The sequence below is a fragment of the Scophthalmus maximus genome, chromosome 11, assembly GCF_022379125.1.
Source record: "Scophthalmus maximus strain ysfricsl-2021 chromosome 11, ASM2237912v1, whole genome shotgun sequence".
Classification (NCBI taxonomy): Eukaryota; Metazoa; Chordata; class Actinopteri; order Pleuronectiformes; family Scophthalmidae; genus Scophthalmus; species Scophthalmus maximus.
The window spans coordinates 3,858,831-3,980,726 of NC_061525.1; the positions used below are offsets into that span (position 1 = coordinate 3,858,831).

At 43.2% G+C, this 121,896-nt stretch overlaps 7 protein-coding genes across 11 annotated transcripts; 2 read left to right on the forward strand and 5 right to left on the reverse strand.

The window, feature by feature from the left end:
• Window positions 1–3,765: 3,765 nt before the first annotated feature.
• Window positions 3,766–13,170, reverse strand: LOC118299439 (coatomer subunit delta). Its single transcript, XM_035623178.2, has 10 exons — window positions 13,005–13,170; window positions 11,446–11,709; window positions 8,166–8,345; window positions 7,820–8,025; window positions 7,522–7,683; window positions 7,237–7,402; window positions 6,906–7,053; window positions 6,663–6,771; window positions 6,182–6,386; window positions 3,766–5,477 (listed from the first exon to the last, which is right to left on the reverse strand). The coding sequence occupies exons 1-10, from the start codon at window positions 13,005–13,007 to the stop codon at window positions 5,388–5,390; spliced, it is 1,533 nt and encodes a 510-aa protein (XP_035479071.1). The 5' UTR covers window positions 13,008–13,170; the 3' UTR covers window positions 3,766–5,387.
• A 2,781-nt stretch (window positions 13,171–15,951) lies between these two features.
• On the forward strand, window positions 15,952–24,775 carry LOC118299546 (porphobilinogen deaminase). 2 transcript variants are annotated; one of them, XM_035623360.2, is made up of 14 exons: window positions 15,952–16,149; window positions 17,720–17,773; window positions 18,123–18,195; window positions 18,611–18,660; window positions 19,119–19,174; window positions 19,694–19,771; window positions 20,611–20,688; window positions 20,782–20,857; window positions 21,014–21,127; window positions 21,231–21,269; window positions 21,371–21,490; window positions 21,605–21,658; window positions 22,546–22,653; window positions 22,744–24,775. In XM_035623360.2, exons 1-14 carry the CDS (start codon window positions 16,126–16,128, stop codon window positions 22,915–22,917), a joined length of 1,098 nt encoding a protein of 365 aa, XP_035479253.2. In that variant the 5' UTR covers window positions 15,952–16,125; the 3' UTR covers window positions 22,918–24,775. The 2 variants fall into 2 exon arrangements, with proteins under 2 accessions (XP_035479253.2, XP_035479252.2); XM_035623359.2 differs by lacking the exon at window positions 15,952–16,149 and adding an exon at window positions 17,435–17,592.
• Window positions 24,776–31,880: 7,105 nt separating this feature from the next.
• Window positions 31,881–72,497, reverse strand: LOC118299112 (ubiquitin-associated and SH3 domain-containing protein B-like). 2 transcript variants are annotated; one of them, XM_035622562.2, is made up of 14 exons: window positions 72,266–72,497; window positions 41,592–41,645; window positions 40,488–40,674; window positions 39,637–39,835; window positions 37,873–38,042; window positions 37,528–37,736; window positions 36,532–36,676; window positions 36,302–36,425; window positions 36,052–36,171; window positions 35,859–35,951; window positions 35,588–35,732; window positions 34,778–34,884; window positions 34,534–34,643; window positions 31,881–32,944 (listed from the first exon to the last, which is right to left on the reverse strand). In XM_035622562.2, the coding sequence occupies exons 1-14, from the start codon at window positions 72,391–72,393 to the stop codon at window positions 32,807–32,809; spliced, it is 1,929 nt and encodes a 642-aa protein (XP_035478455.2). In that variant the 5' UTR covers window positions 72,394–72,497; the 3' UTR covers window positions 31,881–32,806. The 2 variants fall into 2 exon arrangements, with proteins under 2 accessions (XP_035478455.2, XP_047191418.1); XM_047335462.1 differs by having other exon boundaries at window positions 36,302–36,428.
• A 237-nt stretch (window positions 72,498–72,734) lies between these two features.
• On the reverse strand, window positions 72,735–83,331 carry LOC118299113 (glucuronokinase with putative uridyl pyrophosphorylase). The gene is made up of 23 exons (XM_035622563.2): window positions 83,141–83,331; window positions 82,063–82,169; window positions 81,917–81,961; window positions 81,663–81,816; window positions 81,502–81,573; window positions 80,908–80,996; window positions 80,656–80,812; window positions 80,238–80,315; window positions 79,592–79,683; window positions 79,338–79,443; window positions 79,159–79,238; window positions 78,998–79,066; window positions 78,217–78,277; window positions 78,077–78,093; window positions 77,328–77,385; window positions 75,864–75,956; window positions 75,697–75,757; window positions 75,493–75,606; window positions 74,684–74,741; window positions 74,095–74,163; window positions 73,956–74,019; window positions 73,769–73,840; window positions 72,735–73,293 (listed from the first exon to the last, which is right to left on the reverse strand). The coding sequence occupies exons 1-23, from the start codon at window positions 83,195–83,197 to the stop codon at window positions 73,198–73,200; spliced, it is 1,869 nt and encodes a 622-aa protein (XP_035478456.2). The 5' UTR covers window positions 83,198–83,331; the 3' UTR covers window positions 72,735–73,197.
• A 147-nt stretch (window positions 83,332–83,478) lies between these two features.
• Window positions 83,479–92,974, reverse strand: usf1 (upstream transcription factor 1). Of its 2 annotated transcripts, none has more exons than XM_035622564.2 (11): window positions 92,912–92,974; window positions 92,172–92,236; window positions 91,992–92,041; window positions 91,489–91,604; window positions 89,192–89,305; window positions 87,893–88,046; window positions 87,238–87,325; window positions 87,034–87,092; window positions 86,814–86,908; window positions 85,400–85,528; window positions 83,479–84,380 (listed from the first exon to the last, which is right to left on the reverse strand). In XM_035622564.2, the coding sequence occupies exons 2-11, from the start codon at window positions 92,177–92,179 to the stop codon at window positions 84,291–84,293; spliced, it is 903 nt and encodes a 300-aa protein (XP_035478457.1). In that variant the 5' UTR covers window positions 92,180–92,236; window positions 92,912–92,974; the 3' UTR covers window positions 83,479–84,290. The 2 variants fall into 2 exon arrangements, with proteins under 2 accessions (XP_035478457.1, XP_035478458.1); XM_035622565.2 differs by lacking the exon at window positions 92,912–92,974 and adding an exon at window positions 92,726–92,894.
• Window positions 92,975–94,858: 1,884 nt separating this feature from the next.
• On the forward strand, window positions 94,859–120,894 carry LOC118299598 (alpha-2-macroglobulin). Of its 2 annotated transcripts, XM_035623437.2 has the most exons (37): window positions 94,859–94,877; window positions 104,608–104,738; window positions 104,916–105,099; window positions 105,258–105,414; window positions 106,324–106,376; window positions 106,960–106,980; window positions 107,564–107,729; window positions 107,822–107,906; window positions 108,002–108,152; window positions 108,731–108,848; window positions 108,963–109,072; window positions 109,167–109,334; window positions 109,532–109,759; window positions 110,489–110,552; window positions 110,678–110,823; window positions 111,268–111,417; window positions 111,767–111,907; window positions 112,018–112,108; window positions 112,227–112,407; window positions 112,625–112,850; window positions 113,659–113,785; window positions 113,946–114,067; window positions 114,183–114,234; window positions 114,975–115,058; window positions 115,188–115,364; window positions 115,468–115,543; window positions 116,115–116,271; window positions 116,385–116,459; window positions 117,660–117,822; window positions 117,922–118,109; window positions 118,823–119,035; window positions 119,352–119,470; window positions 119,687–119,777; window positions 119,884–119,952; window positions 120,056–120,161; window positions 120,334–120,375; window positions 120,647–120,894. In XM_035623437.2, exons 2-37 carry the CDS (start codon window positions 104,653–104,655, stop codon window positions 120,649–120,651), a joined length of 4,392 nt encoding a protein of 1,463 aa, XP_035479330.2. In that variant the 5' UTR covers window positions 94,859–94,877; window positions 104,608–104,652; the 3' UTR covers window positions 120,652–120,894. The 2 variants fall into 2 exon arrangements, with proteins under 2 accessions (XP_035479330.2, XP_035479331.2); XM_035623438.2 differs by lacking the exons at window positions 94,859–94,877; window positions 104,608–104,738; window positions 104,916–105,099; ... (3 more) ...; window positions 107,564–107,729; window positions 107,822–107,906 and having other exon boundaries at window positions 108,018–108,151; window positions 108,729–108,848.
• On the reverse strand, window positions 95,730–100,377 carry LOC118299599. The gene is made up of 5 exons (XM_035623439.2): window positions 99,299–100,377; window positions 98,900–98,961; window positions 97,891–97,960; window positions 97,518–97,750; window positions 95,730–96,006 (listed from the first exon to the last, which is right to left on the reverse strand). Exons 1-5 carry the CDS (start codon window positions 99,583–99,585, stop codon window positions 95,987–95,989), a joined length of 672 nt encoding a protein of 223 aa, XP_035479332.1. The 5' UTR covers window positions 99,586–100,377; the 3' UTR covers window positions 95,730–95,986.
• Window positions 120,895–121,896: the final 1,002 nt, after the last annotated feature.

Genomic DNA, 121,896 nt, shown 5'->3' on the forward strand with positions numbered 1-121,896 from the left:
AAATGTCCTGAGAATACACAATGAAACTAGACTGAGAGAAAGAGTACTGCCAGCGTTAGAGAAAAGCAGCCACAGAAACCTTTCAAGAGAATTTTAACAATATTTGTATGTTCAATAATATAGTTTTAAGTCCCTAAATCACTTTTAGACTTTTATTTTGAAAGCTGCCGTCTTGGATGAAGCACATGGAAAAAACCCATCGTACACATACACATACAGTATGCAGACTGGGAGAGTTTATGTGATATACAATGGGAAAACTTCAAGCTCAACTTTATGGCGAGAGTTTTATTAGAAAAAGCCTCATTAGGTTTTTTTCATCACTCCGGCTCAAAAGCGACACTGTACCAGTTCTCCGTCACGCTGGCGACAGTGTGGGTGCCTCCAAAACAAATCCTTTTCACATACTCTGCTCTTCTTCTGGCATCATTGATGCCTTTTTGGCAAGGGCTGCACAAAGGTTTGCACGTCTTGTGATACTTTGTTGTGGGCTACAAATGTACATTCACAAACGGCTACATGAGAAGAAGAATGTGTATTATTAAAAATGATTGCTCGGACCTAGGAAATCATAACAAAAAGAGAATTTCAAAAAGATTATACTGTATATGTGCTCAATATGACCAAAACATATGGCAATACGGAAGAAAACAATTACATGATGTGTGAATGTGTCATATTTTCCAAATAATGATAATATGCCATGTCAGATAATAAGAGGGCAGCAGCTGCTGCCTCTTCTCCTGTCCCATGCCCACTTAGGTGACAACAGTAAATCTTTTATAGTGGTATTTAAGTTTGGTGAGAGCCAGGAGCTGCAGCTCCTCTTGATGCTGTAATTATCGCCTCAGTGTCACCACACAGCCCGGGCTTCTGCCTCTGAAATGCAGGCCAACGCCGGGAGTTTTACAACGTGGTTCAAGTGGACACAGAGAGTGGATAAATAATCTGACTGAGCGTCATATTATATGTCCCGTAATAAAATCCGTCTTTGAGGTAAGACTGGCACTTTTCGTCCGGTGCTTTCAACAGACCTCATGTCAAATGGAGTGTTGTGGTTCTGATGGGTTTTGCTGTGGACAGAATTCTTTGCTCTGCTATGAATTTCTTTTTCTTTCCTTTTCTACAAAAATAATAATTTGGGGAAAAAGTCCCTTCCTGTGAGACGGATGAGTTTCCTCAGGAAAGAGCTTCAGGTCATTAAGAGTCGTGAATAGCCTCCGGGAAAAAGATTTATGAAGCTGATGGTTGTTGTATCACTGTGTTATCAAGATCAAGAGCAACGATGTGAGTGTTATTTTCTATGACACACATTAGTTCTATGGGAGAAAAAGGCAGGGCACCACTGCATGTTACAGACCTGAATAGTCTCAGTTTACACTAACTGACTCTGAACACTTGTTATATGGATGGCGTGGACAATCACCCAGCTGAATCTGAGAATCCCACTGGAACATAATATGTGCACAACAAAAGGGGTGAACTTTCCTACCTTGAACCGCACTTTCTTGAGCATCATCCCTGAACGCCGTCAAACACTCCGATCGGTGGAGATGCTGCGGTTCAATATCCAATCCAAACAATCCCGACTGAGTCACTGTGTGCCGTGCAGTGTGAGCTGTCTGCCCGGGACAGTGAGCGTGTGTGTGTGTTTAACATGCCAAAGACAACAGTGTCTGCTCCAGTGTCGCCCTGCTCTCCCCTCGCCCCTCTCCCTCAGAGACCCCCTTTACAAAGCTTATCAGCCTGCTCATTCATTCGTAAAACAGACACGCCCCCCTTTTACGACTGTGGGGCTGCCATTACCCCCCCCCACTGTCCAAATATGGGTGGTGGTAAGCCCTCTTGAACTCGCCCCCTTTGACCCATCTAAAGCCCCCCCCCCCCGCCCCTCAGACTCACCCTCCCCCCCCCCCCCCATCAGACTCATCATCTCTCAGCACTTACCCATCTGTCGGGCTGCAGTGTCTCAGCTGACTCACCTCCCCTTTTGGGCTGGCCGGCTTCTCCTGTCGCACACAGTTATCCATCTGTGTGTACGCAACGTAAAAGAAGAGAGATTATCTAAGCTCCAGTGAATTCGGATTCATTCACGAGCGAACGCCGTGGTGTAAAATGACACGGGGTGTGAAGTTAAATGGAGACCCGGCAAAATGCTTTTACCGAAGAGGTTAACCCAACGACGAGACCCAATGAGAGTAAAGAAATAAGAGGGGCGCTGGTGTGACCTTTGACTGTTTGTTTGACCTTTGACCCCGAGCTCTAAACACAAAAAGCCTATACCCCATACCACCCTTATTTTGCAGCGTCAGTCACCTGTTGACCGTCAGCGAAGCAGATTCAGTGTTCGAATCATAACTCAAATCTGCCAAAAATGGCTCTTTGACTGTAGATTTAAAAAATATTAAATTAAATTATAAAAAAGCCCAACAGAAGCACGGTTGCTCAGAAGTATTCGGAAAGTTAAAAATTCAATAATGAAGTCCTCCCAACATCCAAGCTTCCTCACCGCCACCGGAGCTCATCAAAGTGGAAGATGGATGGAAGCCCGGTGCGCCTTTAATTCCAGTTTATCACTTATAATAAACATATCACATCATAAGTCTCCTCTCACGCGGTCCGTATAAATGCTGTGTTGCATTACTACAAGATGGCACCAAGTTAAACTGCAGTATACAACACATCAATTATGCTATCCTTAATATGGCCTTGTCTGTTTGACGCTCACACACAGTAGTCAGGACACCTCCAAGAGGGTCGCAAGATAAATGTGATGGAGATGAAAGACAGAGAAGGAAGAATAAACTACGTTCAATCTTTCAAACTTCCCCGCCGTTAGCCTTTGAGCAAAGAGCGGGCGGTTTCGGTTAATGGATGCAATGAAATTAACTCCCACGTTCCCCTCGGGATGAATTTTGTAGGGCCCTTCAGCCGGTGCCGTCGCCAGGTCATAAACTGAATTTGCGCCACACCTAGGGTTTTTATGACTGAAGAAATAGTGACAATTCCCACCAGCTACATCCATAATGTGTTTAACTCACAGAGCTGCTCGCGTGGCTGTAGACACAAGTGAAGTCTGCTGGTGCTGGTGGTGGTGCTGCTGCTGCTGGTGGTGGTGGTGGTGCTGCTGCTGCTGGTGGTGCTGCTGGTGGTGGTGGTGGCGGTGGTGGTGGTGCTGCTGCTGCTGCTGCTGCTGCTGCTGCTGCTGGTGGTGGTGGTGGAGGTGGTGGTGGTGCTGCTGCTGCTGCTGCTGGTGGTGGTGGTGGTGGTGGTGGTGCTGCTGCTGCTGGTGGTGGTGGTGGTGGTGGTGGAGGTGGTGCTGCTGCTGGTGGTGGTGGTGGTGGTGGAGGTGGTGCTGCTGGTGGTGGTGCTGCTGCTGGTGGTGTTGCAGGCACCACAGGAGCGTCCTCAACGACCCTCCACCTTAAATGTACAACAGGCCTGTCAACTGTGACAGTAGGAAAAGCACAGGTGTAATAAAAAAAACAGAACAGAACCATCACAACCGTTTTACGTGGCAAAGGAAAAAAAAAAAAAAAAAAGGTAGCTTGTATCCTGGTGACTGTACAGACCATTTTTCAGTCTAATATTAAATGCCATTAAAATATGTGCAACACAAACTGCCTTGCTAGCAACAGAGGGACGGGCGTCACTACATCAGACATCTCTAAATAGACTAAACGATTCTACACCAACATCAAATCAAAGTTACAAGACAAATTGGTTGAAATACTGGAAAGGGGGAAAAAAATTAATAAATCAGACTTAAATTTTCAATAATACATTTTATTCCATTAAAGATTTTTTTTTCTAATTGTACACTGGAATGTTAAGATTCCCCTTCAGTAATTTAGTTAAAAATGCTCAAAATAGCCATTTTCAACCCCAAAAACCACACAGCCATTGCCAAATTGAAATTTGGGGAGTACAAATGAAGGAAAAAATAAAATAAAGAAGGACAGAAAAACAAAACAAACATGAAAGACAAACTTTATATCTTGAATTATTTTGATGCACTGTGAGAATGTAAGTACAGGATGACTGGGTGAGACAAGGGGGGTAGGCAGCCGAGTCTACACGAGGGCCCCAGCAGTCGCTCTGCTTCCTTCGGACACGAGGGGATGGGGCTGAATATCAGGCCGACGTCTGTGATCCATGGTCTGCTGGTGAGCGTGGATTTGTTCCATCGTAACAACTCGAATCCACTCCCACCTCACATGTACAACGCCTCTTGTGGGATGCTAGATTAGGGGCTTGTGTGTTGTTTCTGGGCTGTGTTCAAAGAACTTTTTATTCCATCGTATCTTAACGGCTGATCAGTGGACTTAAATGATGCAGAGTGAAAACATGGAGTGATTGCTATCGTGTTACAAAAAAAAAAAAAAGATCATAATAACATTCAACAGATGTAAAGTCAAATGTATTTACTGCTAGTTCACTTTGCCCTGCAGCTGAGAATCCCTTACAAAAGTCCTGCTCTTCACTGTCAAATTTAAATTTCCAGATTAAAGATGATGAACAATGACAAATTATACAGCAAACAGTAAAAAATATCAAAGTTAAAAATAAAAAGAACACCATTTTGCTGATGATAACCGTAGACGGTACAGACAGGTTTAGCACAGAGCCATATTTTGCAAGTCCGCAAAGAACCAATGTGTTACTTCCATACAAAAACTGAAATATCCACGTGTTCTCAAATGAAAGACAAAACATCATCAGAAGTGAGATATCAATAGCGCAAATCACAATAGCTTATCAATTAAAGAACAACAGATGTATAATGATTGAGACAGCTACAGTGCTGCAGTGACTATGGATGAGGAGATCTGAAAGGGAAAAAAGCAAGAACCCCGTTGACAAATCGATGAGCCGTTGCGATGTGAGTGTGAAGGAGTCAGTTTGTGGAGGATGCTAAACTACCAGCGCTCTTTCTAATGGAGACACGGATGAGACTTCGGTCCATGGCAGACTGATGATGAGATGGACGCTGGCCTCTGCTGCCCCCCAACCCCCAGTCATCCTCTACTTGGTCGGTAGTTCTCTTTACTGCTCTGCTTGGCAAACACAACAGCATCAGTGTAGATTTCTTTTTCTTTCTTTTTTTTGTTCAGGTTTGTTGGTTCTACCTGTTCAATTAACTCTATATATAGATGATCCTCTCTCATACAAACATATAAATACACCACCACTGCTCTGCTCCACCACAGGAAGAGGCCTCGACCAGAGGGCTGATGTGGTCCTGTCGATGTACACAGTCTCTGAAATAGTATACAGGGTGGGCAGGCAAGAAATCTTCAATCTTTCTCTGTAGAATAGGACTTTTTTTGTCGGTGATTTTATTTGATTTTTTTGATTTTTGCCGTTTTCTGATTATTATTTATTTTTTACAGGATTTCGTATTTGTCGACAACAAAGGAGGTTTCTGAAGAAAATCTAACGGAGCTGTCGCCGTCTATGTCGGTCACTTTGGTAACCTGGGGAAAAAGAAGAAAGTCAATTACCGGCATGTAAGTAGTTTATTACTGAGCACAATGGAACGTGACTACAAGTGTGTTTTACTTGTATCTGCACATATCTACACTAAATACATAATATTAAGATTGGGCTAAATTTGACCCACATTTTCTTGCATTTGTCATAGGATCAATATGCATGTATGTTCATACAAGTTCAGGTGAACCAATCCTAGTTTACTTCCACAACTTAAATCAGTTGGATGAGGTATGTTTTGCTTTCCCCTGTCTGCCCAAGGGCAGCAATAAAACTTAGTGTGCTCTTAATGTTGAGAATGATATTCAAACAGCAAAACCTGAGTAGGCTTCAGTTCACAAAAAGAAAGACAGACAGAAAGACAGAAAAGAAGACAGAAAGAAAAAAGAAAATGCACAATCCCTCCCAACCTGAATTGCCTCTGGCGGCTCTTCCAGCGGTGTTTGAATGTGTATGTACGTGACAGAAAAGGTGAAGGATGTAGCAGCGCTGTATGGATGTGTGTGAAAGGGTGAATAAGTGGTCTATAAGACTAGAGAAGAGCTATATAATATAGTCCATTTACCATTTACCTCAGTGGCTACACTGCCTTCACTACTACTACTGCTCACACTAGAGCAACGTTCATGAAGTCACAAAACAAAATACAGAAACCCATGACGGGTCACCTTTCTGATCTGTAACGCACCTGGATGTCGCAGTAGTTGCGCTTGGACACAAAGGTCACATTGATAGGAAAGAAGTCATTGGGCTGCCCGGCGATGCTGAACTCCAGGCTCCCGCTCTTGTTGTTGGCGTCAATGACGGGTAGGCACCACTCCAGGATGTTTCGCCTGCTGTCGTGCTTGTACTCTCCATCCAAATCACCGATAAGAGGAGCTCCCACCCCGGATCTGCGGAGGAGCGGCAAAACAGAAACACATCTATGCATGTGACGCCAGGTGCTTCCAAAAACACTGCTCAGTGGATGCATTATTTCTTCAGTAAGAAAAAGCAACCCTTAAAAATAAAGAAAAGAAAAAGGCTTTTTTCATTCGACACAATTCAGCCACATACCATTATGTTTAGAAAACCACACCCCGACAGCTTCCCGTTCTACGTTTCAAATGTTACTGTATATAATAAGAGTATGACCTACTACAAAACATTTATTTCGTAGATGTACTTACGGTACAGGGATGCTGATGACCACGTCGTTGAGCTCGAGGCTGTCATCCTGCAGCTCATATTCAATGTTGACGTCACAGCCAGTACCACTCTCTGAAGGCCAGCAGTTTACTGTGAGGGAGATAAGGAGGACACTTTCAGTCGTACTGTTATGCTACATTTATTAGGGCAGGGTCAATGTGTGCTGCATAATCTTCATATTACATCACTAGAAACTGGCTTTACTCCTGTGTGTTACATCTTACTGGTAAGAGGTATGAGGGCGTCGTCTGTGGTCTGTAGTCTCCACTTCAGCACACCGACATCATTGTTGAGAGGGAACGACTTGTCTGGATTCTTCAGGCCAATCACTGACTCCGCTGTGAACAACTTCTTGTCCACATTGGGATGTGTCTGAGAAGCATGACCAACACCAGAACAGTTACACTCAGAAGTCATGTGAGCGGACAAATGTACACCAGACATTACAATGGTCCCTGTTAGTAGAACTGAAATGGAAAGTGCAATTGTTTCAGGTATTTTAAGAAGCTGCTTTTATGATCCCCCTATTTCACTATGTGATATGTGTTGACCTACTTGCAGCTGCAACCCTTTGTTGTCATTATTGTTGATGATGAGGCGAATGCGTCCGCTCTTGTCGTCCGTGACTCGGAGCGTCACCATGCCCATCAGCTCCATGTTCTGTAGGCCGCCGTCGCGACCGCAAGTCAGCGAGATCTTCTCCTCCACTCGCAGGTGTACACTGGGGAGGGAACACAATCTCAACAGTGAGTCACATCATCTCTCAGTCAGCCAAACTTTTTTTGTTTGACTTGATGATACCATAAGAGTCCTGTACAATAGACCGTGTTGTGTATTTACCTCTCAACATTGACTGGTGGTGGCAGAGCCTTTGACACGTCTGAGCCTCTCTTCCCTGTGTTGGGCATGATGGTTTCACCCTCAGACTTGAGCTTGTCGACAAAGTTGTCCACCTCTTTTCCTTTAGCACCAAGTTTCAGAGCCTTACTGGGTCCACTAGATCTGAAGAGGAAAACGAAATATACAACGCTTTATCAATTTATGCAAAACTACAATGTTTGGCCAGAAATAAATACAGTACTAACAATCAATGTTCCAATCAAAGAGCAGTTGATTTGTGTATTTCTTAGAGCTGTACCTGGCTGGAGTGGGTGTCATCTTGGGTTTCTCTGGCTCGACAATGGTGTCTGTGATGATGGACCCTGAGGAGATGCTGGTCATGCCAGCGCTGCCGAAACCACCGAAAGCAGGCACCTTCTTTCCAGAGCGCTCGGCGTCCCTCCTAGCCTGCTGCAGCTCCTTGGCCTTCCTCCTCATCTCTGCCTTGGCCTCTCTTTCTTGGGTCTGTGTAGTATGTTAAAGTATGGGGTTAGGATACACCGAGAGAACGCCATCATTTCTTGTAAATCAAAGTCTTTTTATTTCCTTCTTACAGCAAGTCAGAAATCTTATTTTATCTGAACAAGTCAGAACAGTGATCTCACCTCTCTGACGGCGCGGAAGACCTTTTCCTCGTGGGAGTCCATCTCTGTGAAGGTGCGGATCTGAGCCAGGTTGACATTCTCCCTGTAGCCCAATGCCACAATCTCGTCGAAGGCAAAGATCAGGTCAAAACAGTGCTCTGATATTTCGCTCTCCTCCAGCACACGACAGTACTCTGGGATCTGTGGAAAAGAAATTCACATCCGCCAGTTGAACCAGAGCAAACATTTTTTACACTCAGCACGCCTGTAGTGAGAAAGAGAAAAATGATTTCTATTGTGATGTGTCTGATCCTAAAAAACATGTCAAAGAAGTGACTGCTCCTGTACAGTATTAGTAGCACAGCTTGAGGCACTTTCTCTTAATACACATCAGACTCAAGCCTCTGACGCAATTGTAATGAAAATCATTTTATCAACCAGTCATCACATATATACACAATATAGGGTAACTAATTGTAATCTCTCTTTTACTAACAGATGTCCCAAGCTGATCCTGAAGGTCAGTACGTATGGGCCTATTTTAATGGATCGATGTGGGTTAAAATAACATTGATTAAAACCCAATAAGTATGTGCCAATGATGAATATATTTTGGGCACAGCACTGTGCAGTCAGACCCTCCACTCTGTAACGCCACTGTACAACCACGAGTAAACCAAGTGTTTCTTTAATTTCAACTAATCCAAGAGAGTGATATGTGTTAGATATATAGATTATTGAATAAACTTTAAAATAACAAAGCTGTATCAGCAATAGCCGACCAATATGGATTTTTGGGAAGTTAAAAAATTCTGATACCGATATATTGGCCAATACATTTATATGAAATACAATGTAAAAAATGTAATTGAGGCTTGATATTTTACACTTTAACCATGAACTTTATAATAAAAAACTATAAATAAAAAAGTAAGTAGAATGTTAATATAAATGTACGCCTTTTCTGCGTTTTTTTTAAATAAAAGTTTTCATAACTGCATATATTGGCAATCAAATACAGCTCTACTATCAGCAGACACCTGATATTTAAGGACCAGAATCGGGGCATTCACAGGGATTGAAGCAAAAAAAAAAATCTTCTGGCAGAAAAACTACTACTCGAATGTTAATACGCATAAACTAAGTTGAGTCCCGGAATAGGCAACAGGCTCTCATGTGGACAGTGCACCTGCCCACCAGGACAAATCCTGCCTAGTTCGCTTCAACAGAAACATTGTGCGACTGCTGTGTTCACACTCTGTCCAACACTGTATTGTTTATCTCTCATCATTATCAAGTTCACTCACTATGCTCCATGCTCGGTCCATGTCTCAGCTGTATTCTCAGTGTTCATGAGACACTGGAAGACATGAGGAGTTGTCAACACAATGAACAGAAACGTATCTTCTAAGCAACAAAGACAAGCTAAAAAGTTGACTCTTTGAATCTTATGTTTGGTAAGTTCTAGGGATGGGAAAATAAATTGAAAATCAATATATATCGCGATTAAAAAAATTTTACGAACCATTTTGTATGTCAGAAAAGGATGTCGCGAAATTTCCTGGTATAACGAGAGGATCTGGGATGACAACCCCCAAAATATCCCTGCCGTAATTGCACACTTTAGACAACAGAGGGCGCATTCGCCGTTGTATGCAATGGAGCCAAAGAGACAAACAACAGCAGGTACACTGCTACAACAGTCGTTTGTGACAAGAAGCAGCTGCTGTACCACTGATTAAGATGAGCATGTCGCCCTATGAGGGGGATTCCTTGTCGTAGCGAGTTTGGACCACGCCATACTGAAAGAAATCTGTAAAGCACCATTCACGTGCTGCTGCTACACCGGAATTTCCCAGCTTGGGATGGATAAAGTATCTATCTATCTATCTATCAAAGTGGGTGCTTTGGCAGTTTGGCCTCACTCCTGGTGGCATGTACTGTATATGTGGGTCCCCCCACTGAGTCACCAGTGCCCACTCTGTAAGAGACTCTGTCCCCAAAGCCGGAGCTTTGGTGACCTCAATGGGGATAGCATTCATGCTAGTAAAATTAGCCACATGACGACGACGTCTACTCAGGCCATTGTACGCCAAGACTTGGACTGATTTCGGCCCTTCACAAAACAGAGCAGTGTGACTAAATAAAAATGAAGACATCTCCAGTGGCTGCTGTCCAATCGATTGGTGCAGAAAAGCAGGATTGATCGAACAGAGTAATACTTGAGACCTAGGCTAAAAGTTGTGAACCTGATCATGGCATAAGCTACCCCCTACCTCTTTGTTTGGAAGCTGCCAGTTGAGGTGTCCTTCATCTATAGCCAGCAGTCACTTTTTCAAATAACGTCAGACAACCATTCAGCTCGTCTTTAAAGCTTATTGCTAATCTAAGATCAGCTAGTTGCTGAACTGACGGTGGCCAGTTGGATATTTTAACATATATCGCCCAATCCTAACATCCACCCTGATCCCACTACAGCGATAGTATTTCCTCAGTGTGTCAGTTAAAGGTGAAGCAGTTTAGTAATCAAAAAAAAACACAAATACAAACAACACTAAATTCAGACTTTTCTCTCTACCTCTGTATATTAAAAAAGACAAATAAACTGAATAGAATTGTCTGAAAAGTCAAGAAGAGGTCAAATTACATACAGCAATGATGCTTATCAGAGAATGGAGGAGGAAGGCAGTGCACAATTGTTTACTGTTTCATGGCACACATGAATTCAGGCTGTCAACAGATTTAATGGATGGTCTAAGTGAGATTAATACTAACAGAAATTAAGATCAGGTACAAAGATATAATTCCTTAAATGATTGTGCCTATGCACATTAAATTACAGAAGCAGACAAAGTTTTGGTTTTGAGGTTTCAAATGTACAAACATTGCTTGCCGTGACAGTTGACTACTCTTCGGCTTGATTATCTACAATCCAACGTAGAATATGCGATCGGTATGCAAAAAGATGCTGGAGGCTGCATGGTACACAACAGCACCTGTATGCAGTTTGTGAAAAAGATCATGTCTTAATGTGTGTAGATTTTTAAACAACTAAGATAAACCTACATTTTTAATTGTATTTGTAAGGGTCAATGTAAAGTATTAAACATAAATATTACCATTTCTTGTACTGACCACAGTTACCACTACTTTTCTTCTGCAGTCCATGCATAAAACAGCATTTGACAATTCTTCATCATGCTAGCACACAATGTCAATGTTTACTTTATATCTCGCTGATAGAAATCTGCCTCCTTGATTTAACATACACACATTGACAGTCAGCTCCATCTTTTCTTACCACGCGGGAGAAGAGTCTGAGCGTCTCCAGATCTTCCAGGATGTTGCTGTTCTTGGTGGTGATGAGCACCATGTAGAGCTTCTCGAGCGGCTGGTACACATAGCGCACACTGTCTGTTTCCACAAAGGTGTGCTGCTTGCCCGTGTTCATCAGCTTAGGGAAGGCCGCCAGGAGACCCTCGATGCGCGTCCGGGTCATTTCTACAAACTGCCGCGACACAATGGCCTTGCCGGCCTTGGTGCACACCGCCGCTGCCAACAGCACCTGCAGGTGGGGAGAAAAACAGGATTAATGTAGTACAAATACAATACACACTGTGTGTGTGTGTGTGTGTGTGTGTGTGTTACCAAAGGGCAAATATAAAAGGAGCAAACTAAAATGAAATGGCTACAGGAAGTCAATAATAAGAGAGATAAATCCTGCTTTTCCTTTATCTCCACATCCCACATCGAACATTGTTTAAGGGGATGGAAAATTAACTGTCATCAATTTAACACTGTTATGTATTGATGTTTGTTAGGTATGCTCGGTGTATTTGAGACCGATGTTCACTTCTTGCTGTCTAGCAGGACATAAGGGCTAAACGTCCACTATTCACATCCATTTCTTCTTCTCACTAAATGATTATGAAACCTTTATATTGAAGCAGAATGTATTAACATTGCTTGGCAAGTACTGGTTTACATGCTTTGCACAGCATATGAACCCGTGACAGTCGACTACTCTGGGTGCATGACAGGAAAATAAAATCAATATAACCTTTAAAAAAAACACGAGATGGATGGATATGTATCGTGAATGAAGACCACACAGGTAACTGGCACCCTCGCTATGATCATACACAACATGTATGTGAAATATATATATATATATATATACGTGTGACATGTTATTTAACAAAGGGGAATGGCGATCCAGCAAACGCGGAGTGCCTGTCCTGTTGCGGTAACGTCTGCTTAGTCGCAAACACAAACTTTAAATCGCCAACATTTCAAAAAAAAAAAAAAAAATGGTGCCTGGCGCATTCATTCCACGTTGACAATGGCTGAAGCTGGGAGTGAGAAGACCCCCGAGTACAATGTATCACAGCTCGATTCAGACAAACAGCGGCCGTGGGTCACTTGGCTGATGTTAAAACCACATAGGGCTCTGGTTTGTTCCAGCACGGCGCTGTCGGCGCTGGGCAGTGTGACAGCGGGCGGCGTTAGCTCCGAGCCCGGGCTGCTGACAGGAGCTAACCCCAGCGCTAGCTCGAGAAGCTAGGTAACGTCACCGACACCTACACACTCCGCGCCGCTCGAACTGTGCGGCTCCGCGCATGTGAAGCGACGGTCCCCGTGTTTTCGGCGCGGCGGAGGGGGGTACCGAGGACCCGGACGACCCGGCGCGGAGGAGTAACGTCTGCAGTTCCTCTTCGCTTCGCTCCGGGAGGAGCTAGCCAACTGGTGGCCAACTGGTGGCTGGCTAGCTTTAGCCTCTCGCCAGGTTAGCCAATGTTATGATAATCGCGAGGCCCGATGGGAGGCAGGGAGATGTCACGAGTTTCGACTGGCACTCACCATTTTGGTCTCTCTCTACGACGCGACGGCCTTCGGTCTCTCGTGTGTCTTTGCTTTTTTTTTTTGGGGGGGGGGGGATTTCTAATCACTCTGGAATAACGCGGTGCGAGTATGCGGCGGACATCTAGTTGTGAGCTAACTAGCGTCAATATGGCAGCAGCGCAGAGCCACGTCTCCACCGGAAGAGCAGCGTTAGATCAGCCCACCGTGCGGACCAATGACGTGGGGCCCCGAAATGTTGGCCCTGTTGCGTAAATAACTTATCAGCGCTACTCCCACGGGCGTTTCTTCCTCCGAACGCCTATATAATTCCCAACACGGCGCCAACGACGTCACACCTCCATCTCTTCCCTGTGTGCTGAATATGAAACATGTCAATTAAAAGTCGATATGAAATATCGCCATGTGAGGTTTAGAGCAAAACTGGTTGTACGTGCCTTCAAGTCAGACGGTTTTTAATTAATTTCTTCTTCATAATAATAATAATAATAATAATAATAATAATAATAATAAACGTTATTCACGAAAGCTTTCAAAACACAGTTAAAATGTGCTTCGCTGACACAAATAAAGGACTGAACGCAAACAATAGTAAAACACCTAAAAGCGGTTTGAAGATCACACAACGTTAGGGCAGAAATGTAAGGGTGAAAATGTCACAGAAATCTATCTTCATGAGGATTTTTTTCAAAGAGTAAGGGTCCTACCGGAAAAGGCCCTGTCACCCTTGGTCATAAACTGGGACTAGCAAGGTCACTGAGGAGGTTACTCAGGTTACAAACAGGAACATTTGACTGTATATGTTTAGTTTACAATATTTGTATTACTTTTATTTTATTATTTCCTCATAGACTGCAAGTTAACTTCATAATTATTCTTTTTTTCCTGATGTTTCTATTTTTACTACCTCCTATGCTGCTGTAACAATTGAAATGTCCTCACAGTGGGACTAACAAAGGATTATCTCATTTTATTTATATTACCAATAATGTAATCATATGGACACATTGTGTGTCAAACTGTAATGTCATATGTGTGTGTGAATGTTCACATAATATTTCAAATGGTGCAATTTAAAAATGACCTCTCCTTGACTGACTGCCGCTTGGACTTTTAGATCACTTTGAACACAAGTGTGAATACATGTACATGATATATTACCACACAAATTATTATTCTATTACTCTATTACTTGTAGACCGCACTGCTGTTAATGAAATAATATGAATCCAAAACCATACAGTAGTTAAAACCAACAGATTACATATAGCATATCACATGTGAAGTTACAGTAGAAAACAGTAATAAGTCTGAAAGACGGTGTGTTGTACTTATCACACAGCCGAAACCTAAATACAACAAGATATATTTTTAAAACATCCAAACTTCTGCAAAGATTCACTTAGTTTCGGGACCATTGAGTAGGCTCTTTCATTGCTTCATATACTACATTGATCAATAAGCCAATTAGGTGAGAGAGAACACAGATCCTGAATCTGTTATTTTTTTGTTTATTGTGGTTAAACCTGATCTTCACTGGCTCTTAACAAAAGTTCTATAACCTTACAGTGTGACAACTGGTTTGTGCCACCCAAGCACCATATCAACTGACACGCTTTCTTTCAGGTGGGCGTTGCCATTCTTAATTAAATATGTCTCCACCATAAAACCATAAACAAATCGTAGTGTTGCAGTTTCTTATTTTGGTCACCAGATGTCAACATTTCAACTGTGTATGTAAAGTGTAAAACCACACAGCCAGCTTTATATATTGATTTTGAGCCTTAGAGGTGGAGGTTTTAAAACACTTGAAAGCTACAAGTATAGTGCACCAGCTGTATTCGGTATTACCCTCACGCAAACCCCTGAAGATCGAATATATCCACTGGTATTAAATCTATAATGATGCTGTTAGGTGTAGTATAGGGCTACTTGATAAACACGTAGTTCAAAGTGAAAAAACTGGAACCATTCATCACTCATGTAATCATTCATGTACAAGAAGGGCCAGAGACTAGGAGACTGAGGTCCTTCGGTGTGTGCAAGACACTGTTAAGGACTTTCTACGGACACTGTGGTGGCACCTGCAATTTGCTATGCAGTGGTCTGTCGGGGCTGTGGAAGCACTGAGAGGGACAGAAAGAGACTGAATAGGCTGATTGGGAGAGCCAGGTTAGTCCTGGACTGCCCTCTGGACACAATTGAGGAGGTGGGTGAGAGGAGGATGCTGGCCAAGCTGACATCCATCATGGACAATCCCTCTCACCCCCTCAACGAGACTGTGGGGGCCTTGAGCATCTCCTTCAGCAACAGACTGCTGCACCCCCAATGCAAAACGGAGCGCTACCGCAGGTCCTTCATCCCGACAGTTGACAGACTCCATAATAACAGACTCCGTAATACTCTTTATTCAGAACCATTCCATGTATAGTATATTTCCGTGAAATACATATATAATTATTGCATATTTAATAACACTAATAGTAATATTTATTATTTTCAACCCGCTGCACATTACTTTTGCACTCAGTTTATATGTACATAGCTTTTTGAAAACAGTTTGTTCCTTTATTTTTAATTGTATTTTTGCTTCCCTGTGTGGGAAGCAAAAAGTGAATTTCCCCGAGCGGGATGAATAAAGTTTTATATTCTATTCTATTATTCTATTCTATTCAATTATATTCTATCATGGCTCCACCTGAATGAAAACGATTGTCAAACTTCAAACGTTCCCTGATGACCAAATTGAGGGTTTATTGTTATGGTATGGTTGCACTTTCTCTTTCACATAGAATTCTGGTTTGCGGACTTGACGCAGCTCACGCAGAAAGGGGACACATCCGCAAAATGCACAATAATAGACGGATCTTTTTATTTGACTCCTTGCATCCGCCCACCCAATAGGAACCCGGTAGACGTAACAAGGAAATGACCTCCAACCACTCCAATGACATCACGAGGTCCCGCGTTCATTCATGTGGGAGCTCACGAGCAGCCCGGCTGAATCGTCCTGACTGCTTCTGAAGGATTTCGGGATTTCTTAGTTTTTTAATGGAGCCAGCGCTTCGGAAAACAAGCCGTTGATTCGGACAACGTCGACAGAGGGAAGCGGACCGCCGATATGTCGGAGGAGAAAAGTTCTCCGGTAGGTAGCAATGAAATTGAGCCGGTGGGTTGCGCCCCGTGCATGGGGCACGCAGTCAGCGTAGGCTGTGCGAGCAAGCGCCATTTCCGTGTGTCGTCACTCGGAGCGCGGCGATTGGCTAACGTTCGCGTCTGTGTCAGTATTCTGTTTTTCTACTGGACAGTTAAAAAAAGGAAAAGAAGAGGAAGGGGCGGGGTTTGTTAAGCTAAAGCGCTTGAGCAGAGCAGAAGTTATTACCAATATTTGTAGGTGACCTGTGAGATGGGTTTGCTACTGACCCCTCCGAAACTGTCATGGTCGTTGACTTTTCCTGGAGAGATGAAGAGAAATTGAGCAGAAACACTCGCTATATCAGCTACTTGCACAGCCTGGAATTCAAATCGTACCAACTCAAGTCAACGTTTCTTTTTTTTTTTTTTTTATCAATAAGGGAAACAAGTTTAAATGTAACCAAATGAAATACCACTAGTTCCATTCCACCGATTCCGAATGAATGAGTGCCCATCATTAGCTCCTGTAACAACAGAAGAGTTAAACATGCAGCCTCCATGTTATGAGTTTCTGTATATGGAAACTATTACATCCTATGAAGAAGATACCGAAATGAGATTTATTGTTATAAATAAGCACATATTTTGAATACAAAGGAGTCAGATCCACTTTTCAAAGTCATCCTCTAGTTATGAAATGTCATTTCAGTATTTTCCCAGTAACTTTGATTGGAATGTTCTTTAATTTCTCATCGCCACATTTCCAAAGATCTATTATTTCATTTTGGTTTATTTCCCAGCAGCACCTTTATAAATTCTATTGCCTCCTCCATCCCGCTCTTACCAGGCATAGTTAGCCAACAAAACAAAAATGGCCAATGACATTTTTGATAAAATATCATCAGTTCTTCATCACCAGTTTATAATACCGGAATGAAACATGTTGGCAGTTTCTTTTAAATAAGATATCGTCTGAGCACAGTGTGAATTTGTTGCCCCATTTTATACTCCGACATATTTTAATGGACATTCAACTTTTCAATGTGAGTTTCCAATAACTGCAGTGAGGATTGTGATTTGATGTTCTACATTATTTCAGAATAATGAAGAGTGTCAGAGGAGGAAAGTTTCCAACCACACTCCGTTTTTTTTAGGACCACACCTTATACCCAGGACCCTCCTTAGCTGCCCCTCCCATAACGGATTCGGGTGAATTGGCGTTATTATCTACTGGGAGCAGAGATATCTTGGGTGGAGGTCTTAAAGAAGTGGGGGGAGGTGTCTGGTAAAAAAGACTACTGTTTAGTATCTAGAGGCCATATGACCTCAGCACAGCTCCTTACCAAGACACAGCAGGCAGTCCCAGCCACACAGTGGACACAATAGCCTCCACAGTGCAGACGCTCGGTACAGACTCAGAACTATGGAGGACGGACCATACAAGTACATCAGGGTGAGGCGAGCGGAGACAGTGTTTCATTGCAGGAGTGACTGATGGACATCAGCCGGAAACGTCAGGAAGGTGTTCAGCAGAAAGTGAGTTTAAACTCTTTGGGCTAACTTCTCTTTTGCCCCTGCAGGATGGGAATGGCAAGGTCAGTCGGCTCATCCGGATCGGAACCCGCAAAAGCCAGGTAAAGTATGATATTTCCGGTTTATATTTTTTGGCTTCAATAAAGGTCTCAACGAGAATTTGAATGTGAACGTAACTTATGTCAGTCTCAATGTGTCGCTTAATCTCGAGTTATCCAATGCCCCTTTGCCCCCCACGCTGCTTTAGATACAGCAGAGGAAGATGTCTGGCACTCCTCTGGCAGAGATAACATAGTTCCGGCTTCACAATGTCTTTCTAAGATAACTGTTCCCTCTCCAGTCTGTCATACTCATTTGAAGGTCATTGACTCTGCGGATTGGTGTTTAATATTTTTTTTGTATCAGAACAATTTGGCTAAAGTTAGATTCTGCTGTGCTCTTCCATCCCAGCTGGCTCGCATCCAGACTGACAGTGTGGCGGACAAGCTGAAGGAGCTGTACCCCGACATCACCTTGGAAATAGGTGAGAATCTTCCCAGACTTCTGTTTTTTGTTTGTTTGTTTGTTTGAAAAAAACTAATTGTACATGTCGCTGTGTTACAAATGTCTTGTTTCAGCTGGCACCATCACAGGCATTTTTGTTTCGATTTTGGCATGAAATACATAAATGTTGACTGTTGCTGTAAAATTAGCCCAATGGAGTCATGAATGCAACAATTACAGCTTCTTTAACACACTTATCAAAAAGCAGTTACGGTAATTATCCACTTCAACTGTTCAGGCGTTACAGTTCCATAATTTGCCTCCACTGTGCCACAAGGTGAGTTAGTTCATGTCCATTGTTCATACCTGGGGACAAATGTAACAAGCTGTCTTTTCACTGTCATACTGCCTCCTGTCAATCGTGTTATTAAACCTCTCCCTCCTCTATCTTTCAGTCGGCATGTCAACAACAGGAGACAAAATCCTCGACACCGCTTTATCAAAGGTGAAACTTGTTCAAATGGAGAATGCCACAGCCGATTTGTACTATTGATTAATATGCGCATTATTTTTGTTTGTTTTTATGCTTTGTCTATGAAACGGCAGAAATTGCGAACTATCCCCCAACATGCACATTACGGAACCCATATGATCCCAAATCCCAGATTCCGAGGTCGGCATGTAAAAATATACAACACCCACATTTAAGCTGGATCCAGCGAATGCCTGACACGAGTGACTCCAAGTATTATCAAAACAGTTGCCGGTCCTTTTTTAAATTTTATTGACTAATTTGTTAATTTACCGACTCATCATTTCAGCTTTACACACTCCGCAATGGAAAGATGTGTTAAATAAACTATGGGCACAAAGCAAAGATTACATTATAAAAGACCAACATCAGTTAGATGAATGTAAATGAGCAATGTAACAGAAAATCATAGTTGGTGTTTTTCTGTGCAGATTGGAGAGAAGAGTTTGTTCACCAAAGAACTGGAGAACGCTCTGGAGAAGAACGAGTGAGTGTGACCGGTGTCATCTGCGGCTGACACCACACTTCCTTCACAGCATTGTTTCACCAGTTTGACGCCAGCTGTTCAGGTTTATCTGAAAGGCCTCGGCTTTGGAAGGCTGATACTTTTGTATTGTGGATGCCACCCACAATTGTTGTTATTTAATACAATTACAAAAATGACATAAAACTTAAAGTTATCAATGGTTATTAAATAGATTTGTCGAAATGCTGAAAAAACAGCATGAACAACACTGACTGCTATCAGCCCCAGTGACCCAATCATCATTATTCATCAGGCCGTTTTTCGAACTACAACATTATCTCCTGAAAAATCATAAGAAAACCCATGGCACACCACAGATTGAGTCCATCCAGAAGGAAACCCTTTGATTCCAGCTGCTGCCTCAGATCCTGCAGGCTTTTCTGTTCTTCTGCCCTTGAAGATATGAAATATGTCTAACCACTGAATAGCTGCATTATGCTGGAGAATGTATACATGACTGGGCTCTCCTATGTCCTACAGGGTTGATCTGGTTGTTCATTCGCTGAAAGATCTTCCCACCACTCTGCCTCCGGGATTCACCATTGGAGCTGTGTTGAAGTAAGTGTGCTCAAACAACTGGGGTGTTCGCTGTGGGTTGATGGGTAAATGAGCTCTCCTGCCTCTGGGATTTAAAATCACATTTCCTGCCCGTACTATCAGAATTATTAATTTAAAAACAAATATTAAAACACTCACCTCACATATAAGAGGTGTGACATGCATCAGAACCATTGATGTTGCAGCCTGTAACCATTGAGCCACCAGAGCGCTTCACTTAGGGACATTTCCAACTGCTCATTTTGACATATTATTTTAGCTCCTATAATACTAGTCCCACAGAATTGTCACAGTGCAGTTATTGAGCTAACTTTCCCCATGAAACTTGTAGTGATGCCTTTTGATATTTTCAATCTGCTAATAATTGATGAATTGACTGAACCAATAAAATCACAGTTCAGTACTTAGTGGCAGCCAACAGGGAAAAAGACAACTAATCATACTTAATAATATTTAAAAACAATATTCACATTTGTTTTGGGAAAGGAAATCCATTAACACATCTAAGACACAATGTGTTAGATGAGGAAAAACTGGATGCAAACATGAAGTTGCTGTGTTTATAAGAAAACTTGACCTTGATTCAATTATTCAAAAAAGTTTTGACCGCTTTGTCCATTTAAATCCTTTTAATTAGCTTATTTAGTAAGTATTGGTGGGAAAGGCGAGGTTCCAGAGCTCTCCAGATAGCGAGGCTGTGTCGGAACAGGTCCATATTAGAGCTAAATACAATTTAAATGTTGCTTATTGTCCATTCTGCTTATCCCTATTGTACCTGTTGTGCATTTTCACTGAGGTTGAGTTTTGACCAGCTCTGATTCATTTTTTTTCTCTTCCAGGAGAGAAAATCCCCATGATGCCGTTGTTTTGCATCCACAAAATGCAGGAAAAACTCTTGAGACTCTGCCGGAAAACAGGTAGCAGCCTAATGGATCATCTCAACCAGCCGTAGTTGCTTAGACGACACATTAAAGATGCATAACTTGACCTGATACTGTGTGTTTGTGTAGCGTGATCGGCACCAGCTCACTGCGCCGCGCTGCTCAGCTGAAGAAGAGATTCCCCCACCTTGAGTTCAAAGACATCGTATCCTTTGTGAAGGAACTCTGTGATCATTGTAGAGACGGAAACAATTTCGATTTTTTTTTTAATTGCATAACAAATGTCGATCTCTCTCATGAGAGAAGGGTTATTGGGAAGTCAGAGTGGATATAGGTTTCTTTCCTTAGCCCTAGTCCTCAGCGTGGAAACCTGAACACGCGTCTGAAGAAGCTGGACGAAAAAGCGGACTTCGCTGCCATCATCCTGGCGGCTGCCGGCCTGAAGAGAATGGGCTGGGAGAACAGAATCAGCCAGGTACAGTTCTGTTCGTGTCAAGTCCAGTCGTCTGTGTGAGGATTCTCTGTGGAACCTTTCTCGTCTAACAGTCTGTCTGCTCTGTCTTGTTTCCCACTGGTAGATCCTGGAGCCTGAAGACTGCATGTACGCTGTTGGACAGGTGGGTACGGTGGGATTCCAAATATGACCATGTAGAAGTCGAGGATAATTGATTGATTGTTGATGATTAGTTATGATAATATATATGGATGTTTTTTTCAGGGGGCTCTGGCAGTGGAGGTTCGGGCCAGAGACATAGACATCCTGGAAATGGTGTCCGTCCTCCATGACTCTGACACTGTGCTGCGCTGCATAGCTGAGAGAGCCTTCCTCAAACGCCTGGTACACACACACACACACACACACACACACACATTCCTACACAGATTTTCCCATTGTATGCTGTATGAACACGGAAAACTTGGGGTATTCAACCAAACATTTCCTCATTTGCAGGAGGGTGGGTGCAGTGTTCCTGTTGCTGTAAACACCGAAGTAAAAGACTCCCAGGTAAGAATGCTAGGTTAACACACACACGCACACACACACACACACAGAGACACACACACACACACACACACACAAACAAACAATGTATATATAACTGTAGCTGCAATGATTTGTCATATTTGAAAAAGTTTATAAAAACACACAGTAACCTACTGATTGACATTAACCGGCTGAGTTACTGTTGGCTTCCTGCTGTAAACTTACATCTCAGACAAAATATGAAAAAGAGGAAACTTGGTTTCTGGTTCTGTCAGACAACAAAATGATAGAAACCTGGGTTTCCCCTCTGAAGCTCTCCCCTGGGAAAAAACATAGATTTCCTGGTCACTACATCTAAAGTTCTGCAGAGCCTTTTCATGGCACCAAAGGCAGCTGTGACATCTGATAACTTTCCCCCCAAGTGATGTTATTTGAGTTGGCATCAGTTGGGTCTGAAGACTTAAGTTTGAAAATGAAACCAATCTGAAGGTGAATACCAGACGTCTGTAGTCCGCTCCTCATCCCTGCCTGAGGCTCAAGGCTACAGTAGCTGCTACCAGCAGCGCATAAGTAAATCTCAGATTCTTCATGTTGCATTGTGCATAATGTAAGACTCTGGGCTTTGGCAAGGAAGAAGAATGTGTGGAGTACAACAGATGATGTCTCTGATGATATTGCATCGATTTTTATTCTTTTTTTTGTGTCTGTTTTAGAGAAGCGGGATACTAAGGCAAAGCTTTCATAGCAGGTCAACTTTTTCTCAAATAGTTACAGCACCAAACCTGCTTAAACTGCTGAACAATTCTCAGGTGTTGGCAGTGATTCAGAAGTCTGGAGCCTATAGAGAAAGTGAAGCACACAGTGTTGAAATAAAAGTTGAAGGACCGTTGGTTGTTGTGTTCTCCCAGCTCTACCTGACGGGAGCAGTGTACAGCCTGGACGGATCAGACAGTCTGAAGGAAACCATGCAGACCAGCGTCGCTGCTGCTGCTGCTGCTGTTGCTGCTGCTGACAAGGTAACAGCCCAGTTGTTAAAAAAAAAAAGTCTTGTTTGAAACCACAAACCCACGGACCTGACATTGACAATGTGTTTCCCATTGTGACAGAGCTCAGAAGAGGTGGACGAGCGGGTCCAGCGAGTGGGGGTGACAGCCAGCAAGATCTCGGGTGAGGCCCAGGACCGAGCTGAGCGGCTGGGAGTCGACCTGGCCAACTTGCTGCTGAGCAAAGGAGCCAAGGAGATCCTGACGGTGGCCCGGCAGCTCAATGACGCCAGATAATCCCGCTTTGCGGATGTGACGGGGGTACACGAGTACAGCCAGTCACAGCCTTGTGTCAAGGAAAAACGTGATGTCCCCTTTATTTTTTTTTATGTTAGACATTTGACCTGAGCCAAAAAGTGCCAAATGGTGCAGTTTATTCCCTTTGCATCCGGAAAGCCTTGGGGTACAGCAGGTCAAATGTTACACTACCTTGACCAATGTTGTGTTTAGTCTGGTGCAACGCTGCTCGGCCCATTATCAGCTTGTTCAGAGTCCCTGCAGTCGCCCCCTCCGTTTTGGTTCCAGCCTGCTCTTACACACAGAACGTCACGGAGCCACCTCCTGAGCCAAGTAGAAACTGGTGATTGACACAAAATGGCCTTTGGACACTGACGTCAGCACGTAGAGCACCAACCACTGGCTGATATCCTCGTAGTGAATCCTCTTCATTTTTGTTTTTTTAACCATATCAATACAGTATCAGCCACTGAAATTCAGTATTCTCAAATATTTGTCCACTATTGGTTTCCAGCATGTAAAAAAAGGGAAGTTATAGCAGAGTTCCTCTCTCAGCTTTTAGCTGACAACTTTCGATGGCACCAAAGATTCGTTTCTCAGCATTGTGGTTTGGTGTCAGCAACTCTGCATTGAAACGAGGCTCATGTCGGTGTGGAATAAGTATAAATATATCAGTCTTTCATTCATAAGCTCATCCAGCTCTGTGCTGTTTGTTGACTCGACCTTATCCACCGGAGCATTCCAATGTAGTGTTCTATCATGTCGGCCTCCTGAAACATCACAATCTTCATTCAACTCAAGTTGTTCACCACATTTAAAGAATGTGCCGAGTCCTTCTTCTACAGCCAGGGGATTAATTTAATATCCGTGACAATAAGAGAGTTTGTTTTATTCCACAGCTTTGTCCTGAGAGGAACTGTGTGATGTTACCTCTGATTTTAAATGTGCTCCGGGCCTGAAGCATCACACTCGGCATCAACCAGAAGTGTGTGAGTTTTATGATGAGGTGTAAATGAAACACGTGTGTTTGTACAGTACTGTACAGTAGTGAAATGGGCCTTTTAAAAGGTAAAGGGCACAACAGCCTATTGGCTCATTGACGTTCCTGGAGGAAAGGACTGTTGTGTCAGAGAGACAAAGCCAGACAGAACTTATTTAACTGAAATATTAACTATAACGCTGGTTCTTGCTCCAAGCCTTCTCAGTATTTTACTATTGTATTACCAAACTCTGTACACGAGATCAAAGCCGTTCGTTGAATCCTACAGACACGCTGTCTCAAAGCATTAAAACATATCTATCTCCTAATTATGGGATGGGTCTTAAATATCCAGTATAGTTGTCTTGAGATAATCTAATGGTTATTAGGCAATTAATTATCAAACTCTTAGATATGGATTCTGTATCTACACAACTACGAGATATTTATCCTGTAATTATGAGTTGCAGAGTCATAACTACAGCATATAGAAGATCATCCAGACTTCTTTAAACTTTTAGCAGGTGACATTTGCTGTAATGCACGATGCTGTACTCGTATGTATATTCACACACACATCATGACCTTAATAACTTGCATAGACACATAAACCTCTATGATTTATCATTGCTTCCATAGTTTCTATCAATGTGCTGGCGGCCATTTGAGTAAACTGCATAGCTGCCTTACTCTGCATCAGTGTCACTGCACAGCTGGTGTGTTGTTTCTTTTATTTTATAGCTCTTTATTTTATATAATAGTCTACCTAATTTAAACCTCCTGAGCCATAATTGTTTTTCAGCTTTAATGTCTGTGCGAGTTAACATGGAATGTTTGTCAGTCTGGATTCTTTTGTGTCAATAAAGTTAGTGTGTTATACCTTTTGTGTTGTCATTAATCATACATACATACAGATGACGGCTCGACCAATACACGGGACTGCTGACAGTTATTAAAGATGCTTATTATATATATATATATTATATATATATTTAATTAATTAATTAATTAATTAATTAATTAATTAATTGGTTATTGTACAAACTGTTTATATGACGTCATTTGTTGTGTGCAGCTCGAATGGCTCCGTGAATGAAGTCACTACGACTACTGGGAGGTGACGGTGACCGGATGTCCTGGTCGTCATGGCACCGGGGGGGGGGGGGTTGCCGACCCAGAGGGGAATGTATGCCCCCTGGTGTGCGGTACAGGCAACTGCCAGGGTACAAGTCATCATAATCACTATCAACACCACCTCTCAGGACACACACACACACACACACACACACTCACACTCACTCACTCACTCACTCACACACACAGAGACTCACTCACTCACTCGTGTTCATAAAGGTTTATTCTCTATGAGGCAGTCGCACTGGTTTAGCTCAGCGGTTACTTCGTTCAACTTTCTCCTGCAGAAACATGATCACCATCCTCTCCGGGGGATCGAACCGCGGGCGCTGTCCAGTGTTTTCTTTCATTCTGTTCGATCCTCTCACACACTGCACACTTTGAACGGACACCGAGGAGACGTGTCGCACTGTGACCAGCAACACACGGAACACTGACGTCAGTGAAACGGATCTCTGACAGAACAAAAGACTCGTGTTGAGTCTGTAAGAGCCTAATAAACTAGTGTCTGCTCTGTGTAACCCGCAGGAACAGGAAATTGGTTCCAATGTTGTGGATGATTGGTGGACACTGACTAAATACGATTTCTTTTGAATATCCCAGAAAGTTAATAATGTTCATCAGGATGAATGTGATTCATTCAACATTGAGGATCCCAACGGCTGATGTTTTCCAGGGACAATTGTCCAAATCTGGGTCAGATTTTCAGTTCAGTGAGCTCAAGTTCGGACCAAATCCAGTTGTGTTGCAGTTATTAGAGTTCACATGTAGCTTTTCTTTTCCAAATTCTTACTGATAAGCTCCAAAGCACACAGCGACATGGGTCTGGTCGTCTTTTATTAACATGCTGACACATCAACCATATAAAGCCCGGTTGTACGGCTACTACATACATCAAAATGATATGGTCACTGCTCAACTATATGGAAAGCAAGGTAAAACAGGGCGTGGTCTAGCCCACAGTTCGTAACTACGTCACCCAGTATGACGTAGAGCATGGACGTCGGACCCATTGTACGTGTGGGACAAGACCCGCCCACTTTTACCGTCTCTAATTCAGAGCATCTGTCTCTTCACTCAGTGGTTCTTTCAGAGCACCAACAGTCAAATCCATTCCGCTTGAGGGATACTTTAATAAATTAAACTCCATACCATGTTTTCCCTGCTTCCTTCCCTTCCACGCTCCTGCTTTCTGACACCCCTCAAATCCATTCCGCCTGATTTGCTCATTGACTCCATATAAATTAAACTCCGTTCCACGTTTTCCCCGCCGGCTTTTGTTCGCCTGTTGCTTTTAAAGGCATCACGTACATATCAGATGCTGTTGTGTTCACTTTTCGGGAAACCTTGCCAGGTACGTGGTTATTGTTTCGCGCTATAAAAGGCAATTTCTTATGTAAGGAGGCTGAGTCGAACTCACGACCTCCGGCATGAAAGACGGACGCGTTACCAAAAGAGCTAAAGCTCCGCGCCTGACTCAAAATTAAGGAGTGATCATTATATACACCGCGCAGCCTCTGTTGCACTTTATTGACGCGCACTAGAATACAGGAAATAACATCTGCTCTTGTAAAAATGTTCTCGGGGTGGACCCATCCACATTCAATTTTGTGTGTGTGTGTGTGTGTGTGTGTGTGTGTGTGTGTGTGTGTTGAAGTGTGGAGACTCGTGTTGATAAAGGTTTATTCTCACAGTAACAGTCGCACTGGTTTAGCTCAGTGGTTACTTCGTTCAATTGTCACTGATCACTATCCTCTCCGGGGGATCGAACCGCGGGCGCTGTCCAGTGTTTTCTTTCCCATTTGTACAACATCTAAGGTGTGCAATATATAATAATACAAATATTATGTATGTATTAATTACACATAATAAATTGTTCAAGAAACTTTTGGGAACTTTCAAGAATAACTTCATCCTTTTTTTGGATGGTTCATAATAAAGTGCATGCGTTGGTCACTTGCATGACGTCATGACAGCAGACAGTGTTTATCATGACGTCAGCTCGTGACTGACAGTTCAGGGGCAGTTTGTCTGTTTTTTGTAATTAAAAGTGTTTCGGGGCTGAGCTAGAATTTGGTGACAGAGTTACACGACTGCCTGTTTATACCTGGACTCTGCCTCAGTCACACTCGTGTTCATAAAGGTTTATTCTCTGTGAGACAGTCGCACTGGTTTAGCTCAGCGGTTACTTCGTTCAACTTTCTCCTGCAGAAACATGATCACCATCCTCTCCGGGGGATCGAACCGCGGGCGCTGTCCAGTGTTTTCTTTTCCCTCTGCTCTCTTTCATTCTGTTCGATCCTCTCACACACTGCACACTTTGAGGAGACGTGTCGCACTGTGACCAGCAACACACGGAACACTGACGTCAGTGAAACGGATCTCTGACAGAACAGAAGACTCGTGTTGAGTCTGTTGCTGCTCGTTTCTTTGTGTTCGCTCCGAGGTTTTATTAAAGTCATATAGTTTCACCTGAGTGTCAAAGTGATTATTGTGATGAATTTCTTACAATAAAGTTGTCACACTCCAACTCGATCATCCGCCTCCACAGTGAACCCCCTCGGCTCAGGTGGTGTAGCCTCTGTAATGTGTCCCGCGTCAAGTTAACGACATTTACGTCTTCCGGTTGTAATTCTCGTGTCAAAATAAAAGCCTAATAAACTAGTGTCTGCTGTGTGTACACGACATGAGCAGGAAACTGGCTTCGATGTTGTGGCTGATTGGTGTGAACAGGATGTTGTGCAATACATTTAAAAGGCTGTACGTCAGGAAATTATAAGCAACGTGTAACAAACTGTTATTTTAGCAGACAACGCATATATTTATTCTGGATACACTAACAACAATACAGAAGAAGTAAGGATGAAGGGTTTTATTGTATTGGTTCTCCTTTACAGTATTTGCAGCACAGTTGGATGAATAGTAACTTTGCACACCTGTTGTGTTTATCATGTTATTGCTATGGAGAAACATTCATGCTTTTATTTCATCAGAAACAATACAGAACTGCAAATGAAGTCTCCCACCACAAATCACAGGTCGTCGTGTTGCTCTCGTTCTGTCCCGAAAAATATTACAGCTGCTTAAAAAGGACCGTTTTTTCTTGTCATGTCAGAGCTTCACCAACACAAGGACAAGAGTATACATTAACAAGTAACATAAATCTAACGTGAAGCCTCTGGACACACCTCGTCTTAAAGAACAAACCAAACAAATACATTTTGATTTCAAAAGAGGGTCACTTAATTCATTTCTGTACACGTTCGGGGATGTGTTCAGATAATGAATACAGAATACAGGAACAACATGGCATCTTCCTCTGTGTCTTTTTTTCCCACGGCTCTCTTCAACTCTTCAAATCAATGCATCACTCTCTGGAGGATCCGTGCCGCTCCACTACGCTTGTGTGATGACATTTACATGTGATGATCACCGTAGAGAGAGAAGGCCTGCCACACTCCTGGGGCAATGGTGGATTCTCTTCTCAGCGTCTGTATCTGCAAAGAATCCGCACACAGTTGAACAGATATTTTTCGTTGGCTTCAGAATATTACTGGTTTGCAGGTCGGAGAAAAGATACGTTAAGATGTTCTCATCTCTGTGCACGCCATATGGACACTGGCTGAATAAGGTTTGTTGTGATATGATAGAAATATTAATAATAGTTTATCAGGATGTTTTTTTCCAAGTAGATGTTTTATTTTCCTGACTTTTGAGGATCCTGAAGCGGATGTTTCCCAGGAAAATGTCCAAACCAGGTCAGATTTTCAGTTCAGTGCGGAGAAGTCAGGACCAAATCAAGTTGCGCTGCAGTTATTAAAGTAAAGGCGAGTTCACATGTCGCTTTCATTTTCCAAATCGTTACTACTTTAATTTTTTTTGCTCTTTACGTTTTCAAAAATCTGCATGTTTGCATTCTTCAGACAGTTTAAGATTGTTTATACGGTTCTGAGTTTCCTGTTCCCCTGGCAGCAATGTTTTCCGAACAGATACATGTGACACATGAACACAAGCCTGAGTCTGCTTGAGGAAAATGAGTGAAGCATATGTAGAGGTGTGAACACAGCGCACATCCACAACAGAACCTCCAACAATACATGACTGTACGCCAGAGACATGGACGTCATTACTTGGGTCTGCTGTTTTCTTTTCCTTTGCAATTTCGCAACCTTCCGGTGCCTCCATTATTGTCTCCACAGGTAAACAATGTTGTGGGGTGTTTCTCTCAAGCGTCCATATGGTCAGAATCTAACGAATTTAAAGCTGCACTACCAGGGAGAGGTATTCATGTGAAGACGCGTCAAGGCGACAGGTCCAATTTTTTTTGCCATTTACGGGACAAAGTATCATAGTAACTGATGATTTGAAAAAGACTGTCAGTGTTCCATTTCAGGGGATATATATATATATTTACACTTCAAAGGAAGTTGCATATTTCTACAAGACTAGTGGGCTGAACTGTTTGGATTTTCTTATTCAGTTTTCCTGCATTTGGCATTTCTGACGATAAATGCCGCTTTGTAGGATTCGCCAAAATTTCAACGAGAGTTTTCAGCCCTTTTTTCTTAACTCTTGACATGTTTGGACTTGAAAAAGTCGCTGTCCGGCTGACCGAGATAAACCGAGAGCTGCGCGACGAAGGGGCGTTCCTGTTACCGACGCACTTCCAGGGGGAAAACCTCGCTGAACGCGACTGCTAACAATTGTCAAACGTCCGAGCAGTAAAAAATTGTATCTCCCGAAGCTTCCAAAATGTTTAATATGTTTACGCGTGATGCTCATCGAGTATGACCAAAGGCAAGGCTTTCAGGAGACAGTCAGTACATCAGGGAGACGTCACTTTAATTCCAAGAGTTACGCACAACGACACACGTCACTCAATCAATGGAGCAGAGTTCGAAGCTGCATTTGCATACTGGATGTCTTGAATGCAGTCAACACCTGAGATAAATTCTTGCATGCTGTTAAAAGCCCCCCCCCCCTTCTTTGTTTTTAACACACAGTTTAGCTTGTAACGTTTGGAAGAAATACATTTGTAAATAAATAGAAATTAAATTGGAAGACTTTTTCTTTTTTTCTTTCAAAATAATATGATTATTTACAGCAACTCTGAAGCCCTGAACAACACGTAACAAACACAGACTCCAAATGTTGCTGGACCAGTATTAAGAAGCTACTGTATGATTGTCAATAGTGCAGGTTGTGCTTGTTACAGTTGTGTTATTTTTTTCTATACACACACTACTTGACCGTTAGGATGTGCTACACGTGGCACCAGAGTAGAGACATAATGTGGGGGGCCACACTCAGCCGGAGCCGACACGCCTCCCCTCAGCTACTGATGCAGGACAAGCGGGACAAAAGATGGCGTTTCTTTTCAAACCATTTGTTTTCCTCCTCGCGAGATACAAGCTGAGCTGAGTCACCAGCACACATTCACATGTACTGTATGTGGAAACTGCCATCTGTGCAGGGGAGCAGTGCACTGTTAACACAGTTCATTATAAATTCTTAACATCTAGTCTCATTCAATTTTGTGAAATAGGCACAAAGCCAAATACAAGTCGAATCGTGGGGACACAAATTATGCAAACATTTAGTCCGTGTCCTCACAGTATGTCAGTATTAGCCCAAATATAAACCTGCAACTGCCTGCAAGTCAGCGGACACTCTAGCAACCCCCCGGGGCTGAAGTGTAAAAAATAAAACTCTTGCTTGAATGAATGATGGTGCAACAACTTTGTTATGAGATGGTTGACATTAGTGGAGCAAAAAAACGCCATGTTGTTACCCATAAAGGGACATGCGAGTGCAGCATGTGGTCAGCCTTAAGTGTTTACCATGTGAGATATGTTGGAATTAAGCTCACGTTGCAGCTGTGCTAATGTTAACATGTTAAAGGAGACATATTATGCTCCTATTCAGGTTCATAATTGTAATTTGGGTTACTACTTCAGAAGGTTGACATGTTTCTAATGTTCAGTTAACACATCAGTTTCCTCAGACTGTCCGTCCCTGCAGCTCCTCTTTCCAGCCTCTTTCTGAAACACTTGGTTTTAGCTCCTGTCTCTTTAAGGCCCCTCCCTCCCAATGAAGCCTGGACAAGCTGGCTCCACTCTGTTGTCATTGGTCAATGGCTTCCAGTGCATGTAGGAAGTGTCCGTCTCCGCTCTTGCTTTACCTGGGGTGAGGTCCAATTGTCAACATCTTGAAGTGACCCGGAGGTGTTTGATCAGCAGCCATGATAAGAGCTGTTCAGATTCTCTAAATGCATAGGAAAGGAACTTTCAATGCTTCCTTTCCTATCTCCTTTAGCATAGGGCACACTGGAGCTTCCTATGTGAGAGTAAGGAGATATAGACGCCACACAATTCATATTTAACGTGACGCGACATGCGTATGAATATGACCCAGAAGAGACGCACGCCATCATGTCAGTTACCGTTACATATGAATAATTTACATCTGATGTCACAGGGTGGTAAAACACAGTGAAACATGCTGGATCCATTTTCGGAAATTTGTAGTTTCACCACGGCAGACGCATCAATAACATCCGCTGTCGCGTGATGACGTAGTTTAGTGAAAGTCGAGTCGGATTCTCTGTGCAGCGCTGTCGGCTTTTCCTAAGTCCTATGAATCCTCCTTTTCACCTTTCCTTGACCTCATGATAGTAGTAGATAGGAAGGACATTATGACCGCAGCCCTGGCTTTGTTGGGGGCTTATGCACTTTCGTACGGCCGAACTACTGAAAAAGCATAATATGTCTCCACGCAAAGCATTTGTTTACAGTATACGATGACCTGCTAGTAGCACATGCTCAACCTAACACACACACACACACACGCGTTGCTACATGTTGATGTTAAGGTTAGCAGTGTACACATTTTAACATGCCAACTTTAACATGTGAGAATGTGAGCACCAAAAACGAATGATCAACACGATAAAAAAAAAAAAAACAACGTACTAATGAACACTACTTGTAGCTAGTGACTCCACAATGCATCAGATTTGATAGATTCCATAATTACAGTTGTGCAACTGAAGTGGATGAGTAGACAAGAGCGCGATGTTAGACACAGCTGATGTTTAACTTTAGCAGACGTCTTTGACAAGTAAACCAAACCAGCATTTGCTGAGTTTACAGTTAGGGAACCAGAACTATTTAGCCCTGTGGAATATGAAGAAAAAAACAAAGTAAATAGAGAACCTGAGTCTTCCGAGATACAAATCTCTCTGTCGTCTGCACTTTTGCTTTTTTTAAAAATACAATACAGTGTAACAATTCTTTAGTTCCGTCCCTACTTCATCTATTATTCTTTATATTTTGTCATGCTAATCAAGCGCAGAGGCAGAGCTGATGCTAATTCACAAAATGTCCTGAGACTGGGCTGACAATATCGACGCATGATTTAGCTGAATGTCAGTGAGTGCCCTCCTGTGCGTTGCCTCTAACACCCTGCCATAGGATACTGCCCAAAGCAGCTTCCCCTGCGTTCTTGCAAAAAAAAATCATCATACCGTGAATTTTGGACATTTACTCTTTAGAAAACTACTTTTGAAACCAGTTAAATAACCGGGACTCATCTTCAGGCAGGAGGCTCCCTCAGCTGTCACAGCTGATGCACCACCGCTCGCGCGGTGAGGCTGAAAAAAAAAAAAAAAAAAAGGAAAAAAAGATCCACTGGTCTGAAAGCTGCTATCCCAGTCTGTGGAGTGCAGTATGATCAGGTTGTGTGGGTGGGGGGTGCGGCGCTCTGGGCCGGCGGACATCAGTCTTGCAGAAGTGTCTCCCTCCAGTCAAACATGTGGTTTGGTCCATGTGTGAGGGGGAGGATGGGAGGGTCCACTAACTGCCACCCGCCGGTGTCCCCCTGCTCCTCGCAGGAGCAGAAGCCCAGGTAGGGGATCTGAAGACCAAAGCAGAGGAATCGAGGGTTAGCTTTGGGAGAAGAGGTAAAAACATACGGGCTTGAACAAAATAAATGTCAGACTTAGATTTGCGTCGTGCTTTGAATGTGGCACTGCTGGCCGGCGACTCGTTGGACACTGGGATGTGTGCAGCCATCTTGTGGCATGAGCAATGAGACTCAACTGTTGTGAATTGACTCTGTTATTTGGTGTTTCATGTCACACTGTTAGGATGTGGTCATTATAATGGATTTCTAATACCTACATTTTGGATCATAGTTCCCAAGTGAGTGTACTCCTCTTAGTGTGGTTGGGACAGTGGATATTTATTTCTGTTTGCCTGTTTTGTGTATGTGCATACTGGCACAGCGGAGGGAATTTGTGTATTTTTAATTGAATTGCTGTTTGTATACTGTGGGAGATTTAAAATGCCAAAGAAATCAAGTGAGATATAATACACACTGTAGGAAGTTGTTTTCCTTTGTATGCGTGCATTTACTGTGTAATTAAACAAAACGGTTTCATGGGACAATTATTTGGCTTTGTGTCTAAATGTTATTTTTCAATTTCCCATGCCACATTAAAATAGAAAAACAAAAAACAAAGTGAAGAGGTTTATTATTAGCTTTATAACCCTGACCCCGGCTGCTGAATACTGAATTCTGAATACAGGGCAATGTCCTTAGCTTTCATGAGGAGGTGAGAAGGAGCTCTTTCGTTTCAAACAGAGGGAGTAATTTGACTTTTTTGTTGGGTTTATTTCTACCTAAGAATTCCAAAGCGTCCCCACATGCTCTGTTAAGTTGTTTCAAAACCAGCTTGCGTTGAAGGAGAACGTGCAGACGAGCACTAGAGCCTCGCTGACCCGAGTTACGAAAAGCTTCCGACCCCTTTTTTCTCAGTAATGAGCAACCCAACAAAGAGCCTTTATCTAAAGAGGAAGTTTAGTCTGGTAGGAGTCCACAAGCACAATAAACATTGCGTCACTCGTTGTGAGCATGCAAGCGAGTCCCCTGTCGCCTCTTTGTTCACTAAGTCAGGTGTCAGAGAGTGGTCAGAGAGGACAAGATGAAGTCTGAGACTAAATTGAGTATGAGCTTACAATCAAAGAAAGACCAAAGTCTAAAATCGGGCCGATTCCTTTGGTGTGCGACATGAACTCTGGCAATTCGTACAACTTCTCTGTTGTAGCACATTCATCCAGACAGACAGAGAGAGGAGATGTGCTTCAATGTACTCATTATGCCACATAATCTAGTTCTTCCCCATTAGCTGACGAATAAAATGACAAGATCAAGTATCTGAGCTTGTTTTTCTCTACTGAAGATTCACTTAAAGGCACCTTTCAGTTGCTTAGGCTGCCGCTCAGAGGAAATTCACATGGATGCCTTGCAGCTCTGAAGTTTGAAGTGTCCACAGACTCCACACCCATATTTTTGTACATCTGGCCACTATGAGAATGGGCAGGGGGAACTGAGGGAACTGAGGGAACCATACGGAAGTAATAACGGATGGACAGAGAAGAGGGATGTATGGAAGGGAAAAAAAAAAATGAGACTAGATTCTTAGAGGTATTCTTTGCACCGACCTTTCGGACGACTTGGATGAAGTCCTTGGCGCTCTGCGGGCTGCGGCCCTGCAGCTGGCGCGTGCATGCCTCTAAGGAAGAAGCGTGGGCTACAATCAGCACGTTGTTTCCTACGCAGAGTGGAAACCCAGGCAGGATGCAACGTCAGCCAAGGACAAACGCGCGAGAGTGTAAGACAACAAGGTAAAGGTTCACCTACACGGACTCGAGAGCTCCCGGGGCTCTGCCGTGTTTTCTCTCTTACCAGTGTTTTTGCAGTCCGACAGGATATCTTTGGTCACTTGGTAGCTCCGACTCATGTAGTTCTCATAGGACTCCGACACGGTGAGCTTGCTGACTGGGATCAGTGGTCTATATGGTGACAAAAAACAAAACAATGACACATGTACGATCTATGTTGTGCTGTCCAGTGCCTTTGTGCCTTGTGGTTTGAGGTTGTTGTTTACTGAGTGAAACATTTCGAAACTAGCCACAGATGCTTCAACACTACAGAGCAGGCAGAGCGGATAAACAACGCAGCTACAGCTGCAGGTAGTGCATATAAACTGTTCACTGTACAAATATATACTGTGTATACAGTACATATACACACAGGTTCCTGTTTCCATTTCTGCCTCCTCCCTAACCCTAACCGCTCGCGATGCTGACCCGATAAAAACCTGTCAACAGACTACTGACCAATCAGATCACTGGGGGGGAAAAAGTGCAGCGTCAGTAATGTAGGATCACGACATGGATATACCTCCTTGAGTTTGGAGTAAAAGTGACAAATTGTCTTAAGATAATTATCTCAGCAATATTGTTGGTGCAAAATGCTTCTTTGCTGCATATTAATTGTGCACACTGTACTGTTTGTAATGGTATAATACCATTTACACTTAACACAATATTATGGCCGTAACGCATTTAAGCTAAAAAGACTCAGACATGTAATTTGATTTTTGCATGCAAACATCTGTCAAAGTGGATGAAATGTAATGCAGATGGAAAATTCATTAACATTTCTAATTATACACATAACATACACTTGAATTACTTGCGCTGTGTTTTTCACCTGTACATTGTGTCCACACTGAAGTTGGCAGTAGCCAAGTCAGATGGGGGTATCCATGCTGGCAGGGAGTTCCCAGAAACCCACTTGGTCCATTCAAAAAGCCCCGGTTCCACTCTCAGCTTCACTTTACCATCCTGCTGCAGACCTGTTTACACAAACACAACTGTTCAGAGCCGCGTGCAACGGAAATTAATTTACTTTCCCTAATGTCCCTGAGACACGTGGACTGTTTTTGTTTCTGTGACTGTTCATGGGGTCGATCTCTTCTTACCTTTCAGGATGTTCTGTGCAGTCTGAACACATCGCAGAGAGGGAGAGCAGTACACAAAGTCTATCGCTGTGTTACTCTCTAGCAGGGCCTCACCTAGAGGAGCACATATTTAACACCCATAAACACATTTCATAAACATAATGCCAGGAGTCCCGGGCACGGTACATCACTTTGATCTCTATAGGTGACGTACCCACTAGTCGAGCCTGTGTGGAGCCGAACACAGTGAGAGGCGTGTCCATTTCATAATCTCTCTGGCCCCCCCACAGTGGCAAACTGGGAGGCATGTTCAGATTGGAACGTACATATCTACCTGCCAAACAACAAGAACACACAGAATCAAATGTAAGGATCCTTTTTTAAAATGATTTCTACAATCTCTCTTTTTGTCTAATGACAGGAGCACACAATACTCGTGTGGCTTTTCGAGTGGGTGTGCTCACCTTTACTGTCTGAGCAGAGGGAGAGCCAGTGTTTGCCGAAGACCACATCCATCCTCTCGCCGTGCCGGCAGACGAAAAGTGTACGTTTGGACTGCCGAGGGTGACCGCTGCTGATCCGCAGGACCTGCTGGGAATATAGGATTTCACTAAACGACAGGGCTCCATACATGTTGGATTGTAATTTACAAAACAACACGGGGGTTAGGTGAATTTTGAAAACAATCACCTACCTGCATTGGATGACAAATGAGACTGAGGGTGGGCGTGTCTCCGGGACTCGTGTTATCGGAGCGTCGGCTGTCCAGCAGTCCATCAAACATCCCTCTCTCCTTACTGGTCTTGTCACTGGGCCCACAGCTGAAGAAGGAATGGGAGCTGAGGTGGACACGGAGAACAGACGAACAGGAATCAAGTACAAACTGGACTGAATTATTTCAGAGGAACAACACAGAGCCACTGGTTCAGATATGTGGATGACGCATGGGTCAAAACCCGTGAAGTGTTGCATTTGATTATGAGAATATTCAATCAAGTCAAGAGGGTTCAACCTCTGGGGAGCATAAATCTGATCAGCAGACGACATACGTGTACATTTTGATACTGTATAACAGGCCATTTTGATCAAGTGGTTAAAGATCAGCCAAATTATTAGGAATTACTTTTTGGGACCAAGAGTATTGACACTACATTTCAGGGAAAATTACCCTGCATTTGCCCAACTCATGCCCATATTAGCTGGGGAAATGTTAGGCATCCATCCATTCATCCCTTATCAATACTCCTTTATCCATTAAGGGTCGCAGGGAGGCTGGAGCCAATACCCACTGACATTGGCGAGAGGCAGAGTTCACCCTGGACAGGTCGCCAGCTTATCGCAGGGCCACATACAGAGACACACAACCATTCCCATTCACACCTATGTTCAATTTAGAGTCTCCAATGAACCAAACCCCAATCTGCATGTCTTTGGACTGTGGGAGGAAGCCGGAGAACCCAGAGCACCCACGCATACACGGGGAGAACATGCAAACTCCACACAGAAAGGCCCTGGTTGGTTGGAACCGGGATTCCAACCCAGAAAATGTTAGGCAATAGAATATATTATATCATAAATGACCTACTTGTACTTCAAAGTCTTTCAGTGTGAAGTGGTGGATTTCTGTGTATTTGTATCAGTGATTTTTAATCAGTTTATTTTGACTGTGTAATTAAGGTGCTCTGCTCACCCATGGAAGACCCAGGTGTCGGATTCATCAGACAGGCTGACGTAGTTCTCGGGCAGCAGGCCGGAAAGCCCGGTGGCCAGCGAGGTCCCGTACACCCATCCCTCACTGGTGCTACTCTGGTCCACTGGAGACATGAAGACAAAGTCCCCAGGAACCAGCTCCAGCTCATCCTCGTTCTGAGGCATGTAGGGGTACATCACCCGCAGGGTCTGCACGTGTGACATGAAGGGTTGCTGACGTTTAGGACAAAGTTCGACGACGACAAATAAATTTGCTCTGACGCAGTTGGTTCATAGATATCTGCGGTTCTTAGTTCATTCATTGTTGGCGCGAAACAACAGCTACCTCGTGGTTAGCGAAACGAATGTCCCGGGAGAACAAGACAGCCAACCAGTCACAGCCCAGCTTGACTTCGATGCCCTTGGCCAGTTTCTCCAGTGACGGGAGGTGGTCAGTGGGGAAGTTGTAGGCCAGAGTTACGTGGAGCTGCTTCTTGTGAGGCTCCACGTGGACTTCTGCGTGAGACAGGAGATGGAAAAAGAAAGTTACAACACATTTTCCATCAGTGTTAATATCATATGAGATTCTATACCACAGAAAACAACTATATCATAAGAAAAGTAAATAGATATGGTATGAATTTGATTGGACTTACAAATGTAAATACAAATGATTTCTCATTTTATATTTACTTATACTCTTAAAACAATTAAGCATAAAAATTAATATTTCAAAGTCAAAATGAACTATCTAACTACCACTGCAACTTGTCTGCGTTGTGAAAACCTAATGTCCCTTGTGCCCTGCCCAATCAGGATCTTGCATTTGATGGTTACCGGATAAAAACATGATCTGTGGGTCTTCTATAGTTTAGTAGAAGACAATGCCAACAGTGCTGCAACGTGGGAGGAGCTGTTTTGATGTCCTAAAGTGAAAGGCCCATTCATGTATTAACATAGACAATGTTATGTGACTCCCGGTTGGAAGATTTTTTACACTTTGATCAGCATAAAACTCTCCTGGTTCTGTCATGAAAACAAAAACATGAAGATCAATACATGCAAAATATCTGGTCCTCTGATAAAAAGTCAGCGTTCAGCAGCTACTGCACCGTTATGCTCTCAACTCTAATAAGGAATCGGGCAAACCAGCCCCAGCTTTTCTTCCCCAGACCCAGAATCTTGTCAAAAGGCTTTTAAAGCGGCAATAAGCTATTCTAAAGCAATACACGTTCTGTAAAAATCGGCGCATATTTCCTCACGGTCCGCTCACTGTCTGTGTGCGTGCCGGAAAAAAATCATTTTTTTTTGCATAGACTGTATGGTTTTTTGTCTCAGTCCTGGCACTGTAAATCGAAAACATTTACTAAAATCACAACAACAAAGAGGGAGACAAGCTTTTACCAAAATCGCTTATTGCCCCTTTAAACCTGGAGGTCTGTGTGCCACCCGACCATCCAACATGGTAAAAATGACAAATCTAAACACAACATCTGCTCTCTTTTCATTCCTCCCAGAGGAGACGCAAGGCAGCTGAAGCTGGAGAACCAGGTCGGCTGAGATCACACTGTATTCACCAATCAGGAGTTTGTTTTTGGACTCTGCACAACCGCACCAACAATATACACTGTGAGAAAGAACAGAATAAGCACCTCATAAAAAAAAAAGTAGCAGTGGAAACCAACAGCCATCAACATTTCCGCATCTGATTTCGATGACATGTTCTAATCTAGACTCTTCACCGTGAAGCAGAAATATGACAGAGCATTAGCGCTAACACCAGCGCCCCTAATCGGATTTGGCACCTAGCGGCCTGAAATACCATTTGGCAGTCAGACTCATTTCCGCCTGCGTTTCAAAAACTCTTACAGTGACGGGCCGCGTGAGCGCGTTAATAACCCGAGACAACAGTAGCGGCTCACCACAAGAAGCGAATATGATGAACTGATGCTGACATACTCTAAACACTCATAAAGTAATGATGAACGATAGCAAAGAGAGGACGGACGAAAGGGAAGACATGCAGCTAAGATCTTAAATGTGTTTCACACCCAGGGCATTGTGGGTAAAGGGTGTGTGCCCCTTATCCCTGATTGCCTGTCGTTCCTACCTGCCTTCCTTGTTGCCTCTGTGGCAAAGTCGGCTGCAAACTGCTTCAGGACGTCGGCCACCTGCTCCTCCACAAAAAGACCAATGAAGTTGGAGGATGTGTAGAGCTCCAGAGGCAGCGGGCTGGGAAAGCGACCTCGCCACTGCTGTACGGTGGCCTGGAGGGCCTCACATAGGGCTTCTACTTTGTGGTCTGCACACTGTGAACAAGACACGTGTCCCTTTTATGACATGGAATATGCAACGGCACCAGCTTCGCCCAATTTTATGGATACATTTTTGATCGAGGTGTTGTGTAAAGGAACGCAGCAATGCACAAACAAAGGTGCATCGTAAATAAATAGTTAAACTGGATGTAAACGATCCAGGAAAGATATGAGGAAATATGCAAACAACATGTTGAGGTGACTCATACTGAATGTAAACAGAACTTTGTTTGCAGGCACAATCTTTCCTAGTTGCTCACATGCTGTATATAAAGTGTTATTTTCACTTTTCATTTCTATTTCCCCTCATGGTGAGGAGATAAATCTGTTTCATAGCATCTTTGTTTTCTTTGCACAATAGAGTGATAAACACACATGTGCTGGTGTAGTCTTAATGTTATTCACATAGAATTTAATTCAGCCATCTTAGAAGAGGTTCAAAACTATAGACTTGGACTTCACTGTCAAAGTGACTATAGCAGTGCCAAATTGCCATCACATCAATGTAACAAGGCACATGTTTGATCATGCAAACAGAATTGCAAGTGATATTTCCTCCATTTCATGTTTGACCTCAGATTCTTTTAATGTCCTTTGAAAAACCCTGACTTTCACAAGAGTTCTGTTGGATTTCCTATCAACTCACCATGAAGAACTGGCAGAGAGTGATGTGGGGGAAAATGTTGTGGGCTTTGTTTTTGCCACAAGTGACCCGGCTCTGCTGCCAGAAGTGGGAGAGCTGGTTCTGAAGTGGCCCACTGGGTCGCAGGTAGAGGACGAACTCCCTGGGCAGAGGGTCGTCCAGGAACGGGTCGTCCACATGGGAAAACAGCCTAGGAGAGAAGTGGAGGTGAATGGAATATGGGAAAAGGTGTCAGGTCTGTGTATTGTGTGGTGAAGACAACGATACCCTTACTGTCTGATTAATGTTCAGTAAAAAACCTTGAAAGAAGAACTGGGCCAGCACACAGTTTTGAATGCAAACAATTTCCGCCGTACGACCAATTGACCACAGCCGGCACATTTGAGGCCTCCAGCTCCTACATAATGGGAACATCTTCTGATCTGAACCGAAATGTTTCGGAGAAGAAATGTTCCACCCTTGTTTGCTTGTTTGCTGGTAACGTTGTTTTCCCCTGCAGCAATGACAACACTGGTTCTGAATGAATAAACTTCCCTCCTGGCCTTCACTCGAGATTTTCAATCTTATTTGCTGGACAGTAATTTTGGGGATACCGTCACATACGTGCTTTGATGGAAAAAAAGAGGCTGATGAACATGTGTGCTATTGCTGAAGGGCAACTACCTACAAATTTGTCCAAATGCTGTTAGGCTTAACTAACTGTATTTCATGGAGTGCTCCAAGGTATTGGGTTTGGCCCATTTTTAATTTTCTTTTCTTAAATTATTCTCAATGTGCACTATCTGCTCAGTCAACTCAAACTTAAAACTACATAGATTTTGGTTGATTTATCGTTCTGACTTTGTCAGTGGAGTTTGGGCCCCTAATAATAATCTTGTCAATCTAGGCCTTTACCTTTTAACATACTAACATATTAATTATTGAAGGTATTGTGAGTGAGTTTGCATTTAGTCGTTTGAAAGGCTGCACAACCGGTCGTCTTTATGGATTGACTTTTAACACCCCTCGACAGCAGAGGGCAGTACAACACACACTTTCATAGGTTTGTGGTATGTGGCGTGCATGTAGATGTGCTGCTGTATACATACATTTGTTGTTTAAACTTACCAGTCACATGCTGCTTGCACACTCCGGCCCCCTGTCGATACGAGAGCTTTCAGCCTATAAAAGAGCACAACAGAGACGTCAATTTAAAAAAAAAAAGAAGAAGAAGCTAATTAAGATATCTACTGCATATTCTGAGATGTGCACAGTTTATGACCAGTGAGGGAAATGTGGCAATGCGAAACCGAGAGAAGTTACTCATTTTACATTTCTCTGTGTAAATGAGTTAAGCTGCAGAGGGAAAAACATTGGTCTCATTCTCTATGCAGTAGTTTGTATCCTCTGGACCTTTATGGCAGCGGATGGCAAATAAAAGGAGAACTGTTCTGGTTCCACACCTATGTGGAAACTCTGACTGTATAAACAGTCCGAGATGCAAGTGAGGGCTTTTAAGGGAGGAGAAGAAAACATGGAAAAGGTTTGAAGTTGTTGACTGGACAGTAATGCAACTGGAGTTATGGTAGAATGTCACTGGAAAAAGAAGACTGGTGAATTATTCAGGTCTGCTCTGGTCTGACTGAAAGAGAGGAATATCTAAATAGAAATTCAGAAACTGTTGACTCAGACAAAACAACATTACACTGTCAGATTGAATTGCGTGTCTTTAATTTCTCGATGCAGTTAGAGTTTAGAAAAATAGTACTTTTGGCGGTCGTGTTAGTAGCAACCTACATTTTCCCTCATTGGTAAAATGACGACAACATTTTTTTTGTATGCACTGGTTCATCTCAACATTTGTTTTCACATTAAACTCATTATTAATGTAGCGTATTGATAACTGCAGCTTTAATCTAATTCTATTTTCTAAACAATTCTGTCATTTTCTTATTACCTTGAAAAAGAGCTTAATAATATGATGTTATTAATTATGGTATGTTAGCTTCCAGTACCTTAAAACTGGTTTCTTCTGACTTTTTTGGGGGGACTTTGTTTTACAGTAAACAATTTGACTTATCATAGCAGGAAAAGGACAGATGTGATTATCAGTATTAACAATGGCTCCTCTTCATTTTTAGATGGTCCAGTGAACCATAATTCCAGGGATTGTACACTGAAAGCAACAATCCCTAACATTATCGGTTACACCTGGTATGCTGTACTGCTATTGAGCAATGGGATTTATTATATATCATACAGTATAATATAATTCAACATTAACACAAAACAATAGTATAATGACATGAATTGGGCATGATGATGTCGGTCTGTTGGTCGGGGGCATCTGCTATACTGACCAACGTTTTGGCCCCGCGTGACATTACTCAACTATCTGGTGCACTGCCAAAACATTTGGTACATGTTTGCAGTGTGGTAGCTCCAAAAGATAAGTCTTTGATTTATGCAACTACAGCCTTTCCTCGGGCCAACTTCTTTCTGTCCCACCAATGATACAAATCTATGCAGGTCAGGTTTCTTTTCCAGTAAAATGGAACCTGTTTTAAAGTAACACCGTGTCTTCGATCTACAATCAATTCGCTCCACTCCAACCAACTTAGTAAATTGTAAATGTGCGCGTCACACCGGGGGCTGAGAAAGACAAAATGTGAGTAAAACAGAGATGAGTGGTTACCTCCAGAGGAGGTGAGGGTTCCTCTTATGCTCAGAGCAGCAGGAAAGATGATACATAGCATGCGTGGGAAGAAATTAACATTCACACGTATAGGAAGAGTTATCATAACAAGGGGGAACCAACCACAGAGTGGTGACTCCTCTTAACCATAACAGGCGCTCTCCTTTACTCATCTGTAGGACGTGTGGTATACTGTCAGTGAGGAACCTCACCTTAATCCAGATATTTAAGTCCTGATTTCACAAAACAAAAACCAACTCACAGCAAAAATACATATCGCTGTTTTCATTTCGCCAAGGCAATATCAAAAGTTTTCATCTGCGAGGTTGTGTAACGCATTGAGACAGACAAAGGCAGGTTAAAAAGAAAGAAGCACATGAGGGCAGAGATTTATCCTTTCATATCTTCATCCGTACCACGGCAAAACCTGGAGGCTGGGCTGATAAGGAGACGGACCGGCGCATCAGATTATTCAGATAAGAGCCGCAGAATCTAATTAGCCGCCACTCAGAAGATAAGAACTTGTACATGCTAATGTGGTTTCCTCTCTAGGGAGCAAGCAGCTTCCTCAGCATGGCATCAGATGCCGTTCCTGTAGGATGGTTGGAGGTGCGCTGGCTTGGTGTGTGAGTGTGTGTGTGTGTGTGTGTTTGTGCGGATGCACACGTGTGAACTGTGTATAAACCAATGCTGACTGTATATACTAGGTTGGATCATCACATGTATTTGAAGGCTCCTGCTGATTTGCTTTGACTGAAAACATATGATTTTCTTACGTCACGACTCTAGTATTCGAAACAGAATTGGGCAAGAAGCAACGGGTGTTTTCACCAGAATTAATCCTACCAGGGTGAAAAACAGAACAGCACTGTCCCATCAATGTGAGCGTCCCTATTCTACAATTTGCAAAACTCAACTAAGATTTAAAAATGAACTTGTGTGTGATGTAAAACGTGCTGCTTGCAGTCCACAGTAAATGATTACCTACGTCCCACAGGCAGTTGTTTTCAGATAATTAAAGCCCCTTCCCCACTGGACAAAAAAATCCCTCTTCCTCTCATTAACATCTGGCGCCTTGGCACTGACATCTTCACTGTGAAAAGTACATATTGGCTCCAATTTTTGGTTCAAATGACTCCGCAGTGGTCTCGGGCATTAATCGGCTCCAGCCACGATTAGCAGTGAGCAGACAAATGGAATCGATGACAATACAACCGCCCACTACAGCGTTGCTCGGGTGTTCTTAAAACCTGATGCCCACAGGACTAGGGTAAAGGATGAGAAAAAGATCAATAGGGAAAATTGAAGATAAAAGATAAAAGATGATAAAACGCATATATCAAAGCAGGTTTTTAAAAGCGTGTACAGAGTCTGTACATCGTCTGGCAGGTTATGTCATAATCTTGGGTCTCTGACTGTTATTTCAAGGCAGAGATGTGAAGTGGTCTGCATATACAAAATGCAAATCATACAGAAAACGTAACCACCAGTGAGCTCAGTGAGCAGCAGCTCTGGCCACCGAGTCAGCTTGCTGGTAGCGGCTGCTTGTTTTTTTTTTAAAAAGCTGCTGTGTCCCGTAGGTGTAGACCTACATACCACTGCATATGTGTGAGAAAATCTGAGTGAAGGAAGAGAGAACGAGTGGTAGCTCAATGAAGCTCTTTAAGGAAAGACCTAGAACCACGTCTACACACACACACACACACACACACACACACACACGCACACACGCACACACGCACACACACACACACACACACTGGGCTTTCACAACCATGGCGGGACTGTAAAGAAGTGGGTCCTGTGCCACTCATTGGAGATACTCACTAATATGTATTTCCACTTTGTGTATACAGGAAATTTGAAATACACCCAGCCACACATGCAGTCCATACTTCCTGAAAGGTGGCAGAGTATGTGTGATTCCTCATGAATATTATTAGTATGTAGATTCCACGCATCATAAGAGGAACATCGACGAATAGGACCTCCGAAATATCACAACCGCAGCTCCGTCTTTATTAGTCCGTCACAACATGGAGCACAGTTACTACTGACTTACTGACCCGTTGCTTATGTGTCAAGACGAATGCAGAGCTCAGAGGAAAAAGAACAGATGGAAAAAGTTACTTGTAACTTGCTCACCACTCACAGTGGCATTTTCATGTGTCTGATTTCTACAACGACTCGTTCAAGACAGGCCTGTCACGCTTGGCACTTTGTCACATCGCCGATTGATGTGCACGTGGCTGTAGTCGTAGCAATAATCCGCAGTTCAAGCATTTGGGGCGTGAAGTGTAAGGAATGGATTAAAGAGGGTGTTTGCAAACGTTACCATGTCCAGTAGCAACCAAATCCAGCATTACTTTCATGCCAATTCCCCCCCTTCATAAAAAAGCGCCCCATCCACAAGACGAATGTCCACTGTGGCCACGGGCCATTTCCCCCGTGTGAGGAAGCTGATCCACCACTAAATCAGAGATTGCGCGGGCCTCTGTCCTGTTCTATTGTGTTTGAGGAAGTCTACACCCTCTGGCAAACTCATGAAACAGTTAGAAATCCTAAAAAATGAATCATAAATCTATTTTATCTAGGCTGTCATTTCCATTCCTTGCAACCATTAGTTCTAGCCTTTTTGCACGGCCACCTTATGTTCGGCAACCACCTGTAATTGTAGAACTGCATATGTGCTGTTGGACTGGAAATCTTGACAGGCATGGCAGCAGTGACTTAGGGGTCGAGGGTCAAACGATCAGCACTGACTCAGTCCATAGGTAAAGCTGAACGGTTTCATGAGGTACAGTTATGTTAAAAGAAAAAGCCTCTGGCACACATGAAATCAAACTTTTTTTCTGCTCTGGTTGGACGGAAAACAAACACAGCAATGAGCAGTTGCACCTGTGACAAACGATCACACAATTTAGAGGTTCAGGTCCTCTTTGTTAGTGTATAATCTCATAGCGATACAAAGTATGACATTGAGAATCCCTCAACACGAACATGGAGGTGTGAGAAATATGGCGGAGGTTGATATCCCGCAGGCTGTCGAAGGGAAATCACACCATGATCGAAGAATATCAATCAAGCTCTAAAGGAATAATACGCTGACAATTGTCAATCCGAGGTTGAGGGTTTATTGGCTTTTTCCAAATTACAAAAAGGTCGTAAGCAGAAAGTAGCAATTCTTTTTGCACGACAGGCTGTATTTACAGCATGGTTCGAAGAAAATGTGTACAACCATCAAGGCATCTTCACAAACAAGACTCCAATGGCGAGTCCTTCAGTTCATGACTCATCAAGGCAGAACCCGATTCCACGTGTACAAAAACACAGAGGATTCTCAGGACTTTTGGACCAACGCTCCATGGATTGTGTCTGGCACCATAGCCCGCCCTGTTATGTCTGCTGAAGGGCAAACAAGTGTTATGGAGGCAGCGCCGCACCAAGGCCTGTATGACTTTCAATCACGGCGCGAGAGAATCCTGATGAGTCATGTGTGGCCTTGGGTTCACAGTCCCTGCAGCAACTTAGGGTCACGAGACAAGAGTCAATCCACAACAGACCAGAGACTCTACATCAGTGTAGCCGGGGAACAGGAAATGTGCAGTGTTTTAATCGAAAAAGAAATGTTGCATTACCGCAGCACACAGGGACGTGTGCTAATAACTCGCCTCAATAAATAGATCATCTAAGATTCTCTTCACCCCTGGTGTCTCTTTGCAAGGGTTGATCTGGTTGCAGTTTTGGTACGTGTTAAGGTAGAAATTACTTGACTCGGGTTGAGGTTTTAGGATTCATTTCTTTCGGATTTTAAGACTTGACTTCGATTCAGCTTGATGTTGTTCACGAAAGCCAAATCTTTGCGCTGTAACTGAATGACATGTGGGCAACATGTTTAACTTCAAGTCCTCTGCTCTGAGTTATTTTAGTTCCTGTGGTGTTGCATATGGGATCCTATAAATATGCTGCATACATATAGTACATCCATTCTGCATGAATTACAATAACTATAACTGCGGAGAGATAGAAATACCTCAACTACACTTGAATTACTATTTATTTGTTTTAACTCAACATCAGACGCGCCCCTCCTTGATTCATCACAGGAAGACAAACGCGAGGAATACAAACCCTGCAACCTGGGAATTGGGATTCCTCGGGGCAACTACTGTGTCCTTTAGCTTTCTAGAGGGCTTTTTGTTTCGTAAGGCAAACCCTAAGCTGAGTCAGACATGTCAATTAGAGGCTAGCGGGGACTCACGGAAGATCCCGTGTGAACACCACAAGGAGCCTTTTTGGGAGCGAGCCAGTTTCAGTCGGACTCATGAAAGAAATCAAGCCTAAGCCGTTCAGACGGACGACGGCGGAGCGGCCGGGCCTGAGGTCTGTTGATCAAAGTAGGGCGTGATCGGTGGAACACAGAGCTTCCTCGCTCAAGCCCCAAAGGCCGGCTCCCCGACACTGTGCTCAGCTCAACGCTGAGGAGCGGGAGTCGGCGCCAGCCAAAAAAAATCAAACTGTCAGAGGGAACGTCCTCGGGAACCGCGACTCCTTCATCGGATTTACATCAGGGGGATAACTTGGAAGAGCCGTCAGATTTTAATCATACGACTTAGACAAGCCACGAGTGGGAGTGGCAGTGAGCGTCTTCTCCTTGCTACAGTTTGAGTTGGTTCTGCCTCCCAAACATAACAGTAGCTCCACAGTAAGGCCACAAATTATGGACTAGAAAAATGACAGACCGGCTACAGCGACGAAGGTAGCTTTGATGCTTACTGCAACGGCTCACTGCGAGGAACGGCACCGTAGTCTCTAGGCTTTTCGACAAAGTGGACCAACACCAAGACTGACACTGGATTGGAACTCTCGCTGACCAATAATTTGGGGCACACACTTTTTGTATCTACATTACGATTTCTACGAACCGGAATTCTTGTGTGAGCATGACGGACTCTCAAAGATACGGTGGCCCCGAAGCGCAAATCACAACGGGTGAATAGGAAAACAAATCACAAAACACAACGGCAAAACAGAAGCCACAGCGGCAAATCACAAAAAAACACAACAGCAAATCATGGTTTTTGTTTTTGCAGTTTCTGTTTTGTCGTAGTGTTTTCCATTTTTGTCGTTGCGATTTGCACTTCAGGGCCACCGTACAAACAGTATAGAAAAAGCTTTGATTTCTAAATGTCAGGAACACAGTGCTATAAAAGGATGTATTTATTGTATTTATATATTATACACACACACAGATAAATTATTCTGTATTGAATATGCATTTTTTGGCCCAATGTCAACTGCTTGAATTAGCGTTTAAAATGCTATAACTTAAATATCAACCACGTCCTATTGATTGAATACCTCCCAAAAAGACGCAGTAATGAAAGTGCATCACATCCATCATCTTGCATTGCACTGACGGGCCAATATCAGCACGGCTGCATCAATTCATCAGTTGTCATAGCGATTGATAAAGTCGACATTATTTCAGAACCCCTTTTTTATAATTGATGAATCGTGCAGATTAAGTTCTAAATGTGAAGGGCATTTTTCACTGTGCTGCACTAAAATGTCAAGCTTAATCGATCAACCAACCAAAAATATTTGGTAGATTCATCAACAGTGAAAATACTGGATGGAACCATGATATTTGAGGACACCACCAGCCGTATGTACCGCATGCGTCGAACGAGGCTCGTCACCGCTCCCCGTGTCCCATACGATAGAACAACATCACAGCTGTTTCCCTGCCTCTTAACCTCTTCACCTGTGTGTATGGAGAACAGCGTGGGTTGAGAGCCGACTGAATAGAAGGCCTTTGTAGGAAAATGTCCCTTGATGATGATTTTCCCCATTACTGATGAAATAAAGATGAGAAAAAAAAATTCTAACCAAGTACAGGCAGTGGGAGCCCCCCCCCCCCCCCCCCCCCCCGCCCCCCCACACTTCCACGTCTCACATTTAAAATAATAAGGAGAGCGGAGGTTGTTTGCCCTGAAGCCGCTCACTCATCAAACTCATCTTAGGGATCACGCACACGTCACAATCATTTTCAGGCCGACAAAATACTTCTGCTATATCTTAAGCCACAATGTGTATCGCGGTCACGTGACCTGAAGCAGCTCTGGATATTTTTGCCACCCGGGTGACGCATACACATGCGGGGTCACTTTGCCATCTTAAAGACATTTTGGTGTGAGAAAAACCACACTTGCTCTCACCCACAGAGATGTGAAAGCAAGTTTCCCAACCGTACCGAGAGATCCTGTGTGAACAGCAGACAGGAAGAGAAACAGACGAGGCAGCGATCAACACGCCCACGCAACAACGGCACTGCGCAGGCCTATACATCACGCAGCAGCAGCAGCACATAATGATGCTTAACTTTGTAGCGTAAACTAAGTACAACACAGCGCCGCCTAGAACGCAGCAGGTAATCACAATAAGCAGCGTACATAAGAGACATTCATGTGAAGAATGACTTGAACTTGAGACCGTAAGCCTCAGGAAGTGGGGACAGAGGTTAGAACGTCTACTGTACATGTTCTGCAGGTTCTCAGAAAATAAAAAGACGTTTCTCTGAATATTATCAGTATGAAATCTAATCATAATTATACATGACACAGGTTTGCTATGTAACATTATCAACAGAACGTGTGTACAAATATTTTGAGCCTACTGTAACTCCACTGTATATATGCTACCTACATTTTTGAACAAAATACCCAGGAGCACTGTTAGCTCTCGTCTTTGTGAAGCTGTGGTTTAAAGACAATGAAATGTAATTAGCATCTGTGGGTAATGCAACAAGTCAGATGCAAAATGCTAATTGTGATGGACGGATGGACAAATTGGTCTATACAAGCAAAGGTGAGAGCAAGAAAATATTCTCGGCATCCATTAAAGACTTAACATTCTATTCACTCTCCACAGTGCATATTCATTTCTTCCTATTTTTATATTAAAATCCCTCTCCAACATCTAAGCTTAAGCTTAGACACAAATCTGGGAGGAACTGGAGATGAATCTTTTATATTTTTTATTTATTTAAATAAACTCTATTTTCTTCTTTTTTCAGAGAGTTTTCTACACTTTAAAGGCCTGTTTGTGAAAGGGCCAAGTTTGTTTTAGAAGTCAAAAAGAAACATCGCAAATGAGATGATTATTGAGTTGCAAAACAAGAAAAACAAATATGTGAACTAACGAATGTCACCTTTTTAGTAAATCTATGATTTCTTGTCTGCTCAAGAAGAACCAAAGAAAATTAATAAAACCATCTGCACTATATAGAATCATATAGCATCAAATCATTTGCGTTGCACGGAGTTGAATCAAATTGTGTGGAATCACAAAGCATTGAAGCGTGAGACTGACTTTTTTCTTTTTTACCATAGCAGTTTGTATAAATGGATAATTAGAAACTGATAATAAATGGTTGATGGGAAACTTAATTATTTGATCAAATGGGAGGTTGCCATTACACCATTGTATCTTAAAATGCCAACTTGCTATTTTAAGGTTGGAATTCATGTAAATATCACCTTTAACATTTAAATAGCTGAAATGTTTAATCCACTGCTGTATTTTTATTTCCATTGCCTTTTAAATCATACGTAGATGTCTTGCATCGATTACTCAACGGTGCTTTGTTGCTCTCATGGAGTAACGTGACTCACTGTTTGATGAGAAAACGAGCCTGTTCCAATAAACACAAGAAAACCTGAAGTCATTTATTTTCCACACTAACCCCCGGCTTGTTCAAAAGTCACCCCAAGAAAAAACGGTGACTGCCCTTTTTGTGACTCAGAGATGTGTCATAAAGGGATTAGGAATCAAATATCCATAATCAAAAAAAATGAATTGATTGTACTGTAGATAAATTGTCTGACTACAAAACAGCTTCCTACAGGAACTTATGAACAACATCCTGAAGATTACATGAAATGACAAAATTTCTGAGCGTTACTGATGGGGATTGTGTTGCACTATGGGTAATACAGGTGCTTGGAATAAGAACATGTTGAAAACAAAAGATTATATATCTGTTTGTGTCGCATGCATTAAAAAAAACAACAACAAACAAACTGTCAACCCATATTATATGGGGTAACTCTGTAATGTAAAATACCAGTCCATTCATATGGGCTTAATGAAGCAGATATTTCAATATTTGTTGGAGAATGCTAATTAGTGACTTTCATAACATTTTTCAAAAAAATATTGAAATGGCCATACAATAATAAACATGTGCAATTTTCTCTTGTCAGAGTAGAAATCCATAAGACAGCCTTCAGATCATCTGTTTGTGCATATTCACACATACGATTGTGTAATCTGACAAAATGATCCAAAATTACAATCTTAAATTGATTGTAATGAATTGCAAATTTTACCAAATCTACTGTAAGTTCGGTACGATAGGATCCTCGCACATAGCAGCATAGCTACTCGCTGTAAACAATTTTGTTCATATATTGTTAATATGCTCATCCATTTACTGGAGTATCATTAAAAACAAAAGATAGTTAATGTCTCCGTATCTCCATATTCTAGCATGTTGAATGACAGTGCTGACAAAGTACACGTAGCCATTATGCACTGCACAGAGAAAAAAATATCAGGCAGTTGTGCGACCATACAATGCAGCAGGTTGATGCAATTAAATTATGGTTTGGGCCCCAGTGCAGCTTGAGCCTGTAACACTTCTATAGCAGGTGTTAAACATGAGTTCACGTCCACATGAGCATGTCGACACTGTGACAGTCTGTTTCAAGGCTGCACATTTTATGTATGTAAGTATTGTGGCATGAAGTTGAAATTTAATCTCTGTGTCTGATACTGTGTGTGACATTCTTTATCTGGAAAAGGAGGACGAGCTAAACTGCTCTGTTAAATGAATTTTTTTCTGGCCGTCAGAGCCAGTTGTCTTTGACAGTGACGACGGCGGCTAATTTGGGTTCCTCAGTCTGACAACTGCTCGGCACTGTTTGGTTTTCGCCTGCTCACACGGATGAATGTGACACTGCCACACCAACTGCCCTGACACCAGCTGACACTCTGCGCTCATACTGGCCCTTTCATTACAAGCGAGAGCAAGTCACTTGGGTCCCCGGATGGATACAATGCAGTGTGATTCATCAGCGGCCCCGAACCCAAACCCTATGCTCTGCAAAATGAGATCAGATTAAACACATGCGTGTATTTAACTGCGATAATTGAACTCTGTTGGTCTCATGCTGTTTATCAGCTGTCCAGAATGGTCACAGACGATAAACTGGCCCACCCATGTTCAAGGAAACACACACGCACGCGCACGCACGCACACACACACACACACACACACACACACACACACACACACACACACACACACACACACACACACACACACACACACACACACACACACACACACACACACACACACACACACACACACACACACACACACACACACACACACACACACACACACACACACACACGGGAAGCCTCGTTCAGCTGAGCAATTCTGTCACTGTGGGAAATCCCATGGCTCTTTGTCCTCTGACTGCATGCATCCTCACACTTCCTGTTTACAAATCTGACAACACACACACATTTGCAAGGAGGCACTCATGCAAAAGGATCACACACACACACACACACGAACAGAAACAGACTCATGAGGCAGGTCACCACAGAGGTATAATCACAGGGTTCTGTTCCTCCGTCTCATAGTTTCACACGGTGGTCTAGCACAGTGGTCCCTAAACGCTCTGGCCTTAACGCAGAGCAAGGCTGCATGTGTTTCCTCCCCTCAGATTCTCTCATTTGATTCATCTTCATAGGTACACTGTTCAGTTCCCTTATTTCACAAGAGCAAAACACAATGGACTAATATTTACGATAACATCCTTACATTTAAAATTCCAGAGGACTTTCTAAGTTTTGCTGTCGGTTGTATAGAAATGAGAAACCTATAACCGTTGTGACATTATACTTTTCACAACCTGGCAACCCAAAGGTTGTTCTTATCAACGGCTTCTATGTGAACATCAAACGTAAAATGTAAATGACAGACGCCATCAGATACAACTTGTAAAACCCCTCATGAATAAATAAACGGTGCCTGGTTAATAGAAAGTGATAACAAATTGACTTCAGAATGACCTCGCTGTTGTCCGCCCCTGCCAACGAGTCGAGTTGCAGGAAATATTGTCACAGTGAAATCTGTGGCCTAAAATTGTGTTTTGTGAGGTCACAGTGATCTTTGAGAACCAGATTATAATCGGTCAGGCAAATACGAAGAAATGTTGTCAAGCCAACCGCGAGATATCACATTCACTCGGCCAGAAACATGTTTGGTGAGATCCCTGAGACCTCAACCTCTGACCACCAAATTTCAGTTCGTCCTTGAGTGCAAGTGAACGTTTGTGCCGGACGCAGTGAAATTCCGGTTTCCGACATTTTCCGTTCACAAGATAGGAGGTCACTGTGACCCTGCATCTTTGACCTTCTTCACCAAAATCTAGTCAGCTCAAAGTGAACATTTGTGCAGGATCTGAAGAAATTCAGTCGAGGTGTTACTGAGATATTGCGTCATGAGAAAGGTGCAGGCGAACGCACAACCCGAAAACATAATGCCTCGGGGCCTCGGAGGCATCCAAATCTTACACTGACTGATCGTGTCATCCAGCCTGGTTACGACGACAACAACGAGCATAAACGATTCTTGTTAAAGTGAATATCTAGTGTTGTCACGAGTGAATTTCAATACATTCACAGTGAGCTACTGTGCGAGTAATAACTTTCTGTTACCTGAATTTAATCTGGCAATTTTGTTCTGATGATATGAAAATACAAACGTGCAGAAATGTTTTGAAAAAGGGCGCCAGCACTTACTGTATAATTTAACATATACTTGGTATATGGTGTTTTTAACATGCGTTTATTTATATGACAGACATAGAGCAGGTCAGGCAGAAAGGTAAACTATAGGCCCTACTCTAAATATAATTAAGAGTTTGTCATTCACCACACGATGTCCCTGCGTTTAGCCCGACATGAGGCGGTGTCAGAAAGTGTCCTCTGCTCTGTCCCATGTTCGTTACTGAGGGGGGTGGACGGGTTGTCTTAGGGCTGCTCTGGTTGTGTTGGCAGATCCAGCGTGCGTTTGTTTTTGTCAGAGACTTTGTTTCTATACTGAGCCAGCATTGTGCTGTGCGTGGCAGATGGGGATTCAAACTTCCGTCCTCACAATAATAGAACTGATAATCTTTTTTCCTGCTTTACTGTACATTGTTCCAGGGAGTCTCCAGTTGCCACACACACACACACACACACACACACACACACACACACACACACACACACACACACACACACACACACGCACACACACGCACACACACGCACACACACACACACACACACACACACTACACTACACTTAAGCTCAAACTGGTTTATTGACTGCTGCACAAATCCCCACTCAGATATTTTTGGGGGATTTAAGCTGCTGATAGCCATGACAATTTTGAATATGAATCGTCTTCTTCTTCTTCAGAATGTAGTTTTTTTTCTCCTTGACAGAATTTCGAGACGTTACATGGAAACACACTCAATGCATAACGCATTAGGAATAGATGAAATTATGGACGCGTTCAGATTCCTGCACGGATGATCGCGTTGTGCGTGCTGGAATGTTTCACACTTTACATAATCAAAACATTTTCTTACAAACTACACAGCATATACACATCACAATTGAACCGCGACACAATATAACATTCTTAGCAGAGATCAAACGTGACGAGAGCATTATACGGATTTTGATCGAGCTAATGAGGAGTTAAGCTCTGGCTTTGCGGTGAAATGACTTGCGCTCGTGGGCCAGCTCAGCCTCCAGGACACGTCTGAGGAGCTGAAACTCTAATCTGCTCGGCAGTGAGAGGAGGACATTTAGCCTGTGTGCTGTTAATGGTGGAAGGGGGACTCTGGGTTTAGAGGCTTTTGTTGGCGTCTTCGGGGAAACAATAAGCACCACTTTCCACAACTCATTTCTGAGCGGTTTGTCCTCCCAGCACCTTACACCAATTTGGTCCTTGCTGAAGAAAGACGACGGACGCCACACTCACACACACAAACATTCACTCTCTTATTTGCTGCAAACAGTGGCCAGCAGTGTCGAGATTAAATGACGATGTCAGTTTCGCTGCCCCGATAATCAAATGCAATAAACTAAGAGGAGCTGAAAAGCTGTGTGCCAGTTTCACAGTTGGGGCGACCGTTCTCTTGTGGCTCCTCATTGTGCGTGAAGCCCTTTTCAAATTAAAAGCAGCATTACACTGCGATCTCAGCTAACCCACTCATGGGTTGAAGGGCAGAAGTAAGTTCACACGCTGAAGGTTAACTGGCTCAGGGATTCATACGCTGAGCAATAACCGATTGAACAGGTTGTGGTTGTGTGACGGAACACGCGACACAGTTCACACAACTCTGCTCCAGCGCTTAAGAGCTCACGAGCAGCTCACGAAGAAAATGGATAAAGACAAGACTCGGGGTGCATCATATAATTAATGTGCACACTTAAAGACAAGCTCATTCTTCTGAGACCACCAGGGACAAGAGTGGAGAATGCACTTTACTGTTTACTCACCAATGAACCAGTTAAATGCTGGCCCTTTATCACACCTTGATACGTGTGTTCGTGGGTTGCAGCGGCATCCCAGTTTCAAGGTATACCGTATGCCATGCTATGAAAATTGATGAATCACACCCTGCACATTTGCATATTACTAGTATTAAAAAAATGCAAACAAATGGACCACACACAACACACACACACACACACACAAAGAAAATGACAGGGGCACAAAAGTGATCATCTCTATCTCCCTAAAAAGAAACTGAATGAACCCAAATTTGAACATGGATGCAAAGTGGCTGCAAGAAGGGGGAGTGAAGGATCTTGGAGAACACCATCCTTCTGCGAAGACGTATAAAGATGTATAATGTTTCTAACTTTAATCCCTGACAAATAGACACATGCCAGCAATTAAACGGCGAGGATAAAATGCGCTATCGAAATTATTTTCCACACCACAGATTCTGGTCATTGTACATCTCTCATTGGAACCTCTGACTTACAGACACACCGACCCCATAAAAAAAAAATACAAACTTTCCTAGCTCCTCAGGCTGACATGTGTCTCTCTCACACTCTCTCACACACACACACACACACACACACACACACACAGCTGTTTCGACAACTATTTCAATGATGGTTCAGAGCACTCGTGACATAATTTCTCACTATTTTCGAGGTTTTTACTAAAACCCCAAAATGGAGAAAAACTATCAACAGATTAATTTGTTGTGAAAATAATTATGATTTGCAGTCTCATTAAAAAAAACCTCATCGCACCTCATCCAACTACAGCAGTAGTAGCCTTGATGATTTGAATACTAAAAATATATCTTTATTATAATATTTACACATCTAATTTTAATTTAACATTTAAAATGCAGTAAATTTTACTTGTAAGATAATAACTTTTACAGTGTGGAATTAGGACTTTGGTAAAGAAAGTGACTACTTTCTTCTCCATCACATACACGCAGACATTGTCAAATGTTTCGGTTTTCATACCTGGAAAAATCTCATACTGTTGCAACCCTGGTTAATACTCACTGAAAGCTGCCGTGCATTAAAACTTTGCCAATTCAAAATTAAGTGCAGTAATTATGAAACAGGAAGACTGTGGCAAATTGGGGAACTAATGTGTTTTTCAGTTCCATCCTCCAGATATGATTTCGGTGAAAATGGATTTGTGTGTAAACAAACCAACAGTTGTTCATGCATGGTACATTAAGAGTGTCTGGCGTGTTCATTCATCTACATTTTACAGTCCAAACCATCTAAACACGTTTACTTACACGTCACCGCACATCAGTAAAACATATTCCTAGGAACTGGAGCGCTACAAAACACAATTGTTCTCAACCCACGCAGCATATGGAAGCTCATGTGCGAAGGCTCTGACATGCTACATGTGCTGAATTAGGGTCACGGCAGAGCAGCGTATATGTACAAGGAACATATGCCACGTGAAACGGATTTTTTTTTCTTCGATGAGCAATCTTCCGTTATGAAGAGGCGTGACACTGCAAGTCATTATAAAATGTCAGTAGATATATAAGGTTATTAGAATGACAGTTGAAAAAAACGTTTTAGAGACTAACAATCTGGTTCAGTGGTTCCGATGCATTAAAAAAATAGAATGGAAAAAATGGGATTAGATGCACTTCTTCGCAGCATTATCACCTGATCATTTGAACATGAGCATGACTACGCCCTCCAGGGATTACTGAGACGCATTGTTCAACAGCAGAACAAACATTTCTGATATTCAATCCTACTGGCGTCTAACAGCTAAATATGTATATTGATCTCACCAGTGTATTGACGCTGCGTCGACTCAGGTCAGTCACGCACTAGAAGCCTGATTCAGTTATTACATAAATATACTGCAATCATCAATAATATGCTTTTATCTATCTACATAAATAGAGATTCAAATTTACTTTGGGTTTATATTTAGGGCTCACAACATTCACAGGTCCTCATCTTCTACTTCTGAATCAATAAGCAGTACACAATTAGTTTTCAAAAATAAACTTTTTCAGCCGTTTGAGGACGTGGATGCTCTCTTGAAGTCTGGAATGAAGCACACTTACATGGAAAATTGTTTCAAATTTATAATTAATATAGAAAACAAGTTTAAGCACAGATACTGATGGGACATTTAACAGATTCCATTTTCTGCCTTCGTAGACAGAATAATATCTACGGTTCAATATGATGATGGTTTTTGAGGGCGGGTGGGGTCAAACTGAAACTGTCCATATTTGATACTTCCAGCCAATGTCTTTTGTTTTTTAATGTCAAAATGGAACATGAAAAAATATATTAATTTAAACATTGCAAGCTATCACCGAGACATAGTGAGGTATTCTGTAATTACGACTTTTAGTAAATACATAGTTATGTGTACTTATTTATTAGCATGGGTATTCTTCTGCTTCTGTGTAACTGAGAGGAAACTTTAGATCAGTTCTATTTCGAAAGCTTTGCTATTGCCTTTCTCTTTCTCATAATCCCAAAGCAATGGTTCCTGAAGCACAAGCGGAATCTAAAATATTCTGTTACCCTGTGTGTATTATTGGATAACTAATTTGGAAAGCGTCTCTTGCAGTGATGCATTTCTCAGTATTGACGTTGAATACGTCTAATGGTCTTTCTGTTAACATAAAAAAAGCCTTATCCAGAATGCGTGAGTACCTCGTCGTGAAAGGCTGAGCTGGTTTCCCTGTCAAGATACAGCAGCTGGCTTTACACAAAGCAACAGATTAGATATCATGTAACATCAGAATTGAAGTGCAGTCATACAGGAGCTGTGTTTTATCAGCTTGGTCATCCTGGGTCTCAGGAAACTGCAGACGCTTCATACTCTGATGCCTAAGCTCCTGAATTTGAAATTGAAAACAACAGGTGCAGGAAGAACAAATTAAAATGTGTTCACTGATTAAACACATTGCAGTGGTTTGAAATTCAGTCCAACCAGCATTTACTCTCTGGTCAAAGGAAAGATTCAATGACGGCAGCAGTAACCACGTCCAATCATGCCTGTAATTAAATGTGTCTCCAGATCCATTTTCCTCCGACAATCCTTTCAATCCAGTCTTCCAGCAGGATTACTGGAGCACAGCGGGAGGGAGAACGGAGCAGGAAGCCGGTCCAATATGGAGGAGCTTCCTGTCGAGGCCCAGCAAAGTTGGGCGTGAGGGCAGACGGCAGGAGCTGGAGGAAGCCGGCTGCTGGAGCTGCTCCAGTCACTGCATTGGCAAAGGTACTACAGGCACAGATGGCTCAGTCATCACTGAAAACACACACACACACACACACACACACACACACACACACACACACACACACACACACACACACACACACACACACACACACACACACACACACACACACACACACACACACACACACACACACACACACACACACACACCAGCAGCAGCAGCAAACAAGTACAAGCTGAAATAGTGAATGTGAATAAACACACACACAAAAAAAAATTGGGATTAACTCCCGCATCAAATCTACTTTAGTTCCTGATCCCTTCAACCCCGTAGTGCCCCCTGTTACAAAAACAAAATAAAACAGCAACTGTGTTCACAGATTAGTTGTGTTTGTGTGTGTGTGTGTGTGTGTGTGTGTTAAAAAGAAAGACAGGGGGGCCCTCTGACAGCGACAAAAGGAGCATGGGACAAGGACACATTCCACTTTTATCAGTGTTTATGAAAGAAAACCCAGAACAGTCTGATTTCACCCTGATTGTGCACCAACAGAGCGGACGCAGAGTCTCTGCTCTCATCCCACCAGGCAGCTGCATGGTTTAAGAATTTTGTTTGCACAGGGCGACTGGGAAAGAGAAAAAAGAATTTTCAAAATGTGCAGCAGACATTGGGAGCTGGTTCGAGAGCAACACAGCGTTGAATAGTGATGGTAGTGAGGGCTGATGCTGGTGTCTGGAGAGAAACCTGGACTGCAGCTGCAGAGAGCTGGTGCGTTATGCTCATAGTTGAAGACTTTGAACATTCTTTCTAATAGACAACCAGGGTATTACACGAATACACTTATATATCTATTAACAGTAACACTCGTATTAAATAAACTGCCCTACGCTTTGATGCATCCCATCAAATGTTGCCCAGACAAGGGGCCAGAGTTTGACTCACATTTTGGAACAGCCCCACACATACCTATCTTGACTTCCAAATTAATTGATAGCTTGTGTGATTTTTTCGTTATTTTGTTGATGTTATTTTTTAAATTTTGTTCTTTAAAACATATATTTTTTGGGCCCAGCAGGGATTCTGGGCCTGGCAGCCCGTCAGACCTGTACTGGGTAAACCTTGGCATTACCGTGGGCGAACCAACCCTCTGTCCCACACAGCCAGGCTGACGCGCGCTCAAGACCCCTGTGTTAGTGTTGTTCGTAGTGCCAGTTAAAGGGGCAGGATGCGCTTTTGGAGAGAGGCTGTCTTGTCTCTCTCTTTGTTATTGTTGATGATTTCACTTTTTGGTGGCTGGAGGGGGAGTCTACCCTCATTTGTTAAGTTTATTTATTATTCATTTAGGATAAAAAAAAAAAAAAGGCCACCAGGTAAATCTACTAAATCTAGAGAGGACGTGCATGACGTGAACGTGATTTATTTTTTATCCCTGCAACCAACTGATTGGTTGAAGAGTAGGTGCGATTTCAGTAGAGCAAGATTTTCTTTGGTTGACTACACCCCGGGTAAACACACCCACGAGACAAGACAAGAGTCCAGACATGCAAAAGACAAGTCAGAAAACAGTCATACGGCCTAGAGAAGAACCCCTCTGAGTTAAAACACGCATGGCAAAGGACACGTCAGAGTCAAAAATGCCCATGTCAAAACACATCGTGGGTAAATGTAAAAAAAAAAATGCATAACCTTGGTGAGTGCCGTCCAGGCGCCAACCACACAAGGACATGCACAATACAGGAAAAAAAGCCTCTCCTGTCGTATGTGAAGTCACTTTTCACCATCATTTCATCATCATCTTTTAGTAATAGTTCTCTGAAAGTTTCCATTTTCTGCAGAAGTATGTTCTGCTAGAGACATAAATCACGTGTTCATAGTGTTCAATTTTATATCTCGACAAGAAAAGAAATATCTCTGTTTTCATAACTTTATAATAAGACGCTGACATGATCCTTCCTTGTGCTGAAGTTTCTTCTTGAATAAAGGTAGAACAGTCTCATCAGGGAACAGATACAAGAACAGTCTGTTAAGGCCCCTGCAGACCACACCATCCACCCAGCATTACTCCTGCAATAATTCATTTGTACCAATACATAATGATGCCGTGGGCTTTCAAAGAAGAGCGCAAAGTTAAGACGGTGTTATCTCAACATTTGAAATGTAAAGGGATGCACATAAGAAAGAATTTTGGAGGTAGGGTTATTCATATTAAATAACACTGCATGAGTGGGGGTCTGCATCAAGATTTGGGGACATTTTAGAAGGTTTAACTAAAAAAACTGGACAGAATTCAAGGACATGTCAACACTGAAACCATCAACGACATAGGTAGTTTAAAAATTAGATAGACCTTGAAAATGTGCTTTGTCAGGGTCTTTTACACGTTACGGTAACATGAGTGGGATTTTCGTATTAAATGAATATCAAGTTATTTTTCTAGTTTGTGGTTAGGAATAAAATGACTTGAAGAAAAACACAAAGATGTGCTAATACAATGAAAGTGTTGTCTGGGTTTTTTTCCCTCCATAATTTGAATGATTATGAGATAGGATTAAAGCCATATCTGGCCAGATGAATTCACACCTAAGAGAACAAGATTTGCAGATCACAGTGAGAAAGAGGTCAGCATGCTGCAGTTTATCTGCACGTTTACAGAGAAACTTTTCTCTCAGTTGCAAAAACAAAAAGAAAGAAAAAAAAGAAGAGATCTTCTGTGTCGTGGTGGCAGCTGGACAAAACCGCCACAGCTTAGCTGACTCCGGTTCCTTCCATTATTAAACCCCAGACTCTCACTTTGAAGAAGAACTGTTGACTGATCTTACAATCAGTCAAAATGTTCAGTTAGGTTACACTGCGGACTGAAGGCAACAGTTCATTCAAAATTCTGTTTTTCTCACAGATTTGTATGGCCTATATCCATCCATCCATCCATCATCTCATTTTAGAGCAGCTCCAGCAGTTCTATCTTTACATTTGTATTACTGTGATTTTGCACAAAGAAAAAAGATTAATCTACTTGAACCATTTCCCCCATTTATGAGCAACCAATTCCCATTGTGCTGCAGTCTCTGAAACACTAATCATCCTCTTGACCTGACCTCCTTTTCATCTGCCACAGACAAGTTTGACTCTGAGAGTCTAACACAACCAGCAGTTGTGCCGCCAGGTGAGAATGAACAGAATCCCCCACAACTCCAACAGACTTGAAAAGACAGTGATTTGCTTCTTTTATCCATAGTACATACAGTATGTGTTGTAAAATTGTAGACATCAAAAGCCTCATACACTAAATTAATAAATTTGATTGCATTTTTGATTGTTAAAGGTGACATATTTTGCTCATATTCAGGTTCATACTTTTAATTTGGGTTACCACTTGAAAAGGTTTACAAGGGCGTCAGTGTTCTCATACTGTCCATTCCTCTGATTGGCCTGATGGCCCAGTCTGTTGTGATTGGTCAACCAATTTCAAAATGTGTAGGAAATGACACGCATGTCAAAAAGGGTGGTCTTTTTTCGCAGTTTGTGGGCCGGCAGGCTCCACAGACACGCACATTTATGTGCACAAACACCGAAAAGGTGATTTTTGCATATTATGTCACCTTTAACATTTTCTCAATTTTCCACACGAAAAAAACCCTCCAACATCTGTCTGTCAGAGGTAAGACATCTTCATGCTTCCTTTTGAGCTCTGATACATTTAGCGGCTCCTTGTTGCTGGGGTTCAGCTCTGGTCACATTATTTCTGACAAACATATCGTCAAAGTCCTGAGCTGAGCAGAGAGATGTTGGTGCTGTTTAGTGCTGTGGTTGGGGGGGGGGGGTTTGCAGAGGACAGCTGTCAATCCCAGCAGCCTCCAGGCCTACATGTGAAACCAGCTGCTGGCACAGCAACTGTAGGCAGGCAGCTGTCCTGGGAGCTGCTAACCGAGGGTTGGACAGATACGTGGGACTGATATCAGCCATTTATCACAAATCTGACTGCGACTACAACCAGTCCAACAACCCAGCCCTAAACTGGAAACACAAAGAACCGGGGATGCGTATGGGTCACGTATGTCATTTTTCCATCCATTTCTTATGCTACACATTATCAATTTGTGCGTAAAAAAATCGGAGAGGAAACGCCAGAAATTGGAACGATTTCAAAATACTGCAAAAAAACGTTTTTGGGATTGGCAAACGTGGAAAAAGTGGATGTTTTGATAAACGTAAAAATGTCGCAAAGTGCAGTGCGGGAACAGACAGTGAATTATACATGGCGTACAAAAAGCACATGACACAAGTGTCCAGGGAAGCCACCGCCTCTCTGACAAGAGGGAAAACCTCTGATCTGTGTCAAGTGAAGAGGAGACCTTCCACACATTAATATATGCAGGAATGTCATATCACCATCGTACTCTTCCACGTTGACTGAGGTTCGAATAAACACAGAAGTCAAACACAAAAAGAAGAGCCGGATGAAAACTGTGGGTCACTATGGACCTCCAGGACCAAGCACCCAAGGAATTAAGCACAATATACGACAGGCAAGAAATTGTCTATAGAATAAGGCAGTACCGTAATTTCCGGACTATAAGGCGCACCGGAGTTTAAGCCGCAGCAGCTAAATTTAATGATTTGTACATCAATAAGCCGCACTGGACTATAAGCCGCCGGTGTTTTAATGGTTAATTACCATATGTAAGAGTCCGTGCACAGAGGGGATTGTCGGGAAAGAGATGGCTGCTTGAGGAAGCTCCCATTTATTAACATTTCAACAAACAAGTTGCATATTTGCGTAACGTACTAAAACCACCAAAGTCCTCATCTTCAGCGTCGGAAACGACCAGGCTCAGGGTGGCTTCGTCAGCCACTCTCCTCTCTCCTTCGTTGTCGCTCTCAAAACCAACGAGCTCCTCTTCGTCACTGTCGGAATCGAACCGCCTCTGAAGGGCCTCAGCTGAGCCTGTGGCGGCGTCCTCCTCTTCATCACGCAGCGGTCCGGCCTTTCGGAACCCGTCGGTGATCGTGGATGTTTTGACACTCCTCCGCGCCATCAGGATCCACTCGCAAACTTGAGCGAAAGTTGCTTTTCGCTGCTTTAACCGTGGACCGCGGTCCGCGGTCATAGAGCCCGTAGAGTTAGAGTTGGTGGACTGTAACCAGTTAGATTTAGGAGGTCCCCTAGTGGCCGTTAGCTGTAAAAATCCATAGATTAGCCGCACCGTTATATGAGGCGCAGGGTCGAAAAATGGGGGAAAAAGGCGCGGCTTATAGTCCAAGAATTACGGTAAAATAAGTTTTTTAAACAAACTATGATTAGTTCATTCTTTTTTTTTTAGGAAGGACAATTGATTGCAGGTAATTCGTAAGGCAAACTCAGCAGTTACACACTACCTTGAATTTCATACCGCCACTTTAAGATATCTGAGTGGAGACAATGGCCCCATAATCTGATAGCGCTGACTGTTTCCCTGCTTCCGGACAGAGCTTCAAATGAACCCTGATATGATCACCAAGCTGCAGTGGAAGTGCACCAGTGACCGACGGAAGCTATACGCAGCCAGTGATGCGCCTCTCCTGTTTCAGGAAGGAGACTAATGACATTTATATGACCTTGTTAGAGGCTCCCCACCGAGGCAGACGTATAATGATGACACAACAAATGCAATAATAGGTACAATCGTTACGATTTTACAACCGTCTTCGCATGGTCCCAAAGAGCCGATAGCCAATTTGTGGAATGGAAATCTTCAGAATAAGCTCATATTCATCTGCATTTCAAAGGTGCTGGGATTCAAAAAAAAAAAGGGGGGGGATGGGGGGGGGTGACTCAATAATTCATGAGAGTTACCAACTCCATAGCACTTTAGCGTTCCCATTGCTGGGATATTCTATATGCAGCTCTCGCAGATGTAGCAGACTTAAAACCACATACTGTATGTAGACATTTTCTTTTCCTCCTTACAAATCAGCAAATATGCAACGCTTTTGAGCTGAGCTATACAGAAAATACATTTCCTCTGTTGACAGCTGTAGTGAAACGGTAGAAAATCAGCACAGAGGAGGGCCCAGCGCATATATGGCACACTAAATGCAAATAGGCTGGGTGTTCATGTGTCACAATGTTTTCAGAGGCAGGCACAGAGGACACATAAGTTTTGCATTACAGTTCTCAGTGTGACAGTATACAGACCAGAATGTCAGTCGTAAAAAAAACCAAAAAAGAAACAAATAACACATTATCTACACAGGAAGTGAGTGGGTGTCCATCTGACAGAGCTTAGTAACTTGGAATCTTACTTCATAAACTGACAACAACTGTATGCTGAGCTAAAATGAGGCCGCACCAGCAATATCACACAGGTTACACGTTGTCCCGTGGATCTCTAACACTTAAGGTGAATAAATACTGCATTGGAACATTCATCCGAAACGCTGCAATGCCCATTCAGTCCGATTTTCACAGCTTTAAAAGTTTTTTTTAAACAGAGAACTAACTTTAATTATTAAAACTTCATAAAACTGATCCCATCATACTTCAGACAGAGTCAATCCTTATCTATCTAATTTTTCCCTCTGCAACTGCAACCCTACGTGACTGAGCAATAAAAAAACCTGTAATTAAAGCCAGTCGATTGGTCTAGCAAGAGTCATTAGGAGCCTGGACCAACCAGGGCCTTTCTGTGTGGCGTTTGCATGTTCTCCCAGTGTATTCGTGGGGTCTCTGGCTCCCTCCCACAGGCTAAAGACATGCAGATTGGGGTAAGATTAGTTGGAGACTATAAATTGACCATAGCTATGAATGTGCATGTCACCTAATTAGAACTCATCTACTCAGCATTTACTCTTGTTTATTGATTGATTTGGCTATGGAGACTTAAAACTGAATGAATGAATGAATGAATGAATGACAAGTCAAAAATCTAAACTGAACCCATCAATAAATTGTTTTCTGAGTTAAGTCAATTGGAGAGTGAAATGTGTGAAGCTTTATATTTTCCCTTACACCCATAAATTAATAATCCAACCATCCAGCCATTATCTGTACCACTGCTGGTATAACCCTATTATCTACATCTGGCATTGGCAGGACCCAATACCAGGGTACACCCTGGACAGGTCCGTCAAGTTGATCATTTCTCATATTTTTAATATATAGTTTGCTCCATTTAGTTGTATTTTTCAACACCAAGCTGAACCTAAGTTTCACCATGAAGCAGCACCGGTCAGTGCACGTGATGTTAAACATCCATACTGTACTGCGTACTGCTTTTCTAATCAGGCTGCGTCACACCTCATCATTATGATCTCCAAATCCACTTTCCTGAAGTCCCCCCTGAACTCGCTCGCACGCACGCACGCACGCACGCACGCGCGCACACACACAGAGCACCGGAGCTGCTGCTCTAATGGCTGCTGTGTGAGACACAGTGTAAGAAGTTCACAGACTCCATCTCCATCGCATTCTCTTCATCTACATGTCTCTTCTCTTCAAGAAGGACCACAGTGGAAATACTGGACAACCTCTCATGTGAAATAACCAAAACTGTTCGAGCAAGTTCTGATTGCTCATACTCCCGTCTTCCTGAATAAACTTTTTTTTTTTTTGTCTTGGATGTGATACTAACTGAAACTATCTCATTAGATTAACAACGATACACTCTCTCTTTCTTGTTCTGTGCCAACAGATGTTTAAGCAGCTTGCAGGCTAGGCTTGTAAAAACTAGCTTGACTCTGTTTGTTCCATGAATTATTTATCATTACATTAAGAGTTAGTAGCTGACATGTGCAAGACTGTCATTTACAAAGTCAGAGAGATGCACCTTGTGACTTGCTGGAAGCCTCATCTCTCCGGAGAGAAGAATAATGTGCGCAATCGATATTGTTTTCTGAGTGATTTCACCTGGAGTTGATGCACAGCAGACCTGACATCATTTCCTGGCTCCAATATGATGGAAATGTCAACTGTTAATAACAGAATGATTGATTTTTTAAAAATTTATCAGCATCACGCACAGAAACTGACTGGAGACCGTGATCCTTTGACATATAGATTTTGGATTGGATATGATTCTTTTGTGAAATTTACAACTAACTTATTGAGCAACAGTACAACTCAAATTAAATTTTCATCTAAGGCAGATAGATTTATTATTAAGTGTTCCAATAGAATTTATTTATTCCTATCTGAGCGGAGAGACTTCTTAAATGGCACCCAAGAATTGTACCCATGAATCATCAATGTCTGTACCCATACGCTTTTAACACGATCAATTGTAGCTTGACATATCGGCCTTATCTACAGCTAGGTGTCATTTGAACATTTTTGATTCTGCTGTAAACATGCATCATATTGAATCATATCCTAAGATTTAATAAATGTAAATATAAGCAATATAACGCATCGTAATAAGCCAATGATTATATATAAAGATGGACAACCCAAAAGTGAAGCCAAAACCCCCTGACTGCATGCTAAATAAAAGTTTCCCAAAGAGATTTTCTTTCATTTTAGGTTGCTCTTATCATGCTGATGTATGTTCAAGTCTATATTTAGTTATAATTAGTTATTTAATGCTATAAAAAAAGAGGTCACACCAAAACATCACAATCAAAATCTGGGATTGAGCTGTAATTGGCTGGGCGGATGTATCAGTGGGACCACTCCACGTGCCCTGCAGCACAGACTATGGCTCCAAATGACATCTCAAGACCAAGATGGCATACAGTCATTGGTATCTGAACATATTTTGTCTGAAATGTGTCAATATAGCAAGAAAAAAAATTTACACAAGAAAATGCAGAAAAACTTGCTTGGGGTAATTAAGGAATGGTGTCCCCAGAAGTTTTTCCAGTAGACCACACTCTGACTCCATTGTTAACACCACCCAGCACTGTCTGAGTATTCAGGGAGTCAGACAGTGTCTTAGTCATAGACTGTCTATAAAAATGGACGTAGTCACTGCGTCCGGAAAATGAAGCCAATGCGGAACTGCCTGAAGTCTGAAGTCTGTATTCTCACTTCTTTTTGCAACCAGTGGCATACAGAATTCTATCAGAAAATGACTCTACTTCTCACTTGATTTACAACGTCAGTAAACATTTTCCTGAGGAGTTGATGGTGCAATCTCTAGTTTAAAGGTCTTCTTCAAAACAGCATGATGCTCATTTTGTAAAATATGGTCACCTTTAGAGTAAAATCGACGATAAAGAACGGTATGCACTGGGGCGTGCATACATTGTGATTGACGGCTAGTTCAATCCAACGGGTGGAGGTCGCAGATGTGGATGGACAAGCAGCGGACGAGCTCTTAGTGATGCCCGCCCCCCGCTCCTCCAAATATGGTTACTTCTGGTTTCAAAGAAACAAGATGGTGGTGTCCAAAATGCTAAACTGGAGGCTTCAAAATGGCAGTTCAGAAACCAATGGGTGACGTCACGGCGGGTTGGTACTTGGTTTTAATGGTAAGTTAATTAGCTAGCGAAGGGCCTTGCTGAAAAATATATCAGGTTTTGGTCGGGCTCTACTGAAACGGCTGTCTCCCTACGCCCTACATGTTTGTACTTGTTACCCTAAAAGTGAACCATTAGATCTCTATGCTATCTAACTAGGCTAAGTGGAAGAAACTAGTGATTCATTGCTCACACCATCAGTGAGGAAGAGTGTGGAAACATTTTGTTTTCTATAACAAAGATGGGAAAAATCGGAGCTTAGGATGAGGCGGTTTGTTGACTTGGTAGATTGCAACCGCCAGAGAGTAACGTTGGCTTGTCACTCAAGAACAGCATCAGCGGGACTGCAAATAAGGTGCTTTGAATAAGGTTACATGTTTTGTTATATAATTGGTTTAATTAAGTTCTACTTAGTTCTACTTTGCTTCAACTTGATTTTTGAAAATGTGACACTCCTGATGTGTATGACAACCTCTCTATTTTGGTCCTCTGAGTATTTGACAAAAAGACCTTATGAAGAATTGGCAAACTAGCAGAAAATAAGCACGAGTGTTAAAGAACTTTGCCTTGATAAAATATTCAGTAGTTTAAAAAGTTCCCTCAGAGTAGCAGTGGGAATTACGGCTCTTTGAAGGGAGCTCTGTTTCTTTCCAAGCCCGAGTCCAAGGCTGAATTTTTGTTTCCAAGTACGACCCTGTGTAAAGGGGAATTCATTTAGGGCAGGCAGTGAACAAAACAGATACAAATAACTCAGTTCCCTTCATTTGTACCGAAGAGGCCTTGAAAATAATTGATTTGCGAATGAAACATCACTAAAATTTAAATTTTCGGCACTTTACAATTTATTCATGCTGAGCATACATTTTGGTCGATACTCAAAAAGTATTCAGCTTCAATACCAAGTCCTGGTTCTATATAATATCAATATCCATTGCCAAAGTAAAATCTGTTTGTACAACTGTACTATTAATCATGCACTTGTGTACTGACATCACGAAACTCTACTATATACACTGGCAGCCATGTGGGCGCTGCCCCCAAACCAAAACAACAGCATGACGCGCAGCGGCAGATACATTTAATCTTTCTACACAAATAATCCTTTCATAACAGAACCAGGACACCTGAAGTTGGTCAGGAATGTTAGTGGGTCAACCCCCTGACATAAAAAAATAAAGAGGGAGAGAGAGGCAGACAGCCAGAGAAAGGAAATTAATAAGTGTCTGTGTCCAAGCCAAGCAGCCGTGGGCTGATATAAAAGAGGCTTCCCCGAGGGAGTGTGTTCTAGGCCAGCAATGGCCAGCCAGGGGGCCTGTCATCGTCTGCTGTGTCCATTCAGCCAACCGCAGCACACTTCCTCTGAGACACACACACGCACTCGCAAACACTTAAACACTCTTGACGCGTGACATCTGTATGGGTGAAAGGGGTGGAAAGACTCCAAATGCTGGGTGCATGAACGAAGAAAAATGAGAATTCCTGTGAGATTTCCCCCCGCCGACTTCAAATAATATGGACAAAAATAGGCTTGTTTACTTTCTCTAATTAATGCCACACAACACAGACCAGTTATGAAAGCTTTTTTCCATCGGTCGTTCTGATCAACGGAAGTCAGAGATTCCTTGGATAAAAGCTCTGGTACACAGGAAGTGATGCCCTGTTTTGTTTTTTTACATTTAAAGTTTGACTCATTATTTGGCTTGTCTATATTATCTTATTATAGAAATATAAAAAATATTGATGTATATTTCAAACAATCAATGACAATCAATATCATGGCAGTTTAGACACAGCATTCATTTTTCATAGTTTGTCCATCAGGGAGGATTTAAAAGAGGATTTTACCTGTATGTCCTGCCCAGCACATACAGGTTTTCATCACATTTCTTAACACACACTTGTTTAAAAAAATATTTACTTTGTCAGCTCTAAATTTTTTTTGGTTCTGGCCAGTTGATACCTTGGAAAATATAACAGTATCTTTCAATATTATCAGACTCAGAAAAGACCTCTGATGAACCCATAGTACACTATCTGCTCTGCATCAAGCAGCAGATGCAGTTAGTGGTTGGCCAGTGAACATAGTGGAGCATTTAGCATCTTAAGATAAAGAGATATAGATACAGATATATTTCCCCCCCAAAAAACCAAGAGTAAATCACACTGAATACATGTATTTGTTGCTTCTCTGTATCTGCTGTGTATGTGATTGTTTCCTACCACATTTGCTATATTAACCATAAAATGATAGAAGAGGTGAATGTCGAATTTTGAACTTGTCCTGCCAAACCCCACCCAAAAACTCAATCATCCAGCTTTAAAGATGGTATGGGGTTGGGTACCAAAGTCTGTGCATCTAAGGGTACCGACCGAATTATGTTGGTAATGCACGTGTGATGTACGTGGAAGCTGAGGAAGAAGAGACTGACGATTGTCGGATTAAGTTGTTGTTTGAGATGACGGGGGTTTTTTTTGCCTATTGCCTCTGCGGACATTAGCTCAGCATCCTACAAGCATCAGCCAACACTGGCTGCATCCAAAATTCCTTACCAAGAACCTCTACGTGTCGAGTTCACACTACACGATTATGAGCCCGAGGGAAAATCGGCGTCTAGTCGGGGCTCGCTGCTCGGCACTCGAGCGCTATGTGTGACCTACCAATGAACGGAGGACCTCCCGTGTCACTTCTCGCGTGTGTTTTCGCGACAAAACGTACTTTGGAGACCAGAGACACTCGTCGAGGATTTCTCCTGGTGAGGGATCACGTGGTGTGTGACCCCTGCCCCCCCCTGTCGCTGATCAGTCACGTAGTGTGAACAGCGGAGCTGACACCATTGACCTTTCTTCCTCCGGCTGGTAACCGACATCATGGAAAACTCGTGAACATATCACAGACGATTTCCCGACACGACGAGACCAACGAAAAAAGAAGAATCCCGCCAGTAGAACTGTGGTGCAGCTGCAGTGTCGCGTTCACAGTGAGAGCCTGCGGCCGACGGGACAGATATGAACTCACTGATCTGGCCAAGTCGAAGGACAGTCCCTCCATTCAGCAACGGCAGCGGAGGGAGGGGAGGGGTTACATAGACTTGCAATATTTCAAAATCCAATATCAGCTTTTTCTCAACTGGGTGCACTGCTTCTTTTTTTTTTTTAAATCAATTTACTGGTCTGAAATCTGTGACTGTCACACACTCACACACACACACACACACACACACACAGAGAGAGAGTCATGACTTGACATGAATCCTCCTGACGCCAATGTTGTGAACAGTTCACATGTATGACAGCTCCTCGTGAACATGGCAGATACTGAACATGTGACACAAGTTTCCGAAAAAACTAAACATGTGTCCACATGTGCAGCTTCTTCTCGCGAAGCTTTTCAAATCGACAACTGCGACTTGACGTTCGACCGCGCGACGCCACCATATGCCTGTAGTGGACACGCTCTCGAACTTTTTTTTTTACAATTCTGGCTAATCGCGTTCGGCATACTTGACTTGCGTGCGCGAGCGAGCGCGAGCGCGTGCACGCGCTGCGGACAGCCAACCAGCAGCTAGCCGCGCGCAGAGCGAGTCGACAACGGGGGAAGTGATGCTGCGTCGGACCCGTCCGCCAGCGCAACTCCCACCACGACAGACCCGGCACTGGGCTTCGGACGCCGGCCATGTCGTCGTCGTCCCCCAGTCCCCCTGCCGGCTCTCCGTACCCCCCTCTCCGACACGCGTACAGCCATTCCCCCTCTCCACACACACACACACACACACACACACACAGACGCGCGCCGTGTTTCGGTCCGGCTACTCACGCCCTCGGTCTGGGGAAGCCCATGGACAGCAGCACGTCCAGGTTGGAGCCGCATTTCACGGAGCCCGGCCGGTTCTGCCGGAGCCTCCGCGGCAGGATTTTGCTGTAGATGTCTTCCTTGGCGGCCATGGTCCGGCGGGGTCCCCGCGAGCCCAGTTGCAGTCCGAGCCACCGCGCCCTCCGGCTAGTCCATCGGAGTCGGCGGGCTCCGCGTGTGTGCGAATGAGAGCGCGGAGGCGACGCCGAAGCGGAGGAGAGGAGAGAGTGGCCCCGCCCACCGGAGGAATCAGCGAATTAGATGTGCTCGCTGGGGTTATCGCAGAATAGCTGAATACATCTATGTTATATTAATATCTATGAAAGGTTAAACCCTTGGAACTATTATGCACATGGCGGTATAGGTCATGGGTGGATTTTTGACTATTATGACCATTACATAAAAAGCTATACAATATACACTACAAAAACACTAAAGGGTAATACGTTTGCTTTAATTTGTTTACGCAGATTGCACTCGGTATACAATTATACCACACAGAAAAATAAATAATTACAAAAAAAAATTATTTTTAAATCCCAACATATATTGGAAAATATATCTGAAACCTGCACATTCACTGGTTTTCTAGCTACGCAATGTATGTTTTTAAACCATCCAGTTTGGTCAATCTGGTAAATTATCACACTAATTTAACAAAAGACTGGTGATCCTGAGTCAGGCTGATTATTATTATTATTGTTATTATGGCTTCCAGATAAATTCATGTAACTTATCTTCATCTTTTATGGCACTTTTATTTAACAAACCCCCACGGCACAGCGTGGCCCTCTGTTGGGCACATTGAGGGCCATGCTGTGCCGTGTCCTGATGGATGGCCCGTGAGTTGGCCCCCCAGTACGGTAGCCCGACTGAGGCGGTGGGGCGATCTGAGGTCAGTGTTGGCCACAGACAGTGCTGGCAGATGGGTTGTATGGTGTGATGACACAGAAGACACAGCCGGCCTCCTGGAAAGCTCGCCTCATCTCCACCTAGTGGGTCGAACAAAGGACTGCATCAACATCAGGCAGCAGGCCACAGATGACAGGTGAACAAATACAATACATACTACCACAGAAATTACAGTTATAAAGTTAACAAAAGAAGATAAATAAATGTTAAAAATAAATTGTTCATTCTGATCATTTGGTTGAAAAGAGAGCTTAATTTTTGAAAGTAAGGTCTTAGGGATGTAAACAATTACTATAGGATCAGGTAGAATATCTTAGAAACAGACAATACAATTATTATTATATTTTGTGGGTGATGAACCCAACATTGGAAAAACCCTACAAAGAAACAAAAAGTCAGTCAGTGTCTTACTTATTAGACAAACGGAAGCTGGATTCTCTTGTTTAAATCATAAACTAAACTCGTAGTGCAGTAGAATGTTTTCGTCACATCACAGAACACGTCTGCGGTTTCCTGTTGGGAAAATGTCACAACTTCCACATAACACAGTCTCACCAGTCTGTCCTGGTCAAGACAGAGACCAACCACGGCTCCCCCACTGCCTGGTAACTTCACTGCTGAGCCAAACTGTGAGGAACAGCAGAAAACGTATGAATACACAGAAAACAGGACAAAAAAAAAGCACTCCTGCAGGCACACACAGGCAGAGACAGAGAAGAAAGTGGACACTGTGAGCACCCACCTGCTTCCCCAGCAGAACCATCTTGAGATTCCCAGGACCCAGACAGTCGTCGGTGTAGACGGACCTGTGGCATATGTTGTTGATTTAGCTGCGAGCGTGACCGTAGTATGAACGCCTCAAATCAAACTGTACAGTTTACCTCCTCAGCTCAAAGTTCTGGTCCATCAGTTGTGCCAGACGGCTCCAGTCTCTGTCCTGCAGAGCCGACCTTGAAGGGAGAACATTTTCGATCAGGGCTCTGGTGAGAAAAAGTTTCTCACCAGTAATGTTCTGAGCCTCTGACATGCAACAGCCAAGACGACAGCTACAGTTCTGTCAGCAGGGCAGCAGCAAATAAACGTTTTTCTCACAGTGCATAAACGTTTCACACAACAATTCAGACTGTTGTGCAGAGGCTTGCATAAATTCTACTTTGCATATTTCATATATTCTTTATACAGTATATATTGAACTTTCTCCCATTTCCTGGTGAATGCGCTGTACATTGCTGCACAAATCTCTGCAGCTCATTCAGTTAAATAACACGTTGAACATGTTTTGTACATATTTTTCTTTCTTTTCTCAATTTTCTACCTCTGCTACTTGACTTGCAGCACTCCATAATATTCTACTTACTCTGTTAATCATTATTGGGCAAAACACCAGGGAACATTCCGAGCATGTGAAAACCTGCTTGGCATTAAACCTGATTCCGACTCAAATCAAATGTTCACTTCTGGCAAACCAACCTCGCCTGATCCGTTAGCTCAGCAAAAGTGTTCATGGCCTCCACGACCTGAGGCTCCCCTGTGGAAAGACAGAGAGACATGAACGTAGATCAACAACTTGAACCAATGTGTTTCCAGATATTTTTTAACTCTTGAAAGATGAGCTGGCATGTTTTGGACTGAAAGCCCTTTTTTTGTCTGATTACAGAAAACAGAATACTTTGTGGCCTTTAAACATGAAACCGATGGAACAAGACTAGCGGCTCTGTGGGGCCGCACTGAGCTACAACAGTGTACTTTGAGCTAAATGCCAACGTTAACAATGCTAACATACTCAAAATGACAACATAAACCTTCTGATGTTCAGTGTTTGGGTTACATCTACTGGAAGTTGTTTGACGTCCTCCTGGCTCAATATTTCTTCACATATGCTTACATCTCTATCAATAATTCTGTTAATTTGATTTTCAGAACTGTAATTTTAGCAAACTGTATACTGGACATATGTTGCATTGTCTGTCCATTTTGAAATAGGCATCACTCCTTTTACATACATGATATATGAGTATAATTGACTTGACTATTGAACAAACTGACCATACGATGGCGCTAGAAGCAATGTTATTACAGATCATGCAGTGGGGAACATGAATTTCATTTAAGAATGAACCTTATATAATAATCATTGATTCTGGCCTGATTGTCCTTGTGAATTGTGAAAGTATTTTATGACAATCAGTCACATGTCCACTGTCAGGATATTTCCGATAAACCCACAAACGGAGTCAGGACCAAAAATAGCCAACGTCATTTTTGACATGAAGTGGTACCGCTGAGCCAGCGCTGTCGGATGTTGCTGTGGATGCGTCCAGAGTCACTGGGGTCACTCAGGTAGGCCAGCCAGAACAGTGGAAGGTTACTCATGTCCATAGAAACATAATTCCCTGGAAACGGAAAACATACAGCTTCTAAAAAAAAAGAGAGAATGTAGCTTGTATCATCGACTTAGTATCTGAAGAGAGTGACGTCAGTACCATAGCCCTGCTCCTCCATGAGCTTCTTGCTGAAATCCATACAGACTAAACCTTCATAGACCTACAAATGCAAAGGAACAATCAATTGGAGTGAAAAGAAAACAGTGATTATTTGTGACAGTGTTAATGTACCGTGTATGCTCATGTACATGATTTATATTGCTGACCTGAACAACTCTGTCCTGCAGGCCAGCAGTAATGAAAAGTTCATCAGTCTCCACGTTGAGGATGAAGTTGGCTCGGACTGGTTTAGGGAGATCCTGGAGCGTCAAAAGTGAACGTAAAGTTAGTGGTACTGTAACTGTCAGTTTTAATGCCTTTGGTTTTCCTCACTTGGAGCTTCTTTTGCCTCATGTGAAAGCTCTTGCCATTTCTACTTTTTGTCCATTCCAAAAAAAGAAAGAACTGGCAGTGTCACGCTTATTAACGTATGCCGTATTTACAGCTGCTACATGTTTTAATGCCCTTATAGGTGGATTCGGAGACATCAGTATAGTGGTGGTAAGCAAACAGAATCATCACTGATAAGACTGTCAGCCCCCCTGCTCTGTGCAAGGTTGGATTTGACAAGAGAATGTGGGCACCTGTCGAGGCTGGCGACGTAGATGATGAGGTTTTAAATTGATGCCGAATTGTACAAAGTAAATGACGTCACTTTGCGCACAGTGACACCTCTCACACATTTACTATCACTTCATATCACACGTTACTTATTGACCCACCGAATCGTAAACATCCAAACGAGCAGTGTTGTTTGTGCTTGTGCCAGTGAGCCATAACTTTTCCAGAAGCACCTTTCAATTAAAGAAGCATCCAACCCACATCTCAGCAGTACATGCAGATTGGAAGGTCGGGCTGTATGCTGCTGACACTCCTGGTCACCCGTGGAGCCACTGCAGCCGTTGGACGATGCCAGGGTGTGGCACGTGTCCTCTAACATTTCCTGATATTTTAGGTGTGAGTCCTTTCAACCTCAACCACGTTAACCAGGCTTACCGATTAAATTATCCTGTCAGTTGGACAAATCCACGATAACATTGAATTAGCATTAAAGAAACGCCGAACACAGAGTCCATAGCTTTTAATAACTTCAGTTTTCCCCTGTGTAATTCAGCTGCAATTAACATGCTGTGGCGTACTGTCACTAGAGACACTGAGTTGGCTGCCACACACACTCTGCCTTCTCCAGTCACCTCAGCAAGCATCTTCACCACCAAGCACAGGTGGATTGTTTAAAATAGAAATGTCTGGATATATAATCCCCTCTTGGTTGTTGCCATGATTCACCTCTGATCCGCAGGTTCATTTCTCAGCATCAACATTCATGGGGTCCTTTGCACTGGCTATTTATGGTTGAATGTGGGCGGGTAGAGCGCGTAACTGTGAATTATAAAGGGAACATTGCCTGCATGTGCATGGTTTTACAAATCTGGTAATATTTTTTGGCATATGTCAATTTTTGGCTTTTTTGTGCACATACACTTTAAGTATGGATCTTACCCCCCAGGAGATTGTCCATGAAGTAATTCGCTTTTAAAGAGGGATTTTCATTTTGGCAGGTTAGGGGATGAGTTCAAGATGGAAACATCGCCAGGTAAATGGTAAATAACAAACATACATTGACAACCTACATTGTCTGTGATGTTGTAGAATTCCATGAGACACTTCAGGGTAGCCGAGACAATGGCACTGCACAAAAGAGAAGAGGAGAAAATGATTAAATAAAAAAGTCGGAAATTGTATTCCTGGTGTACTGCTTTCACTTTTAATCTGTATTGTTGCATCTGGTGGTTGAGATGAATTACTGAGATGCTTGAGCTACATACTGGTAACGGAAGTAGTCTGTGTGAGTAAGCACAGCACAAACTCTGGGAAGCCAGTAACAGACACACCTAGGGGTTGGTGGTTTCTCGAATATATTCAATGTACCGTGGCTTGTTGCACATGAGATGTATTAAATTACTTTACCGGCAATACAAATATGTTGTAAAGGCGCCGGCATGAGACTTGCTTTGATGTTTAAAATTGTCCCAATAGAAACCAATAATTAATATAATTAAGATTAAAGAATGTTTAAATGCAGACATAGGTCTCAGGGACTACTAGAGTCATCACAATGGTGTGATTGTATGCATCAAAGGGTAAAATTGTGCATTTATAAAAGTGCTTTAAAGGAGATTTAAAGAATATCGCGATATATATCGTGAATCGCAATATAACAAAACCATATTGCGATATTATGTACAGGCCATATCGCCCAGCCCTAGATGCACCTATGTGTAAAGGTACTGTACATATTAATTTATGTTTCTCGTTCAATCGTCAGTTTTAAGTCAGTTTTTACTCACAGAGAAATAAATAAATACTTTGGGTTATTTACCTGCTTCCAGCAAGGCCCTTAAAACAGAGACAAAGAATTTCATCAGTAGAGTGTTTCATGTGAAGTAAGAGCCCAGTCACACGTTGCACTGGAGGCTGTGACTTGTGGTGCTTTCATAAGTACGTGAATCAGTTTCTTACCACCTGCCGAGGAATGTTGGTGTCGTACTTCAGCGTGAAATTCTGTTTGGTCAAAGCAATGCTGCAGCGAAGAACAAACAGCAGACGTATAATGAACATCAGCAGCCACGGGATCGTTGACAAGTGCAGAATAAGAGGACAAAATGAAATGTCTTCAGAAGTAATTTGAGGCATCGTATGGGCTTTGCTAAACTCATTTCCGCTGGTGGTGGAAAGTAGCATTTACTCAAAATAATGAACATTGTGTGTGAGGCAATAGTTTTTAACAATAGAAAATCAGTTTGAAGCAAGAGTTTCACATTTATGAGAAACATTCTTATTGATGTTGTTGCTGAGAGTTATAGTATAGTATCTATTACAGGTCATTGATACCACTCTCATGCCAGTGCATTAAATATGAAGCTATAGCCAGCAACAGGTTAGCGTAGCTTAGCATAAAGACTGAAAACAAGGGGAAACTGCTAGCCTGGCTTCTCTACATATTTTTGAAAAGCATGACATTTATTAATCACTTCCAAAGCCCTCCATGGCCTCGCTCTCGCCTATGTCATAGATGTACTTGCTGCTTGTGAGCACTCCTCAGGTAAAACCCCCATGGCTGTTAACCTCAGCCCCCCCCCCCCCCCCTTATGTCATCCGAATACTCCTTCCTACAACTGTTCATGTCATCATCTTCCGCTCGCAGCGAAGCCCTGGAGGCTGGGAAAAGAGTAGCCGTAACATGGTGATGAACATGAACACAGCAACTTAGCTCTGTCACAACTCAAGTGACTGAACTCACCCTTGTTTGGAGCAGAACTGGTAGAACTTCTTACAGGTAGCCTGCAGCAGCCGCAGACCTCCCAGGTATCTGCAGTGAACGACAAACACAAACGTTCGAAAGCCGGAACGTGGCCGACGCTGTGATGCACTGCAGCTCGTTACAGCTTGCCGAGCACTCACCCTTCCTTCCTGCTAATACAAAACAGATCTTGCAAACTCCCGAACTCCGTGGGATCGTTGAGGGGGTGAGGGACTAAAACCTACAATATCACAGAAAAGCGCATGACAATTTGAACACTACGGCCCCTGATGAAGCTCTTTTATATTCATGTGCACAGACGTGTACGAGTGTGTGTTACCAAAGTCTGGCTTTCCACTAGGGTGACCTCGGCCCAGAAGTTGGAGATAGTCATGGCGATGGTTTTCCCATTGAAGCCGTCTGAGGGATTCCCCATTAGTCCAACCCTGAGAGAGATCACATACATCTGGATCTGTCAGGCTGCGTTTATACATTAACGTGCTTCTGTTGAGAAGGAGACTTGTTTCTGGTAACCTGAACTAAAATCTATATTCAAACCAACAGAGTGAATCATTCGTGTCGGTGTTTTCTTACCTGGCATACGACCTGCATGTGATTGGTTTAGCACCGTTGTCTTGCTGCTTGGAAGAGTAGTGGGTGAGCCACTTGGTGTAGTCTGACAGACCCTGAGGGGGTCAAGAGGAAAAATAACAATTAATAACTAAAGTCTGCTGTATTTCTATCTCAAGATGCTATAGATCACCCTACAGGCCCCACACATTAGCTGTGGTATTAATGTTTGAGAACACCTTCATCATATCCACCCCACAAGACAGCTGCTGCTTTACCGGGGAGATCGGGTCTACTTAAAAACAGGAGAATGTCTCTGTGTAAATGTGAATATAATCTGACAGACCTGACTCTGAACTGACATTTTGAGCAAAGGTAGGAGACATAAAGGACAAATAAGCGGTCGCGTTGCTGCCGAGGTCACATTCCACGATCTCTGGGTATTGGCCGCTTCATACTTAAAAATATTCAAGCCTTTTCTCTTCCTGCCACTTGTACATTCGCAACTTTAACAGACTGCTGTATGTTTTGCTTTGGTCCAAGTGCAACAGTGGAAAAAAACAGTGAGAACTCCACCACAGCCAACCAGTCAAGTTGAAGTTTACACCCGTGTCTGTCCAGACCGTAATATACAAAGTGTAACCTGATGAACTGAGGTAAGGATACAGACCACTTGTCCAATAAGCTGGAAGCCGGTAGGCAACTTCATCCCAAACACATCCAGCTGCTTCTCATTGATGAGCCACTCCTGAAGACAGACGAGCCAAAAGAGAATCTGGTTATTACGTCTTCACTTCATTTTAACACACATTTTCGTGTTTTTCCCCTCAAAATGAGCCAAACATTTATTTATAAATCACATAAAGATGGAAAAGGAAAGGGCAGCGATAACAATCAAACATCCTCACTGAACACAGGACCTCGTCTCATAATTGTCTCAGGAGTTATGAAGCAAATCTTTGGGGATTTTAGGTGGAAAATGGCAAGTTGAAAATTGTAGCAATGTGAGATAAACACCTGTCCTTTCAGCTGAAATAACACTCAAAGAGTTCAGAACGTGAGACGGTGCTTTACTGTCACTTACGAACCCAGAATCGGCCGAAGCTCCTGTCCGTGGCTTGAGGCTGCAGGTTGAGGAAGTCGGACAGGAAGGACAGCGTGTCTCTCTGGATGCAGTAAAACACCACGCTGGCCAGCCGGGACGCTGTCAGACCGGACTGGGGTTTCTCGGAGAAGCGAGTTATCCTGATTCACGACACCACAATGAATGAAAACCAAATCGGCTGCGCGGCGGCAGGCGCCGGAAGGAACGTAGCTCAACGGAGGGGGGGGGTTCTCACCTGTTGGTGTCAGGGCAGACCTCCACGATGCCCCTGGAGCTGCTCTTCTCACTCTCCTCCAGCTCGTAGTGAATGATCAACTCTCCAGGCTGCAGCACACACACACACACACACACACACACACACACACACACACACACACACACACACACACACACACACACACACACACACACACACACACACACACACACACACACACACACACACACACACACACACACACACACAAAACTTAGCAACTTCTCGTCAGTCTTGACTTCATCTGCGCCAAAAAGGCCCTGAATGAAGATCTGTTCGATCTCACACATGAATAAAAGTGTCTTTCATCTTGAATAGACTCAGATGACTGGTGTTTGACTAGGACTTTATAAAATCACCCCGCTTTACAGGAGATTTTTTAGCTGATATATTGGTATTCCATTTTTTTTCTCCTTAATATCATTATCGGTATCAGTAACCCCAAAAAATCCACATCGGTTGGGATCTACAAATTAGGCTCTGCGGTTGTTTTCGCAGGTGGTAGATATATTGGAACATATCCTGTGCACACAAACGACAGCGTGGTCTCACTTAAATTGTAGTAAATCTCACCTTTGACCTGAAGAAGCGGATAACCTGAGCAATATCGAAGTTCTGGTCCGCACACAGCATGTCTCCTGCAATCTGCTCGCACAAGGGAGGGAAATCTTCAGTGAATGCCGGACGGGAAGTGTAACTGAGCAGGACACGAAAAATTAACTGACGCATCGTACCACCACGATGTCGTCCTGCAGCTTGTGACTGCGTATGGCCAGCTCCAGGTCGGCCACGGCCCCGAGGCGGTCCTCCAGCGTCGTGCTGCCGTCGTTCACCACGTTTTCCACCGGGAAGTCGTTGGCCGTGGCCCAGCGCTCATAGTGCTTGTACCTGGTCAGTGGGAGACGAATTCAAGCAGCTTTAGCAACAAGAGTGTCAGTGTTGTGAGTGAAGTTTATTCATTAATGGTTTACGCTCTGTATGCGCTCACTTGTCTGCATTGGTGACCAGATACACTTCAGTGAACAGCTGGCGCCTGCAGAGAAATCAGAGATGAAATCAGAGATGCGATCAGCAGAGTGAATCGCGGAGACTTGGCATGGAAAAGATCCTGTTTGTGTTTTCACTGTAACGCACATGTTGACTGTTTCCCACCAAAAGTCAAGTATCTTCTTCCCTCCAATGCCAGGGAGCAGGGCCTTGGGGACCCCGATCAGGTGGCTGTACAGGCCGGTGTCATCGTTCTGGGAAGAGGTGGAGGAAACATAAGAGTTTTCATAACAGTTTGCTCGTCGCCATAACAACCAGCCACACCTTGTCAGTGAACATGATTTTGACTAATCAGTTCTTGTGCTACGTGTCAACGGTGGTTTAGGTTTTGCAATTAATACAAAATGTGGCGACATTATTTGATTTGATTTTTATTTATCTCGAACCATCGACAACAACAAAACCAAAAATCAGATAAAAATACAAAGATAAAATCTCTCAGACTCCACCACAGAACAAAACAAGGATGTGTTTGAGAAGGAGCAAGAAGAAGCATAGTGTTTATATAGTCCTGCCCCAACTTAACAAGATCATATTATTGCAAATATATATATATATATATATATATATATATATATATATATATATATATATATATATATATATACTGCATGTATATATGCAGGTCATACAATAAACATACTGTACAACAATACACAAACTAAATTGCTAAATATTAATTTTAGGTTTCCTCCTTTCTGTATTGGTCAAATATTGTTTTCTTGTATCTATTTTTGATTATAGACCATTAGACCATTACATCACCTTCAATAGTTCGACATTGACCATAACAGCGTTCATTTTCACAAGACCTTACCCTTAAAAAAAAAAAAAGTTCCCACATTCTTATTCCACGTCAGTGCTCGCCAGGGGGCGATGAAGAGCACCGAGGACCGCGTCGAATGATATGAGCAAAATAGGATTTGAAGAAAATGACGGGATGGTTTTCATCTCGTGTGAGAAGCCGGATGCACCGGCACATCTTTACGGTTACGTCAACGGCCCAGGTAACGGTCTATGAGCACATACGCGGACCGACGAGGACACACAGTGGTAGAGTGGCGGATTATCTCAAGGCAGTTCGGCGAGCTGAAGTAAAGCCCTCTCCACGACTACCGCGAACTTTGCACCCTCTCCGTGACAACGTTCGTTTGAGCTTGCTCACCTTGATTTGCGTCTCCAGGATGGTGCCGTGACCGGCCACCAGCAGTATACAGATCATCTGTCACACCGCAGTTTGTCCCGTTTTTCCCTGCGAAACAAAAAAAAAAAGAAAGAAAGAAAGAAAGAAGGGGGAACTGGGGTTTCAAAAATAACAGTGAGTGCTCAATTCGCCCAGTGTCAGTGAACATATGAACTTCCGGCAAGGACCTTCACAATAAAACTTTTAGTCAGGACCTTAAAGTTCACCTTCGAGATCCGTACTTTAAAATACATGCAGTTAATATACACACACAATCCACACTCATAACCACAGCAAATAAACAAAGACAGTACTACACATTTTTAACTAATTTACCAACTTTAATAAACAAAACTTAAAATGGTTTATGACGGACAGTATATTATTGGATATTTTTTTTATTACTTGATTGCAAAAAAATACATAGCCAACCTACTGCAATGCTTGCAACCCTGGTTTATTCACTTGGTTACATTGTTGCAATGTAATTATTGTCCACAGTGAGGTTTTCATAAAACAATATACAAAAATACAAAGCAAAAAAAAGAAGAAGAAAAAAGAGCTCAATTATGAACTGAATGAAAAACTTGATATTAACTGGTCAAAGTTGATATTGATAAAAAAAAGAAGATGAAAAGCAAGTCAAAGCATGAATACAATGTTTTTCGGCGACGTCAACTCAAGTGCATTTGATAAGGAGAAGCACGGTGCTGCGGAGGTGAAGAGAGAGGAACTGCTGTGAGAAGTTGGTGGCGTTGTAGAGCTTACTGTCCTGGAGGCTCATGGACAATCATAATGTTCGAGGAGGAAGGCAGTCAACGAGGGCTTTACTATACTGATTTGACTCCTCAAACTGAGCTTGATCCCCCCCATCTCTTTTCAGATACATCCTGTTATTATCCTGATACACCAGGCAAAGGATTTTTCAATTTTGTAAAAAAAAAGCTTCAAAAGATATTTAAGGTTGTCATTTTGCAAAGATGCTGGGTTTGAGTATTAATGACAATATTCAATTTGATCCCCCCCTATGACATGCACCCACGATCACAAATAAGGTATCTCAAAGTGTTTCAAGTACTCTTTTGGCCCATACACGGTTCTCTTCAGACCCAACATCGGCGACATTGGCTTCTCACTGGGGTTCGGCGCTGGAGGAACCCGCGATGCCGTGCTGCCGCAGCAGGTTCCTCAGGATCTGATTCTTGGACTTCCAGTCTTCCACCTGAGCAACAGTAACACAAATATTTTAGACTACATTAGCATCGTAGTAAAACTGTTTTCCATTTATCAAGCCCAAGTCACGTTTATTTTTGAAAAGAGGTTTAAGTTGTTACATTAGATTGATAATTAGTCTTTTATTAAAATGAAGTCATTAGTTACTTACTCATAAACTAATTTCCAGGCTCTCCAATACTGCAGTGGACTGCTGCTGGTAGACCAGTGCAGTTACATATGTAACATACATATATGTGTGTGAAATTTTTTATTTTAAACGAAATTAACCATCTATTTTAGAATACTACATGTTTAGAATACACCATTTTAAATATTATGTATGATATTAGTATTAGTATCTAAAAACTAGTAGTCATAGCAGATGATTATTGAAGTAACTCCTTCAACAACCTCAACTTCAACTTCGAGGAAAAACCTAAAATGAAATCAATTACACGACAGCAAGTTGATTAATCAATTAGTGGATCATTGAGGTATTCAAGTATTTATTTGGATAAGCTACTGTTTATTATTAAGAAGGATTTGCTGCCTCGTCCACAATGCTAGTAACCAAATATCGGTTACCCACATCACCCTAAGTCTAAGGAATGTCACTTTTTTGTCATTTTATAAACAAAACAATTCATCGATTTATCAGGAAAATAATCGGCAGACTAATTAATGCTGAAAATATTTGTCAGCTGCCGCACTAAAATCAAAGACACTCATGAATCCTCATGTTATCGTTCTGAGCCTCTGTCTACCAGTAGTGTGCTGAGGAACTCTTGATAACTGGGCTGGATACTGTGTGCGTGTGTGTGTTTCCTGGGTCAGTGTCTCCTTCTACAATTCCATCTGTTGTTATTTAATGATGCATTTCGTTTCACTGTGATGTCCAGATCATCTTAATGTCTGATAGTCTGTAATCATACACTCGCAGAGGTTGGCAAACCCGGACACTTTACAGCCTACTGTCTCAAAACACCTCAATCAGTGGCATACGCCATAAAAGCCGTGCTTATGTACCTCCTGTCTGAGCAGCTGGTTGTCGACCCGGAGGCGGTCGAGAGTGCCGGTGTCTTCCCCCAGCTTCAGGTTGCTCTGTCTGAGCTCCTTGATGTAATCACAGGCTTTGGACAAGATCCCTCCTTTACTCTGAAACAAAACACAAGAGAACTTCATAACGAATTCCCCTCCGGTCTTTGACTTCCTCCACAGAATGACGTATTCCTTCTCTGCACTCACTGCTCATGAACAGGAGGACCCACATACTCACTTGACATCACCCTGTGTGAAACTATTGCCATGTTTAGACCAAAGCTTCCTGGAACTTTTAGTCCCAAGGGTGACTGGACTTGGTTCTAGTTTCTTGAAAACGTTTCACTTCTCAATCAAGAGGCTTCTTCCGTTCAGAACTGAGGTGAAACGACTTCAAGAAACTACAACCAAGTCCAGTTGCCCCTGACTCAACACCCTCGTGGATAACTATGATCTGGACGAATGAGAATCTCCACAGACATCTCATAGTCCCAGGAACTTTTTTTCAAGGAAGTAAAAGCTTCCTGCAGGCCGTTATTCGCCGGGTTTTCCACCACGGCCCAAAGACCAGTGGCGTTTAGGGCAATTTAACAACCAACAACTACAAACAGCTGTTCTGCTCCAGTCCACCAGGTGGCTATAATGTAAAAGACCATAAAACGACAACGACCCTTTACAGTATCAATCAAGCAACAATACAACAACAAAACAAGGGAATCATGCTCGTTGTTGATCATGATCATTTTATGTAAAATAAATGTTTGTTATACATAGAACTTAAAATATATATCGGCCAATGTATCGTTATCGGGAATCTTGTACTCCCACATATTGATATCGGCATTGGCCCCCAAAAATCTATATCGTCTGGGCTCTAATTTTGATCCAATACACTTTTGGTAAAACTCATATTTTTTCTCACGGCCCGCTAGCTGTTGGTTCTGTGTCTGGGCCGAAAATTATTTTAAAAAATTGCCACCGCCCTGGTTCTGTAAATTGAAAAAAAATGGTGCTGACCTCACCACACAACACAGTGTGTGCAGTTTGTAAACATCACTCCCCGACACCTTAAGAGACGTGCTAACCCTTGTGGTTAGCCCGTCCGTCCCCTGTACCGAGCCTGCGGGTTCGAGCCCTGACCAGTGCGGTTAAAAAAATCAACATCAAACAATCTTTCCACAAAATCGATTACTTCCCCTTTAAGTACTACCCCACCTTGGGGGGGGGGGTTAAAAAGATTTCCTTGTGACTTAAATTAGACCACGTTCCCTGCGGTGGACATGCACAGAGTGACTACAAAGGTTCCTAGTTCCCATGGAAAAGTTCCTGTAGTGGAATTGCTGCCGATTAAAAACACAGAGCAGAGCCTGAGGCGTCAGTCCCCTGACAGAGCTGATCTCACCTGTCCCGTCTTGGTGTAGTCAACATTACAGTCTGGGATGGCCTTCGACAGCTGCACAATCCAGTTGTTGATCTTGTCTCGCCGCCGGCGCTCAACTGTTGGAACAAAATCTAAATTTAACACTCAATTCAAACACTCAGTCATTCATATCTGCTCAGATATTCGTGGCAACATGCCAATTTTGATATGCAACATCCCACATTAGACGGTGAGCTCTAACCTTCGTTGTGTTGGGCTCGCCGCTTGTCATCTCTGGAACCCCGAGGAGCTTCCTGCTTCCTACAAAACAGATTGAAACAAAGATATCAACTTGGCTCAACTTGCTGGATGCATGAATAAGAGTTTCCACATTTATCTGATATAGATAACTTTTAGTGAGATGGGGCCACGGGGCTGTTATTCTGTTAAATAATGATGCAATTACGCTATGTATGGCTGAGTGCGAGGCGCGATTGTCCTTTGATTGGAGCCCGTCAAAACTTCCTGGGGTGACATCATCACATACAGCTGCCCTGTAAAACAAAATATTAACGTCAGCTGCAGAGATTAAGTGTATAGTGAAAACATTTACAATTTCATGCACCATAGAGCCTTACCATAGTTTTAAAAATGGATTTTGGTTGGTTTAAACATTTAATTCATTTTTCTTAATGATTACCTCTATCAAGGAGGTTATGTTTTCATCCCCGTCCATTTGTTTGTTTGTTTGTCTGCAGGATTATGCAAAAGCTACTGAACAACTTTTAAAGGGACTTGGTGGAAGTTGAACTTGGTTCTTTAACATCATGAGATAGGGCTAGGTTTTTGTCCCAGGGAATAATTCATGGATTTTGAGGAAAGAAATCAGGCATATTTAGGGGACTGATATCTGTGAGTGTGTGCAATTTTTCCAGCTGAAATTGAATTTAAGGGGACTGTTTGGGTCTTGGCGGAGGTTTTGATTTCATTTGAATTTCACATGATCACTATTGATTTCCAATGAAAATTTTTCGAGCAAGAACATATTAGATCCAGCGCACACGCACGTTGTCACAGTAATGTGCCCGGACATACATCAACTGTGCATACGCGGTAGTTACCCGTGGGTGTCGTCTGGCCCAGCAGTGTGTCAGAGGCCTGCACTGTGGTCACCATGGTGCCAGTCGTGGCGTCTGCGATGGTGGCGGGGTAGTAGGTGTACTGCGTCTCAGGGCTGCCGTCCCCCTCCAACCCCTCCGACTGGGAGAACACAGCCTGAAGTCAAAGACACACCGTTTAGCTGCTAGTAAAGAAATGAGTGATCAGACCTGTGAGCTTCTATCAAGGCGGTTAGCGGTTAACAGACGGTTGCGGTCTGGGCTCTGACCACAACAGGTGGATGTTCTTTGTTTTATGTCTGTTTTAGATTTACTTTGACAATGATGGGTCATTATCCTTCTGCATCACGCTACTTTTACTGATCTTCAGCTGCAGTCAAGTCACCCCGACATCATACAGAATAGCCGTTTTCAGATATGAACAGACAGAATTGCGTCCGGACATTTTCCGGAGTTTGCCATTTGCGGCAGGGGTTTGTCCGTGTCGGACGTGTTCACAACAGCAGCAAAGCATTCTGTGGCGTCTGGGTGGATACCTTAATAAAACTCCTTTGCCCCCCCCTTCATTGATGTGCAGCTGTAGAGGCCCAGAGGCAGCGGAGCAGCCTAAGATAATGATGCTCCCTCCACCATGCCTCACTGTCGGGGACCATGTTTTCATGTAGGTTTTCACACCATACACTGTGCTGTGTTCTTCCCAAACAAGTCCGCCTTAGTTTCCTCAGTGTACAAAACATTTCCCGAAGGAGTGTGGTGAAGTGTCATGCTGGTCTTCAGAAAACTTCAGGTGCACAGTCATGTGGGGTTTTTTGGAGAGCACCGGCTGCCTCTGCATGGTAGACTGGTGAACAGTGAATTCCTTGAGTCATTACTATGGTTACTTTTTTACCTCAATGATCATTCTTCGTTGCGCCTTTGAACTCATCTGAGCTGGATACCTGTAGCCACAGAACTAAACCATCCCCATTTATGGAGAGTGTGGCTGTGGGCAGATGAATATCTACGGTCTGCGAGAGGACTTTGTGCAAGTGACAAAATTTGTGATTGAAATTCTTCCGACGTCTCTTTTCTGCGATGCACCTTTCACATCGGCCGATGATGCTCGTGAACAGCAAACTCAATATTTTTGGGTGATTTTTCAAGTCAGAGTAGCTCTATCACACACCTACTTTCATTGACTGGAATGCAGGTTGGATAACTCCTGACTTTTAGAACAAATTTATACATACATCCAAAGGGTTCACTTTAAAAAAAAAAAAAAAGGAGATGCCTGCTCCTACAGTCAGTCCGTGATGCTCTCACCTGTGTGACAGTCTGACTGGTTGCAGGGAAACCGGTGACCAAGCTAACCGCTGCAGCTCCATCCGTCTGAGCCTCCAACTGGCCATCGGACACCTGGATCACTCTGTAGGTCACCTGCAACACAACGCATGGCACCAGATATCTCATTCCAGCTGAGGGCGACACATAAACCACTGTGGCGCGTACACATAGAGAAGCGATGTTTAACTTCTGCTTAAAGGGGCTTTGCTAATGCGTCGGGCACACTAGTTTCCAGGTTGACGCACTCACTGCCCGTCACATCACAGCTCACACTACCTCGGATTTGCTACAACTTACAGGATTTGTTGGCGAGCTGAAAATTGGGCTTAAAATTGTGTAGTGTGAACTCGACAAAAATGAAGTGGGTTATGACAACTGAGACCAGGACTATGACCGACATGATTGTCAAGAAATGTGCAGTCGCACACAGGAAAATTGTATGTGGGCCATGATGGTAATTTCCGATGTAAAGTTTGATTTTGTGCTCGCAGAAGAAAATCTGTGCTCTTATTTCGCCCAAAAACACAGCTTTGACTGTAGAATACGTTTTTCTGAGAACAAGATCATCCAGGAAAGCCTGAGGGGGGGGATTTTTGACGCCGGCTCCTTTCGACACGTTGCTTTTATTTCATTGTTTGTTGAAATAAAAGTTGGAGAAAGCAGGCACTCCCCTTTGTTATCAGTCACATGGCCGCCAAGATATGGTTACGATTTCTTTTTTTAATGTTTGCAAAAAAACAACTGTCAATTGAAACTACAAAACAATAACGTGTGCAAAAAGTGAAATGGTCTGAAAACCTTCTGAAGTGACTAGTCGAAAAAACAACCTAGAACACACTTCGATTCTCTTCAAAAGTTATAAGTGTGTTATCCTTAAACTTCAACTCTGTATCTACTATATTGATCCAAAATCTATATTTATTTTGTTGACTTCGGGTCTGTATGCAATATCTCCCCTGAAGTTTTTCCCTAGATTTACAGCTTGTACCTGCCTCGAGTTAGGGCTGCAATTTTGCATTGACATAATCGATAACAAAAAATTGTCGATTTGCGCAGAATGCGTCGACGCATCGCACAGATTGCGCTCGTCCCCAGTGATGGCAACTCCTGTTCTGGGGTGTGCAAAAAATGAAACTTCATCCGAAAAAGCTTGTTTATATGAGTGGCGTATGTGCATCGTGTGTGTGTGTGTGTGTGTGTTGCACAACGGGAGAGAGAGAGAGAGAGTGACTGTGAACATGGCTCGGTTTCGAAAGACTGAGTTCGCTGCAGCGGTGAATTGGCGGTGCAGGTTACAGTCTGTCTGTTCAGTCTCAAGACAAATGCCAAGTTTCTGTGTTATTTAAACGCCGGTGGGGTCCCGGCCGTAGCGAGACAACACTTGGGCCCTGGAGAAAATGAAAGCTCATCCCCCCTTGAGGAAAAGAATGCAAACTCAAAAACTCAAAAGCGACGAGAAAGTTTGCGTGAAATACAAAGCTCCAACTTGCCTAGCAGCACAACAAGGAGTGTTTGTAGATAGAGATAAACACCCTTCTTTGTGAAAACAGTTGTTTTTAGATGGAATAAATACTTAAAGAGACCAATAAGTGAAATTAAATGAGATTTAAAGTGAGAAAACGTCAAATGGTACAGCTGACCATGTCCCCATAAAGCCTGCAACTTTGCTCTGCTTCACTTTATCAGGATAAAATTCGCAACAGGTAATGTTGCAAGTTAACCAAAGGATTAATCAAAAACATAATCATTAGATTAATCCATTAAAAAATGCTTGTTAGCCCCAGCCTCACCACGAGCAAGAATGTATGTGTGGTTATGTGTACTATCATTGTGAATATATCAATGCAAAAGGCCTATTGGTGGAAATAAAAGTGTAAGGTTGCGTTGAGAGATTTGAAGTTAACTACTACATTCATTTAGCAGACGCTTTTGTGCAGTGCTTTCAACCATGAAGATATTACTCACAAGTGTGAGAATTAATAAGGAAAAATAAACATTCATCAGATAGGCAAAACCGCTACAAGTGCTATTTGTAATTAAGTGCAATTTCTTTGGTGAGTGTGTTTAATATAATAAATTCAGGAAGGAAGGTGCAGTCTGAACAGGTGAGTTTTCAGTCTGCAACGAAAGCACTGAAGGGATTCTGCTGTTCTGATGTCAATGGGGAGCTCGTTCCACCATTGTGGAACCAGGACAGAAGAACCTCAAACGGGTCAATTCAACTCCCTGCTTGTCTTTCCAGATCCCCCCCCCCTCACCACGAGGCCCTTTCCTACCTGGCCGCCTGCTCCTTCCGTCTTGAACAGATACTTGATGGGCTGGTCGGTGAAGGTGGCTGCCGACTGGATGGTGGCAATAGCTGCCGGGTCCTCCGCAGTGGCGACGACAGATCCTGCAGGGGCACAGAGCCAAGTTAGACCCCGGTCGGCTTTTTACAGGCGGCAAGAGGGGGGGGGGGGGGGGGGAGAAATCAATAAAGGTCTGGGAAAGAGCACCGATAACAGAGCGACTTTTGAGTGAGAGGTGGTGTAAGGAAAGTGGTGTGGAGTTGAGTGAGCACAAACAACGCCTGTTGTCATGGAGAACGTGTGTATGAACTGACACACACACACACACACACACACACACACACACACACTAGAACTTTTACAGACAGTGACTGAGCCTGCCCACTGAGAGAACCCTCGTATTCACGACACAGTCCTCTTAACAACTTTTAAATGCATTTCAAAACGTGAACATGTGTGCAGCAACTGGTAACATCGGAAGTTCCGGTTACCTTCCTCGTTGATGGTAACTGTCCCATCCGGTTCGGGGCTCTTCTGTTGGCTGCACACACAAACAGCACAAAGGTCACGTTGTGGCTCCGTGTGGCCCGGCGGTTCACGGAGTCACCGCCGGGCCGAAAGTACAGAGACACGTCGGGTTGTTTTTTGGTGAACAATGGCGCTGCACTCACCTCTTCATCGCTGCCGACAGCCTTGAACGAGGAGACCGCCCTTCGCTCGCTCCCACAGCCGCAGACTGCAACGCAAGTTCATCAGTTTGACAGAGAGCGGGGGGGGGGGGAGAGAACCAGGGGGGGTGAACTGCAGCGTGTTGACAGTTGACAGTGGCCGTCAAACGACAGTGTGGACCCCGCGACGGAAGTTTCCACCTGGACCGATGTCGGAGGAGGGTTCGCTGAGCAAGCTAGCTGGAGGCTGAGCGAGCCACAATAAAACCCCAGTCACGACGAGCGTCACTAGAGGCGATAACGGAAACTGGACGTTTCTTGCTTTCACAATAAAAGCCTGCACTGTACGGACCGTACCAGAAACACATTGCGCGACCGTGCACGTGTAGGGTAAATGGTGTTTTCGTTTACTTCCCCAAAAAAAAACATTGGCAACTGGTGATGATATTATTACTTTTGTATCATGTTACGATACAGATATTTTAATTTGGGGATTTCACCGGAAATACACGACTTTACCGTGGCTAGCGCGACATGGATTCTACCGTTCTTCTTACATTGCCACTCGGCCCCAGCGGTTTTTACAGATGTTTTCAAAAAGCACTTTCCTCCTCTTGCTAGCTTAGCGGACGCAGTGCCCGCGGGGTCCAACGACGATGTAAAATCATATGAAATGTTGTACACTGTCAACACAGAGCTAAATCGTGTACAATATATTCCAGTTCGAACAAAGATCTACTTACGCCGCAGTGGTCCCTCCCCCGATATTTGTCAACAGACCTGCCTCGGCGTTCTGGCGTTGCGCATGCGTCACCGGAAGTAACGTCACGTATATCCAGCGGCTGGCGCTCAAATATGAATTTTACACAAGAAAGCAATAAACAATAGCTGAATCGCGGTCTGTAAATGGCTACACCTCACTCTCAGTGGAGCGGGACATTTAGGAAATATAATGTCCCTTGAATATACAAGGTTAAAAGGGACAGCAGCTTCACAAATCTCAGTAGTGAGGGGTGACAACGTTGTTAGCCGTGCTGTAGACATTTACAGGGACCGAGAGTATCCTACAATTTCATATGTTGTACATACTCAGCATCAACTTTATAACCAGTTCCCCGTTTAAATCATAGTCTGCATGTAATGGGGTTTCAAGTCTGCATAAACACAGTACACACCAGGATAGTATGGTTTTATTTTGACACGAGAATTACAACCGGAAGACGTAAACGTCGTTAACTCGACGCAGGTCCCATTACAGGGTCTACACCTGAGCCGAGAGGGTTCACTGTGGAGGCGGATGATCAAGTTGGAGTTTGACAACTTTATTGTAAGAAATTCATCACAATAATCACTTTGACACTCAGGTGAAACTGTATGACTTTAATAAAACCTCGGAGCGAACACAAAGAAACGAGCAGCAACAGACTCAACACGAGTCTTATGTTCTGTCAGAGATCCGTTTCACTGACGTCAGTGTTCCGTGTGTTGCTGGTCACAGTGCGACACGTCACCTCAAAGTGTGCAGTGTGTGAGAGGATCGAACAGAATGAAAGAAAACACTGGACAGCGCCCGTGGTTCGATCCCCCGGAGAGGATGGTGATCATGTTTCTGCAGGAGAAAGTTGAACGAAGTAACCGCTGAGCTAAACCAGTGCGACTGTCTCACAGAGAATAAACCTTTATGAACACGAGTGAGTGAGTGAGGCAGAGTCCAGGTATAAACAGGCAGTCGTGGAACTCACTCACCAAACCATTGCCGAGCTCACGCTGCCTTGCTCCTGCTCCTCCACCCAACTGCTCAACACCACCACCCTCCATCCTCTGAAAGACTATAACATATGTTCAAACTTTCATGGAGTCTGGTCTTCTCCATTTTGGCTCCAAATTCTAGCTCAGCCCCGAAACACTTTTAATTACAAAAGACAGACAAACTGCCCCTGAACTGTCAGTCACGAGCTGACGTCATGATAAACACTGTCCGCTGTCATGACGTCATGCAAGTGACCAACGCATGCACTTTATTATGAACCATCCAAGACTGTAATCTAGGTCTGTGTTTGAGTCGCAGCTGCAAAATAAATGAGTCGAAAAAAGGATGAAGTTATTCTTGAAAGTTCCCAAAAGTTTCTTGAACAATTTATTATGCGTAATTAATACATACATAATATTTGTATTATTATATATTGCACACCTTAGATGTTGTACAAATGGGAAAGAAAACACTGGACAGCGCCCGCGGTTCGATCCCCCGGAGAGGATGGTGAACATGTTTCTGCAGGAGAAAGTTGAACGAAGTAACCGCTGAGCTAAACCAGTGCGACTGTGTCACAGAGAATAAACCTTTATGAACACGAGTGAGTGTGTGTGTGTGTGTGTGTGTGTGTGTGTGTGTGTGTGTGTGCGTGTGTGTGTGTGTGTATTTGTGTGTCCTGAGAGGTGGTGTTGATAGTGATTATGATGACTTGTACCCTGGCAGTTGCCTGTACCGCACACCAGGGGGCATACATCCCCCCCCCCTCCCTCCCTCCCGGTGCCATGACGACCAGGAGATCCGGTCCAGATAGCGAGCCCTCCTCTTGGCGCCAGATACAGGAGTCGATGCAGGGTGTGAACACGGGAGAGTGAACGGCGACAAAAGTTTGAAGGACAATGCATCATGAATTCGTCAAACATCTGCCTGTTGTAACAGCCTCGGTGAAGCGGTACGAGGTGAGAGCGCATTGCTTGTTATGGGACGCGCATATTGAACTGTCCACTTGAAAACCCATACAAACATTTGCCGTCCTGTGTTTCATACCAGTTGGCAGGAAAGTATTTATCCTTATTATTTTGTTATTTAAGATGCATCCATTTTTTGGGGCATTATTCCATGTGTAAGGAAATGAAGGAAAGGTTTAGTTGATTTATTATAATGATGTATTTGGCCCGCTGTTTATATTAACTCCATGTTTGAGATTTGAATAGCTTTCTGAATTGTTTTGTTTACGGATTCACTGTGTGGTACTGTGTGTTTCATTGTCGGCTTGTATCGCTTTGTAGTTTCACAATGGTGCCTGACAGCGCAAAGAAAAATAAATGAATGAAGCATCAGTTTGGACTCAACGCTTGCGATTTCAGCCCCAAGGGCAGTTACAGTGTGACTGAGGCAGAGTCCACGATGTGTCCACTCAGACCGGCCCTCGGAATAGGCTGTAGGGGGCGAATACTAAGGGTGCCGTCATCCATGGCGTCTCCACTTGTTTTACCAGCGGAGAGAACGAAGGAATCGAAAATATAGTCACGACAAAAGCCCGAACACATTGGACAAGCAACAGAGAGACAAACTGGAGAACATGTACATACAAAGAACACATCTGCTGCCTGCAACCATCTTTTACTCAATAACAACAAGGTTCAACCAGGTTGACTTTTGTTTCCCAGCAGTGCTCTGTTCGCTGCTGGCACCTCATATTCACATGGGGGAGAAAAAAGGTGTAGAGCATCACTGATTTCTCCTTTGCCAGTAGTTCCTGCCTTGCTCCCCACAGACTTGTCCTGTTCCTATATTAAAGAAGCAGCAGGAGCCAGTGACTATTTTATTGGTACTTGATTCATGCTGCACAAGACAACTACAAGGCTGTTAAAGTGCCAACACAAGAACATGACGTCACGCAAACCACATAGAAAAAATCTTCTGAGTACAGAAGACGACGTGCAAATATGACACAGATTTCTGTTGGTCAGCGCCTCATGCTGTGTGTCTGTGTGGGTCCAACAAGGAGCCTCCGCGGGTACAGTGTCAGCACAGGTCACGCTGCGGCCGGATCCCGGTGCAGGAGTCAGCAGGGCCTGATGGCTTCTGAGGAGAGACAGAGCGAGACTGAGGCTCAGTATCAGTCATTGTGCCGCGTCTATTCACTCCTAACACGAGTCCAGTCCACAGAGTGCGGCCTCAGACGCCGCACTGACTTCCTGTCCCAAATGTCTGCGACATAGACTGTACATCAAAATGGAAGCAGTCACCAGGTCCGGGAAAATGGAGCCAATGCTGATGTGCCTGAAAGCCTGTATGCTCTGGAATGGCCAGCGGAGGGCGACTCCGCTGGTTGCAAAAAGAAAGTCAGTTTCTAGCCTAAAGTTACTCCACTTCTCACTTGATTCAACGGGTGACGTCAGTGGGTCGCCGCCTGGTCTGCACGGGAAAACGTCTCACAAGGAGCCTTTTGTCCTCAACGCGACACAATGTAGAAGGGTTTCATATTAGACCACTGATCACGGGGCATTTGTCGGGAAAGAGCAACAATCCGCGGCTGCAAGTTCTTGATGTCAAATTAAGAGAGATAGGAAAAGGGAAGAAAATCGGACCGATTGTCAGCGGCACTTCGAGGGTTCATCGATTCAACCGAATAGCCCGAGTTCATTGAACCAATTCACCCAAGTCCAGTGGACATGACCTCAGTTGCGTTTACATTTTCACACACGAGATAACTTTGAACTAATCAGTCAACTTTAGATCATCTTTTCAACATTTTTAAGGCGGTATATGCAAAAATCACTTTTTCAGTGTTTGTGCATATCTGCATGTGTATCTGTGGAGCCTGCCGCCCCACAAAACACTAATCCAAAGTCATTCATTAGAGCTGAGGCAATGGCTTCACAAATCTTTTAACTATCAGTCTGGAATTGCACTCGGTAGATCGCATACCTCCACCACGGCCCAACAGTCTCCTTTAATCCATTCAAGCAGCGCCGACTTGCACACACTCATAGATATCAGAACATGTGCCTGATGTTTTTCATCGAGATCCATGAATTATTCCCTGGCAAATAGGTGGGGGGAAAAAACACAGTATTTCACAATGTTAAAGAAAATGATAAAATCCGCCTCTCTGTCAGGGTCCACGGAAAAAAATTAAGGGGTTCTTTGGATGGAATGTGGAATTTCAATGGAATGTGCCCAATAGTTTTTTTTTTGCATTATCCTGCTGACAGTCAAACAAACAAACCGACAAACCGACGGACGGGGGCCAAATCATAAACTCTTTGGCGGAGGCAACTATCACCGGGTTTCATCACTTCCTTTTTATATTTCTTAGGTTATACTTGAACCTGAGTTCATAAATTTAAAAAAAAACAGTATGTTGAGGACTGCAGGAGGTGCAGCACGAAAATGGAGTCGAATACTACCGTTTCAATTTTGACTGATCTCTGCCACTTGGAAAACTGGTAAAACTTGAAAACTTGATTTACCTGCCAGGTAGCCCAGGGGCAATAATAAGCTGCTGGGCACCCAGGGACCGCGACACCGTGACATTTAATACCTGTCATAGGGTCATGCGATACATTTTACAAGTGAAAGACAATACTAACGTTTCCCTTTGCGTACGCTGCGGTCTATGGTGATTTGCTTCTCTTCGTTCCTCTTCCTTCGGGTCAGGGTGCAGTTGTAGCTCACGGCCTCATTGGCGGCCAGCCGACCCTGGTCCGGGAGGATAAACTTGCACATCTCGTCAGACGCCTTGGCCATCACGACCCCGTCCGATGTCTTGAACTCACAGTCGAACGATGGAGAGCTCTGACAGTATGCGTAGTGGCAGTTCAACCTACGGCGGATGAAAATGTTACGGTTAACCCTTTTTTGAATGCCATACTTCATTTAATGCCAAAATCTACAGCAAATGCATTTTCGAATGAATGTGACAAGGGTGTGCTTTTCGTGAAGGAGTGGACTGGATGCTCGAACCTGAGGCTCCCATTCTTGGTGACGCAGGCGGTAAAAATGCCAAAATCCCCTTGCTTTTTGGCAGTTGAACCTGCAATCAGATGATACACTGTTTGCATGAACCATGTCATAATAAATATATCCAGAATTTCCAGATGAACCCTAGACTTATTTACTTAAAAGTTTTTTATTCATATATCTTTATTATCTTTTTTTTGCACCATTTTCGTACGAAAATCTCGTGTGTTCAGTATAACTGCTGGACTTTGATGACTTCAGTGTTGTCGCTTTTGTGGGAGAAATCGGGTACTTTTAGTCTAATGCTCGTTCAACAGCGGCAGCCATCTTGGTTGTTTGCAAAAGTCACTTCCCTCCGCGCCGTGGTATAAACCCCGCCCATTATCAGATAATCGTTTGTGATTGGACCAGCAAGCTTTGAGCTGGAGGCAAATTCCTTCCCAATGGAGGAGATCCAGACCGAGTCTGGCAGAGCAAGTGAAATGGATGACAAATGATAAATGTAAAACAGGGAAACAGGATGAAACACAGTTTCTTTTTTGCGCAGTGGCAGATCACGACATTCATTTCTTTTCACGTCCATTTATTCTGCTCCAGTTTTCCATTCACATGCAATGTCATCACCACTGTCATTATCATCAATTCGTATGTGCTACTTAAGAGGACGGTGTCATGTTTAGGAAAATCCGATTACAATTTTGGCTTCAGCCAATCACCGAGCAACAACAAGAGTGCACGAAGGCCATGGGCAAGCAGTGATACAATCCAACCTCTCGAATCTGATTAATGAAGGCAGGTTCTGCAGATTGATCAGCTTGTTGCAGAAGCAGCAGGAAACCACTAAAATGCTGGTAGTGTCCTCCTGGGTCTGAAAGCCAGAAACACAGCTGCCCACAGCTGCTCACATCGCATGCAGCGTTACCGTCACACATGATATATGAAGACACGCCCCAAATAGATCATTACAATTCTTCATTTTCATATTCTTTTGAAATGCAATCACTGTGCTTACCCATGAAGAATAAGACGAGAAGAGACAATGAGATGTGCATTTTCCTGATCCGACTGAGACAACTGAAAAGAAAGCATTACTGAGGGGAGAAGATATCACGATGGCATCATCTATTCGCGGGCGACCTGTTGCACTTTGCAATTACCCACAATTGATGCAGATGTCGCGAATCTTGTCATCGCGACACAAGTAACACATTTATGAGCTGAGAATAAAGTGCACATAAGGTCAGGACAATCTATACTAATACACACGGCATGCTTGATATCATGCTTGATCCCTCACTGTCAAGCAGCAAAAAGAGCAGTTTAAACTTTCTACTCAATTTAACAGCCAACACCACTTCCTGTGCTCCGACAGGTCTCCCTTCATGTACAGCATGCTAAGACAACGTCTTACCGTTGACCCGCTTGTTGCTCTTTTCTCGTCTGTGCCTCGCAGTGGCTGAGGACAGAAATCATGGATTCCGTGTAATGAGCCTGGGCAGGGCATGGCGAGGGAGGCAGCCGGAGTGGTGCTGGGTGGGAGGGTCGGGCGGAAGGTGGTCTTAAAGTGCCTCTGTTCTGTACAGTACAGACGGCACCCAGTTCTTTTGGCCGATTTCTGGTGCTTTCAATTTTTGCATCTTTACTGTCATTTAAGCTATAACTTTCGCTCAAACACTGTCGCTGGGATCTGGATGCCATGTGGTAGATATCACATTAGAAAAGAGTGATGGGAAAGAAAATGCAATTGCAAAAAAAAAAAACAGTAAATGCTCTCAACGGTAGATGAAAACATTTTCTAGATAAGCTCTGTAGCCCATTGAACATTTAACTTACCTGATTGATCAGCTGTTTCCACAAGTACTAGTGGACATGAAGGAATGATTCAAACTTGCTCAGTACATATATATTGAATCTGTTAATTGAGTTTATCAAGGACAGGCAGTGCATACATTACAGCGGAGGCACTCAGCGTAAAACATAGAGGCAAGGTAATTCTATATGCCCAGATACAACTGAGCATGAGGATTAAAGCAAAGTCTAGAGCAACAAACAGCAAATAGAAAAAAAAGAATACAGTGATAATAATAATAAAAGAAACAATTTTACATTTTAAAATAATAAATATTGCTCTATATGTCAACCGCATGTAAGGGATCTTGTTCTCTTATCTCTTACTATAAGCCTTTGATATATAATCAGGTATAAGCGACAGGAAAGGGCGGGGCCTGGGGCAAAACCACAGCTGATGGGCCAGCGTACCTGTGTTTGCACTTGTCTGGTGTAGTGGAGTCTATGTACAATCTTGAATTGTATAAGTCTATGTCTAACCTTTATAGAACTATTATATATTTTAATACAAATTTCCTTCCATTGATCGTCAATGGGGCTGCACGGTGGTGTAGTGGTTAGCACTTTCGCCTCACAGCAAGAACGTTCTGGGTTCGAATTCCGGTTCAAACCGAACAGGGCCTTTCTGTGTGGAGTTTGCATGTTCTCCACATGTATGCGTGGGTTCTCCCCGGGTTCTCCACAGTCCAAAGACATGCAGAATGGGGTTAGGTTAATTGAAGACTCTAAATTGACCGTAGGTGTGAATGTGAGAGTGAATGGTTGTTTGTGTGTGTATGTGGCCCTGTGGCGACCTGTCCAGGGTGTACCCCGCCTCTCACCCAATGTTGCGTCCGAATCTGTTTCTTTCTTTGCAGATCTCCTCTGATTTTGTTGCTGCGTATTAACCAATTTGTCAGATCCAACAAACTACGTCTTCATTTCAATCTGACAACTGAGCTTTTAGTCTGATTCACAGCGTCCACATAGCAATTATCTCATTGTGTCGTCCTTTGTGTGTTTCTCAACCACGTAAATGGAAGTTGAGTGTGTTCTAGTCTTTAGTACATTAGGACTAATGGATATGGGATAGATTATGTTTTCATTTCCTGGATCCCCCACCGGAGAGAAATGATTAAACAGCCCCGCCTTGAGGGATGGATAGGGATGCCAGACTGTGACGAAAAGATGCTGTACCTCCTCAGACAATAAAGACAAAAACAAACAACCCAAATAAACAGACATGTCAAAAAAATAGATCATCTGGAGATATTTATGACAGGAATGTATCAGACAAATAAAAAAATATTGCTCTAAAAGAAAGCTTGAGTTCCATCTGTGTCTGGAGCCACGCATGTCACTAACTGTGACAGTGTTTTTGAACATTGCTGTCATGTTTCCGTCAAACTCATGAGCCTGTTCAGGAGCTCCTTTGTTTTAAACAGCAGCGGGAGAACCGGTTACACTGGCTTTCCATTGTACCTCTCAAAAGTCTCAGCGATGGCTTGTTTGTCAAAACTGATCTGACCTGATCTGTGAGAGCCACAAGACATATAACAGAGCTCAAAGAAGTCCGAAAACACTGAATAAAAACCTCAGTATGACCATTGTCGTGGAATGTTCGCCTATCCTCCCCTGAGAAACTCTGAAGATGAGTCTTCTCAGGCACCAAGCAAGGCCGTCTTATCTGTGGCAAGCCGAACAATCAGTGAGCAGGTGAAGTCTCTGCCTCGAGGTGTCACGGTCGCGGGGAGATGACGACATTACTCAAAGCTAAATACACTACAGGGACCGGGGATGGGCCGAACACTGTGAACCTGTGGATCTGTGGAGCGAACAGGAAGTCTCCTCCACATTGAGCTCTTATAATGAATGCTTCTGCTTAAGACACCCACGGTTTCCGTGTCCCTGAATGAGCATCCACTCCATCAATTATTCCATTTCAACCATGACCATCAGTATGTTTCTGGGAGCGGCTGCTGACTTTTTACAGTGTACACACTCTTGGAGGTACTGTGTGATCTGTTCAGTGGTGGACAAAGTACACAACTCCATTACTTGAGTAAAAGTAAAGATACTCCTGGTCAAATGTTACTCCAATTAAGGTGAAAGTTGCTGAGTCAAATTATCACTTGAGTTAGAGTACAGGAGTACATGCTTTTAAATGTACTTAGCTATTCAAAGTACTTTTTTTTTCATCTCAACACATTGTATACTGTCACAGTACATTCAAAGAACCTAATGACTAAAACAAGCCACTAAATGCATGATTTGCTTATAGAACCTGAAGGATTAGAGGGTTGTTGAATGTCCTGCAACTCTTATAGAAATACAAGTAAATGGAAAAAAAGCAAAAACACTCCACTTTAACGTTACAGCTACACGACACCTGTAGCTTCATTACGTTCGACAGAAAGTCTTATTAAAAATCGCATGACTTCACAACCAAGTCAAGTCCAAAAGTGCAAAATGAATCTCCCATCCTCTCTCACCTCCTCCTCTCCTCTTCTGCCCTTCCTCTACTGTTCTCCCCTCCTGGCGCTGAACACAGCAAACATTTAAAAACGGCAAGAGTCCTCCTCGGCCTGAGCAATTTCAGACATAGGGCTAAGGTGCGGACATGGATGATTCGGTGGGGACGCGTTGTCTCCAACGGCTGTCGTGGCCATTGCTTAACTGAAACGATTGCATAGCGACCCCACAACCACCTGCTGACGACTTAGAAAATCAGGACACGCGCGGAACTGCATGAGCACCGTTTATGGGGTTTTGCAATTTGTGAAGAAAGCAAATCCTCCGCTGACTTCAACGCAAACGTAACGAGGGCCTTCATAGAAATGCGGTGGAGTCAAATTAAAAAAGTTTCCGAAAAACCCCCCAATACTCAAGTAAAGTACAAATACTCAAAAACTGTAGGTAAGTACAGTGCTTAAGTAAATGTAATTGTCCACCACTGGATCTGTTATTATGGGAATTACATTGTGTGGACTAATATTTTACTTATATATGTTTTCATGGATTAACAGTATTAACAGACAGCTCCGCTTTTTGTTCGTGTGCAAGTCTCTTCCCCTTTTTCTTTCTGCAAGTGCTTGTCATGGTGTAATGTCGGTGGCCTTTAAAGGGGGTCACTTGCATCTTTGCTATTTAAATGCCAACAGTTCTACATTAACAGACAGTTGAAGACTGCATAAAGGAAGCCTGATCCGATGGATTTGACATTTCAGCTGAGGCTGCAGATGGTGAGAGTGAGAATCTGGCATCAGCAACATGAATCCACAGAGACAACCTGCCTTGTGTCGAGGGTCCACCTCCGAAAAGGGCGTTGAAACGGGAGCAACTGGTTGTAGATTCTCACCCTGCAACATGTTTCAGGAGCGGACAATGGGTCACCCCCGCCTGACCTGCATCACTGCTACGTGGCATTTACCACCCAGTCCATCCCGATATGCTCCTTCTGAACACACGTCCCAAACTGGCACATCTGGTAACCCATGCAAAGTCTGTTCTAACGAGTCCTCAAGACAATATATGAGCTTCTCTTCTCCTCCGACGTCGACACATTCGCCCTCTCAGAGTCCAGCTGCAGTGGCCAATCTCGCGGAAAAAAAACTCCAAACAAAACCTCCGCATTCAATCTTCAGCTCTTGAAGAGTGAATAGTCGAGTGAAGAGCTTTTTTTCGGTCTTGACCGTCTGTTTTTTACTGAAATGAAGATGCTGTGCTTGCGCACTCCTTCTTTTTTTGCAATGATTAACTGCATGTTCCAACCGAAGAAACCACATCAGTGTATGTGCCACAAGAGAGCAGGGGTGAAGAAAAACAACTATTTGCTTAATCAGATCAGTGGCCACACTTGCGACACTCAGGTGGGAGGATATTGATTTAAAAAAAAAACAAAAACACCTGAAAAGTTACTGGAAGAATCTGTCAGCAATGTGGTTCGCTGCTGACCTTCAAATTAAATCCATCTGTAGCTGGGTGATACTGACGCCTTGGAGAGTCGTGGACAAATGCAGGCAGCCTGAAAAAGCATGAGACATTTTTCTTTTTATAATTGCAAAAGAATAACACAAAAAGTGGCTGCAAGTTAATAAACTTAATAAAGTACAAAGAGTTTTGATTTTTTCAACATGGAGCACACTTTTTTCTCGTATTGTAAGCCATCAGCAAAGTTCGGGGACTTTATCAGGCCACAAAGGTTTACTTACTGGGAAAAAAAAGTTTACTTTGGCCTTAGTAATCAGGTTAAGCGATGTTTGCAGGACAAAATCAACACATCCCACGCTGGGTAAAGGGCAATGTTGCAGAACTCAACTCACTGTAACAATGATACCTCCGACTGATTTAGGAAAACAGTAACCGACTACACTTTCATCACGGCGTTGTCACCATGGAGGGACAATGTGCAAAAAAACCAAAACAGCTTAAAAATAGCGCAATATTCTAGTTGATACAACAGCATCTCTGACAATGAGAAGCTGTACAATTTGAACACACTCACAATATAATTAGATAGCTTTAGAATACCAACATCCAGTTAGAAGCTTTATTGTCTTATTATAAATCCATTCCATAGCAAATGCAAACTGTACAAACGGAATTAAGCAATCAAAGAATCAATTTCATGAGTGATTTAGTTTTGATTTTGTCGGTAGTTATATGGTAGTCCTGCAGAGCCTTTGTTTTACTTCTTTAAATAAGAAATGACACATTTGACGTTTTGAAATTTGCCCAATTTCACTGTTAAACGTAACAATAATTGCCTGGCACACAATATTAAATAATATGAAGTCTATAAATGATTGACTACATGGAGATGTCATTGTGTGTGTGTGGGTGTGTGTGTGGGTGTGTTTGTGTGTGTATGTGTGGGGGGGGGTTCTGTATCAGGGGCTATTTAACAGGCGCTGACTCTGAGGATCATCCTAGTCAGTCATGGGTCTTCCTGGGATTCGGGTGTGGACATGGACACTGTGTGTTCTCTTGAGCTGGATGTGTGTCGGCCGAGTGCTGGCAGGACCGTAAGTTTACCTGGGGTGTCTGCAATGATAATGCTGATAATAATCGGATGGTTTGTTTTTGCGTGTGTGTGTGTGTTTAGTTTTTGTCACACTAGTTTTTGTCTCAAGTCGTTTTGAGCTTGGGTTGGACTTTCCTCCATGTCAGATGGTCTATGTTTGTGTCTTCCGGGTCTGTAGGCAGTACATGGTAGCCATCCCCTCTCTTCTTGAAGCTGGAGCTGAAACCAAATTCTGCGTGAGTCTCCTGCAGCCTAACGAGACTCTGGACATGACCATCACTCTGTCGTCCGAAGAACAGAACACCACCACCCTTCTGAAAAAAACAACCTCTGAAGAGTTCCATGAATGCCTTCAGTTTCAGGTCAGCTCCTGACGAATGGCTGTGATTCAATGTCACACTTGCATTTCAATATACATTTTTGGGGGGGACTTGTAAATTGTTAATATACATGTTTAATTTTGTAATTTTTCATTACGAATTTATTCTCTCTGGGCCTATAAAATATATTTTTCCCACAGGTTCCTATAGTGCAGAATGAAAAGGTGTACACGTTCGAGGTGGAGGTGAAAGGTGACACATTTTCCTCAAAAGAAGTCAGAAAAGTCATGGCCAGAGTCTATCAACCACTGACATTCATCCAAACAGATAAACCAATCTACCTCCCTGGACAAACAGGTACATTTGAGCGAATGATCTATGATTTTGTACATAGTATGCTTATATATACCATTAATAGACTGCTGTCCCCTTTACAAACAATTGAAGATACATGGGACAGAAAACTCATTACCACAGTGTCTTAATATGGTCTTATGTCTTAATATGATTTCCAGTATTTCGAAGTCTCGCGTTTTGCATTTTGGTGATTTTGAAACCGCACCTAGATTTGGGGGTGGGTCTGACTCCGCAGGAATATGTTTTACTGACATTCTAAATCAAGTGAGAAGTGGAGTCATGTTCTCATTGACTTCTATACAAACTGACATCATTTTGCAACCAGAGAGTCGCCCTCTGCTGGTGATTCCGGAGAATACAGGCTCCAGGCACCTCTGCGTTGGCTTCATTTTCCAAACTGCGTGCATATTTATATACAGTCTATGGGATTAAGTGAGACACACCGCTGTGCTTGTTCTTTAATTTCTGGGGAGCTGTAGTTTCTCAAATGCTAAAAATAACCAATATATTCAATGCGGATTGTGAGATTGCATTGATTTACTGAAGCTAACAAACTAGAGAAAACGTACAGAATGTCTTGAGCATCTTTCCTCTCTCCATGCATTTTGCCTACTGATATTGTTATGAACTCAATCATGTATTTTCATATCAAATCAAGCTCGGTCGATGCACTAATGAGCTGGCTGCTTCACAAGAGAATCACAGAACGACATGCCCGAGGGAATCATGTCAAATCCCTAACAACAGCCCCAAAAAAACCAGTAAATGATTTCTTATTCTAACCTGTCGTTGACAATAACGGTGTCATTTCGGTGCAGAGGGAAGAGATATCCGCACTAGTGGCCTGTTGGGATGTTTAACACCGCCGTGGATGAGCAAGCCTCGTGTAATCTCTCTCACTTTTCTCAGTGCATTTCAGAGTCGTCACACTTGACACCAAGTTGAGACCTGCAGATCGGCTGGTGAGCGTTTGTACTGTCTGTTCTGTCTTTCGGACTCCACTTACAGTGTCAGTGACACTGTGTGATAGTGGTGTGGGTTTTATTTTTGGCGAGCTGAGGGGTTATGTAATGAAGTGATTGACATGGGTTTACTTTTTAACCAGTGTCCCTCCTCGGTCAGATAAGGGTCAATGATACAACCAGGGGCTCTATTTGCTAAGTCTACAGACCTGTAGACCCCTAACACTAGTTTCTCGTTTGGTAACATTTTTTTTTAGAAGAAAATAAAGTTTAAGAGGGATAACTATGAAACTTTATTAAATTATTAAGCAGGAATATAAGAGCATACTCCATGGAAAAGATTTTCTTATGTTAATATGTGTTGCATATTTTTTAATAACATTAATACAGGAGTTGAAGTTCGACATTGACTGTGTGGGACTAAATAACTGCATTAGATACCGGTAATACATCAGCTGCTCATTGCTGTTATGTTATTGATTTCTAACCCATACTCATTAGAACACTGTATGATGAGAACATTATGAACCAACTTGTCCTTTCGACAAAGCTCTCATCCTTTCTGTTTTTCTTTCTCTTGCAGTACAACATAATCGAACTTGAGGTAAGACTAACAATATCCACACTTTGACATATTCACACTTTAACACATTGTACACTGGCGATATTGCACTGAACCCTTCATTAATTCAGCATGTGAAATATAAAGTGCCTTTTAAACTGGGTGCAGTGTCAATTTTAGTGTACAGGCAAACAAAATGTGTGATGTTAATATTTCAAGGTTTAATAAAAAAAAAACCTGACTATCATTTCAACTTGAAGAATATTGTGGTACCAACCTCTCAAATGTGGCTGTACTGAGGCAAGAAGGTTTACATGTGAATAACTTGCACAACAATGCATCGATAAATGCTTCACTATTTCATTTCATTTTCATCTTTACAAATGACAGTGATATTTAATTTAAATAAATTAAATTAATTAGTGAAGGCATCAACCTTCCTCAACTTAAAATAATAATAATCCTACTGACTCATCAAGAAACATCTTAAAACGGAATGGTAATGTATGGCCCAGGTTCCTTCTGTAATCTTGATAGAGGAGAAAAGAAAACGATGAGCAGCATGGTCACCGCTGTATTTTTCCGTGTGAACCCTTATTCCCTTCCCATCTATTCCATCTGACAGGATGCTGACGATAACCGGGTTGCACAGTGGCTGAACCAGACATCGGATGGCAGCATATTGCAGCTGTCCTACTCCTTGAACTCTGAGGCCCGCGAAGGAACATACCAAGTCATCGTGACCGTTGGCGAGATGAAAATATATCACAATTTCCAGGTGGAGAAATATGGTAAGTTACTCCTAGTTCTCTGTTTTTCAACTTCCCTTTGCCGTCCACTTGCAACGAGGCAAAAATGTGTTACAACCTAACTTTGTCCACAGTTTTGCCCAAATTCGACGTAAAAATAACTACACTGGATGTAGTAAGTATCCAGCAGGAGGAAATCGAAGCAGAAATATGTGCAAAGTAAGTCAAATCTATTTTGGACAAATGACACATTTCACCCTCAATCTGGCTCCTTTTACAGCAACACTTTCTCCCCCCCCCCCCCATCTGATTAGGTACACGTATGGACATCCCGTGCCGGGCAGCGCTAAAGTTAAGATGTGCCGACCCCTGAGTCGCTATTATGCCTCCCCCATCATCTTTACCCCTCTGAATCCAGACGGCATTCCCGACATAGTAGCCCCATGCTACGAGGAGACAAAAAAGGTACAGTTGGTATTTCAACCGAAATCTGTAGGTACAACTAGACCAATGATATCGTTGGGTATTAGACGATTGGAAACAGTAGTTGGACGGATCCGTTTTTTAACACGGGCTTTTGAGGCTCGGATCAGAAGCTGCTCTCAATATCCACGTGCACTGTTATAAAAACGATCGCTCGTGTCTCCCCTTTCGTTTTAGTCCACTGCCTTGGAATTGTTCTGTGGTCGATGTTTGTGTTGTGACGATAACAGCCGTATTTGAAGAGGGGGGCATGCCCTCCTTTGGAAACGTGTGCGCACTAAAAATTTAAATCCAAGTGCTCGCCAGGGCGGTTACATTGTTTGCTATGATGTGATATTACCTAATGGGGGCTGGCTGGTTGCCGTGGCGCCCCTGACGTTCTCTCTGCAAGGGCTAATCGTACACGCCACCCTGTGGAATGCAGTTCACGAGAACTCTAATGTAGGGAAACGGTCCGAGCAGTGCACGGCACGACGCGCTGTCACCAGCTTAGAGTTTGAATTGCGTGTACACATTTTTATTTCCCTTTCCTCTAATCTTATTTCATTTGTTCTTTTTAGACGGACAAGAGAGGCTGCGCCACTTTCAGCATCATGATGTCAAATTTCACAAAACTCGACCAGAAGATACTGCAAGATTACCTGGACCTGAGTGCCGAAGTGGAAGAGGAAGGGACAGGCAAGTGCTACTCTAATTGTGTTCAAAAATAGAGACCGTATTGGAAATATCCAGCATCCCCCATTCAAAACATGTGGCACAAACCTTGTTATAACAATGAGGCCTCCCGCACAGGTATTTCACACCCGCAAGGGAAGAGACAGCAGATTTCCTACATGATCGGAAAGCTGTCGTTCTTTGACACACCCAAGATTTATGACAGCGGATCAAATGTGGAGGGAAAAGTAAGTCGTCGTCAACTTCCAGGCTGTCCTTCAGTCGGTAGTGCAAACCAAGGCAATGTGCATCCTCAGTGACACAATGTTGTGCTTTGAACAGGTGAAGGCGGTCCACTTCAACGACACACCCATTCGGGACATGCCCGTCTACCTGTTCGAGGGGGAAAGGTGGTCGTCACGGCGGCTGCGGAATCTCACCACCGACAGCGACGGCGTCGCCGCGTTCTCATTTAACACGATCAACATCACGGGGGACATCAACATATTCGTAAGTAACGAAGTGGCGCCGCAGTCGGCCGCGTAAAAATTGGCCTGTCACGTGGAAGGCAACACAGCCCGAAAGCAGGACGCCTTTGCCGTTTCTATACCTCCACGTTGACCTCTCCTGTGGAAACAAAAGTGAGTTTTTCGTCCGCCTCAATCACCATGAGCTCATTTTTGCAATGTTTCTTTTCTACAAAACAGGTAAGCACTACACCAGAACTGGGCTACTCCGGTTACAGGACTCCGTATCACGAGACCGGCCATCATACAGTGTTCATGGCCCAACTTTCTTCTCCTGACACCAAACCAGTCAGCGCTCTGGAGGTGCAGAAGAAGGATAAGCCACTGGCCTGTGACACGGAAGTGGAGATCTCCATCAAATACACAGTAGTTGGAGAGAAACAGGGCTCTGCGACCCTCATGTACCTGGTGAGTGGTGGTGGGTCACTGCCTCCTCTTCCACAGAGACACGGACATGCAAAACCTATTTCAAAATGTCTTCATTTGACTTAAAAGAAGGAGGCAGCGTTGGCAATGCAGCACCCAAGGGGCACGTGAATTGAATGGAACCAAACACAGACTTAAAGTCCTCGAAGGCAACAGAAGAACTAGGGGATAACAAAAATAGCTCATCAAAATGCAAAATAACCAACGCAACCATATAAAAAAAAAAACAATCAGACCAAACGACGTCGTTCATACGGTTCTGTGAGATCACGACAGGTATAGCACCGCCAATTGCCCTTTTACCTGTTGAGAGGTAAAACTGTACCCACCGAATGTTTTACTGTAATAAAATAAATGATCATAGGTCATGTTGTGACATGGCAATACGTCCGACCGTGACCAAGCACTGATTGGCTCGCATAGCACAACATAACACACACTCCGCTCATTGCCATTATTGACAAATTGTACGCCGTTTAGTGGCTGAACATTGTTTTTGTAGTTTGTAGATTCTTTCTTCCAAAGTGACCTTTTATTAAATCGGTTTTAGAAGAGCTTTTTTCTTACATATGTACCACACGTTGATAATCGGTTGTTCAGCAAACTTTTATGAAGTGACACTTATGGACGTATTCCACAACAAATGACGCAACCTAAAGACCCACAACAGACAACGCCCTCTTTGTGACATTTCCCTCTCAAACCCTCCAGGTCTTGTCCAGAGGAGCCATTGTCATGCAAGGATTTGAGCTGGTTGAAGTTCAAGATGAAACAGGTGAGCAAGGCCTGAGAATGGATGAGTGTTATCCTTTAAATGAGAACTGAGCCAAGTCTATCTGAACTGCTGTCGCCTGTGATACTTGTTGCCTATAACAGCGGGCTTGTGTTGTGTTTTTTTAGTGATGGAAGGCAAGGTGTCCTTTAAGTTGAACGTGCAACCGGAAATAGCACCAGGCGTCCAGGTCGTGGCTTACGCCGTCCTCCCCAGTGAGAATGTGATCGCCCACAAAGTGGACTTCTCTGTGGAGAAATGCTTCAGTCACAAGGTCGGAAAATATGAGGCACCGACCGAGGTTATCGGGTGTTAATATGTAGCCACCAGCCGATGTTCTAAACTATGAATGCCACGCTTTTTGATCCCTTGAATTATTTCTACCTGGAACTTAAAGATATTCCACAGGGAGGGGTGATGTAATATGTGTATATACATATAAATATATATATGTGTGTGTGTATATATACATATACATATACACATATATATATATATATATATATATATGTGTGTGTGTATATATATATATGTGTGTGTGTATATACACAAGTTGACCTCCTGTGTTGAAATCAAGCTGGGAGATTCTTTTGGGCCTTAGAAAATGTATAAAAGTCGGGAGTAGAGTACATAAATGTCACATTGTCAATATTATAAAGTCACAACCTATACCTCTAAAGTCCAGATGGTGAAATGTGTGTTTTTCTGTGTGTGCCAGGTGTCGCTGGAGTTTTCCCCATCCTCACCCGTCCCGGGAGATGAGACCACCATGCAGCTCAAGGCCCAGCCAGGCTCTCTGTGTGGCGTGAGCGCTGTTGACCAGAGCGTACTCATCAAGAGTCCAGGGAAGTCTCTGAATGCAAACCAGGTCAGAGCTGGAATCAGCCACAAATACTTGCTTGCACTCTTTTTAGTGTCCTCCGCGGAATCGTTTGCGCCATTATTTTTCCTCGCCCTCTTCCGGTTGTAAATTGTTAACAACTGTGTACGGCTGTTTTTAATCTGTGCCCAGTTGTAAAGCATGCTGTAATAAAAAAAGTTTGTATCTCTGCATACAAGTCCACCGTATGGATGAAGGAGCTGTTTCATACTTGGCATGCGCCTTTCGAGATAAAAGAGCATTAAATCCAAAGATGCACCCAAATCCTCAGCTCTTAGTACAGTGAGAAGAAGAGGAGTTTTGCATCAAAGCGTTGAACCCCTGTTTTTCTTCGCAGATATACGACTTGTTGCCCGTCACCAAGGTGTCTTATATCCCATATGAGGTTTCTGATCCAGTGGAATGCTTGCACGTGAGACCAAGAAGATATATTTTGCCACACACAAGTGAGAGAGAGGATGCTCATTCCGTTTTCCAGGTACTCCTTGCACAGCAATCCATGTACAGCCACGACGCGGAGCGTTATTTTTGTTGTACATGCGATGCACTTATCGACTTCTGTGGTTTGCATGTGTTCCAATTACCTAGAGCGTTGGACTGAAGATGGCAACAAACCTGTTTATCCGATTGCCTTCATGCCTCAAGTTCAAAGGAAGAGAATACCAATATAGCCACTATGGTAACTACGGTTACATTTTTGCATAATTAAATACTACATTCTGTACTACCAGCAATATAACATTTCATTGTGTTGCTGCTGTCCTATTGGTAGAATATTTGATTGTTTGTCTTTTCAGTTATTGGTCTTAGATACGACAGTGCTCCTGAAGTAGCCAGAATGGAAACACGAGTAGTGGCAATGTCAGGTTCAGCTGGTCCTGCTGGGGGAGGTCTTGCATCCAATTCTGAGGCTGCGCCAATAGAGACAGTCCGTACTTTCTTCCCCGAGACTTGGATATGGGACCTGGTGGCAGTTGGGTGAGCTTCTATTACCGAGGATTTTGATGATCATGAAATTTATAAAGACTCGTTTTTTAGTGTATCGTTGGACTCTTGTAGCATGTGCCTCGGTGTCTTCTTTCTGACTTTCTACGTTCAACATTAATCATTTAAAGCGCACGTTGTTTTTTACAAGGCCTGATCTGGCCTATTCAAAAGCAAATTTGCGTGTGTCTTTGTGTTTCTGTCAATCCAGAGCGTCTGGAACAAAGGATGTGTCCCTCACTGTCCCAGACACCATCACCACCTGGGAGACGGAGGCTTTCTGTTTGTCCCCGCAGGGTTTTGGCTTGGCTCCTCGCAAAGAAATCACCGTATTCCAGCCCTTCTTCCTCGAGCTCACGCTGCCCTACTCCATCATCCGGGGGGAGCACTTTGAACTGAAGGCAACTACCTTCAACTACATGTCCAGCTGCATCATGGTAAGGATGAATGGAACGTTTTTACATGACCTAAATGCTAATGTCAGCATGCAAAATAGCATAATGGCAATGGCAGTTTGTTGATATGTTTGGCAGATGTAGTGTTCATAGCACTACACAGATTTGTTACAATAAATCACGGCAGAGAAAAAAATTTTATGTAGCAAATTTGCTAGTAAAATCTTAATGGTCATTTATTAACCATTAAGCCAGCTGCAACTAAATTTATTTCTAATGTGCACTCGTCTGGTGCATGTGGACTGAAATTGAAGTCCATCTAAGTCTACCATGCAAGTCTGTCGTCCGAGAACCCTACTTTCTGATACAGCCATTGAACCACCTCTCTCCGATGATGCCCTTTAATGTATATTTAGAATTCCTCTCTAAGATAACGGATGTGAATCACACTTAAAAGGGCAGTAAGCAACCTAAAGCAATACACGTTTTGATAAAAAATCTGCGAATACTTCCTCGTGGTCCACTAGCTGTCGGTTCTGTAAATCTGGGTTTTCGTCTCGGCCCTGGCTCTGTATATCGAAAACCTGTAATTGATTGGATCAAACTAAATGTGGCACCTTGGTTAACCTAACCTCTCTTTTTGGGCCATGTCAAATCAAATGTTTGAGTAGGTCAGTTTTCAAACTAACCAGTGATTTGATATCTGTTTTATTTCATTTGAGAAGAAGAAGTTCGCAGAGTTTTATATATTTTTCTATAATTGACAGTGACAAATCCCATGATAGTATCTCTGCGGTTCTTGAGCTTACAAATGTGCAGTGGTCAAAAATACATTGTGTCTCTTGAACAGGTCACTGTGACTCCGGAACCCTCCTCAGATTACACCCTCACCCCCCTCTCTGGTGACCTGTACACATCCTGTTTGTGTGGCAGCGAGCGACAGACCCTCAGTTGGACCATGGCCCCTTCGGCCTTAGGTGAGGATTAAAGCTCTCATCCACAATTGGTGCCAGGGTGGCGGAACCGCAGTCCCTGTTTCCCCAGCAAAACTCTTTTCCTTCTCTGCGAAATCACTGACATCCACTGAGAAAGTTCTCAATCAAAGTTCAAGCAGGGCTTTGTGCATTTTTTACTCAGGGGTTATGAATGTGTCTGTGACTGCTGAGGCGGTGGCATCCCACGCTTCGTGTGACAATGAGATCGTGAGCGTGCCGGACAGAGGCCGCATCGACAAGGTCACACGTTCCCTGATAGTAAAGGTTGGTGTCTTTGAAACAAGACAGCAAAGATATTCATCCCAAAGCCATTGTTTTTTTTCTCTTCTAACTAATACAAGACGAAAACTCACATTATTTCCTGCCCCTTCCCTCTCAGGCTGAAGGAACCGAGATGACAAAGACCCACAACCTGCTGCTCTGCCCGAAAGGTAAGTCTGGTTTAGAGCAGGCAGTCGTGTGGAAAGAGAGAGAGAGACAGATGCTGTAAGTGTGGGTGGAGTCGAAAAAAAAAGGAATCAAAAAAGGCTCATAGTCTTATAAATTTCATGACTTAAAGCTACAGTGTGTAATATTTGGAAGAAGGTATTCACAGAAATGTAATATATTGTCCCTTATTATGTGTTTATATATGTATAATCACCTGCAACAAAGAAACAATGTTTCTTCATCAACTTTGAATGAGTTAAATATATTTACATTAGGGGGACCCGACCTCTGTGTTTGCTACATCGTGTTGTGCTGCCTTCCATTACACCTCGGAACCCGGACCGTTCCGAGGTGTAATGGAAGGCAGCATTAAATGCGGTTGCAGGAAACGGTCCAGAATCAGAATACCGCGCATTTGCGTTGAATTTCCAGCGCCGCAGGAAACCGGAAAATGGAATTAGCCATGGTTGCTCAGTTGGTTGCGGTTTGCAACTTAACCACCAGATGCCGCCAGAAAAGTACAAAAATTACACACTGGGGCTTCAAATGCATTTTCATACATTTTAGCAATACAATTTGATGATAGAACTGATCATGCTTTAAGACAGAGCAACGTTTCATTGGCACTGATCTCATTGCGAGGCAGAAGTGTCACCATTCATGATCCATTGAATGGCAGTGACTTCAATCTGGATGACGTCTTTCTTTTCCCTCTTTTGTTCTCTTTTTGTTCCATGTACAGGAGAGGCTTTGACAGAGGAAGTAGAGCTGCAGCTCCCTAAGAATGTGATCAATGGATCGGCCCGTGCCTCTGTATCAGTCCTGGGTAAAAACTGATCAAATCCCTTTGCTCGAGTGCACATGTTGTACATGTGTTCGTGACACTTTTATCCAAAGCATTCGGAATTAAAAGTCATGTCCGTCCCATATTTATCCCGCCACTGTTTTTGTGCAGGTGACATCCTGGGCCGAGCCCTGAAAAACCTGGATGGGCTGCTGAAGATGCCGTATGGATGTGGGGAGCAGAACATGGCGCTCCTGGCCCCAAACATCTACATCCTCCAGTACCTGAAAAACACGCAGCAGCTGACCCCGGCCATCGTCCAGAAGGCTACCAACTTCCTGACCAGTGGTGAGTCTGTTCGCTTGTGCCGAGCAATATGCCGTTGTCAAGTCTGACAACGTGTGTGTGTGTCATTAAGCCCTGATACACCCGTGTTTCTGTTGTTTCGCAGGCTACCAGAGACAGCTGAACTACAAAGACAGAGAAGGTGCCTACAGCACATTTGGATCAGGAGCGGGGAACACTTGGTGAGAACAGTAGTACCGATCAACGATCTAGACAGAATCCTTTTATGGAGATTGACGCTCCGCAGCAGTCGTTGGGTCGCACCATGGCATGCAGTCTGCATCAAGAAAAAACACCATCTCTTTGCACTTACCGCGGCAAAGAGGTGGTGTGATTGCACTTTGGAAGACACTGCTGCTAAAACTTTGCACACTATGGAAAAAAAGCAATCATGTTTACCCGTATTGTTAATTAAAGGGACAGCAAGCGATCTGAATCCAATACACTTTTTGTAAAATCCAGCGAATATTCCCTCACGGTCCGCGAGCTGTCTGTTCTGCGAGTGCAGTTTGTCACTCCCCGACACCTTGAGAGGGTTTTGGCCAAGTGGCTAGCGCCTCGGTCCCCCACAGTCGAGCAGTCGAAAAATCAGCCGCAAACAATCCTTCTCCGAAACCGCTCACTAGATAATGACCTAAAAGCACAATGCCTTACTGTACGTATCATGTGGACTACCACGAGTCGTTGCACGGAACGAGTGCTCCCTGATTCCGCCCTGTCAGTGAACGTGTGACTTTGTTTTGGTGTCCTCAGGCTGACTGCCTTTGTGTTGAGATCTTTCACCAAAGCACAGTCTTTCATCTACATTGACCCGACGAAAATCGAAGAGTCTAAGCATTGGCTGGATCGTGAGCAACGCGAAAATGGCTGTTTCAAAAAGTCGGGCCGACTTTTTAACAACAGAATGAAGGTAATGGTTAAAAAATACATTTGAATGTGGATTTATGCAGTTCCCAGCATCACATTTGTGAGGTGATGTAGGTACAGTGATGATAACATCAGAGTGATGGTTCCTCTCCACAGGGTGGTGTGTCGGATGAAGTGACCCTCAGTGCTTACATCACCGCTGCCTTCTTGGAAGTGAATGCGTCCGTTGACGTGAGTAGAGTGTTCATTCATATGTGGTTATGTTAGACGCAGTACATAGAAACGCTTTTTGTCACGCACACTATGTATTTGACTTCCCACAGAATGGCTTCTTTTTCAACAGCGTTAAGCTCCGTGATTGTCTCAGCACAGGGCACATCTCTGCTAATCTTTGTTTTAATGCAGAATTCAATGTTGTTGTTTTTTAATTTATCTATCACAATAGTTTTGTTAGTATGTATGACTCAAAACGAGAAATACCCAAGTACTCCAATGATCTGTCAGCTAACACTGTTTACACATGATGACTTTAACACCTAGAACTTTACTCGTCCTACTTGCTGCACTGTTATCATGCTAAAAAAAAATCCTGATTTACAATAGAAAATATTATGTGTACTATCACAATATATAACCTAATGATATATGGCTGCACATGTAGAGTTTTTAACTGATATATTTTCAATATTTAGTTAATTTTCTTCACATTTAGCTAGTTTGAGATTAAAAAATGTGTTAATATGTAAGACAAGAAAAAAGTAAACGCTAAATCTAAATGTTAAATCTATATATAAATGCTAAATTAAATATAAAATTGAAATCTAAATCTAAATTTTAAATCTAAATCAAAATTTTAAATATAAATCAAAATTTTTTATCAAAAACTAGATGATAAAGCAGAGTATAAAGCAAAAACATTTAGAATATATGCAAATCATGTTCGCACAGCCATGCCCACAGCACAGATTTAATATTTAGGTTTCACATTTTGCATTACAATTTAGATTTAACATTTAGTTGATTTAGTTTTTTTTACATAATATAAATATATAATTTACATTATCTTAACAATGTATATCTCAAATGTGAAGAAAATTAACTAAATATTGAAAATATATCAGTTTGGAAACTGGAGTGAAGTTTTTACATTCGGCGTCCCATATTGCAGAAAGCACGGGGGAGGAGAATATAACTAATTCAACATTCAAAGAAAGTGCACTTTTGGTTCGTGTTGAAGGCTTCATTTAGTTGTTTTACTTCCTGTATCATTCTTTATTCTTCAGTTCTGTGGGTTGGATAGAATAAATAGATAAATAGAAGACAGCAACCATATAGTGATGACTCAGTGATGGCGTTGTTATTCTTAATGTATAATTTATGATTTAATGTCAAATTTTTTTGAGAAACATGTTCTTTTTTCATCTGTTCCAGGATCCTGTGGTGAAGAAGAGCCTGTCCTGTCTCAGGGAGTCCACCGGCAACCTCAGCAACACCTACACTACAGCTCTGCTGGCCTACGTCTTCACCCTGGCAGGAGACATGGAGACCCGCGCTCACCTTCTGCAGCACCTCGACACCGTTGGGCAAATACAAGGTGCGCTCTCCTCCTCCGAAAGGAGAACCCTCTGGCGTCACTGACTGTGAAAGCGGCTCACCTGGTGCCTGTGTGTCTGTGCACCGATGTCCTTTTCAGGGGGTTTCCTCCACTGGTCTCAGACGGCAGAAGACACGTCGGCCTCTCTGTCCGTGGAGATCAGCTCCTATGTGATGCTGGCCAAACTCAGTGCCTCCCCCACAACTTCCGACCTGGGCTACGCCTCTCGCATCGTCAGATGGCTGACCACCCAGCAGAACTACTACGGAGGCTTCTCGTCCACACAGGTACAGGCCGAACGCCATATCTTCAATTGGAATTGTCCGGCTGTGTGCGCGACTAGCCCAGCCTCAGATGTGCCAGCTTTTTCCATCTGCTTCCATCTTTGCGGCCTTGCATCTTTTTCTAACAATCCAGCGGGCCAAAGAATATCAAACCCCTTCAGTGTAACAAATTTAAAATCACACGATTTAAACATACAGGTGTTCACAGGACAGCAACATTGCCCGGTAACTTCAAAAATCTGATGGCGGTGATTGTATCGTATCGAGGACAACAGAAGTGATTATCTATTAATCGCGTATAACATCTTAAATTTAAATTCAAATACATTTCTATATGAAAGTCAACGCTTAGAGACACCTGATACAGATACAAGTGAATACCTTGTTTACCTTCACTGTTCTGTTTGTTACATACTATAGATCTCATATGATACGGACTGCTGCTGTTAGTGGAGAATAGTAGATGTCAGAATTGGTCTCCAATCCACAAATTCTCAAAGCGACCTGTCCTTACTGACTCAACTCCACCCCACCCTCAATCAGTGATGACAGAGGAGCGCTTCGCTGGTGACAGACAGTCACCGTCGTCAGCTCAGCATCTGAACGGTGACCGGAGCGAGCGAAGCGACGTGCGAATTCCGCCGCCACCGGCCGCACGTCACGCGGGGCCACAGACAGAGTGGCTCAGTATTTGCTCTTTGCGTGTGTTGCTGCAGGACACAGTGGTGGCCCTCCAGGCTCTGGCCCTCTACTCCACTCTGGTGTTCAGCCCGGCGGGGTCGAGCGCCGTGACCGTCAAGTCGCCCAGCGGCACGCTGAATTTCGAAGTGAACCAGAGCAACAAACTGCTCTACCAGGAGGAGACGCTGCAGGACGTGACGGGAACGTACGGCGTGGAGGTGAAGGGCACCACCTGCGCTTCGATGCAGGTCAGTCACCGCTGGCGCTCTGACCGCTTCTCTTTCATATACGCCCGCCACAGTGGACCATGCCCTCGCAGATTGGCAGCCGTAGTGTGAGAGTGCTGAGCCTCCTGCATCAGGGAATCAGGTTTCATCAGACATAAACATAATCTAGGTTTGATACCTCAGTACAGTACAACAACCTGAAACCAGCATGAGCAAATGAGACCCCTTTGAAAACGACCTGATCAATTTGAGCTGAGGGAAATTCTCGTGACCTTCATCTCAGCTTTGTTTTGGCATTCTTCCCCAAACCCTTGTCTACTCGTTTCCTTTTTCGCAGTTTTCTGTCCAATACAACATCCCGACCCCCGTCGACGTCACGACCTTCAGTGTTCAGGTCAGGCCGGAGGCCAGCTGCAACAGCAATTCTCACAGACTCACCCTCGCGCTGACGTCTCAGTAAGTAATCGACGCGGGGATTCGAGTTACAGCGCCGTACGGCTCTGTACGTGCCGGTGTGTGCTGTACAAAGTTAGTGTGGTGGACGCACACGTGGGAAATGATCCAACTAGCTCAAACATATCCTAACTGTAAACAAGGCCCCGGCCAAAGCGTGAGATTTGGGGTGAGGACGAGTGTGAAGGCGTGTAACAATTGTCCATTTGATTACTGCAGATATCTTGGAAAAGAGGAGATCACAAACATGGTGATCCTGGACATCAAAATGCTTTCCGGTTTTGTGCCGGACCCGGAGTCTTTGAAGAAGGTGAGTTGTCAGAGTCCCGTTCGGCTCTACAGAAGTAGACTTGTTTTCATCCGCTGTCGACGAGCGACACGACTGAGCATCGTCTCCCCGTCTCCCCCCCCCGCAGCTCCGAGGTGCCCTGCTGGTGGACCGCGTTGAAGAAAAGGAAGATCGTGTTCTGGTGTACATTCGGGAGGTGAGAGGAACTCACAGCCAGGATCAGGGGATAAGGGTTTTCCGATTTTTTTTCCCCAACTCATTGTGTCACCTGTCCTTGTCTTCTTCTTTTTTTTTTACAGTTACCGACGGGCATACCCATCCACCACAGCTTGGTTCTGATACAGGAGCACCTAGTGCAGAACATGAAGCCAGCCGTGGTCAAGATCTATGATTACTACCAGCCAAGTAATTCTGACACTCTCACACAAACCATAAAGCCCTCCACAGGGACCGCAACGATACTTAATAGTCAGGACACTAGATGTTTTAAATATGTTGGAAACATGACGAAAGCCTGATTCAAATGTCGCCTCTCTCTTGCCTCGTCAGTCTACTCATCTTTTTTTCTCCCTCTCAGGTGACCAGACAGAGACAGATTACACCTACCCTTGTGCTGCAGGTAACAACCCGTGTTAACGCAAGCACGCTAAAATCACTCCAGTGTTTTTGACATGACCCACAAAAAGCAATAATGTCTTAAATTGGTCCGAATCATTCCCTCAAGTTTGTACAACACTGTGGAAATCAAACGGTAAGAAGTACTGTGAAAAAAGAAAAGACAAATTATCAAATTTAATTTGCCAATCTTGTAACCTCAAACAAAATGAAGCCAACAGCTACTGTAGACTGTCATTATGAATTTAAAATTCTTTTCATTCTTTCTTTTGCAGCCTGAAGAGAGAAGAGTGGTCAGTCCTCGGGTCGTCACTGTGACCAGTATATTTAAAAAGACACCTGCATTTTATTAAAGATACATTTTTGTTTTCCATGTGGAGCCACATGTCTGGTTGTGCACACGCACAAACGAGCAGTTAACACTTTGCGTAACAAACCGTCTAACTACTTTTGTATTTGTCCATGGTGAAAGTCGTGCATAATGGAGAATGAAATAAAGTGATTTGAATGTCCCACTAAAAAAGAGCTCTTTTACATTCATTGTCACCTCACGTCAGTTCTTTGTGATGAACAAAAGCTGCATTTCATAAGGATGAAAAGCGCATTTACTGTCACTGTCAATATCATGCAAGAGGATGTACAACAAATAGATGTTTATTTAGGCTGTGGTGTTTGAAAGTCACGTAACTGTGCACACATACATGATGATGACGATAATATAATAAACTCTATCGTATATTATATAGCTCCTTTCAAACAACTACAAAGTGCTTTGCATGATTCATATTGAAGAAGAATTGAATGAAAACGATAGGAAACAATCAAAAGCAATTTGAAGATCACATCACCATATTAGAAAACATTAGGGCAGACATAGAAGGGTAAATTGGTACAAATGAGAAAAGAAGCAAATGGAATGAAATGTTGTAAAGTGATTCATATATTCAGTGAGATCATAATAAAAAAGTTTTGCTTTTTTAACAATGAATCGACGTGAATTCACGCGGATGGATTGACATGACATAACAACGATGTGATTCCCGTATTTTCATCCAGTGCCATTTTCAACTCCAAATTTATGTTTGGAAAATATGCAATCCATCAACATTGTTACTACGTACAGTACCTGGTTTGACCTTTGGTCTCTCTCACTCCCTTTTTTCCTCTCAGTTCTCGATGGTAGACAGTGTGAACATAGAAAAGTATAGTGCAGCTCAATCACTCATGAAACATCAGTCTAGTGTTGCTGGGGTGCTGTAAATGGGCTACTTGCACAACAATTTTCCGAGTTCTACTTAGTACGGCTCAACTGTTTCCGGTCCGCTTCAGCACTGGCACCGTTTCGTTATCTGATCGGTAACGACGTGTCCGACGCGGACCTTCGTGTGCGAGGCGACGGAGAAATGATCCCGACGTATGTTTACCGGCCTTCGTGTCCTCGGGTCGGGACGGGTCGGAAAACCCGTGGAAACTTAACGCAGCAGTACGTCTGCATCTGTTTTTGAAAATGTCCCGTTTTGGTCAT

Coding starts and splice junctions, on each gene's coding strand:
- LOC118299439 (XM_035623178.2), bottom strand. Junction 7,403..7,521: donor CCACCAGTCAATGTTGAGAG/GTAAATACACAA, acceptor TTCCCTCCCCAG/TGTACACCTGCGAGTGGAGG. Junction 6,387..6,662: donor GTCATCAGCATCCCTGTACC/GTAAGTACATCT, acceptor GCTCCTCCGCAG/ATCCGGGGTGGGAGCTCCTC.
- LOC118299113 (XM_035622563.2), bottom strand. CDS start 83,197: ATGATCTGTATACTGCTGGTGGCCGGTCACGGCACCATCCTGGAGACG. Junction 79,684..80,237: donor TCCAGCTTATTGGACAAGTG/GTCTGTATCCTT, acceptor TGACCCCCTCAG/GGTCTGTCAGACTACACCAA. Junction 78,278..78,997: donor CAGTTCTGCTCCAAACAAGG/GTGAGTTCAGTC, acceptor TCTTCGCTGCAG/CATTGCTTTGACCAAACAGA.
- LOC118299112 (XM_047335462.1), bottom strand. CDS start 72,393: ATGGCCGCCAAGGAAGACATCTACAGCAAAATCCTGCCGCGGAGGCTC. Junction 39,836..40,487: donor CTCTCTGCCAGTTCTTCATG/GTGAGTTGATAG, acceptor TCTTGTTCACAG/TGTGCAGACCACAAAGTAGA. Junction 34,885..35,587: donor AGTGTGGACACAATGTACAG/GTGAAAAACACA, acceptor GTCACCATATAG/ACCACTGATCCCAGTCAGCA.
- LOC118299598 (XM_035623437.2), top strand. CDS start 104,653: ATGGGTCTTCCTGGGATTCGGGTGTGGACATGGACACTGTGTGTTCTC. Junction 107,730..107,821: donor TTTCCAGGTGGAGAAATATG/GTAAGTTACTCC, acceptor CTTTGTCCACAG/TTTTGCCCAAATTCGACGTA. Junction 117,823..117,921: donor CACCGTTGGGCAAATACAAG/GTGCGCTCTCCT, acceptor TGTCCTTTTCAG/GGGGTTTCCTCCACTGGTCT.
- usf1 (XM_035622564.2), bottom strand. Junction 87,326..87,892: donor GGGCCAGACGACACCCACGG/GTAACTACCGCG, acceptor TTTGTTTTACAG/GGCAGCTGTATGTGATGATG. Junction 87,093..87,237: donor CGCACTCAGCCATACATAGC/GTAATTGCATCA, acceptor TCTGTTTTGTAG/GAAGCAGGAAGCTCCTCGGG.
- LOC118299599 (XM_035623439.2), bottom strand. CDS start 99,585: ATGGCATCCAGATCCCAGCGACAGTGTTTGAGCGAAAGTTATAGCTTA. Junction 97,961..98,899: donor TCTCGTCTTATTCTTCATGG/GTAAGCACAGTG, acceptor ATCTGATTGCAG/GTTCAACTGCCAAAAAGCAA. Junction 97,751..97,890: donor ACCAAGAATGGGAGCCTCAG/GTTCGAGCATCC, acceptor CATCCGCCGTAG/GTTGAACTGCCACTACGCAT.
- LOC118299546 (XM_035623359.2), top strand. CDS start 17,563: ATGGAGGACGGACCATACAAGTACATCAGG. Junction 18,661..19,118: donor TCGACACCGCTTTATCAAAG/GTGAAACTTGTT, acceptor TTTTCTGTGCAG/ATTGGAGAGAAGAGTTTGTT. Junction 19,175..19,693: donor AACGCTCTGGAGAAGAACGA/GTGAGTGTGACC, acceptor TATGTCCTACAG/GGTTGATCTGGTTGTTCATT.